Source organism: Nomascus leucogenys, chromosome 13 (assembly GCF_006542625.1).
Source record: "Nomascus leucogenys isolate Asia chromosome 13, Asia_NLE_v1, whole genome shotgun sequence".
NCBI classification, from domain to species: Eukaryota; Metazoa; Chordata; class Mammalia; order Primates; family Hylobatidae; genus Nomascus; species Nomascus leucogenys.
In genome coordinates, this window is record NC_044393.1 from 99,447,274 (window position 1) to 99,572,278 (window position 125,005).

Here is a 125,005-nt window from a genome sequence, read left to right on the forward strand (position 1 = left end):
TTAATGAAATCTGGAACAAAAGTAATAAAGATGACAGATAAGATTGACAGAGGTTATTTGGACATTGAGAAGCAAATTGTAACAAAACCCTTTCCAATCACATAAAAAGCAGCAATTGATTCAGGAGAAATGATACATTTTGAATAGAAACAATGAATAAGCTTTTGGGTTCTTTGATAAACCAGCAAATGAATCCTAAGAATATATGGGGAAAGGATGGAACTTCTTTGCAATTTGACATGAAATGCTGACATTGAGGCAACAGTGTTTGCGGAGCACCACATCACAGAGGACACCCTGCCATTCATTCAAAGGGTTTTTAAGACTAGCCACTAAGCACAAAACCCATGAAATGCCCTGTAATCTTTTTTTTTTTTTTTTTTTTTTTGAGACGGAGTCTCGCTCTGTCGCCCAGGCTGGAGTGCAGTGGTGCAATCTCGGCCCACTGCAAGCTCCGCCTCCCAGGTTCACGCCATTCTCCTGCCTCAGCCTCCCGAGTAGCTGGACTACAGGCGCCCGCCACCACGCCCGGCTAATTTTTTTTTTTTTGTATTTTTAGTAGAGACGGGGTTTCACCGTGGTCTCGATCTCCTGAACTCGTGAGCCGCCCGCCTCGGCCTCCCAAAGTGCTGGGATTACAAGCGTGAGCCACCGCGCCCGGCCATGCCCTGTAATCTTAAAACTCATATATGAAACTTGACAGGTATTTCCCCAAATTTGAAAATAATATTTCAAATATACAATCATTATGACCAACAGTGGGCAGTAAAGCTGTACTAGCCAGGTTCCAATCAGGAGACAGAAACCACACAATAATTTGTACAAGGAATGTTTCCCATAGGTAATTAACTTTTGGCCAGGCACAGTGGCTCACACTTGTAATCCCAGCACTCCACCCAGCCGAGCCTGGTGGATCACTTGAGGTCAGGAGTTTGAGACCAGCCTGGCTAACCCATCTCTACTAAAAATACAAAAATTAGCCAGGCATGGTGGTGCATGCCTGTAGTCCCAGCTACTTGGGAGGCTGAGGCATGGTAATCGCTTGAACCCGGGAGGTGGAGGTTGCAGTGAGCCAAGATCGTGCCACTGCATTTCAGCCTAGACAACAGAATGAAATTCAGTCAAAAAAAAAAAAAAAAGAATTAACTTTAACAGGGGATTGGAGTAATAAGGCCTGGCTAGAAAGAAGTTAAGAGAACTCTTGAAAAATGCAGGAATGGCGGATAGAGGCACAACTATCACTCTTAGGGCTGAGATAATGCACCCCAGAAGAAGGTCCCTGCCAGGGCTGAGATCCAGACCTGATGGGAGAGATTGTGGCAGAGAATTCACTGAGGTGCCAGGTTGGCAGAAGCAGCTGGAAATCTGTTCTCTGGGGTATCAGAGGAATCACCCACAGTGACACGTCATGCCTCAGAACAGTCTGCAAAGCCACAGGAGAAAATGCTGGGGGAAGCGGTTCCCAGGACAGTGCCCTACTGGCCACAAACTCCTGCAAAGCTGCCCAGGGGGCTTCCAGAAAAAGCTACTGGTGGCTGGGAATTGGAGTTGGTGCTGCAGAAGCCACACGTGCTGCTGGAGCTGCCAGACACTGCAGAAGCTGGGTGCCTTGCAGGAGCAGGTGTAGAGAAACCTCATGGGCCACAGGAGCCTCCCAAGAGGAGTGCACCAGACAGGGAAGAGAAACCCCTTTCTCCTCCCGTGTCCCTTCAGCGCCCTCTACTGACAAAGCTTGACGTGCAGCTGCAGACAAAGAGCAACTAATTACAAGGCTCAGCTCAATTCTAGGAGGGCAGGCAATGAGGGACATATTAGGAGCTGAGATACAATAAATTGACAACTGGCACAGAAGCTAAAATAAACTTTTCTAAATTAATAAATCACTAAATTTTAACCCACCATGCTAGAGCAAAGATTGTCTTTCTAATTTCTCTGATAAGATTGTTGTCACTTAAAGAGTCAATTAAAGAGCCTATAGTCAAAAAATGAAAGAAAAAAATTATAGATATGTGTCAGACAGTTAATTAATAAAAATATTTTGTTATTTTTCTGGATTATGTAATGTTTGTGGTATTTTTTACTTTTAAAAATTTATAACTTTTTTCCTATTCTTAGTAATATTTATTTTCATTCCTGATATTGTATTTGTGGCACAATCTTGACTCACTGCAACCTCTGCTTCCTGGGTTCAAGTGATTCTCCTGCCTTGGCCTCCCAAAGTGCTGGGATTACAGGTGTGAGCCACCACACCGGCCAGTATTGTGTATTTAAACATAGTGAAACATGGAAAAGGTACAGTAAATGTATGGTATAATCATATGTGTCCCATCATCTTATGGGATCACCGTCATGTATGCCATCTGCCGTTGGCCAGTGTCATTATGCAGCACATGGCTGTGTATTTGGGAGTGGCATATGCCAGCATTCCATTTAGGGGGGTTCAAGACGTTCGTTGTGGCATGACTTGGAGGGCATCTCCCGCTTCCTCTATTAGATGATAACCTCCTTGAAGGGCAGAGCTAGAATTAACGCTGGGGCGGGGGGCTCAGAGGCATCATCTAGTCCAATCCCCTTGTGTAGGTGGGGAAACTGAGGCCCATAGCGAGGCAGGCCCCTGAGACCCTGAGAGGCAAGACCATGTTGGTGTCACGTTACAGTCCAGGGCTCTTTCTAGACTTCCACAGGGTGTGTGTGAGAGAGTGTGAGTGAGTGTGTCAGTGTGTGGGGGCTGTGTGTGTTTGTGTCTGACTGTTGGGGAGTGGTGTGTGAGTGCATGTGTGAGTATGGGTGTGTGTGGGTATGAGTGTGTGAATGTGTGTGTGAGTTTGTGAATGTGTGTGTGTGTCTGTGTGTGTGAATGTGTGGGGGTGGTGTGAGTGTGTGCGAGTGTGAGGGAGTGGTGTGAGTGCATGTGTATATGTGTGTGAATGTGTGTGTGTGAGTGTGGATGTGTGTGGGGTGAGTGTGAGGGAGTGGTGTGAGTGCATGTGTGAATGTGTGTGAGTGTGTGAGTGTGGATGGCTGTGGGGTGTGTGTGAGTGTGAGGGAGTGGAGTGTCAGTGCATGTGTGTGGGTGTGTGTGAATGTATATGAGTGTGTGAAGGTGTGTGTGGCTGAGTTTGAGTGTGGGGGAGTAGTGTGAGTGCATGTGTATGGGTGTGTGGGTGTGTATAAATGAATGTATTTGTGAGTGTGGGTGTGGATGTGTGTGTGAGTGTGGGATGTGGGGGGTGTGTTTGTGAGTGTAGAGGAGTATGGAGTGGTATGTCAGTGCATGTATGTGGGCGTATATGAGGGTGTGAAGGTACGTGTTACTGAGTTTGTGTGAGTGCGTGGGAGAGGGTGAGTGCATGTGTGTGGGTGTGTGTGGGTGTGTATGAGTGAATGCGTGTGTGTGAGTGTGGGTGTGGTTGTGTGGTGTAGGGGGAGTGGTGTGTGAGTGCATGTGTATGGGTGTGTGGTTGTGTATGAGCGTGTGTGAGTTTGTGTGTGTGTGAGTGTGGGAGTGAGTTTGGGGTGTGTGTGAGAGTATGAGTGTGGGGAGTTGTGTGGGGGAGTAGTGTGTATGCATGTGTATGGGTGTTTGGTGGGTGTGTATGAGTGAATGTGTATTTGTGTGTGTGATGTAGGGGGAGTGGTGTGTGAATGCATGTGTATGGGTGTGTGTAGTTGTGTATGAGTGTGTGAGTTCGTGTGTGGGGGAGTGTGTTGGGGGGTGTGTGGGGTGTGTGTGAGAGTGGGGGAGTGTGGGGGAGTGGTGTGGTGCACGTGTATGGGTGGTGGGTGTGTATGAGTGAATGTGTATTTGTGAGTGTGTGTGATGTGGGGGAGTGGTGTGTGAGTGCATGTGTATGGGTGTGTTTGGTTGTGTATGAGTTCATGTGTGTGAGTGTGGGTGTGAGTGTGGGTATGAGTGTGTAAGTGTGAGTGTGGGTGTGAGATGGAAAGGAGGGCAGGGGTGGAGAGAGATGAGGCAGACCGAGCCCCGGAACGCTTCCCACCCGTTGACCCAGGAGGCTGAGTCAGGTGCCAGTCCCCACTGCCCCCGCCGCCTCCCTGTTCTTGGCACAGGAAAGCTTGTGCTGAGAGCAGAGCCCCAGAGGCTGTTCTTAGAAAATGGCAGTGGTTGGGGACATGTAACCAAAGGCTGGAGAACTCGCTCCTTTTCAGCAGTTAGAAGAGGGGCTCTCAGATACTCTAACCCCAGCACATCTTACCAAGGTCCTGACCGTCTCAGCAGTAGGCTGGGCCAGGGCCCTGACGAAAGTCTTAAAAGAATTCATGGGTCAAAAGCGTGAACTTAAAAAATGTTAATATTCTTCGTAGTCCGTTAAATTGAACCAGTTTATATCCTCACCAACAAAGTATGAAGACATGTATTTCTCGGTTCCTCCACCCATGGCAGCCTTGGATATTATCAGATACGTAAACCTATCCCAGCTTAAGAGCAGGCAAGTGATTTCTTGTGGTTCATCGTGTTTCTTTAATTACTGGAGGGGATAAACCTCTTTGTAAACGTTTGTGGGTCACTTTAATTTTTTGGTGAATTTCTGTGGTTGTTAATTCGTGTTGGTTCCTCTTTTGTTTAGGAACTTCTTCACACTTCTTAGAGATACAGAGGGCTTTTAGAAACGGGTGCCTGGCCCATAGTGGGTGCTCAGTAGACGTCCGTCAAGTTAATGAATGACCATGGAGGATCTGGCTTGGTGACGTGTGCGGTGTGCTATTCTCTCAAGGTTCTGGGCTTAGAGGGCCAATATGGTCAAATTTTACAGTGACAGGCTGGACACGGTGGCCCACGCCTGTAATCCCAGCACTTTGGGAGGCCGAGGCAGGCTGATCATTTGAGGTCAGGAGTTCGAGACCAGCCTGGCCAACATGGTGAAAACCCGTCTCTACTAAAAATACAATAATTAGTGGCGCATGCATGTAGTCCCAGCTACTCGGGAGGCTGAGGCAGGAGAATCGCTTGAATCCTGGAGGCAGAGGTTGCAATGAGCCGAGATCGCACCACTGCGCTCCAGCCTGGGTGCAGAGAGAAACTCCGTTTCAAAAATGAAAAAAAAAAAAAAAAAAAAAAAAAAAGTATAGTGACTATTCCAGGAAACACACCAAGAAGGGGCTGGCTTGCAGAACGTGGTGCTTTTGATTCTTGCTAGGCAGATCTCCGGGGCTGTGATCTAACACAAATTCTGAATCTCACCACCAGAGGGAGCCCTAGACTCAGGAAGATCCCGAGGCAGGTGGGGTACTGCTCAATTCTTAACAGCTGTGTCCTCACAGTTTTCCATTTTGCATCTAAAAATTTTCCTCCAGGTTTAATGGCTGAAAAGCATGCAACTTCCAGATTATTAAAAATATTAATACTTTGAAAATAAAACATGTGACTCTTGGCTGTGTGTTCAGTGACATATCGGCATCGTAGCACTCTGATAGCCACCATTTAAACATACATAAATGAGTTCTTTAACCATTCTTTCCATCCACCTCCCTCACAAACTTTTATCCTAATATATGGTATGTGTGAAAGTCATATGGCTTGTACCTCTCATACTTCTCAGCAACGAAAATATGTTTATACATGGAAATTGAAGGAAGCGGTACCTTTGTGATCAGGTCCCTAAGTGCGGAAACGTTACCTTCTGGTTACAGTTATCATCACCATTATGGATATTTGATTAAAACAGAATAAATATGTGACAAACTAATAACAATTGTTAAACATAAAAATTACATTTTTATTGGAAATGCATCTCTCAATGAGGTAAATGAAGTTGTTTTTATTTCCTAGCTTATGTACCTCTGTGCTAGAGTAAGACACATTATAAACATCGATTCTAGTTCTTTTTCTTTATCATTATAGATGTTGATGGTGAGACTTTTTTTTCTGAGACAGAGTCTCAAAGAAAAAAATTCAATGCTTCCTGCACTTTTGCTAATTTCACTCCAGTCTGTCGTCCAGGCTGGAGTGCAGTGATGCAGTCTCAACTCATTGCAGCCTCTTCCTCCTGGGTTCAAGTGATTCTGTGCCTTAGCTTCCCAAGTAGCTGGGATTACAGGTAAGTCTGTCTTCTAGCTAACACAAACTTAAATGACCAGTAATAGCGTACAATTGACTAATCTATGGTTATGTCCACTTGGGGAGATATGAAGTAGCTACTGAAGTTATATTAATGAAGGTATGAAATAACGTAAAAGATGCTTAAGGCCGGACACAGTGGCTCATGCCAGTAATTCCAGCACTTTAGGAGACCAAGGTGGGTGGATCACTTGAGGTCAGGAGTTTGAGACCAGCCTGGCCAACATGGTGAAACCCCGTGTCTACTAAAAATACAAAAAATTAGCTGGGTGTGGTGGCAGGTGCCTGTAATCCTAGCTACTCAGAGGCTGAGTCAGTAGAATAGCTTGAACCTGGGAGGCGGAGCTTGCAGTGAGCCGAGATTTGCCACTGCACTCCAGCCTGGGCAACAGAGCGAGACTCTGTCTCAAAATAAAATAAAATAAAATAAAATAAAATAAAATAAAATAAAAGAATAGAATAGAATAGAATAAAATATGCTTAGGATACATTAATTAAAAAATAGGTTAAAAATTTGCACACCTGGGATGATGACTCTAAGAAAAGCTCTTATTAGAAAGAAAACTCTGGAAAACTTCAACATGTTATAATGGTTCCATTTTAGGTAAAGAAAATTACCTAAAATATAATTTTCTCATTTTCTTCTTCTCTCATTTTATTTTATTATTTGAAAACAATTTTAATAATGAAGAAGTAAGAAAAATGTATCAAATAGCACTCTCAAGATATTCAGCAAATCTTCTCTTGGGCCAGCCTTGCATCCAGGTGGTGTGGGATCTGCTGGTAATCCAGGCATCGGCCGGTGGAGTGGGGAAGGAAAGGAAGACGCCCCTCTTTCCCAGTTCCCACCAAAGCTCCCTTACAAGCCGTCCCTATGACAGCAATTCTGTCACTAACACGGACTCCTCTGTACTACTCCTTTGGGGGTACCCCACTAAAAATCTGCTACATGAGGATAAATCACTTAGACGCTGCAGCAGCGTGGTCATTAATGGCCACAAGACAAGCACATGGGTGGGGGTAAGGAGGTCGGATGGGAGGATGGGAGGATGGCAGAATGTGCACACAAGAGCGAGGTCATCTGGAGCTCTGTCTAAAGCTTTGTCTGGAGTGGGTCCTTGCTGATGCAGCCTGGTTGCCTATTCAGTGCCCATTCTCTTCTTCCTTACTCATAGATTACCTTTTTTTTTTTTTTCTTGTAGTGGGTAAGCAATGATTTCCCAAGATCCCTTGCAATTAGGAGTGTCTATGTGGCATTTTTCTAGGCAGTCAGGTGTGAGGAAGTCTAAGGGATGGGGCTTCTGGACGAGCTATTGTTTGCCTGACAAAAATGGGCAGACTTGGTGGGCAAGTGCTTTCCATTCTTTGCCTTCCCTGCTTCCTCTGGTCTGAACCACAAGCACGATGCCTGGAGGCACAGCTGCTATCTGTTGTCCATGGCACAGAAGCATTGAAAGACAAATTTTAGGGAAAAAAGTAAAACCATGACTCTCGTTCAGGTTAAAAATGAATACTGTTAAGGGTTTTATTTAATTCATGTGGAAACTAGGCAGATGATATAACCATTTCAAAAGAGGAGTCAAGGCTGGGCATAGTGGCTCACACCTATAATCCTAGCCCTTTGGGAAGCTGAGATGGGTGGATTGCTTGAGCTCAGGAGTTCAAGACCAGCCTGGGAAACTTGGTGAAACCCTGTCTTGACCAAAAAAAAAAAAAAATAGCCAGGCATGGTGGCCTGCACCTGTAGTCTCAGCTACTCAGGAGGCTAAGGCATGAGAATCACTTGAGCCCAGGAGATGGAGGTTGCAGTGAGCAAGATCACACCACTGCACTCCAGCTTGAGCGAGAGAGTGAGACCCTGTCTCAAAAAACAAAAACAAAAAACAAACAAAGAGGAGTCAAGAAGCACAAATGCATGTGGAGTCATGTGGTGTGAAGGAATGTTGAAATGAGTGGCAGGTAGAGGGTAAACCTATTTTTCCTACCATTGGTTACAGAGTTGTGAAACAGCTGCCTGGAATCAGAATGTGACTGTGATGCAGGTGGAAGGCCATGCTGTCCACCGTGCATGGTTTTCCCTGCAGCACACATGCTTTCTCCAGAGGGACTGCACACCTCTGGGAAAGAAACAAAAACAAACAAAATATTTTCTGAAATGATAGGTGTTGGGTTTTGCTAAATGCACCTGGCCACCACCTTAATTGCTTGAGCTGAATGTAACATGATTCAGTTATTGATGACAAGCCTTCAGACACTGCAGGGCATTAAAGAAAATTTATGGGAGGCCATCAGTTTGGACTGAGCTTCTGTGCTAGACCCCAACAGACAAGCAAAATGGAGTCACTCATGCTAAAGCTCCACATCACCAAACACAAACTAAGTTGTTTATCTGACCCTCTAAGAAATCAGAAGAGAGACATGTAACTAAATCCCTGAAAGGGCCAGGTTAGCTCTTGTGATAAGGAAGTTTCCTTGGTTTTAACCCTATAAGGAAAGGACAGTAGTTCCCCCTTATCCATGTTTCACTTTCCAAGGTTTTAGTTACCCACATTCTAAAAACAGGTGAGTACAGTTAAGTAAGATATAAGGTATTTTGAGAGAGAGAGGGAGCACATTCACATAACTTTTATTACAGTATATTGTTATACAGCACAAATAAACCTATGATCTGGTCCCTATGTCCTTATGTCTAGGTGAAGAAACTAGACACGTATGCATAAAATATAAGGGCAATTTGTGAATGCTCTAAGAACGAGGGTGCAGCCCAGGTGTTGAGCACAGGTTCTGGGCAGAGCTTTGAGAGATGGTTAGTGAGGCCTTTTGTAGGTGGACAGGGAAGGGAAGAGTGACTGAATATGTTACTGAAATGCCAGGGGTTTGGTCTAGGTCAGAGATGTCCAAGGGAAAACATACAGTCATGGGTTCTTAGTTTTTTTTTCTGGTTGGGCCAGTAAAGCCCCTTCCTCATCCCTGTTTTCCACTTATCACTGGAGACAGAAACTAAAAACCATGGCTTCAGGCTGTTAAAGGCCTAAAACAAAACAAAATAGAACAACAACAACAACTAAATAAAGTGGGTTGGACAAGCTTGGTCTACATCCTGCTGTTCGCTGCACAGAAAGCCAATCACTGAGACAACAGGTATTGCCAAAGAAGGCTTTAATTAGGTGCTATAGCCGAGGAGATGGGCAATCAGTCTCAAATCCATTTCCCTGACCAACTAAAATAGGGGGTTTATATAGCAGGAAAAAGATGTAACTTCATGCAAGAAAACAGGAATTAAGAAATGATAAGGAAGGAGGAATCCATCAACAGGCAGCAGGTGGTCTGTTAGGCAATCATGACAGGTTAGAGGTCTGGCATCTCATTGTCCAGAGGTGGGGATCTGGTAAGTTTTGGTTTGTTGACACTGTCTGGGAGGCCTGGTGGTTGGTTTCCTGAGAAAGGAACTCAGATAAGACAACTGTAACTTTCTCAAATTTTAAGACTGGGAGGGTCAACTTGTATGCTTATTTAAAAGAGACCAAAAACATCAGTTATATGGGAAAATTGCACTGGTTTCAAATACATCTCTGACCCCAGAAGGTCTGCTCAGATGAGGCTGTTGGCCCCATCCTTTCCAAACCCCAAAGCCCATCCCTGGACCAGCTCTAGCACTGTCACATGTGGAGCTTGAAGGTACAGGTCCTAAACACACTGCTTCAACAGGGACCTGGGCCACCTGGGTGAGTTCCTTTCTGCTCTGCCTCAGCAGAGATAATAATGATCCTACCTGTGTGCATTGTTGTAAGCATTCAGTGGGATTGCAAATGCAAAGTGCTCAGTAGCTGCTGCCTATCATCATTATCCACTTTTCCTGATCGCCTCCTCCACCCAAGAAATGTTCTTTGCACAGCTTCACTTATGCTAATTAACTAGTCCTACTTTTGTGAGATTTCGAAGAGTAGGGTTGTAGGATCCTGGATATTGCTTGCCCGGTTTGTGAGAGTCAATTCCAGGATGACGAGCTTAGCCATGAGATGCATGGAGAAGCCAGATGCAGGGCATATAATTGAGGGCAGTGATAGGCCATCTGGAGTGGCCACTGCCATCATGCTGGCCACTGAAGGGAGGGTTTGGGGAGGAAACAGACAGTCTCCTTGCAGCCTGCTGCCCTAGGGGCCACCATGATGGGGCTGGGCCAGGTTGCCCACCAGCAGGGGAGCAGTGCAGTTGGGCAGAGAGGGCCCTTGAGGTGGAGCTGGCCCAGGGCAGTGCTGTACTTGCACAGGGAACATAGGGGCTGGGCCCAGTGTGCAGAGCTGGGGCCACACTTCAGGGGCCTGGGGCAAGAAGTGGGAATGGCACCCACTTCAGGGACCTGGCCCACTCCATCGAAGGTGCTGGGTTCCTGTGCCTTAGGAGGAAGCTCTGTGCAGGGCTGCCTGGGGCTGCTTCCCTGGGATCTACCCCATGTTGGGGTGACCACTGAGCCTGACGCTCCTGATAGCCAGGCCTGGGGCCCATGATCCACTTTACCCTGGGCCACCTCTGAGCACTGGGGTAACAGGGGGAGCTCATGGCAGTGTTGCCTCTGCCCCAGACACTGGCCTGGGCCCAGTGAGGACCTGGATCCCCAGCCCCAGGATTCAAGGAGCTGGCAGGAGCCAGGAGCAGGCAGCAGTCTTGCCCTCCTGGGCACAGCTGCAGCCACCCAAGTTGGGGCTGTGGACCCAGGCCTCCATGTGCTCTTGGGGGCGGGGGAAGGCCTCCCTGACCCTTGCAGGCTCAGAAGTTCCTGCTCCCACTGCCTGTATTCTACCTGCTGTCAGTACCTGCTTCGATCTTGGAGCAATGTGGGGCCAAGCCCGGGCACTGTCACAGCCTGGCTGGGGTTTTTGGGTACCACTGACATGCCAGCCCCCCAACCTGCCTCAGCTCCCTCTGGACTTTGGGCACCAACAAGCATTGCTGGGGGAAAGCCGAGGTGGGGATTGAGGGAGGTTTGGTACTGGCCTGCAGGTGCCCCTTGGCATGAACAGCCTGGGCTCCATGGACAGCAGCAGGGGGCAGACAGGCTCCTGGGCAGAAGGGGGCAGGTCTCCAGTGAGGCCCCACCTTCAGGCCAGGGAGGGCCTGAAGGCTGAGGGCTGGGCTGCCAGTCCCCATGGACTGGAGTGGGGGCTGTTGTGCCTTTTCTGGGCCCACTCATGGCCTCCCATGGACCAATTGGCATGTACTTCCTCCCCTCTGAGACTCATAAAAGCCCTAGGCTCAGCCAGAGCAGAGCAGAGGGCAGAAAAATGTCAGGATGACCAGCTGCAGAGAGGAGCTACCCTCCCCAGGGCCTCCTCTCTGCTGAGACTCAAGCAGATGTTGGGATGACCAGCTGCAAAGAGGAGTTACCCACTCCAGGGCCTCCTCTCTGCTGAGACTCAAGCAGATATTGGGAAGACCAGCCACAGAGAGGAGTAACCCACTCCTTCTCTCTGCTGAGAGCTGGGAAGATGACAGGACAACCTGCCTGCAGAGAGGGGCAGCCTACTCCAGAGCCTCCTGTCTGCTGAGAGCTGGGAAGACAATGGGATGACCTACCCGTAGAGAGGAGCAACCCACTCTAGGACCTCCTCTCTGCTAAGAGCTGCAGAAACAATGGGACAACCTGCCTACAGAGAGGAGCTTCTCACTCCAGAGTCTCCTGTCTGCTAGGAGCTGAACACTCATTGGGACATCCTGGCTGTGGAAAGGAGCTGCCCACTGTGGAAGGCTGGGCTGTTCTATTGCTCAATAAAGCTCCTCTCATTTTGCTTACCCTCCACTTATCAGTGTACCTCATTCTTTTGGTCACAGGACAAGTACTTAGGACCCATTGTATGGCAGGGCTAAAAGACCTGTAACACAAACAAGACTGAAATATGCCCCTTGCTTGCCACATTGTGGGCAGAAAGGAGAGAAGAGCTGCGGACCTGCAGGGAGCCCAGACCTGTGACTCCCTCTTTGGGGCCCTGTGGTTCCTGGCATCTCCAAGCTTCTAGGTGCCACTTTATTCCGCAGTGCCAGCCAGGGAAGCTGCTTGCAGTGCCCCTGGTCCAGCTGCAGCTTTGCAGAGAGCCAGTGCCCATGCCAGCACCTGGAGCTGCCCATCCTGCAGCAGTAGCCAGCATATCTGACTGTGCAGCGGCCAGACCTCATGCTCACTCACACACCCCTTGCCACCCCACACCTGACTTGCAGTCTTCCTTGGAGGCATGAGATCCAGGCTGCTGGCATGAGCTGAGTGCAGCCAGTCAGGCCGAGTGGGCAGAAAGAGCCCAGTGGGCTCGAGCAAAACTCAGCCGAAGGTGCCACGAGCCACAGGTTTCCGACCAGAAAAGCGACACCTCAAGGATTCCATAACACAATCAAGAGCTTATGGAATGAACCCAGGTGTGAAATGACAAACTGGATTCGACTGTAGACAGAGCAAAAAGAGAGAGAGCAAAACACCAAGAACTGTGCAATGGAAACGTGGTCAGGACTTCAGGGCTGGTACATGTAGAGGATGAATAGGGGAACTGGTTCAGTGCAATGCAACCAGCAATGACAATAGTGGGCCTGGATACCAGAGAAGTCTGAAGTGGCTTCTGCTTTCTAAGAGACATATTAATCAGCATATGTTCAGTGGAGTTTTGGTTATTATGTGTAACATATCTCCTTTCTTTGAAAATTGCTAGGCCTTGTGTACTGAAGAGGAGGAGGCTTTATTGAGGGAATGACAAAGTGCTCCCTCAAGCAGATCCAATTTTATTTCCAAAATATGTTGTGCAAACTCAATATAAATGCAAAATATTACTAATTATCTAGAAATTTTCCATCCCACACTCACCATTACCTCCCCCAATCCCTGGCACCACTAATCTACTTTCTGTTTCTATGGATTTGCCTAGCCTGAACATTGCATAATAATGGAGTTATATAAAATGTGGTCTCTTTTGATTGGCTTCTTCTGCTGTTTTAAAGGTTAATTCATGTTGTAATGTGTCAGTACTTCATACCTTTTTATTGCCAAACAATATTCCATTGTATGGAAAAGAATAATGTAGTAATATTCCATTATATGGAATTTCAGTGGAGTTATATTCCATTTCATGGAATATTATTGCATTCCATTAATCAGTTAATGAGCATTTGGATAGTTTTCACTTTTTAACTATTATGAATAATGCTGCTGTGAACATTAGTTTACAAGTTTGTGTGTTAGAACATAAGTTTTCAATTCTCTGGGGCATATGACTAGGAGTGGAATTGGTGGGTCATATGGTAACTCTCTGTTTAACCTTTGGAAGAAACGCCAAACTGTTTTTCATAGCAGCTGTACCATTTTGTTCTTACCAGTAATGTTTAAGGATTCTGATGTCTCCGAATTTTCACCATCATCTTTCTTTTTTATTCTAACCATTCTAAGGAGTGCAAAATGTTATTTCATTGTGATTTTGATTCCCAATTTCTTAATGGCTGATGATGTTGGGCATCTTTTTATGTGCTTGTTGGCCATTGTCTTCTATAGAGAAATGTCTATTCAGATTCTTTGAATATTAAAAAAATTGGGTTATTTCTCTTTTTATTATTTGATCTTTATTTTTATTTTTTGAGACAGAGTTTCACTCTTGTCGACCAGGCTGGAGTGCAATGGCATGATCTCAACTCACTGCAATGTCCACCTCCCGGGTTCAAGCAATTCTCCTACATCAGCCTCCTGAGTAGCTGGGATTACAGGTACATGCCACCACGCCTAGCTAATTTTTGCATTATTAGTAGAGATGGGGTTTCACCATGTTGCCCAGGCTGGTCTCGAGCTCCTGACCTCAGGTGATCCACCCGCCTCAGCCTCCCAAAGTGCTGGGATTACAGGTGTGAGCCACTGCACCCAGCCTGTTTGATCTTTAGAGTTCTTTGTGTATTCTGGATCTAAGTCCCTGCTAAGATATATGATTTGCAAATATTTTTTCCCATAGAGTGAATTGTCTTCACATTTTTTTTGAGACAGGGTCTTGCTCTGTGCCTAGGCTGGAGTGCAGTGGCATAATCATGGCTCACAGCAGCCTCAGCCTCCTGGGTTCAAGCAATCCTCCCACCTCAGCCTCCAAGGTAACTGGGAGTACAGGTATACACAACCACAGCTGGCTAATTTTTTAATTTTTTGTAGAGATGGGATCTCACTATGTTGCTCAAGCTCGTCTCAAACTCCTGGGCTCAAGTGATCCTCTCACCTCAGCTCTCAAAGTGTTGGAATCACAGGCATGAGCCACAGCACGCAGCCTGTGTTCTCATTTTCTTGATGATGTCCTTAGAAGCACAAAAGTTTTAAATTTTGATAAAGTCCAACTTGCCTAATTTTTCTTTTGTCATTTGTACTTTTGGTGCCATAGCTAAGAAACTACTTCCTTACCCAAGATCATGAAGAGTTACTCATTTGTTTTCTTCTAAGAGTTTTATAGTTTTAACTCTTTTATTTAGATCTATAATCCATCTTGAGTTAATTTTTGTATATGAGATGAGGTAGGGTTCAACTTCAATCTTTTGCATGTGGCTATCCAGGTAGCCCAGAACCATTTGTTGGAAAGACGGTTCTTTCCTTTATTGAACTGTGTTGGCAACTTTGTTGAAAATCAATTGACCATAAATGTGAAGGTTTATTTCAAATCTCTTCCATTTCTCTGTATCCCTATTCTAACACCAGTCTCATACTGTATTGATTAATGTAGCTTTGCAGTAAATTTTGAACTTGGGAAGTGTCCTTTTTCAAGATTCTTTTGTTCTTTGTTCCTTTTCAAGATTGTTCTGACTATTCTGCGTCTGTTGCATTTCCATATGGATTTTAGGATCAGCCTGTCAATTTCTCTGAAAAAGGCAGCTGGTATTTTGATAGAGATTGCATTGCATCTATATGTATTTTCATTCTTCTTACCTCAGCCAAAGCTATGTATAACTGAAATCTCTTGCTCAATTCATCTTGCCTACTGTTCCTCTTCTACAAAAAATTTTACAGTTCAGATATATTGGTTTACTCACATTCCAGCAAATAAAGCTTACATTTTCAATTCAACAACTTATATTTATTGTCTACCATGTAAGACACATGAGGTCATTTTGAGAAACAAATTGGAGGATGAAAGGAAGGCAAAGAGATTTTTTAAAAATCCTATTCCCTGGAAATCCAATTCCCTGGAGAAAAGGTTTCCAAATTCCTTCAGAACAAGTCAACTTATTTCAGAGCCAAAGATTATGGGAAAAATTAAACACTGATCATTTTAAGTGTTGGTGAGGATTTGGGGAAATGGAAATTCTTATAACAGTACAGTTGAAAGTATAATTTAATATACTTTGAATAATTATAAGGTAGTATTAAATCAAAGTTATATGAGGTAATTTTTTTTTTTAATGAAGTCTTACTCTGTCACCTAGGCTGGTGCGCAGTGGCATGATCTCGGCTCACTGCAAATTCTGCCACCTGGGTTCAAGTGATTCTCCTGCTTCAGCCTCCTGAGTAGCTGGGATTACAGGCACCCACCACCACACCTGGCTAATTTTTGTATTTTTAGTAGAGATGGGGTTTCACCATGTTGGTCAAGCTGGTCTCGAACTCCTGATCTCAAGTGATCCGCCTGCCTTGACCTCCCAAAGTGCTAGGATTACAGGATTGAGCCATCACACCCAACAGGAAGTAATTGTTTTTGACTAAGCTCTGCACTAGACCTCAACAGGACAGACTAAAAATCAATCAAAATGGAGTCACCAAACCAAAAAAATAAAAATTGAGTCACCAAATCCAAACTCAATTGTTATCTGACCTTTGCAAACAGAGCAGCTAAATCTTCAATTGGCATGATACTGTAATTCTCTCTGCTTCAATCTTTATGCAAGAGAAGTAGCCCAAAGTAACCTGATGTTAACTAATCAGCTATTTTCTCTGATCTGTCTCCCTGTTCCTGCCTTATAGGAAAAGTAGCTTTGAAACAATGAATACACTATTTGTTCTTTGCTTCTGCTTTCTGCCGCTTTTCTCTGCCTACAAACCTCTTCTCTGCCTACAACCTCTTCTGCTCAACTCATCAGAACATTTATTCTATTTTATGGAATGAAGTGTTGCCTGATTCTATAATTGCAATAAACCCAATACAATTTTTAAATGTGTTGTAATTTTGTTCTTTGACAGTAGTATGCAGAAAATCTAAAAACTGCATGTCTTGTACTCTAACATTATAGCTTCTATGTATATGAGGGGACTTCAAAAAGTTCGCAGAAGGCTGGGCATGGTGGCTCATGCCTGTAATCCTAGCACTTTGGGAGGCTGAGGTGGGCAGATCACGATGTCAGGAGTTTGAGACCAGCCTGACCAACATGGTGAAACCCTGTCTCTACTAAAAATACAAAAATTAGCCGGGTGTGGTGGTGTGTGCCTGTAATCTCAGCTACTTGGGAGGCTGAGGCGGGAGCATTGCTTGAACCTGGGAGGTGGAGGTTGTGGTGAGCTGAGATCGTGCCATTGCACTCCAGCCTGGACAATAAGAGCGAAACTCCATCAAAAAAAAAAAAGTTCATGGAAAAATGGAATTAAAAGATAAAAATTTAAAAAATAAACTTTATTTCTCAATATCAGCTCCATCAAATTCAAGACACTTTTGTAAGCCATTCATTCCATCTGTTAAGAACTGAGGGTCCCGGGAATCTAACCACGTCAACACAGTCTTTTTCACATTATTAAATGAAGAAAGATGGGTGTCCTTTAAAGATCTTAAAGATCTTCCTAAAGATTAGGAAACAAAAAGAAGTCAGAAGCAGCCAAATCAGGACTGTAAGGTGAATGCCTAATGATTTCTCACAGAAACTCTCACAAAACTGCCCTTGTTTGATAAAAGGAAGGAGGAGAAGCATTGTCGTGGTGAAGAAGGACTCTCTGGTGAAGGTTTCCTGGGTGCTTTTTTGCTAAAGCTTTGGCTAACTTTTTCAAAATACACTCATAATAAAATGATATTATTCTTTGGCTCTCCAGAAAGTCAACAAGCAAATGCCTTGAGCATCCAAAAAAACTGTTGCCATGATATTTGCTCTTGACCAGCCTGCTTTTGCTGTGACTGGACCACTTCCACCTCTTGGTAGCCATTGCTTTGATTGTGCTTTGTCTTCAGGATTGTACTGGCAAAGGCATGTTTCATCTCCTGTTACCATGGTTCAAAGAAATGCTTCAGAATCTTGATCCTAATTGTTTAAAATTTCCATTGAAAGCTCTGCTCTTGTCTGTAGCTGATCTGGTTGCAATAGTTTTGGCACCGATTGAGTGGAAAGTTTGCTCGACTTTGATTTTTCCAGCAGGATTGTGTAAGCTGAATCAATGGAGATGTCCATGGCTGTTGTTTCTGCTGTTATTGTTGATCCTCTTCAACTAGGGCACAAACAAGATGAACGTTTTCCTCATAAATTAAAGTGGATGGTCTGCCACTGCAGGCTTCATCTTCAGCATCGTTTGGTACCTTCTTAAAATGAGTTATCCATTGTAAACTGTTGATTTTCCCATTGTTGCCATAAGCTTTTTGTAAAGGTTCAATGATTTCACCATTCTTCCATTCAAGCTTCACTACAAACTTGATGTTTGTTCTTGCTTCAATTTTAGCAGAATTAATGTTGCCCTGATAGGGTCTCTTTTAAAACCGATGTCTTATCCTTCTTAGTGCCTCAAACTAGACTCTGTTCAGACATGTTATAACAAATCAGTGCAAGGTTATTTTGGTGCAAAAAATTTTTGAAATTTATGCATAGCTTTTTTTGTAATAATACATTGTCCATGAACTTTTTGCAGGCCCCTCATATATACACATTTAGCCAGACAGTGTTTTTCTAACCACAGGTCATGGACTATTAGGCTTTGGACATCCTCCAAGGTGACTTCTGATGTTGACATGTGGGTCAGCTAAAACAGTCAGACTCACAAGACTGTCATAGCCATATATGGCATTAAATTCATGTAGAAGGATACGGGACAGTGACATGGTCTGAATGTTTGAGTTCTCCCAAAATTCATATGTTGAAGCCTAACCCTTAAGGTGATGAAGCTGGGAGGTAGGGTCTTTGCGCGAGCTTAGGCAGAGCTCTCATGAATGCGATTAGCGCCCTCATAAAAGAGGCCAGAGAGAGACCTCTCACCCCTTCCATCACGTGGGGACACAGTGAGAAGATGCGATCTGTGAATTAGGAAATGGGCCCTCACCAGACAACAAATCTGCCAGTGCCTTGATCTTAGACTTCTCAGCCTCCAGAACTGTGATAAATATGCTCCTGTTGTTTATAAATTCCCCAGTTTAAGGTATTTTTGTTACAGCAGCCCAAATTGCCTGAAACAGACCGCAGGGCAGTGTGGAGTATTCTCCCACAGTAGCAATCATCACAGCAGTCTATGGAGACATCCACACTGTTCTCCAGGTGTTCTCCTGGAGAACCCCAGGTGATGTGGCACCCCAGGTGATTTGGCACAGGTTCAAGGAAATGAGACTCACATCAGATGGGTTCAAGAGCCGTCCTGACTTGGAAGTCTCGTGACCTACACAGACATAGCTCTCGTAAGAATACCATAGCTTCCTGGTGTCTGCACAGCACATACTTAATTGTAAAAGTTAGTATATGCAGGGACACCTGAGGTGTGGAGTCCCCACTAGGTCCCTATAATATACTTCTAGTTCCTCGTAGTCTAGGTGCAATTAACCAGCCAGGGGTTATTTAATCATAAACAATGTCCCTTAATAACAAAGCTCAAATTCTACCTTTATCAGGTTTCCAAAGGAAAGGTCTAGAAAGTTAAACAATGGGCCGGGTGGGGTGGCTCACGCTTGTAATCCCAGCACTTTGGGAGACCGAGGCGGGCGGATCACGAGGTCAGGAGATCGAGACCACGATGAAACCCTGTCTCTACTAAAAATACAAAAAATTAGCCGGGCTTGGTGGCGGGCGCCTGTAGTCCCAGCTACTCGGAGAGGCTGAGGCAGGAGAATGGCGTGAACCCGGGAGGCGGAGCTTGCAGTGAGCCGAGATTGCGCCACTGCACTCCAGCCTGGGAGATAGAGCGAGACTCCGAGACTCCGTCTCAAAAAAAAAAAAAAAAGAAAGAAAGTTAAACAATGGTTAAATTCTTATGCAGAAGGGGAAGGAGAAAGGATTTCATTAACCATTTACTCGCAGACTTGAAATCAGTGGGGTGGTTCTTACTATGGTTAAATGACCCCTCCAAAACTCGTGTTGAAATGCCATTGCCATTGTAACAATATAGAGAGTGGGACCGTTACCAGGTGATTAGGCCATGAGGGCTCTACCCTCATCAATGAGTTAATGTCGTTGTTGCGGGAGTGGGTTTGTTATTGCAACAGTAGTTGTTATAAAAGTGAGTTCAGCCCGGTCCTTCTCTCTTGCACTCACTTGCCCTTCCACCCTCCATCGTGGGACGACACAGCATGAAGGCCCTTGCCAGGTGCCGAGAAGATGCTGGTGGTATTTCTTAGACTTCTTAAACTCTAGAAACATGAGCCAAATAAATCTCTTTTCTCTACAAATTACCCACTCTATGGTATGTTATAAATTATCTAGTCTGTGGTAAACAGACTAAGACAGTTGTCAAGTAGCATTTTTTAAAGAAGATGTAATTAAATAAAAATAATCAGAGTGTACTGCATGTAATAAGGGTAATCACTGTTTTATGGACTTGTAAGTTTTTGTTTTTATTTTTATTTACTTACTGTTTTGAGACAGAGTCTCCTTCTGTTGCCCAGGCTGGAGTGCAGTGGTGTGATCTCGGCTCACTGCAACCTCTGTCTCCTGGGTTCAAGCGATTCTCCTGCCTCAGCCTCCTGAGTAGCTGGGATTATAGGTGCGTGCCACCATGCCTGGCTAATTTTTGCATTTTTAGTAGAGACGGGGTTTCACCATGTTGGCCAGATTGGTCTCAAACTCCTGACCTCAGTGATCTGCCAGCCGTGGCCTCCCAAAGTGCTGGGATTACAGGTGTGAGCCACTGCAGCCTTCACTTTTTCTAATGGGAACAATTTGCATTCATAATCCAGGGATAGAGAGGCTTATGATGCATGCAGGACATTTAGTATATGATAAAGGTGGCATCTTAAATCAATGGAGAAAAGTTGGTCTATTTGATAAAGAGTATAGGCTGGGCGCAGAGGCTTGTGCTCATAATCCCAGCACTTTGGGAGGCCGAAGTGGGAAGATGACTTGAGCTTATGAGTTTGAGACCACTCTGGGCACCATGGTGAAACCCCATCTCTACAAAAAATACAAAAATCAGCTGGGCGTGGTGACTCACACCTGTAATCCCAGCACTTTGGGAGGCCGAGGCAGGTGGATCACTTGAGGTCAGGAGTTCAAAACCAGCCTGGCCAACATGGTGAAACCTCGTCTCTACTAAAAACACAAAAATTAGCCAGGCATGGTCAAGTATGCCTGTAGTCCCAGATACTCAGGAGGCTGAGGCATGAGAATCGCTTGAATTTGGAAGGCAGAGGTTGCAGTGAGCCGAGATCACACCACTGCACTCCGGTCTGGGTGACAAAGTGAGACTCCATCTCAAAAAAAAAAAGCCAGGTGTGGTGGCACACACCTATAGTCCCAGCTACTCAGGAGGCTGAAATAGAAGGATTGCTTAAGCCCAGCAGGCAGAGGTTGCAGTGAGCTATGACTGTGCCACTGCACTCCTGCCTGGGCAACAGAGTGAGACTCTTTCTCAAAACAACAACAGCAGCAGCAAGTAGTAGAGACAACTGAATAACTATCTGGGTAAAAGCAAAGTTTGATCCGTATCTCACACAGTTCACCAGGATGAATTCCAGATGACAAAGATTATAGTATAAAAAATGAAACCACTGATAGGGGAGTTAAGAAGACATTATTCAGGCAGATAGTGAGGGTATGGAAGTCCTTGGTAAGGTTTTCCTTTTAATGAAAAACAGCCCTAAAATCATTTTCTTTTCTAACAAGGAGTAGTGGAAAGTCGAGCTGCAGACATAGACAAGTAAGCTGAAGCCTGAACAGGTGAATGCTGGCAGTTGTGCCAATAGGAAAAGGCTTCCTGGGACTAGGAATGTTCAAAATGACAGTTCCGTCTTTCCCTGTCTTTGCCAAACCATGTGTACAGCAAGGAGAAGACAATATGGAGCTGGCCAGGCAAAGACTCCATTTGCATAATAAGATTAGGGTGGAGCAACCAGCCTTCCCTGCATGCTATGTAATTGTCACACCTGGTTGAACCAATCTGTGGGCTCTATGTAAATCAGACACCACTCCTCAAGCCTGCCTATAAAATCTGGTGCTATATGCCACAGGCTGGTTTTTCCCTTTCAGGAGCCCCTCTCTCTCTCCAGGGAGAGAGAGGGGCCTTTTCTTTCTTTTGCCTATTAAACCTCTGCTCTTATACTCACTCCTTGTGTGTGTCCATGTCCTTAATCTTCTTGGTGTGAGACAATGAACCCCAGGTATTTACCACAGACATCTATGCTGTTTCACCACAAATGTTCTAGAAGAAGAGAAGAAAGCCTTTTTTTTTTTAACTTAGACAATATCCAGGAGCCATAAAACAAAACAAAAGATAAATTTTACATTTTGAAAAATCTGTATTTAAAAATTATAAGCAAAGGCAAAAGACAAATGGCAAAATGGGGGGAAATATTGCCAACTTGCATTATAGATAAATCTCTTTAATATGTAAAGAGCTCTTATAATTCAATAAGACAAAAACAAAATAGAAAACTGGGCGAAGACTAAGAAAATATGATTCACTGAAAAGGAAATAGAAATAATTCATAAACATGAAAAATTACTTAACCTCACTCATAAGGAGACAAATATAAATTAAAACTACACCAAGATACCACTTTTTACTTATCAAGCTGGAAAAAATTTGATAACATGCTGTAATGACAAGGCAATATGGAAAAAGCACCCTCACACATTACTTGTAGGAGGTTAAATTGGTACAATTCCTTGAAGGGCAATATAAACAATATCTATCAAAATCAGAATGTAGGCCAGGCATGGTGGCTCATGCCTGAAATCCCAGCACTTTGGGAGGCTGAGGCAGGCGGATCACTTGAGGTCAGGAGTTCAAGACCAGCCTGCCCAACATGGTGAAACCCCATCTCTACTAAAAATACAAAAATTAGCCAGGCATGCTGGTGGGTGCCTGTAGTCCTAGCTAATTGGGAGGCTGAGGCAGAAATTGCTTGAACCTGGGAGGCGGAGGTTGCAGTGAGCCGAGATCACACCATTGCCCTCCAGCCTGGGGGACAAGTGCAAGACTCTGTCTCAAAAAAAAAAGAAGAAAAAAATCACAATGTACATACTCCTGACCCAATAATTCAGCTTTTACTGTTCTGGCTATATTTTATTATCTTGCCTCCTTTATCTTATTCCCAACACTGAAATTTAATGGCTCCAATAGCAATTTTTTTTTTTTTTGAGATGGAGTCTTGCTGTGTCACCCAGGCTGGAGCGCAGTGGCGCGATCTCAGCTCACTGCAAACTCCGCCTCCTGGGTTCACGCCATTCTCCTGCCTCAGCCTCCCGAGTAGCTGGGACTACAGGCGCCTGCCACCACGCCCAGCTATTTTTTTGTATTTTTAGTAGAGACGGGGTTTCACCGTGTTAGCCAGGATGGTCTCGATCTCCTGACCTCGTGATCCGCCCGCCTCGGCCTCCCAAAGTGCTGGGATTACAGGCTTGAGCCACCGCGCCCTGCTTGAGAAGAAGAATTCTTCCTAATTTGTTTCTCTTTGTTGCTATGGTGTGATATTGTGAAATACACATTTGGTCTTTGTCCCCATTTCCTGGTATACAACTTCTAAAATGCTTGGAATCTCCAAAGTGATGTATTTTTATGGTAATGAGTTGGCTGATGGCTGGCAGCTCCTAGGTAGCATCAGGATAGGGCTGGTCACAGGAAACACCAAGGCCTAATTAAAGAGTTGAGACTTTACAGCCCCACTTCCCCAATCTTGGGGGAAGGCAATGGGACTGGAGGTGAAGTTGATCACCAAAGGCCAATGATTTAATCAACCATGACTGTGTAATGCAGTTTCTCTAAAAACCCAACAGAACCAGGTTCAGAGAGTGTCCAGATAGCTGAATACATGAAGGTTCCTGAAGGGTGGAGGGCCCAGAGAGGTCAAGGAAGCTCCACACCCCTTCCCGCATTTCTTATACAATCCATGTGGTCATCTGGTGTTCATCAGCATCCACGTAATATCGTTTATAATAGATCAGCAAATGTAAGTGTGTGTCTCCCTGAGTTCTGTGAGATGCTCTAGCAAAATAATTAAACCTAAGGAGGGGGTTGTGGGAACCTCAGTTTAGAGCTGCTCGGTCAGAAGCACAGGTAAAACAGCCTGGGGCTTGTAAATTGGCATTGTAAATGACGGGGGCAGTCTTGGAGTCTGAGCCCTCAACTCGTGGGATCTGATGCCATCTCCAGGTAAATAAGTGCAAGAATTGAATGAATTAGGACAGCCAACTGGTGTCTCCTGCAGAACTGACTGCTTGATTGGTGTGGTCACAGACGTCTTCTGTGTTGATTGTTGAAAGAGACTCTAGGAGAAACTGAATTTGTTTTTTCCCTACAGTCTCAGAATTGGTGTCAAAAGTAGGACTTGGTATTCACAGAAACATGTGGTTTGGGAAGAAAAAGGATAAAAGGGTGGGGGATGAGGAAGCTTTGATTCCTGAATGGCTCCATAAGCATGGGGCAGCAGCTGTGCTGCAACAAGCTACCAAAGATAAAAGTTAGTAAAACACAAAGATGGATCTAACTTCCAGGGAGTTGGTTCACTGGGAGCATAAAGAAATGCAAGCTAGTCAGGCATGGTGGCATGCATTTGTTGTCCCAGCTACTAGGGAGTCTGAAGCGAGAGGACCTCTGGAGTCCAGGAGTTCAAGGCTGCAGTGAGCCATGATCATGGCACTGCACTCCAGCCTGGGCAACAGAGTGAGACCTTGTCTGGAAAGAAAAAAGAAAAGAGGCTGGGCGCGGTGGCTCATGCCAGTAATCCCAGCACTTTGGGAGGCCGAGGCGGGCGGATCATGAGGTCAGGAGATCGACACCATCCTGGCTAACACGGTGAGACCCCATCTCTACTAAAAGTACAAAACATTAGCCGGGCGTGGTGGCAGGCACCTGTAGTTCCAATTACTCGGGAGGCCGAGGCAGGAGAATCGCTTCAACCCAGGAGGCAGAGGTTTCAATGAGCTGAGATCACGCCACTGCACTCCAGCCTGGCGACAGTGAGACTCCGTTTCAAAAAAAAAAAGAAAAGAAAAGAAAGAGAGAGAGGAAAGAGGGGAGAAAAAAATGCAAGCTAATAAGAAAATGGCAAATACTCAATTCCTAGGTAATTATTATCTGTAACAGTTAAAATGAAATTAAAAGAGAGTGCTGGCGGGGACCTTGATACTAAATCAAGCTCACATTTTAGTTGAGTCTGAGGTCTGGCCATCAGCGTCAAAGCTACTTCCAACGGGAAAATTATTCAGGGACAACAGAAAGTACTTCTAAGGCCTGTGGTTACTAAGGTAGTCAATGTGGGGGAAAAGCAAAAGCAAGAAACTACTGAAACCAGAAGGTATAGTGTGGAGGAATTGCTTCGTGTTGTGGATTGGCATCATCGGCTTCCTGAAGAACATTTACTAAAATGGATTGTGAGAGTAACTAATTTGGGGGCGCTTTCTTTAGTTTTCAGTGATGCCGGGTGGAAGAGCATTTTGAGTTGATGCCGAACCCACAGCTCACTATAGAACAATCACAGATGGTTGTATGGGATGCAGACACACAGCAGGTTATTCCCAATGGAATACAGCCTGCTGGACTGGATAAAAGCCACTGTAAGTTCTGCTTACCCTGTAAAGAGGAATTGTTCGTTTCTCCCCGAAACCACCTTTGCAAAATTATAAGAGTAAGAGAAATCTGACGTAGTTGACTCCATCTTGCTTCTGACTTCCAAGCTGTCCTCAGTCATTCCTGGGTGTAGGCCAAGCTAATTTTGGGAAGAATTTAGTTTACAGTTTAACCTTAAAGCAAGGATGATAATAGGCCTTTCTAAAACTAAGCCATCTTTCTAAAACTAATGAAAGACTACCAGGTTAGGTTTATGAGACGGGCTTGAATTCTGCTAAGATGTAGGCACAGTTAAACGATAACCAGGCATTGTTCTCAGGTCACATGATTTGTAACTTCCCCAATTACTCCTGTAGCTAACATCACTATTATAGAACCTAAGATTGGTCTTTTGAGATATTTTTCAGACTTTTGCATTCTAGCAACTGACTGATCTCACCCAGAAGTGGACTTGTGACTCATGACCCAACCTGTCCTGTGGCCCCACCCATGCCAATGATTGCATCCCCCACCAATCAGCAGCACCCATTTCCTAGCCCCTTGCCCACCAAACTATCCCCAAAAACCCCTAACCTCTAAACCTTCAGGGAGACTAATCTGAGTGATCACTCTGTCTCTCCAGGTGGCATGGCTGGCCTCGCATCAATTAATCTCTTTCTTTACTGCAGTGCCGCTGTCTCAGTGAATTGATTTTGTCTGTGCAGCAGGCAGGAAGGACCTGTCTGGAGATTATGGGTCCTATAAATGCCAAGTGAAACATCCCGGGCAAAGCAGCTCATATGCTTCATATGCATGTGATGTGGAACTGGCTTTTTGATGATTGGGATGTTCACTCGCTGAAGAGGCCCATTACTCAGGTCATGGTAAATGCTGTTAAGGTTAAGGGGGCCCTTTTAATGTGGATGCTCCATATAACTTTATTGACGAAAACCAAAAGACAGTTTAGGAAGTTTTATCCAAATTGCTATCTTGGCTTCCCCTCATGGGTCTTACAGATGCTGATAAAAAAAACATTAGGTTAATTAATAAGAGACTGGGGAAAGGCAAAAGGGAGAGTCAAAGGGACTCATCTCAGTTGACCAAGAAAAAGCTGCCAGGTTTGTGGATGGCAGTTCCAATGCGAATGAACAACATCCTATTTGGAGAGATGCCACTCTGATCAAAGAAGGTGAAAACATGGTCAGCTCAGTGGGCTGAATCCCATGCTGTTTTCCTAGCAGCAATGGAAGAATTGAAGGGTGGTCAAAGCCCCCGTGTGTGTGTGGTTTTCCTGACTCCCAGGCAGTGGCCAAGAGCCTGGCATGGGTTTTGTGCTAATAAAGAATCAAGGAACTTCTACTTAACCAACTTTACTTCTGCTGGAGTAAAATTAGAAACTCCTTAAACACCCTCTGCACGATAGCAAAATTTAATGCTGAGTATTATCAATTCCTGTTCGAAGAGTAAAAAGTAACAGGTAGTTTTGGCAGTTCCTCTTTATTGATAGTTGCTTTGATCAGAATGATACAGTCAGCCTTCCATGTCTGTGTGTTCTGCATCCATGGATTCAACCAACTGCAGATTGAAAATATCCAGGAAAAAAAAAATTCTATAAAGTTCCCAAAAGCAAAACTGGAATTAGCTGCATGCTGAGTACTACGCTGAATCCACAGGAACGAAGTGGTGTGTAGGCATTGTATTAGGTATTATAAGTGATCTGGAAGTGATTTAAAGTATAAGAAGGATGTGCATAGGTTATATGCAAATATTATGCCCTTATATATCAGAGACTTGAGCATTTGAGGATTTTGGTATCTGTAGGTGGTTCTGGAACAAACTCCCACAGTTACGAAGGGATGACCGTATATGCTTTGGATTAAGTTGTGGTAAACTAATTCTTTTGTACATGGGGAAGTGGATTTAAAAAGAAAACAAGTTAATTCTTGACTTTCCTATTTATAAATGGGAATTTCTGGGGAGTGGTTATCAACTGGAGTTTTTGGGGAATTTGAACGATGACTCACACTTTCAGTCTGGCGGGTTTTCTCTTTTACTAGGAACCTTGACAAAGACTCTCTCTTCTGACCAAACTTTAGTCAGCCTCCTGAGTCCTTTCTGATTAGGCCCAGCCTTGGGCTCCTCTCTCTTCTTGTAGAATCCGGTTAGAACAAGAACTTTGCCAAGTCAGTTGAGAGAAGGCCCTCATCGTTTGTATCTGATCCTTTTATCTTATATCTGATCACCCGGGCCTGCCTTCAGCAACAGTATCAAGTAATTTTAGCCAGAAGCCCCTTCTCCTTGATATTTCTTTTGATTTTTCATACACTGACCCCCTTTCTGCCCCTCTTGTTCCTTGATTATAAATTCCCACATGTCCTAATTGGACTTGGAGTTGAGTCCAGTCTCTCTCCCCCACTGCAAGACCTGTTGCAGGGGTTCCTATACATATTGTCATGGCCTCTTTGAATGGCCTTCTTTAACAAGTGTCATAAATAATATATATATATATATATTTTTTTTTTTTTGAGACAGATTTTCACTCTGTCACTGGGCTGGAGTGCAGTGGCGTGATCTCAGCTCACTGCAACCTCTGCCTCCAGGTTCAAGTGATTCTCCTGCCTCAGCCTCCCAAGTAGCTGGGACTACAGGCATGCACCACCACGCCCAGCTAATTTTTGTATTTTTTGTAAAGATTGGGTTTCACCATGTTAGCCAGGATGGTCTCAATCTCTTGACCTCGTGATCTGCCCACCTTGGCCTCCCATAGTGCTGGGATTACAGGCGTGAGCCACTGCGCCTAGCCCATAAATAATTTTTTAACATGCTGTTTGGAGACATAGTAATTTTATTCAGCATCTTAGTTGGATATGAAGAACATGGAAGAAAGAGAAATCAAGTAAGTGGTGAGGAAAAGTTGTTCCCATCTGATTGGGAATCCAGAATTTCAGTCACCCCAACAGATGATAGAAGCTAAAAGAAGTTACAAGATAATTGCATAGGAGGATTACTCTGATTCCTAGGAAACATGGGCTAGGATGCCTTATCTCAGTGGAGGTCATGAACTCCTGTTGCCATAGTCACTGTGAGAAAGGGCTTGGCCTTCTCACCTGTGATTCAGGTAGAATCATTCGGGAAGCATGTAATCAGTCCTCAAACCTTGTGTCCTGGTTTTGAGTTTCTGACATATTCTGTTCCAAATTTTTAAACGCAGGTTCATTTGTCTCAATAGTTGGATAGGTGATATACTTACTCTAACAAGATAAAAAAATAAGGAGAGAGATGATAAAATAAATAAAACCATGGTATTAGTACTACCGAATTAAGTTCAGGATCATCTGTTTGTGTTTTATCTGTGTTTGTTTTTTAACCCCTTTTAATGTTAAAAAGAATTCGATATACAATATTAGTCATGTGATTTTAAGTTTAAGGGTGAATAAAAACTAAGGTGACCTTGGAAGCAAGAAGGTGGCTAATCATCACTGTAGGCTTACCATTTGAGAAACCTCCATGGGATGCCAGAATAACTTACTTCTTTTGCTTTTTTAAACTTAATTCCAGAAGGCATCACATATGCATGACAAAGATAAAAGCAGAAGTCTGCACCATTTCTGTGTTCTCAATAAATCTTATTGCCTAAAATATTAAGGAATGTTGAACTAAATATTCGTATTTTCTTTTAGCACATTAAAGATGCCATTCCATTGTCTTCTGGATTTATTGTTTCTGAAGTCAGCTGACAATCTTAAAAGGCAATGCATCTTTTCCCCTGGCACCATTTTTTTTTTAAATTAAATTAATTTTTTTTTTTTTTGAGACAGAGTCTCAATCTGTTGCCCAGGCTGGAGTGCAATGGTACAATCTTTGCTCACTGCAACCTCCATCTCCCAGGTTCCAGCGATTCTCCTGCCTCAGCCTTCCAAGTAGCTGGGATGACAGGCGCCCTCCACCACAGCCAGCTAAGTTTTGTATTTTTAGTAGAAACAGGATTTCACCATATTCTGCAAGCTCATCTCGAACTCCTGACCTCAGGCGATCCACCCACCTCAGCCTCCCAAAGTGCTGGGATTACAGGCGTGAGCCGGCGCACCTGGCCCTGGCACCTTTTAAGATTTTATCTTTTTCCTTGGTTTTCAGTGGTTCTACTAGAATGCACTGGCTGTGGCTGATTTTGTATTCATCCTACTTAGGAGTCATAGAACTTACAGAATTTGTAATTTGATGTCTTTCATCAGTTTTGCGAAACTTGGACTCTTGGTTACTATCTTTTCAAATATTGTTTCTGCCCCATTCTCTCTTTTTCTAGGAAACTGAATACCTGGTAGACCTTTTCATCATGTCCCATGTGTCTCTAATGCTTGTTTCTGTATTTTCCATTCTTTCCTTCTATTCTTCAGTTTGGACGTTTTCTACTGATTTGCCTGCAGTTCACTAATCGTGTCTTTAGTTTTGTCTAACATCCAGAGTTCACAGCCTCATTTATTATACTTTTCACCTCTAGAGTTTTCATTTGATTTATTTTTATAGATTTCAATACTCAGGTGAAAATTTTCATCTTTTTCTCTGTTTTCTTGAAAATGTTCATCATAGTTATTTTAATCAGGCAACTCCAATATCTGACTGATCTGTGGGTCTGTTTCTATTGTCTTTTTCTTTTTTTATCTAATAACTTTTTAATGAGATGCCAAATGTAGCTTCTAAAAAGTTGTAGAGGCTTCAAATGTTATCATTCTCTCAGGAGGGTTTTTCCCTTTCCTCCACAAAACCAAAGAGAGGAGTGGCCAATAACCTTAATCCAATCGGGGACTGCATGGAGGGAAGGCTGGGCTGAGGTTCTGGTAGGGTTCAAGCTACCTTTGCCCTCCAGTTTCCAACTGGGAACATGGTGTAGGCTCTGCAGCAACCCACTTCCGCCACCACCCTAGCAGATCTCAGACTCGAATCTTTGTTTTGCAAGTCTATCAAAAACTTCTGCTTTCAGAGGCCTTCCATTTACATTTCAGTTTCTTGCCCCATACAAGCCTTGAATTCAGCAATTGTCCTTGGAATTTCCCCCTACATCTCTGCAAAAGCTGTGTTGGTTTTCTGTCCCCAGCAATGGCCCTCTGTGGTTTCAAAGTCTAAATTCTCAGCCTCATGCTTGTATCCAGAACTGGCAAAAGCCCTCACACACCAATACAAGCCACTGCAGACATTAGCTCACCCCTTGAAGTTTCCTCATTCTCTGGAATATCAAGTTCCCCCATTCTTGCCTCAGCAGCTTCCACTGCCTTCAAACAGATGTTTTCTGACTTTGCTTTCTGGCTTTTCTAGTTGTTAGTGGGAGGCTTGGTCTACTGCAAGCTGCTCTATCACATCTGAGCGTGGACATTCAATTTCCTGGTAGTCTACTATGTAAATGTAAAAGTGAAACTATCTTTGTTACTCATCTCAGAGAAAGCCCTCAGAAAACAATGTCAGAACAGATTCTGTTGTCCTTCTACCTTGCTGCAATTGCTACTGAGCAATCAACGGGCTTGTTCCTGATGTGCTAGAAGCCAACACCATGGCACTGGCTTTTGAGAAAAGAAAGGCTTTATTGTGAATTGACTATCAAGGAGACATGAGGAAACCCTCAGCTCTGTCTCCTTGAGCTGGGGGCTGGGTTGGGTTTTATAAGCATAGGGTAATGACGCATGATCGGATGAGATTTTGCGATGAGGTGATGCTGGGATGCTCATCTGACTGGACCCTGCCATGGGGTGACGCCAGGGCTTGATCTGATTGCATTCTGGATCTCACCATGCAGTGCCCATTTCTTAATTCAGTCTCTGCTTTGATCTGAGCTCTCAGGTTCTGCCCCTGGTTGCATGCTTGGTTCATCTGGGCATCCTCAGTTTACGTGTGAAACCTTCCATCTGGGAGTCCGTGCAACTGAAAAACAACTCACAACTTGGGTATATAAAAGGTGAATCAGATTGGTCTGGTGCGGTTGTACAGTTATTTAATATCCCTTTGTCGGAAGTCAAAATTACCACAAATTTAGATTAAAAATCTATTGGTTTTTATTGATTCATGAATCAGGATGGCATCTTCTCTAAAAATTTAGAAACGGTGCTCCAATGAGCTGGGCAGAGGAGGTGGGCTTTATAGGTAGAAAAGGGCTAAAGAAAGCAGCAACAGGGAACGAAAAACGGATTGGTCACTGCAAGGTTACAGCAGTCCCCTCTTATCCACACACAGATGGTATGTCCCAAGACCCACAGTGGATGCCTGAAACTTCGGATAGTACTGCACCCCATTTTATATATATATCTGTATATTATATATATACACACTACATTTTTCCTATACATACATACCTACGATAAAGTTTAATTTATTAGGCACAGTAAGAGATTAACGGCAATAACTGATAATAAAATAGAAGCTTCACTGCTGAACACAGCCTTGGGAATAGGACCTTGGAAGTAGGCAGAGCTCCCTAGGTCTTGTGGTCCCTAGTGGCCGTGGACAGCATCGGGGAGGAAATTCCCGGGAAGTAGCCTAATTTCACCCCAGGGAAGCCCCTGGTGGGATTGTGGAGGGCAGGGTGAAAAGCCGCTGGTTTAGGGAGGGGGTCCAGCCTAGGCTGAGGAATGAGATGAGGGTTGGGACGGTCCCGACCCTTCCCCCAGCCTCCTTCAAGGATTCCGGAGAAACAAAGCCAGGATCCATTTCCTCTTGATGGCTGGCAAACTGGGCCCGGGCGGGAGGTCCTGGAAGCCTGAGCCTGGGGCGGCGTTGGACACCAACTCCCAGGTCCTCGCCCCACAAGGACACGTCCTCGCCCAGCCCCGCCTCCACTTAGCTCCTCCCCGTCGCGGCTCCGCCCCGCGGTAACCACGCCCACACAACCGTACCCTCGCTTCGCCTTGGCCACGCCCACAACCCTCTTTCCAAGCTGCGGCGGCGGCGAAGGCAGCAGCGGCGGCGGGGGCGGGGCTGGCCTCACCCGGAATGAAAACAAACGGCGGCTGCCGCCGCATCCGGGCACTCTGCTGGTCGCGGCGGGCGTGGCGTGGCGCAGGTGAGGACCCGGCGGCCGAGTGTCTCCGACCCCAGCCTCAGCAGCATTGCTTGGCGCCCGGGTCCCGGTCCGACTGGGCACCTCTCCTGGCCCGGGGTGGAGCGGCCGCGGGGCGGGGGTGAGCACCCCTGCGTGGAGCTGGGCCGGGGCCGGGAGCGGCGGGCCGGGCTTCGGGACGCGCTGGCCGTTCGGGGCCCTTTGGTTTGCGCTGAGTTAGGCAGAGGTGTGGGGTATTTAAAAGAAAATATTGAGTGTATTGGTTTGGGGAGAGAAAGGAATAAATATGTCTATAAAAAATTAGCCAAATGCTATACTTGAATCGTAACACTCCGAGTATACCATTTGGGATTTATTTGCAATCAAAGCCAGATTTTCTTTGCTATTTAATGACAAGACACTTGATTTTCTCGAACCTTGACGACCTGATTCTATCATTTTCCCCTCCTTCCCTTTTATTTTTAATCAAGAATCTTTCATTTTCCTAAGAAAAAATGAATGTGTCTTGACTAGATGTAGTTGTGTTTCAACTATATATAATGTATACTTGAAAAGCTGTGGCTAAATGTAGCATTGATCGATTCATTATAAAAGTGAAAGTGAAATTTTTTAAGGATCGTTATAACGTTTCCCTTTCTATTTGGACCAGGGAGTGATATTAATGAGTTTCGTCTTTTCTTAGTTACAATGTGAAACATTGTATGGCATGCGTGAAACTTTTTCAGTTCTCATTTCAGTTAAAATTTACTAGGAGGCTGAGGCAGGAGAATGGCGTGAACCCGGGAGGCAGAGGTTGCAGCGAGCCGAGATCGCGCCACTGCACTCCAGCCTGGGAGACAGACTAAGACTCCGTCTCAAAAAAAAAAAAACAAAAAAACTGACTTATTAAACTTGACTTAAAATATGTCACCACTTACTCTGTTGTCTATAACTGAAGTTTCTTAAGTTTCAAGAGAGTGGTTTAATTTTTTTTTTAACATTAAATCTTATTCAGTGTAACCCTGGAGCTGTTGTGTTTGCTCCCTGGACTGTCTGACACGCACTAGGTTTGTAACACTCCTTCGTCCTTCTGTCAAGTGGTGGCTTGGATGGCATCTTTTTAAAAAATTTTTATTTGTTTATTTTTTTTAGTAGAGATGGGGTTTCACCATGTTGACCAGGCTGGTCTTGAACTCCTGACCTCAGGTGATCTGCTGGCCTCGGCCTCCCAAGTGCTGGGATTACAGGTGTGAGCCACCGCGCCCGGCCTTGGATGGCATCTTTGAGTACCGCATCAGCCTTTCGAATTGCTTGGCTCCAGTAACCAGCCTGTGAAATTACTGTCCCCCAGTGGGGAGACAGTAGGGTTGCTGTGATATTTTATTCAGAATTTCTGAAGATTCATGAGTAGCATGTAAAGTAGTCTTTTAAGTTATTTGTGTTTGAAAAGCTAACGCTCTAAGTACTAATATGCTTTGCTGTGATAAGCCGTTTGTCAGTGCTTGAAAAATGGAGGATTCTCCCATGGGCCACCCAGGTTGCACACAGCAACCTCCTTGGCTGTGTTATTCCTTCCTCTTTTTTCTCCTCCCTGTCCTGATTAACCTAATTCTTGTCCCCGCAGTGACATAAAATAGATTTCAACTTTCTTTTAAAAAATATTTGTTTATGAAATACACAAGCTACCAAAGTTTTCAAAGATTTCCAAGTTGCATGAATTGGGTTAGGGGGGATGTGGAATACTGGCCCTCAATGGAAAAAAGAAATGTATCTCGGTAATATTAACTCATATTTTTTCCAGTCTCTAGAACTTGTCTTCATCATTCAGGGGCTAATAACATTTTTCTTTACTTATTGCTTGTCTGATTTGGGAAACCTTAAAGCGCTGCGCTACTCCTGTCAGCTGCCTCACATCTCAGCCACCTCACTCGCACCTTTGAATTGCTGTGCTAGTATGGGATGAGTAGACAGCGCCATCGCGGCACGTACTTCTCTGGGAGAGACGGGTTACATACCTGGAACAGGCAAGCAGCAAGGGACTCCATGATGGAAGTTCAGAGTCCAGTGTTGTGGGTAGAAGTTGTGCTCGTTAAGATGCTGCCTAATTTTGTGTCTTTGCCTGAGTCATGGTACAAACTCAGGGCCCTGGTTTTCTCAGCTGTAAAATGATCTGATCAGTGTTAGATTTGAATAGTAGGGCCGGGCGCGGTGGCTCAGGCCTGTAATCCCAGCACTTTGGGAGGCCGAGGCGGGCGGATCACAAGGTCAGGAGACCGAGACCATCCTGGCCAGCATGGTGAAACCCCGTCTCTACTAAAAATACAACAAATCAGCCGGGCGTGGTGGCGGGTGCCTGTAGTCCCAGCTACTGGGGAGGCTGAGGCAGGATAATGGCGTGAACCTGGGAGGCGGAGCTTGAAGTGAGCCGAGATCGTGCCTACTGCACTCTAGCCTGGGCGACAGAGCGAGACTCCGTCTCAAAAAAAAAAAAAAAAAAATAGTAGATGTGCTGTTAGGCTGTTAATCAGAAAATATGCAAAATTTCCCTAGTATTGTAATCTTTTTAATTTAAAAAATTCTGACATAGAAAATATTTATATATTTATTATTTTGAGACGGAGTCTCACTCTGTTGCCCAGGCTGGAGTGCCGTGGTGCCATCTCGGCTCACTACAACCTCTGCCTCCTGGATTCAAGCGATTCTCCTGCCTCAGCCTCCTGAGTAGCTGGGATTACAGGTACCTGCCACCACGCCCGGTTAATTGTTCATATTTTTTTTTTAGTAGAGACAGGGTTTCATCATGTTGGCCAGGCTGGTCTCGAACTTCTGACCTCAGCTCCTGAACTCAGCCTCCCAAAGTGCTGGGGTTACAGGCCTGAGCTACCACACCCATCCGAAAATATTTATTATTGATAGTTTACAGTTCAAGCAAGCTTTTCTTTATATTTAACTGTCAGGATGGTTGGCCTTTTGTTTTATGTTAAACTAGCCAAAGTATGAGAGAATTTACAAGCTCACGCCTGTAATCCCAGCATTTTGAGAGACCAAGGTGGGTGGATCACTTGAGGTCAGGAATTCGAGACCAGCCTGGCCAACATGGCGAAACCCCGTCTCTACTAAAAATATGAAAATTAGCTGGGCGTGGTAGTGCATGCCTGTAATCCCAGTGACTAGGGAGGCTGATGCAGGAGAATTGCTTGAACCCAGCGGGCAGAGGTTGCAGTGAGCCGAGATCGCACCACTGCACTCCAGCCTGGACAACAGAGTGAGACTCCATCTCAAAAAAAAAAAAGAAGTTCACATCTCGAGGGATTTATCTTTCTCTTATTTTCTCGTTTCTCTTAGATAACAGAATAGCAGATTAAGAAATAGAAACATGTAATAATCCTTGCTACATATTAGCAACTTTGAAATATATATTGTATATATGTAATATATATAATTGAACATATATTTCTATATATATTCTTAGAGAAGTCTGGAGTTCGTTTAAACCATAGTAATTTATATTTAATGACAGAGGAAGGGAGCTTTGCTTACCCAACAAAACACCTTAACATGTAGGTAAGTTATTAACATTTTAAAATGCGGTGTGGAGTTTTATTAATGTATTGTTTTGCTTTCAGGGATGGCACAAAAGAAATATCTTCAAGCAAAATTGACCCAGTTTTTAAGGGAAGACAGGATTCAACTTTGGAAACCTCCATATACAGATGAAAATAAAAAAGTTGGTTTGGCATTAAAGGTATTTTTCTTTTAAGACATCAATAATTAGCAGCATTATAAATCTCCTTGGTAAATAAGATTCTGAATTGTCAGGCATGACCATATAAACTTTTGGCATAACCAAAAGCCTTAGTGGTGAGCAGGTACCCAGTTTTTACTAGGAACTGACAACCTTATTTTTGTTTATTAATATTTTATTCACATGAGGATGTTATCTAATTTTTCAGGCATATATTTTTAATACCATCACAGGATTACATAACATTATTTATCTGGAACTCATTTTGACCCGTTAGTGCAACAGTATTGGTGCCAGTAAGTAATTGCATTGTGTGTTCAAAGTGACAGTGTCTTGGCTCATTCTCGGTCATCTGCTGTGAAACAATCGCTCCTTTTTCCCCCAGTTTTTTTGATGCTATCACTATCAGTGTTCATTTTTCCAAAATAGGTTTTTTCTAACAGTTGTATCTCAGTTTTTCATGGCATCATCAGAAATGATATTGTATGTAAGTGATGTTTCTAGAAACTGAAGTCTGCTTGCTTTTCTAAGCAGAGAAATAGTACTCATTTTTGCCAGAAATCTATCATACTGGAATTTCCTAGCATGTACTTCTCTGCTGTCAGTCAGAGTATCCTGAACATGATGTAACATTTATCAGGGACTAAGGATTGTCATGAGGCATTAAATTGCTCTGTGTTGTGACATAATGATGTGCTTGGGAGGTGACAAACTGTATTAGGGTCCTAGTTCTTCTCTTTCTTCTGTTCCAGGCAGGCCTCACTTTTTCTTTGCAACCCACCTTCTTTTTTTTTTTTTTTTTGAGACGGAGTCTCGCTCTGTTGCCCAGGCTGGAGTGCAGTGGTGCAATCTTGGCTCACTGCAAGCTCCGCCTCCTGGGTTCACGCCATTCTCCTGCCTCAGCCTTTCCGAGTAGCTGGGACTACAGGCACCCGCCACCACGCCCGGCTAATTTTTTTGTATTTTTAGTGGAGACGGGGTTTCACCGTGGTCTCGATCTCCTGACCTTGTGATCCGCCCGCCTCGGCCTCCCGAAGTGCTGGGATTACAAGCATGAGCCACCGCGCCCGGCCTGCAACCCACCTTCTGACCTTGCTTCTGAATTTACTTGTTACAGTCTCTTGGTTTAGAAACTAGGTGTGGCATAAAGGAAAAATATTTGGCCTTTGTCCCTGGTTCCTGGCAGAGCCAAAACTCTTGGGATTTCCTAAGTAGTAAGCATGATAGGAGCAACCTTTGTGCTAATGAGGCTTGGTTGCCCCTGGATAGTTTCAGGATGGGGCTAGTCACCGAAAGTACCAAGCCGTGATTAGACACTTGAAACTTTCCACCCTCCCCTCCAACCTCTGGGAAGGGGAGATTGAGCTGATGACTAATACTAATGGTCAGTGATTTAATCAGGCCTGCAAAATGAAACTTCCATACAAACCCCTAAATGACAGATTTTGGGCAGCTTCCAAATTGGTGAACACATCCACATGTCGGGTTGTACACCTCCAACTCCATGGGACAGAGTCTTCTATGCTCAGGACCCTTCCAGACCTCGCCTTAGTACCTCTTCATATGATTGGTCATTTGTATCCTTTGTAATGAACTATATTCATAAGTATACCATTTTCTGGAGTTCCGTGAGTTGTTCTAGCAAATCATGGAACCTGAAGGGGGTGCTTGTGTGAACCCTCGACTTCGTAGCTAAGTCAGACAAAAGTATGGGTAACCTGGGGACCAGATACTTGGTAACTGGTATCTGAAGTTAGGGCTTTTTTGTGGACTGAGCCCTTAAACCTGTGGAGTCTAATGCTGACTCTGGGTAGTTAGTGTCAGAATTGAATTGTAGGACTTCCAGTTGGTGTTAGAACTGGCTGTTGACAGGAGGAAGAAAGAAATCCTCACTAGTTAGGTTTTCTAGAAAATTATAGAAAGTTTTTTAAAAAGTATTTATAATATATATTCTAGGTTTTAAAAAGTATGTATATAAATACAAAAATATCAAGAATGTATTTTTAAAATATGTTAAACATCGTTAACATAGGTATATTCTTCCTCTTTTCCTACGTAACTATTAAAAAAAATGTATTGCTGGACACAGTGGCTCATGCCTGTAGTCCCACCTACTCAGGAGGCTAAGGCAGGAGAATCACTTGAACCCAGGAGTTGGAGACTGTAGTATGCTATGGTCCCACCTGTGAATAGCCACTGCACTCCAGCCTGGGCAACATAGTGAGACCCCGTCTCTAAAAGAAAAAAAAAAGTATATATAGGTTTCTGTTACTTGCAAAATTTCTTTTTCCTTTTTTTTCGAGACAAGGTCTTGGTCTGTTGCCCAGGCTGGAGTGCAATGGCATGGCCATAGTTCACTGCAGCCTCGAACTCCTGGGCTTAAGTGATTCTCCCACCCCCGCCTTGGGAGTAGCTGGGACTACAGGTGTATGCCACCATGCCTGGCTGATATATTTTTATTTTTTGTAGAGATGGGCTCTCACTTTGTTGCCCAGGTTGGTCTTGAACTCCTGGGCTTGAGCAATCCTCTTGCCTTGCCTTCCAAAGTGCTGGAATTACAGGCATGAGCCATCGCGCTCAACCTATACTCATATCTATAAAGTTTTCCAACTTCACTTTTATCATGAACATCTCTTCTGTCATAAGTTTATGCTTACACCATAATTTTTACGTACTATATGGTATTACATTATGAACTTAATGAAACCTTGACCTTTGGGTTTTTTGAAGTGTTTACTGTTTTATGAGATGTTTAATGAAACATTAACCTCAAATGCAGATACAGATTGAGAGGAGTATCCCGTAACTGAAATATTTGGGACTGCAAGTGTTTTGGATTTCAGAATGTTTGCTTTATATCTACTAGTTGGGCATCCTAATCTGAAAATTCAAAATTCAAAATACTTCAGTGTGCATTTCCTTTGAGCATCTCCAGATGCTGAATTTTGGCGATTTCAGATTTTTAGATTAGAGATACTCATCTGGATTCTTTTTTTTTTTTTTTTTTTTTGAGACGGAGTCTCGCTCTGTCACCCAGGCTGGAGTGCAGTGGCGCGATCTCGGCTCACTGCAAGCTCCGCCTCCCGGGTTCACGCTATTCTCCTGCCTCAGCCTCTCCGAGTAGCTGGGACTACAGGCGCCCGCCACCACGCCCGGCTAATTTTTTTTGTATTTTTAGTAGAGACGGGGTTTCACCGTGGTCTCGATCTCCTGACCTTGTGATCCGCCTGCCTCGGCCTCCCAAAGTGCTGGGATTACAAGCGTGAGCCACCGCGCCTGGCCCCATCTGGATTCTTTTGGGGAGGAACCATAATGACTTTGCTCTCAGTAATAACTGGTTCCCATCCTTTCTTGAGCCCTTTCAATCTTCTTTTTTTTTTCTCAATTCTAAAGCTCTCCCTTACAAATAATTTTACAACTAGTACCTATGATTTACAGATTTTCATTAAGAAAATTGTTTAAGTCCAACTTGATTTGTTCTCACAAATTTGGAAAATTGGAATATTTTCTGTTTTTTTTTCATTTTCCCCTCCAGTGGAGTTGAACAGTTCACTATACTTTTTAAATAGATTGTAGTCATATAAGTCATAGCCCACCCTTTTCTTCCCCTTAGAAGATTCTCGATTATTATTATTATTTTTTATTTTTTTACTATTTGTAGGTAGAAAACATTGGTCAAATAAATGTTTTTGTTTTTTTTTTTTTGACTCAGACTCTTGCTCTGTTGCCCAGGGTGGAGTACAGTGGCACAATCTTGGCTCACTGCAGCCTCTGCCTCCTGAGTTCAAGCGGTTCTCCTGCCTCAGCCTCCTGAGTAGCTGGGTCTACAGGCACACACCACCATGCCCAGCTAATTTTTGTATTTAAGTAGTTACGGGGTTTCACCATGTTGGCCAGGCTGGTCCCAAACTCATCACCTCAAGTAATCCACCTGCCTTGGCCTCCCAAAGTGCTGGGATTACAGGCATGAGCCACCGCGCCTGCTCTCAAATAAATGTTTTCACTTTTTCCTGGACTCTCTAAACTCCACACCTCTCAAGATGTCAAGCCACAGTGTGGACTGCAGTGTAACGGGGCGACCTCCACTCATCAGAGTTGATGGCCTTAAGAGTCTTCCATGCCCTTTTCTATATTTTGCCTTTTTTTTTTTCAAGTCAGTATTGCATTTTCTGATTTTTCTTGATAGGACCTTGCTAAGAAGTACTCTGACAAACTAGAATGCTGTGAAAATGAAGTAGAAAAGATAATAGAAGAAATACGTTGCAAGGCAATCGAGCGTGGAACAGGAAATGAAAATTATAGAACAACGGGAATTGCTACAATCGAGGTGTTTTTACCACCAAGACTAAAAAAAGTGAGTAATTTCCCTAAATTTGAGTAGGCACTAATGTCTGGTTAGTGATGTGATCAAATAAATTGTTGTTTTTTTGAAAGTTACAATCCAAAGTTAGAATTCCTTTAAGTGACTTTACATATTGAACAGTTTATCAACTTGAAAGTTAATGTTACAATTTCTTAAACTGGAACATTCCCAAGGTAGGCTTTTAGAGACCCTCTTGGGCTTCTAAAACGTCACAGAGCTGTATGTCACATTCTGATCCTTTCTAGAGTGTGAACGTTGAGAAATAATGGGGAATAAAGGACTCCCAAGTTTCCTAGAAGCCTGTGCAGGAGGACACAGCACAGAAGGCTTCATCCTTTTCCTGTTTCGGTAGAGGTCAGAGGGCAGTCTGCTGAGTGCTCAAGCAGGGCCGAGGAGATCTGGGTGGGGTCGCCTCCTCTCATTGCCATGGCCAGGTAGTTTGCATCTAGAAATGTCGCTGTGGCAAGGCACCCAGAGCCTCTTGGGAGGATCAGTGCCAGCACTCTCAGAAGAAATAAGAGTATAGGCTCCAGCCCTGCTGGGTCTATGGGTTTTTCTCCTCATGTGTGGAGACGAGAGATCGTAGAAATAAAGACACAAGACAAAGAGATAGAAGAAGCTAGCTTGCTTGCTTCCTTCCTTCCTTCCTTCCTTCCTTCCTTCCTTCCTTCCTTCCTTCCTTCCTTCCTTCTTTCTTTCTTTCTTTCTTTCCCTCTGTGGTCCAGGCTGCAATCTACTCAGCTCGCTGCTGCCCGTGCCTGGGACTGCCGCCGCGCGCCACCGCTGCCTGCTTTTTCTCGTTTGGCTGCAGGCGCACGGTCGCCATGTTCGCCACGCTGCTCACCAGCTCCTGACGCCGAGTGCTCTGCCCGCCTCAGCCTCCCGAGCCCCTGCCCGGCCACCGCCCTGTCTGGGAGGTGGGGAGCGCCTCTGCCCGGCCACCCCGTCCGGGAAGAAGTGAGGAGCGCCTCTCCCCGGCCGCCCCATCCGGGAAGAAGTGAGCGCCTCTGCCCGGCCGCCCCGTCCGGGAAGAAGTGAGGAGCGCCTCTGCCCAGCCGCCCCGTCTGGGAAGTGAGGAGCGCCTCTGCCCGGCCGCCCCGTCTGGGAAGTGAGGAGCGCCTCTGCCCGGCCACCCACCGTCTGGGAAGTGAGGAGCGCCTCTGCCCGGCCGTCCCGTCTGGGAAGTGAGGAGCGCCTCTGCCCGGCCACCCACCGTCTGGGAAGTGAGGAGCGCCTCTGCCCGGCCACCCACCGTCTGGGAAGTGAGGAGCGCCTCTGCCCGGCCACCCACCGTCTGGGAAGTGAGGAGCGCCTCTGCCTGGCCGCCCCGTCTGGGAAGAAGTGAGGAGCGCCTCTGCCCGGCCGCCCCGTCTGGGAAGTGAGGAGCGCCTCTGCCCGGCCGCCCTGTCTGGGAAGTGAGGAGCGCCTCTGCCCGGCCGCCCTGTCCAGGAAGAAGTGAGGAGCACCTCTGCCCGGCTGCCCTGTCCGGGAAGAAGGGAGGAGCCCCTCTGCCCGGCCGCCCCATCCGGGAAGAAGTGAGGGGCCCCTCTGCCCGGCCGCCCCGTCTGGGAAGTGAGGAGCGCCTCTGCCCAGCCACCCCGTCTGGGAAGAAGTGAGGAGCGCCTCTGCCCGGCCGCCCTGTCTGGGAAGAAGTGAGGAGCGCCTCTGCCCGGCTGCCCCATCTGGGAAGTGAGGAGCGCCTCTGCCCGGGCGCCCCGTCCGGGAAGAAATGAGGAGCGCCTCTGCCCGGCCGCCCCGTCCGGGAAGAAGTGAGGAGCGCCTCTGCCCGGCCGCCCCGTCTGGGAAGAGGTGAGGGGTACCTCTGCCCGGCCGCCCCGTCTGGGAAGTGAGGAGCACCTCTGCCCGGCCACCCACCGTCTGGGAAGTGAGGAGCGCCTCTGCCCGGCCACCCCGCCTGGGAAGTGAGGAGCGCCTCTGCCCGGCCACCCATCGTCTGGGAAGTGAGGAGCGCCTCTGCCCGGCCGCCCCGTCTGGGAAGTGAGGAGCGCCTCTGCCCGGCCGCCCCGTCCGGGAGGAAGTGAGGAGCGCCTCTGCCCGGCCGCCCCGTCCGGGAGGAAGTGAGGAGCGCCTCTGCCCGGGCGCCCCGTCCGGGAGGAAGTGAGGAGCGCCTCTGCCCGGCCGCCCCGTCCGGGAGGAAGTGAGGAGCGCCTCTGCCCGGCCGCCCCGTCCGGGAAGAAGTGAGGAGCGCCTCTGCCCGGCCGCCCCGTCCGGGAAGAAGTGAGGAGCGCCTCTGCCCGGCTGCCCCGTCTGGGAGGTGAGGAGAACCTCTGCCCGGCCACCCATCGTCTGGGAGGTGAGGAGCGCCTCTGCCCGGCCGCCCTGTCTGGGAAGTGAGGAGCGCCTCTGCCCGGCCGCCCTGTCTGGGAAGTGAGGAGCGCCTCTGCCCGGCCGCCCCGTCTGGGAAGTGAGGAGCGCCTCTGCCCAGCCGTCCCGTTTGGGAAGTGAGGAGCGCCTCTGCCCGGCCACCCACCGTCTGGGAAGTGAGGAGCGCCTCTGCCCGGCCACCCACCGTCTGGGAAGTGAGGAGCGCCTCTGCCCGGCCACCCACCGTCTGGGAAGTGAGGAGCGCCTCTGCCCGGCCACCCACCGTCTGGGAAGTGAGGAGCGCCTCTGCCCGGCCACCCACCGTCTGGGAAGTGAGGAGCGCCTCTGCCCGGCCACCCACCGTCTGGGAAGTGAGGAGCGCCTCTGCCCGGCCACCCACCGTCTGGGAAGTGAGGAGCGCCTCTGCCCGGCCACCCCGTCTGGGAAGTGAGGAGCGCCTCTGCCCGGCCACCCACCGTCTGGGAAGTGAGGAGCGCCTCTGCCCGGCCACCCACCGTCTGGGAAGTGAGGAGCGCCTCTGCCCCCCCCCTGGGCCCCGCCCGCCCCCCTCTGGGAAGTGAGGAGCGCCTCTGCCCGGCCGCCCCGTCTGGGAAGTGAGGAGGCCTCTGCCCGGCCACCCACGTCTGGGAAGTGAGGAGCGCCTCTGCCCGGCCACCATCGTCTGGGAAGTGAGGAGCGCCTCTGCCCGGCCGCCCGTCTGGGAAGTGAGGAGCGCCTCTGCCCGGCCACCCACCGTCTGGGAAGTGAGGAGCGCCTCTGCCCGGCCACCCACCGTCTGGGAAGTGAGGAGCGCCTCTGCCCGGCCACCCACCGTCTGGGAAGTGAGGAGCGCCTCTGCCCGGCCGCCCCGTCTGGGAAGTGAGGAGAGCCTCTGCCCGGCCACCATCGTCTGGGAAGTGAGGAGCGCCTCTGCCCGGCCCCATCGTCTGGGAAGTGAGGAGCGCCTCTGCCCGGCCACCCATCGTCTGGGAAGTGAGGAGCGCCTCTGCCCGGCCGCCCGTCTGGGAAGTGAGGAGCGCCTCTGCCCGGCCACCCACCGTCTGGGAAGTGAGGAGCGCCTCTGCCCGGCCACCCACCGTCTGGGAAGTGAGGAGCGCCTCTGCCCGGCCGCCCCATCTGTGAAGTGAGGAGCACCTCTGCCCGGCCACCTATCATCTGGGAGGTGAGGAGCGCCTCTGCCCGGCCGCACCGTCCGGAAGAAGTGAGGAGCGCCTCTGCCCGGCCGCCCCGTCTGGGAAGAAGTGAGGAGCGCCTCTGCCGGCCGCCCGTCCGGGAAGAAGTGAGGAGGGCCTCTGCCCGGCCACCCACCGTCTGGGAAGTGAGGAGTGCCTCTGCCCGGCCACCCACCGTCTGGGAAGTGAGGAGCGCCTCTGCCCGGCCGCCCCGTCAGGGAAGTGAGGAGCGCCTCTGCCCGGCCGCCCGTCTGGGAAGTGAGGAGCGCCTCTGCCCGGCTGCCCCATCTGTGAAATGAGGAGCGCCTCTGCCCGGCCACCTATCGTCTGGGAGGTGAGGAGTGCCTCTGCCCGGCCGCCCCGTCCGGGAAGAAGTGAGGAGCGCCTCTGCCCAGCCGCCCCGTCTGGGAAGTGAGGAGCGCCTCTGCCCAGCCGCCCCGTCTGGGAAGTGAGGAGCGCCTCTGCCCGGCCGCCCCATCCGGGAAGAAGTGAGGAGCGCCTCTGCCGGCCACCTATCGTCTGGGAGGTGAGGAGCGCCTCTGCCCGGCCGCCCCGTCCGGGAAGAAGTGAGGAGCGCCTCTGCCCGGCCGCCCCGTCTGGGAAGTGAGGAGCGCCTCTGCCCGGCCGCCCTGTCCGGGAAGAAGTGAGGAGCGCCTCTGCCCGGCCGCCGCATCCGGGAAGAAGTGAGGAGCGCCTCTGCCCGGCCGCCCCGTCCGGGAAGAAGTGAGGAGCGCCTCTGCCCGGCTGCCCCGTCCGGGAAGAAGTGAGGAGCGCCTCTGCCCGGCCGCCCCGTCTGGGAAGTGAGGAGCGCCTCTGCCCGGCCGCCCCGTCCGGGAAGAAGTGAGGAGCGCCTCTGCCCGGCCGCCCCGTCTGGGAAGTGAGGAGAGCCTCTGCCCGGCCGCCCTGTCTGGGAAGTGAGGAGCGCCTCTGCCCGGCCACCCATCGTCTGGGAAGTGAGGAGCGCCTCTGCCCGGCCACCCATTGTCTGGGAAGTGAGGGGCGCCTCTGCCCGGCCACCTATCGTCTGGGAAGAAGTGAGGAGCATCTCTGCCTGGCTGCCCCGTCTGGGAAGTGAGGAGCGCCTCTGCCCGGCCGCCCCGTGTCTGGGAAGAAGTGAGGAGCGCCTCTGCCTGGCCGCTCCGTCTGGGAGGTCTACCATGGAGGCCAGAAGCAATGTGGGGGCTGGACGTGGTGGCTCACGCCTGTGGTCCCGGCACTCTGGGGGGCGAGGCGGGTTGATCACTTCGGGCTAGGAGTTCGAGACCAGTCTGGCCAACTTGGCGAAACATGAAAAATACAACAGACAAACCAACCAACCAACTCAGTGACAACAAAACAGGTCTACCCTGGAGTCATACTCTAATTTTTTCTATTTTCCTCCCTTTCTGATCCTTTATCCCACTTTCTTTTTCTTCCTCTTCCTTCTCCCTCTTCTTTGTCAAACAGAGGATTGAGTTATTATCACTGATCCACATAAAGTCCCTCTCTTATTTTAACTCCCACCCCCCATTTCTATTCCCCGACTTCCCATGTGTAACCTTCCTAATATGTTTGATACGCATCTTTTTGTTTGTATGTATTTTTAGAAAATGTTTATTGTTTTTGTGTGCAAAAAAAAAATTAATAAAAAAAAAAAAAATGCATAAATAAATCAGAAGCTGAAACTTGAAAAAAAAAAAAAAAAGAAAAGACAGCTGGGCCCGGAGGACCACTACCACCTAGACGCGGAAACCGGTAGTGGCCCCGAATGCCTGGCTGTGCTGTTATTTATTGGATACAAGGCAAAAGGGGCAGGGTAAGGACTGTGAGTCATCTCCAATGATTGATAAGGTCACAGGAGTCATATGTCCACCGGACAGGGGGCCTTTCCCTTTTAGGTAGCCGAGGCGGAGAGAGAGAGGACAGCTTACGTCATTATTTCTTCTATGCTCTTCTCAGAAAGATCAAAGATGTTAATACTTTCACTAATTCTGCTACTGCTATCTAGAAGGCGGAGCCAGGTGTCCAGAGCGGAACATGAAAGTGAAACAGGAGCGTGACCACTGAAGCACAGCATCACAGGGAGATGGTTAGGCCTCTGGATGGCTGTGGGCGGGCCTCACTTATGTCAGGCCTTCTACAAGAGGTGGTGGAGCAGAGTCTTCTCTAACTACCCCAGGGAAAGGCTCCCTTTCCCGGTCTGCTAAGTAACAGGTGCCTTCCCAGGCACTGGCACTACTGCTAGACCAAGGTCTCCTAAGTAATGGGGGCCTTCCCAGGCACTGGAGTTACCGCTAGACCAGGGAGCCCTCTAGTGGCCCTGTCCGGGCATAACAGAGGGCTCACACTCTTGTCTTCTGGTCACTTCTCACTGTGTCCCTTCAGCTCCTGTCTCTGTGTGGCCTGGTTTTTCCTAGGTTATAATTGTAGAACAAAGATTATTGTAATGTTGAAATAAAGAGTAATACTACAAACTAATAATGATATTCATATATAATCATATCTATAATCTATTTCTAGTATAACTATTCTTATTCTATGTATTTTCTTTATTATACTGGAACAGTTTGTGCCCTCGGTCTCTTGCCTTGGCACCTGGGTGGCTTGCCGCCCACATATATATTAATATGTAAAACCTCATACATGAATGGTGATAGCAACACTATTCAGTAGCTGAGAGATGGAAATAGTCCAAATGTCCATCAACAGATGAAGGGATAGATAAATATGGTCTATTCATACGATGGAAAACTATTCACAATGCAAAGGAATGAAGTGCTGATGCGTCCACTGTGTGGGTGCACCTGAAAACATGATGCTCAGGGAAGAAGCCAGACACAAAAGGCCACGTACTGCACGATCCCATTTATATGAAATGTCCGGAATAGGCAAATCTGTAGCAGCAGAAAATGGATTAGTGGTTGCCAGGGGCTGGGGGGCAAAGGGGAGGGAATGGGGTGCAGGCCATGGTGTTTCTTTGAGGGATGATGGAAATGTTCTGAAATGTTAAAGACGTCCAGCCGTGTGAGACAGGCCCCTCTGAGCAGCCCTGCCTGGTGGTGCCACACTGCTGCCCCCTTGAGGACGTGTAGGTCACAGGGTCAGCCTGTGCTGGTTATGTTCTGTAGACTTCTAGGCAGGCAGCATTTTAGTTCTTAACAGTGAACTAAGTTTATATCCTCTGCCGTCAGCTTTTCTGATTTCACAGGGTAATTTCTCCAAAATATGTTAAATTCAAGTACATTTTACTTTATTTGTCTTATTTTTAACAGGATAGGAAAAACTTGTTGGAGACCCGATTGCACATCACTGGCAGAGAACTGAGGTCCAAGTAAGTATCTGTGTGCTCTGTGTCCTAGGTGCTCTGGGCCTTTTTACATTGGCTCATTTGATCCTCTGTGAGCATCCCCTTAATATAGGTAGGGCAGGTATTATCTTCATTTTATAAAAGAGAAAATTGAGGCTTTGAGGTTGAAGGACTTATTAGAGCTGTCACTGGTAGGTAAGTGGCAAACACTATTTCCTGGTGTAACTTCCGAGCAGGTGGGAACTCCATGCCTATCACATGGTAGGCACTTGGTGCATGTTTGAATGAATGAGTGAGTGATATAAACAGGAGACACCTGGTACTCACTAGCTCATTAGTTTTGAATTATTATTTTTTTCCCTAATGTACTAATAGCTTGCTATGACCTTCAGCACGGTGTTTTATCTGATTTCAGGCTGTTGGCCCATCTGTAAAACACACACACACACACACACACGTCTGCCACATACTAGTGAAATGCTAACTTTGAGATCTGGTGGGTTATTTCATCTCCTTATATGTTTTAAAATGGTGTTTGGAGCACCTCCAGGGCTAGCTAGCAGGTGTATTTCTTCAGCTGATTTTTCTCATTTCCTTCTTTGGTCTACATCAGGGCTGTTGGGGTAGATTCAGGAAGTGGCATTCAACACACATGTGTAGAAGATCCTGTGGCTCAGCCCCTATTATGGGCTTCTTCAGGGAGACCACAGAAGGTATAGGGGGTAGATTTTCTCCAGATATGCAACTAGGGCTTCCTGTTCACATGGATCTCCACATGGAGACATGTGGTCTCCACTGCCCGAGGAAACAAGCAGTAAAACAAAGTTTAAAAAGGACCTTGTCTCCTACAGTTTCAAACAGCCGTCTAGTAAGATGGTTTTACTGTGATGTTTGTGAGTCAGTCAGTTGAAATCCTGGGTGTTTCTGATAAAATGTATAAAAGAGCTATCATGATTAAAGCCTTCTTTAAAAAAATATTTATTTTTTGGAGACAGGATCTTGCTCTGTCACCCAAGCTGAAGCACAGTGGCATGAATATAGCTCATTGCAACCTCAAACTTGGGGTTCAAGCAGTCCTCCTACCCAAATCTCCCAAGCAGCTAGGGCCACAGGCATGGAGTACCAGGCCTGGCTAATTTTTAAAAATTTTTTGTAGAGATAGGATCTCTCTGTTGCCCAGGCTGATCTTGAATTCCTGGGCTCAAGCCATCTTCCCACCTTGGCCTGCCAGGGTGTTGGGATTACAGGCATGAGCCACCAGGCCTGGCTAAAGTCTTTTTAATGGATAATAAATCACAATTTTGTTTTCCTACAGTTTTCACTGGTTTTATTTTACAGAATAGCTGAAACCTTTGGATTTCAAGAAAATTATATCAAAATTGTCATAAATAAGAAGCAACTACAACTAGGTATGTATGGCAAAGTATGCATAATTTTTCAATGAACCAAATATAGAAATAATGACTTCCCTTTTTTTCTCACTGTCTTTTAAAAAATTTGTAGCTTTATTTCATTTATAATCCAAAAGTGATTTAGAAGTTTACTAAAATAAAAATGTAAAGCAGAAAATAGCTTTTCCAGTAAATATTTATTGTCTGCTCTATGATAGCAGGAAGAAAGACACTCATTACAGCTTAGATAAAATGATAGAGAATGGAATGTGAGGTGTGCTGAGTGTAAGATGGCCAGTTCCAGCAAATTCTTCTTGAGGGAGAAGAGCAAAGGCTGTGTGAAGACACTGGGGAGGCCATGGTGGCTCTCAGTTCCAGACTGAGAGCCTTATGGCAGAGCACTATGGTGTGAATTTGAGGAACTGAGGAAGGTCCAGTGTGGCTGTGTGTGGACAGTGAGGGGAGGGGAGTGCTTTTTAAGGATGGAGGGGCAGGCAGAGGCCACACTGTGGATTCCCAGGAGACATCTGACATTGTGTGGAGACATTTTTGGTGGTTATAACTTGGTGACGGAGGAGGTTGTGCTGCTGTCATTTAGTGGGTGGAGGCTAGGGATGCTGCTGAACGTGCAATGCCCAGAACAGGCCCCGCAACAAAGACTTGCCCAGCCCAAGATGTCAGTAGTGCAGCTGTTGGGAAAAGAGAAACTAGATGACCTTACTCAGTATTAGTACATTTCTCCTAAGATAAATGGGAAGACATCTATGCTGCGGAGTGATACACAATTCTGTTTGTGTTTTAGAAAGGTCACGCAGTAGGGGAATGTATTTGAAGGTGGCATGAATTATCTTGGGGACACCAGTTAGCTATTGCAGCCATCCATACAAGCACTGTAGCCCATTGGTTTTCAGTGCATTCCTGTGGCCTCGAGAATGACGTTCACATTTCTTAGCTTGATCTAAGATAGCCCTTCACAGCTCACCCTAGCCTTCCTTTCCAGTGTCGTCTCTAGCAATTTCCCATAGTCTATTTGAGATGTGATGGATATCCTTTCACTGTTGCCTCATCCCTCTGTTAATTCTGTTTGTGCCATCCTTCACTGGACAGAAATCCTTGATTTTGATGTCATCAAATCCATTGCCTATGGTTTGTGTTTTGTTGAAGTCCTTTCCCTAACCCCAGGGCCACAAGGATAGTCTACATTTTCTTAAATATTACCTTAATCTATAAGAGGTCTTCCGTCTGTCCAGAGTCCCTCTTTCTATAGAAAGTCTAAGGGTTCCTTTATTTTTCTTCCTATATAATTCATTAAATAGTCTGTCTTTTCCCCGCTGATTGGTGGTGACCCTTTCTGGGGGGCCCTGTTTCTATACTTTCTGTTCTTCCTACTCACCTGTGGTGTTTTTTATTACTGTGGCTTTGTTGCAGTCTTAAAATCTGGTGACCTCCCCCCACCCTTGCTTTCTTTTTTTAATCAAGATGGCTTAACCACTGGTGGACCTTTATTTTGTGTGTTAATGTTAGAAAGGTTGTCATATTTCTCAAAAGAAAAAAAATCCAGCTAGTTTTCCAGAAATGTGTTTACATTTGTGTTTTTTAGTTCACAATATTATTTTGTTATTTTAAAATCTGTTTGCATCTATGTTTACCCTTTTTTATTTTGTTTATTTGCATCTTTGACATAATTTTTGTTAGATTTGTGTATTTGGCTAATTTATTCATGGAGCCAGCTTCTGATTTTGTTACTGTTTTCTTTCCTTCTGTTTCACTGATTTCTGCCCTTTATTTCTAATTTATATATGAGGAGACCGAGTCCTAGAAGATAGGTAGTTTATTCAGGGCTGCAGAGTTAAAACGGTAGATGGAGCCCATGGTCTTTGCTTTTATTTATTTATTTAGAGATAGGGTCTCTATCTGTCACCCAGGCTGGAGTGTGGTGGTGCAACTGCAGCTCACTGCAGCCTCCACCTCCCAGGTGCAAGCAATCCTCCCACCTCAGCTTCCCACTGAGTAGCTAGGACCACAGATGAGCACCACCATGCCAGGCTGATGTTTTATTTTCTGTGGAGACGGGGTCCACTGTGATGCCCAGGCTGGTCTTGAACTCCGGGGCTCAAGTGATCCACCTGCCTCAGCCTGCCAAAGTACTGAGATTACAGGTGTGAACCACCACGCCCTGCTGGTCTTTGCTTTTAACCATGACAGACTGCAGTCCAGCTTCTTGTTTGTAGCTGTGAATTGGCTTTATTATTTTTCCAACTAGAGGGTAGGAGAGGTGTGTTATACTTTCTCATTTTCCATTTATATTGTCTAGCACAGTGTTCTCCCTGTAGTAGATTATCAAATATTTGTTGCTTTGATCTGGTCTTAGGCTGAGAATAAAGAAGATTAGAAAAGATGAATTTAGTTGATTCTATTGTTGTTAGCTGATTTTAACCACTGCTTAACAGTGACATAGTTACAACCAAATGTAGGCATATTTTTAGCAATTATGTGGTGTGATGGTATGCAGGATTAAGAATTCCATTTTGTCTAGGAGCGAGGGCTGATGTCTGTAACCCAGCACTTTGTGAGGCTGAGGTGGGAGGATCACTTGAGCCCAGGAGTTCAAGACAAGCCTGGGCAACATAGTGAGACCCCATCACTGCGAAAAATACAAAAATTAACTGGGTGTGGTGGCATGGGCCTATAGTCCCAGCTTCTCAGGAGGCTGAGGTGCGAGACTTGCTTGAGCCCAGGAGATGAAGGCTGTGGGGAGCCATGATCGTGTCACTGCACTCCAGCCTGGGTGACAGAGTGAGACCTTGTCTCAAAAATAAAAACAATTCCATTTAGCATAGAAAATGGACTGTTACCTGGTAAGCTTAATGGCTTTTTAAAATAATAGGCGATTCTGATTTTATAGGGAAAACCCTCGAAGAACAAGGCGTGGCTCACAATGTGAAAGCGATGGTGCTTGAACTAAAACAGTCTGAAGAGGATGTGAGGAAAAACTTCCAGTTAGAGGAAGAGGAACAAAATGAGGCCGGACTCAAAGAAAAACAAATTCAGAGGACCAAGAGAGGACTGGAAATACTGGCAAAGAGAGGTACCCAGAGCTTTGGGCTTGCCACCCACTCAGCTGCTTAGGGGCAGCACTGGATCACACAGCTGGGGGATCACGGCTCTCACTGAGTTTCACCTCAGCCATCTAACATTTTTGAGATTGTCATCATCACAACTGTTTAACATTGAGTTAATGGAGGTCCTTTTGGTTTTGTTACAGCAGCTGAGACGGTGGTGGATCCAGACATGACACCGTACTTAGACATAGCTAACCAGACAGGCAGATCAATCAGAATTCCCCCATCAGAAAGAAAAGTAAGTACTACGAGAAATGTGTGGCCTGTTCTTAGATTTGTTGTCAGGGCAGAGGTGGTTTTTAGTTACTTTATGTTGGAAGTGTTGTAAAGGGTTGGAAACAGTGCTCCATCTCCAGCCTTGTAAACAGAAAATGTCACCACGTGGTGAGCACTGGCATCCAGTGGGCCTCACCCTGTGCTTTTCAGTGCATTAGTACAAAATGTCATGCCTCACTGTCCTGGAGCAGTGACTTTCAACATACCTGAGGACACGACCCACTGCCTTCAATGCATGCAGCTTCCTGTGGCAGTGCTTTATGTTTAGTTTATTTTCCTAGAGGACCATGTCCCCTAAGGGATGGATCAGAATAGGGGCAGGGAAACTGTGTAGTTTGGGAAAAGTCCACAGGTGATTCTGACATCTCTCCCATTTCCTCATACTCTTTCCCTATTCTATAATTTGGAATAGGTAGGCGGGGGTTTAATCTTAAATATATCTATGGGGTTTGTTTGTTTTTTGTTTTTGAGACGGAGTTTTGCTCTTGTTGCTCAGGCTGGAGTGCAATGGCACAATCTCAGCTTACCACAACCTCCGCCTCCTGGGTTCAAGCGATTCTCCTGCCTCAGCCTCCCGAGTAGCTGGGATTACAGGCCATGTGCCACCACGGATGGCTAATTTTGTATTTTTAGTAGAGACAGAGTTTCTCCATGTTGGTCAGGCTAGTCTTGAACTCCTGACCTCAGGTGATTCACCCACCTTGGCCTCCCAAACTGGTGGGATTGCAGGCATGAGCCACCAAACCCTGCCGTGTTTTTGTTTTTTTAAGACACAGGGTCTTGCCCTGTCACCCAGGCTGGAGTACAGTGGCACCATCATAGCTCACTGCAGCCTCAACCTCCTGGGCTTGAGCGATCCTCCTGCCTCAGCCTTCTGGGTAGCTGGGACTACAGGTACACACCACCATGTCTGGCTAATTTTTTTTTTTTTTTTTTTTTTGAGATGGAGTCTCACTCTGTCGCCATTCTCCTGCTTCAGCCTCCTGCGTAGCTGGGATTATAGGCACGCACCACCACGCCTGGCTAATTTTTGTATTTTTAGTGGAGACGGGCTTTTGCCATGTTGACCAGGCCGATCTTGAACTCCTGACCTCAGATGATCCACCCGCCTCGGCCTCCTGAAGTGCTGGGATTGCAGGCATGAGCCACTGCACCCAGCCCCATGGGGGTCTGTATAGCAGCATTCTGGAACTTGGACTCTAAGATCAATCTCTGAGGGTTCAGTAGCTTCTTATAATGAATGACTATGTGTCAAATTAATTTTAATTTTTCTGCTTTTAAGGGATGGTTTCGTGTGGGCTTCACTCTATGAGTTTTTTTGTTTAAAACTAAAGATTAAAGTTTTGTTGTTTTTTTTTTTCTTGAAAAGGAGTCTTTGTTGCCCAGCCTGGAGTGCAGTGGTGTGATCTCAGCTCACTGCAACCTTTGCCTCCCAGGTTCCAGCGATTCTCCTGCCTCAGCCTCCCGAGTAGCTGGGACTACAGGTGCACGCCACCACGCCCAGCTAATTTGTATTTTTAGTAGAGATGGGGTTTCACCATGTTGGCCAGATGGTCTCGATCTCTTGACTTCATGATCCACCTGCCTCGGCCTCCCAAAGTGCTGGGATTACAGGCGTGAGCCACTGTGCCCGGCCAATGTTTGTCTTTTGAAAATGATGATTACTTGCCCACTGCTCTCTTACATTGAATCATGACATCCAGATCTCTTGGGAAAACCTTTGTCACAGGGGTCCCCACCCCACATGCTGCAGATGGGTACCAGTCTGTGGCCTGTTAGGAACTGGGCCACACAGCAGGTGAGCAGCAGGCAAGTGAGCATCACTGCCTGAGCTCCGCCTCTTGTCAGATCAGCAGCGGCATTAGAGTCTTAGGAGCATGAACCCTACTGTGAACTGCGCATGCGAGGGCTCTGGGTTGTGCGCTCCTGATGAGAATCTAATGCCTGATGACCTGAGGTAGAACGGTTTCATCCTGAAACCATCTACCTTCCTCCTTGTCCGTTGAAAAATTGTCTTCCATGAAAGCAGTCCCTAGTGCCAAAAGGTTGGGGACTGCTGCTTTATCAGACTGAATTATTTGAACATCTAAATTGAAAAATCTAATGAACTTCAAAAAATTTTGGATCACCTTTTAAAAATTGTTTTGGGGCCGGGTTCGGTGGCTCATGCCTGTAATCCCAGTACTTTGGGAGTCCGAGGCGGGCAGATCACGAGAACAGGAGATCGAGACTGTCCTGGCTAACACGGTGAAACCCCGTCTCTACTAAAAATACAAAAAAATTAGCCAGGCCTGGTGGCGGGCACCTGTAGTCCCAGGTGCTCGGGAGGCTGAGGTGGAAGAATGGCGTGAACCCGGGAGGCGGAGCTTGCAGTGAGCCGAGATTGCGCCACTGCACTCCAGCCTGGGCGACAGAGCGAGACTCCGTCTCAAAAAAATAAAAATAAAAAAATTTGTTTTGGAAATACTAAAGTTGACAAATAACTTCAGAAAAAACTAGATGATTAAGAATAGAAAGTGAGGCCGGGCGTGGTGGCTCACGCCTGTAATCCCAGCACTTTGAGAGGCCGAGGCAGGCGGATCACAAGGTCAGGAGATTGAGACCATCCTGGCTAACATGGTGAAACCCCATCTCTACTAAAAATACAAAAAAAAATATTAGCCAGTTGTGGTGGCAGGCCCCTGTAGTCCCAGTTACTCGGGAGGCTGAGGCAGGAGAATGGCATGAACCCAGGAGGTGGAGCTTACAGTGAGCCAAGATCGCGCCACTGCACTCCAGCCTGGGCGACAGAGCAAAAAAAAAAAAAGAATAGAAAGTGAAATGAATGCCCTTTTTAAAGATACAAGCAGCTGGGCGCTGTGGCTCACGCCTGTAATCCCAGCACTTTGGAAGGCCAAGGCAGCAGATCACCTGAGGTCGGGAGTTCGAGAACAGCCTGGCCAACATGGCAAAACCACATCTCTACTAAAAATACAAAATTAGCCGGGCATGGTGGTGCATGCCTGTAGTCCTAGCTGCTCGGCAGGCTGAGGCAGGAGAATCGCTTGAACCCAGGAGGTGGAGGTTGCAGTGACCCGAGATCGCACCACTGCACTCCAGCCTGGACAACAGAACGAGACTCTGTCTCAAAAAAATAAAATAAATAAAATAAAAAGGATACAAGCATTACTGGCTGCTTTTTAATATGTTTAGTCTGAATAGAATATTAGAAGTAGATCAGATTAGCGGATACGAAAATAAACTGATGAAAGCAAAGGGCCAAGTGCTGGTTAGGATCGTATCAGCTACATTAAATGAAGTGTTTGGCTTCAGTATTTAAATGAAATAAAGCTTTAATTAATTATATTTTTCTTAATTTTGGCTTTTAGATTGAGTTATGATCTTGTTTTCGTTTTTTAATTTGTTTTTTAAAAAGTAATATGCTTTTAATATAATTTGCCTTATTATATTTTAAAGTGATGTTTTTTAAATTCGTATTTTTTCCTAGGCCCTTATGTTAGCTATGGGATATCATGAGAAGGGCAGAGCTTTCCTGAAAAGAAAAGAATATGGAATAGCCTTGCCATGTCTGTTGGACGCTGACAAATATTTCTGGTAGGCGCTTTTGTACTTGGTGAACACCAGCTTTAAGGAAGGTGGTCCAGACTATACAGAACACCCTGCCATGCCCTTGAGACTGCAGACTTTCATCTGCAACAGTGGTTAATGTAAAAGAGTAGTTATGGTGTAGACTGGTGAATTTCTTCTTCCCTTTGTATTTCCAATTGACCTTTCCTCCCTGTAAAGAATTTTCAAGCAGGTAGGATATCCTCTCTTCTTCTGTACATGTGCTATGTTGCTAGTTGGAACTTTCCATTATCAAGTTTCCCGTCAGCTTTTCACCTAATGGTTTTGGGGTAGTATTGATGATTATTCCTCACATCCATTGTTTAAGAGCTGTATAATGGTGATATTATTCCTTCTGCACTTATTTTTTTTTTTTTTGAGACAGAGTCTCACTCTGTCACCCAGGCTGTAGTGCAGTGGCATGATCTCAGCTCACTGCAACTTCCATCTCCTGGGCTCAGGTGATCTTCCCACCTCAGCCTCCCAAGTAGCTGCGATCACAGGTGCACATCACCATGCCCAGATAATTTTTTTGTATTTGTTGTAGACATGAGGTTTCACTGTGTTGCCCAGGCTAGTCTCAAACTCCTGGGCTCAAGTGATCCACCCACCACAGCCTCTCAAAGTGCTGGTATTACAGGTGTGAGCTGCTGTGTCGGCCTTTTTTTTTTAATTATAGAGATGGGGTCTCCCTGTGTTGCTCAGGCTGGTCTTGAACTCCTGGACTCATGTGATCCTCCCACCTTGGCCTCCCAAAGTGCTGGGATTATAGGTGTGAGCCACCGCACCTGGCCTCCCTTCTGCATTTATTGCTGGAATTCTGAAAAATTTTTGTTTGCTCATCAGTTATTTTATATGCGGAGGTACAATTTGTATAGGAAAGATAGAATAAAATACTTTGTTCCTTTCTCCTTATCTTCTTGTTTTCAGAATAAATGAGTTGCTTCACTATCAGCCTCCAAAGGTGACCAAAGAGGTTTCTTTCTCTTTTCATTTTCTTAAGTGTCATTATTAACTCATGGATTTAAAACATTTGATGTGTTTCAAGCTTCAGTGCTTAAATTGGTCATGCTGGCTGGCAGGCAGCCCATGTTTTTTTGACCTGACCCTGCTAGTCTTTGCAGCCTCTGATTTCTGGAATCCAAAGATACTCCAGGCTCATCTTGGGCATTTAATGCCCAGACCAGGAATCAGCAATTTCCCAAGGAGTCCTGGTTCCTCTTCATGGGAAATGGTACTAAGAGACTGTGATGCAGACATATTCAACATTTGAAAAGTAGACTTGATTTTTTGAAAATGGTCAAAAGTTAACAAATTTAATGTTAACTTCTTTTCTGTTTTGGTGCATTCCCAAGATAATACTGTATACTCCCAGAAGATGAATGCAAATATTTATAGTTTTCCATTGGTCAGTGCCTTTGGGTTCTAAGTGAACAAGTCCCAAGTTTAACGTACACAAAGAAGGGACTGGGAGGGGAGGGGCCGGGCTGGGAACAGTGAGAATGAGGGCTGGTGGGTGCCTCTGGGGTTCTCTGTCTAGGCCTCTTTCTGGATGTCAGTTTCATTCTCTTCTGCAAACAGTGTCGGGTCAACAGGCTTTAAATTAGGTCCTAAAAGTTTAGGTAAATTTTTCATTCCCTTCCATAGTTGTTTCTAATTTTTTATTATGGAAAATTTCAAATAGACATAAAAATTAGTATAATGAGCTTCCATATACACTCATAATCGAGCTTCAGCAGCTATAAGAACATGGTTGATCTTCATACATCTGTGTGAGCCTCTCTCAATCTTTTTACCCTGGACAAATCCTTGAAATAATTTTTAGGTCTCAGGGAACCATTGAATACAAATTTGGCTACATCTTCAGTTCATAGTACATTAACATGTTCGGTAAGTAATAGGTATAATAATGAAATAATAATTGTCAATGTCTTTCTAAGTAGAGAAAGTTATTTTTTTTCTGGGCATCTATTTATCCTGGCCAACTTGTTAGCATATTTTTGTGTGTGTGTGATTTCTCCCTTTTCATAAAGGAAATCAGCAGTAATGTAAGCCAAATAGAATGCAGACGGAGGAAACTTCAGTTTTTCCATTTCCTTTTCCATTTGATTCTCCCCCTAACTTCTCCAAGTAAGCTAGAAGTTCTGTCACAACTTCCTACCATATGTCTTGGAGCATGGTATGTAGTATGACCAAGAATGGTTTCTTTCCCCAAATTGTATGAAACAGTGACTTCCTGGCAGTGCAGGACAGTGACCCTGAGGTGGGGAAACATGAGGGGAGCTCAGTACCTGGAGAAGTTTCAGGCTACGGGGCAGGCAGGGCAAACCCAGGCAGAGCCTTTGCTCCCTGGAGTTAAGGAGATGGAGCTGGGCATGCAAGAGGCCAAGGAGGTGAGAGGAGCGAGCTGCCAGAGAGAGGGTGTCAGAGAGCTTCAGAGGAGCCCTTTGAGTCTTCTGCTCAGTGATGATCAGCACGTGTGTGAGGAAACCGCCCAGGGCTGGGCAAGGTACCACGTGAAAGAAGCAGGGAATAATCCCCCGAGTTCATAGAAGGCCAGGAATAGTTTATGTTCCCACCAGCCAGAGTGGAGAATTTGGTAGTCACAGGGCGTCAGATAGAGTCTTCAGAAGGGCGTTGCCTCAGCACTAGGGCATCATTTGGTCCCACTTAACAAAGCTTAAAAGCTAGTCCTGAACAGTACCCTTAACTTACTGCTTTCAAATAAGTGCATCCCTAACAAAGCTCAATAATTTAGCAATTCAAAAATATCCAGCATCCACTGAAAAATTAGCAGGCATGCAAAGAAACAAGCAAATGTAACCTATAACAAGCAGAAAAATCAGTCAGTAGCAACAGATTCAGAAGTGACACAGAAGATAGAATTAACAGACAAGGACATTAAAACAGTGACTGTAATCCATCTGCTCAAGTAGTCAGAGGAACAACTGAACATATCAGATAAAGACATGGGAGACATTCAAAAGACCCACGTTAGAATGTAAGAGATGAAAAGTACAACATCCGAGATGAAAAGTACATTAGGTGGGATGAACTGCAGAATAGACACTACAGAAGAAAAGATTAGTAAATGTTAAGGCAATAGAAACTCTCTGAGAAAACAGAGAAAAGACTGAAAAAAAAAATGAACAGAGCATCTGCAAGCTGTGGAACAATTTCAGGCGGCCTAAAATGCATGTAATTGGAGTCCCTGGAAAGGGAGGCATGTGGGACAGAAAAAATACTTGAAAAAAATGGCCATAATTTTTCCCAGTTTGATGAAAACTATAAACCCCCAGATGCAATGACTTTAATGACCCCAAAAGAAATATCAGAAAAAACTACACTGTAGCACACTATAATCCAATTCCTTAAAACCAGTAAGAAAATTGAAAATGACTTTTTAGCTAACCTTTCTTGAAAAAAGTTAGGTAAGTTTGGCTTTTTTAAAATTTTATTTTATTTTTTTCAGACGGAGTCTCACTCTGTCGCACAATCTTGGCTTACTGCAATCTCCGCCCACTGCAACCTCTGCCTCCGGGGTTCAAGCGATTCTCCTGCCTCAGCCTCTCAAGTAGCTGGGATTACAGGTGCCCACTACCACTCCCGGCTAATTTTTGTATTTTTAATAGAGACGGGGTTTCACTATGTTGGCCAGGCTGGTCTCGAACTCCTGACGTCAGGTGATCCATCCGCCTCAGCCTCCCAAAGTGCTGGGATTACAGGTGTGAGCCATCGCGCCTGGCCTAAAATTTTTATGTTAAATAAAGAAATATTAATTTCAAGAAAGGTAAGCCTGGCCGGGCGCAGTGGCTCACGCCTGTAATCCCAACACTATGGGAGGCCAAGGCAGGCAGATCACGAGGTCAGGAGATCAGACCATCCTGGCTAACATGGCAAAACCCCGTCTCTACTAAAAATACAAAAAATTAGCCGGGCGTGGTGGCGGGCGCCTGTAGTCCCAGCTACTTGAGAGGCTGAGTGAGGCAGGAGAATGGTATGAACCCGGGAGGCGGAGCTTGTGGTGAGCCAAGATTGCGCCACTGCACTCCAGCCTGGGTGACAGAGCGAGACTCCATCTCAAAAAAAAAAAAAAAATTTAAACTTTAAGACAAACATAATAAATTTCTGTTAAATAACCGACTTAAGCTCAAATGGGATTTAATTTTCGTTGTTTTTGAGACGGAGTCTCACTCTGTCACCCATGCCGGAGTGCAAATGGCGTGATCTCGGCTCATTGCAACCTCCGCCTCCTGGGTTCAAGCAATTCTCCCACCTCAGCCTCCCGAGTAGCTGGGATTACAGGCACGTGCCATCATGCCCAGCTAATTTTTGTAGAAATGGGGTTTCACCATGTTGGCCAGACTGGTCTTGACCTTCTGACCTCAGGTGATCTGCCCGCCTCGGCCTCCCAAAGTGCTGGGATTACAGGCGTGAGCCACTGTGCCTGGCCAGGATTTAATTTTTTGAAAGCTAGGCTCAGTAGATTTTATTTAAATAAATGTTGTACGTTTAATATTGTCAGCATGAAAATGTAACAGTGTTGAATATTAATGTTACTAAAATTGTAAACCAAAGCAATGTTAATAAAAGTATACTCTAAATGAAATTTTTTATTTTTATAATTTTTTTTAGAGACAGAGTCTCTATATTGCTCAGGCTGGTCTGAAACTCCTGGGTTCAAGTGATTTTCCTGCCTCGCCTCCCAAAGTGCTGGGATTACAGGTGTGAGCCACCACTCCCAGCCTTCTAATTGCAATTTATACCAGGCATTAAGAAACCACTTTTCCCCAAGCAAATGATCAAGTTTAAATGTAGTTTGATTAATAATGTGTTGATTTCTCAAAACTAAAAGGATGACATGTGCCCCTCTAATATGAGACCTCTGCTTTGGGTTTTTTGTGTGTTTGTTCATTTTGTTGGTGTTTTTCTCTTTTTTTTTGGCTGCACAAATAAATACTCGATCCTGGGTCAAATTTGAGATAAATGCATATTGATTTTATTTTTAACTGGCAGGAGGCCATTTCTGCCCACGCTCTTGATGCTTAGTAGAACATGAGCGAGCCTGTTAAAGCAACATGCAGGAGATGGAGAAGTTCGGCCACATGCCCATTGCTTTCCTGTGAGTGGCAGGAGAGTCTTCTGTCACAGGAACCAGAATGTGTCTAGAGGCAGGAGATCTCACTGCGACTGTGAGATCAGATCACAATCCACAAAGCGCTGCTTTTTCTCTCAAAGTCAGGTTCTCAGGCTGAGCAGTAGATTTGGAGAAAGCACCCCTCACCCAGCTCCACATCTGTGTGTCTGCGTGCACACGTGTGTAAAATATGGTGTATATGTTCTCAAACACTCACGAAATTAGAAATGTTGAGAGAGATGAAAATAAATGTAAAAATACTGCTGTGATACATTTTTTTTGCGGCACCCGCAACTGGACCGTCTACACGGGCCCTCTTTAGGAGACTACTGTTTTAAAGGGTAAATGACAAAATTAAAGTCCTTTTTATTTTTTTTTATTCCATGCATATTTTGATAGGCAGGACAGGAAGCTTGAGGCCATGTGGATTTTGTAGTTTTATACAAGAGCAGTCTTATTTTTAGTAGAACACCAGTGAACACAAAGAGATAAAACCTTGTTCATACACAATGTGTGGTTCCAAATGTTCTTATTGAAGACTTGAGACCTAGATTGGCATTAGGAATTTTTAATGTAATCATAACTTAAAATCAGTCACCTTGATGGCTGTCTTTGTCAGCACTCCTCCTGGAGCACACTGACTTCTGTTGCTGTCTTTCTTCCCTTCTCTGCGCCCGGGTTCAGCCTGCTGCCGCGGATACAGAGTCGCATTTTGCCTGCACGTAGGCCCTCAGAAATCAGCTGGGCCATTAGAGCCTGGTGCTTTCTGAATTGTTTCTCCCCCCGCTTGAATGTGACTGAACATGAATGCCTTGTCAGAGCCTTCCTCAGCTGAGGCATTCATAGTACGTAGTGATTTTTTTGGTGTCTTTAAAGAAGTGGTGTTCAGCCCTGGCTGTACATTAGCATCAGCTGGGGAGACTCTGGCAGTATAATTACCAGGCCCAACCCCCAGAGATTTCTGTTATGTTTGGTCTAGGTGGGATCAATGATTCTTAAAGAAAGAAAGAAAGAACGTTGCTCTGGCCCAGGTGATGCTGATTTCCAGTCAGGATTGGAAGTCACAGCTTTAAAGCATGGTCTTCCCCGTATTCGCTGAGGGCCTCTGACACAGCGGCCCTGGGTTCTGCTTCCTATCAAGGGGCTGCATGTGTGTCCTGGGGCAAGTGGTGGTAAGCTTTGATTCCTAAGCCCTGATTTCTGATTTCTCTTTCTTTCCCCCATTAGAAGGATGAGATTATAAATACGACTCCCTTCCTAAACATTAGGATCTCTCTTTTAGAGCAGTCAGCCTTTGAACATACACCAAGAACTGGGAAAGAATTCCAGTAATTCACAAAAAGGTTTCAAATGCTAAAAATGTTTCAATTGCTGCTTGGCAGTGATGTCATTGTCCTTCTCTTTCCAGTGAGTGTTGCAGAGAGCTGCTGGACACAGTGGATAACTATGCCGTCCTCCAGCTGGATATAGTGTGGTGTTACTTCTGCCTGGAACAACTGGAATGCCTTGATGATGCAGAAAAAAAATTAAACTTGGCCCAGAAATGCTTTAAAAATTGTTATGGAGAAAATCATCAGAGACTGGTCCACATAAAAGTATGTTCCTGGAATTCATTTTATGTCTCATTGAGTCCATTTCTAGCATTTGTGTTTATTCCTGTTAAAGTATTTGAACTACTGCCAGAAGGTGATTTCATTTTGATAGCAGTATGCAGTATACTCTTTTTAAGCTATATATTTATAAAGTGTTCAATGTTTTACAAATCTGGCTGTCTCTCTTACTTAGCGTGTGAGCACTTAGCCCAAAGGAACATGCTTCGCTAGTCATAGAACCCCATCAGTGATCACCCTGACCAGGAGAGAGCTGCTGACTTCTTTATGTTGGTAGAGTCTAATTTGCAAGATGTAAATGCAGAAAATAGACATTTCAGCAGTGACAGTTTGCGTGAATGAGTCGCAGCTCAAGAGCTGTGGCTCGAGTATGGATTTTTCTGATTTCCCCAAGTCATCAAAATCCTGCTGATGCAGACTCTCTTATCCCTGGTTTGGATTTCTGCATACTTCTCTGCTGACCAGAAGGGCCACTGTGCTGCATGTCTGGAGGCTGGTGCCCTCACACTGACTCTCCTGTGTGGCATGAGGAATGTTGTCATACCACAGGGGATGGGGAAGAGGGGGCTTCACTTTTGCCATCAGTCATAGTGAAGCCACGGACATTTTAATACTACCATGTTGCCCCTCTGGAGGCCAAGGGAATTACAGATATGAGTATTACAGACCTGTAGTTAGAAATAAGGCAATTTTATCCTTTTTTTCTTCAATAATTTTAGGGAAATTGTGGGAAAGAGAAGGTACTGTTTCTAAGACTCTACTTACTTCAAGGTATCCGAAACTATCACAGTGGAAATGATGTAGAGGCTTGTGAGTATCTTAACAAGGTAAGAAAAGTAAAGTTGTAACCAATTTTCACCTCCTTTTAAAAAACATTCCTGGAAGTTAAGGATTTTAACTTAGTAGTTTGTGACTTGTGAGAAACATACCTGTGCTTTCTCCGTGCACAGGAGAGATTGAACCAGAAACACATTTGTATATGTTAGAGTACAGCCAGATGCTGTAATGAGACTTCGAAAAGACAGTGACTTTAATTGGATAGAAGTTTATGGCTCACTCATCTTGCAGTCTAGAGGTGAGCCGGGCCAGAGCAGTGAGCAGCCCGCCAGCCTCAGCAAGGCGTCCTAGGTTGCTCCTGTCAGTGCCTCTTCCAGCCAGCAGAGGGGGCAAGAGAGAGTCCAGAGCAGGCCACTTGAGAGATGACCCCGCAGCTGCACCCAGCGCTGTGGCTGCATGCCATTGACCTCGACTTCACTACCTGGCTACACCCAGTTGCACGGGAGGGTGAGAAATGTCACGTGCACAGCTGAAATTCGGGGGCTTTTGTTGCAAAAACAAAGTGGTTACCAGTCACTTCTGCAACACCCAGCCTCTTACCTCGTGTTGTGCTGTAGCTGCTTTGTGAGTAAGGATAGTGTTGGTCTGTTTCTATTTGTACTTGTTAATAACAGGCCTAGTTTGGAGATTTTATCCAAAATCTGATGCCCTTTAATTCATATTGGGTACAATCTAATTTCTTTTAGGCTTTCACTTTGTATTAAGCTTTAAGTATTGCTGTGGTTACATGATTCTTACATTTCCCTGTCTCTAGGCACGTCAGCTCTTTAAAGAGCTATATATTGATCCGTCAAAAGTGGACAATTTGTTGCAGTTGGGGTTTACTGCCCAGGAAGCCCGGCTTGGCCTGAGGGCGTGTGATGGGAACGTGGATCATGCGGCCACTCATATTACCAACCGCAGAGAGGTACCCACTTTCACATGCCCTAGCTGTCTTGGGTATGAAAGAACAAAAAAAGATAATCCCACAGGAGTGTTAATAACAAGGAACTCTTTATTACTCCAGATTGGGAAGGAAGGAGAAACTTGTCTTTTTTTTTTTTTTTTTTCGAGACAGAGTCTCACTTTGTCATCCAGGCTGGAGTGCAGTGGCGCGATCTTGGCTCACTGCAAGCTCCGCCTCCCGGGTTCAAGCAATTCTCGTGCCTCAGCCTCCTGAGTAGCTGGGATTACAGGTGCGTGCCACCACACCTGGCTAATTTTTGTATTTTTAGTAGAGATGGGGTTTCACCATGTTGGCCAGGCTGGTCTCAAACTCCTGACCTCAAGTGATGTGCCCACCTCAGTTTCCCAAAGTCCTGGGATTACAGGCGTGAGCCACCACGCCTGGCTGAAACTTGTCTTTTTCAATTGGATCATTTTTCACATGCCGCAGTCTCCCTAGTTTTGTTTCCTGCTGTGGTGGCAAACGGTCCTCTCTCTCTTTTTCTTTAACACCATAGTGTATTTCTGGAGGTCATTTTAAAAACAAAATTGTTTTTTCATGAGGTCATTATTAAAGTTGGGGATTGCATCCTTGCCTAGAAACATAAGTCAAATCATAGAAACAAGTTGTATTATATTATGAAAGCACAGGTTAAAAAACTATAATCATTTGAAACAATTAAGTACATTTAAGAAAACCTTAGAATTTTGGAGTTGGAAGGATCCTTATTCTATCCAATATGTTCTGCAGTAAAAGAACTGAGGTCTAGAGGGAGATAATGGTGGAATATTAGCAGAAGAGCCATTTTTCTTGCTAAAACAGGAAGTTGGTACTAGATTATCTCACAAGTCCTTTCTAGCTGTAAACTCCAGCCATAGAAATCTCTAGAATCTTCACATGTATGTTACCTCGTTTCCCTTTTTGCTAAACACTAGGATAATCCTGAAGGAAAAAAGCAGCCTCGGGGGTATTTGGATGGGAGCAGGAAAGCCCCGTGGTTGTTTGCCTACCTGAGGCCAGAGAGGGAGTGGATTCGTGGGTTCATTCCGTGGTGAGCAGTCACAGGGTTTCTCCTTTTACAACACCAGCTGTGGTCCTTAACTTTCTCTCTTGCCTAGTCCAGTCGTGGTCCTTTGGGTCTTGCTATAGAAGTCAATGAGTAGGTAAAGGCAGAGGCTCTGGAAAGCTGAGTTCTTTTTTTCCAGACAGAGTCTCACTCTGTCACCCAGGCTGGAGTGCAGTGGCGTGATCACTGCAACCTCTGCCTCCCAGGTTCAAGTGATTCTTCTGCCTTAGCCTCCTAAGTAGCTGGGATTACAGGTGCCCACCACCACGCCCAGCTTTACTTTTTGTATTTTTAGTAGAGATGGGGTTTCACCGTTTTAGCCAGGCTGGTCTTGAACTCCTGACCTCAAGTGATCCGCCCGCCTTGGCCTCCCAAAGTGCTGGGATCACAGGTGTGAGCCACTGCAACCGGCTGAAAAGTTGAGTTCTGTGTGTTTGAGTTTTACATGGTCTAATTCAGTACTAACAGAAAAACAAACATTGCTGATACTGATTTGTTGCTTTACTATTACTCCACTACCAGTAAGATTTTATTAGCATCTGGAAAGCTAGTGTTTTAAAATGAGATCATTTGGAAAACAGTTCTCATCACTGTATAAGACTATAGTTCATTAAACATTGTCACACTCATGTCATTCACTTCTGCCTGTGACCACCTGAGAGGCCACAGGACAGATACTTTTCATCTTACACATGGGAAGAGCTGTAGCTCACAGGTGGTCTTTTTTTTTTTTTTTTTGAGACGGAGTCTCGCTCTGTCACCCATGCTGGAGTGCAGTGGCGCGATCTCAGCTCACTGCAAGCTCCACCTCCTGAGTTCATGCCATTCTCCTGCCTCAGCCTCTCTGAGTAGCTGGGACTACAGGCGCCCGCCACCACGCCCGGCTAATTTTTTGTATTTTTTTAGTAGAGACGGGGTTTCACCGTGGTCTCGATCTCCTGACCTCGTGATCCGCCCGCCTCGGCCTCCCAAAATGCTGGGATTACAAGCGTGAGCCACCGCGCCCGGCCCAGAGGTGGTCTTTTAAGTATAGTGGAGTCATATCACTTGTACATTTCTGAAGTTAAAAGCCCTTGGAGAAAATGCAAATAAAAAAAAAACAGTGTATATAGTGCAGTTGATCCTTCTCCCTCTTCCATCCAATGGATCTTGTTAGTTACGATGCTTTTGGCTGAAAGCAACAACAACAACAAAAAAACCAAAATGGCCTAAACATCAAAACAAGGGATGTGGTGGGATTTACTGGCCTGTTTAGTTGTAAAAAGTCCAGAAGTAGGATAGGTCTCAGGGTTAGGTGATTCATTCAGTGGCTTACTGATGTCACTGAGGACCTGAGGTCTGTCTCTCTACCCCCACCCCCAACCCCATGTCATCAGTGTCATCCAGTCACACCAAGGGCCATAATCTCTGTCCCAGAATCCTCAGGGAAAATCCTGAGCTTCTTGTGATTGGGCAGCCTTGAACCTATCACTGAGGCTGGAGGAATGCCAAGACTGATTGGCTCAGGCCTGTGGCAAGAGATAGAGGGTTGCCACCTTAGTCCATTCAGGGGCCACCTGGGGAGCTGGAGCAGCCTCCCACACCTCAGGGAGGGTTAGAATGGTGCTGGAAAGACAAAAACAGTGTCCCACAAAAGTGAGCTCCTATTGGAGCTTTAGATGAGCAAGAGAAATCTGCTGCCCTCAGAGTTCCAACATTCTAGATATGAGCATCTGACTGAGCTGAATGTAAAACCATTCTTCCATGCTTTTGTTTGAGACAGAGTCTTGCTCTCGTGTCCAGGCTGGAGTGCAGTGGCATGATTATGGCTCACTGCAACCTTGATCTCCTGGGCTCCAATGATCCTCCTGCCAAGAGCTCTTGGCTGATTTTTTTTTTTTTAATTTTTTTGTAGAAATGGGGTCTCACCGTGTTGCCCAGGCCAGTCTCAAAACTCCTTGGTTCAAGCAATCCTCCTACCTTGGCCTCCCAAGGTGCTGGGATTACAGGTGTGAACCACTGTGCCCAGCCTTTAATACATAATTATTAAAAGTTTATATTTTTTGTGCAATATGGCCCTGAATACAGACCAGTTTCTCATCTGGCAAAAAGCAACAGCTGTAGAAACGGAGCTCACAGATCATGCTTCAGTATGGCCAGGCCGTGAGAGGCAGCCTTCCTAAGAGGTCATCCCAGCTTGTTGTGACCATACAACACCTCTCTCTTGAGATCCGATTCTACTTAACTGTAGCCACTTCAGTGCAGTACTCACTGGCATTGATTGATCTACTTTATCTTTCTAACTCATCTTAGTATAAAGAGAAATTTCAGAAAATAATGTTCTCACACGTGTTTACATGATTAAAAGGAAACAGACTAAGACATTTGTAATGAAAGGAAGTATTCTTCAAAGCTCCCAGTTGGTGTGAGGTCTGTGTTAGGTAATGCCCAGGTCTGCTGGCTGGCAGCGTCCTTCTCTGTGCTTGGATGTTAGGCGCGCTTCTTAGCCTTTTGGAATATAAATGGAAGAAACTGTATTGAAAGCAGAGGATGGGGCCAGTAAAGGCATTTTACGTGGAGTATGTGTAAATAAAAGTGCAAATGTGAGTTGTATGAAAGACTCCTGCTGGCGTGTGTGGTTGGGGTGGTGTGGCAGGATAAGGTCAGTTTGGAAGCATTGTTGGGGCCAGGGAGTGGGGGCCCTGAGTAGCAGAATAAGGAGCTGGTGCCTCAGTGTGGGGAGGTGGTCAGGAGCTGCTGCGGGCTTTCAGGTAGGTGACTGGAATGATGGAGCCTGCTGCGCTGTGCAGCGGGGCTGGGGCTGGCAGAGACTGGCTGCTGAGAGGTAGAGCATGTAACGGGGGCATGAGACAGGCCTGGTGCAGCTGAAGGGCAAGCAAAGGGAGCTGGCACTGTGGGCACTCCAGGGGCACCCCGGGAGGTTCTCCTGTGATAGAGACGGGCCATGAGTCTACAGATGTCTTCATCCCTGGAGATGTTTCCAGCAGCCACTCTGTTCTGCCTGCTCCTACTGTGGGGCCTGTGGAGTCTGGTTCCACGATGATGATGCTTTTGTTTTCCTAAGAGATGAGGCCACTTTCCTGCTGTGGGGAAAATGCAAGGAGGTGCCTGTTGCCTGGGCTGGGCAGGAGGCAGGATCAGGTCTCTGTAAGGAAGGAGTCTGTTTTCTCCCCCGTCCTCGCTGCTGCTGATGGCGGGGCTTGTCTCCCTGGGAGAATGTAGCAGTCATTTAACTTTGTTGAAAGCTTTCTGTCTCCTTGTTGGGAAAATAGTGAGGTTGGATTAAATTCCTGGTTTTCAAACTTGCTTTGTTGTTGTTGCTTTTAAGCAGCAAAATCCCCTTTTCAAATGACATTTTTATGGGCATACTAGTGTACAAAATAAACTGGAAACTCTCCTAATTGGCCCTGGGTGGGAGAGGTGAAGAGACTAGAACCCTCGCAGCCGTCTTGTGCTCCTGCAGCAATAGCAGGCAACTCTGAGAAACAGGGTTGAGAACCAAGAGGTTGGATGACCTTTGTCCCCTGGGCATTCTGTGGGTTCTGAATGGAATGACAGGCCTCAGAAGGCCCTGGAGTCCTTGCTCCCCAAGCTGTGGGGGGTGGGTCATCAGCCTTGGCATTGCCCAGGAGCCCCCTGATTCCACATCACATATTAACTTGAGTCCCTGGGCGATTCATCAAAGGCTGGAAGGCCTTCCCACCGCGTGCAGGAAGCTCTTCTACCCGGTTCCTAGAAGAGAATCCATGCACCTCACACCTGCGACCTCTGCAGTGGGAGTGCTGGGTTGGGCGAGCAGCCCATCCTGATGCCAGATGGTGGATGGCGGGGCTCGTGAGGCACCTCCTTCCTGCCCCACGGGCATCTCACTTCCACTGCCTGCCCTCAGAAGCAGCACTTCCACCAGCCCTCTGCCTCTGTGGCACCTCTGCCATTTGGCTGGGTGAGGAGAGGTAGAGAGAGGTCCCCCTGTGCTTTGCTTTGGTTTTTTGGCTTTGCCTGGAAATGTGGAGAATCCTGTAGAGCACAGACTGAGAGGCTGTGAAATCTCAGTCCCTAACTTGGGATGGGACTTTGCTCTTTTCCTAAAGGAATTGGCCCAAATAAGGAAGGAGGAAAAAGAGAAGAAAAGACGCCGCCTCGAGAACATCAGGTTGCTGACAGGGATGGGCTACTCCACGCAGGCAGCCCAGCAGGCGCTCCACGAAGCCAGCGGGAACGTGGATGAGGCCCTGAAGGTAGCAGCTCCCTTGGGGCCTCTGGCCTTGTCCCTGAGCAGTGGGTCCTGCCCAGAGCTCCCTCCATGGCTCTCCAGCATCCTCCCAGGCTCACTCCTATGGGCTGCCCCGTCATCCGGATCTGAAGGGCAGGTTTCTCCTGGGCTCCAGCCCAGACAGAGGCCGCGTAAGGCCCCATGAGGCCCCATGCTCCGTGCCTGGCCCAGGCCTGGCTCCAAAACATGGTGCCTGTCCACACCAGCAGAGTCCACAGGCCAGGACTTTGTGTAGGGTTTCCGTGTGCAGCAGAGTTTAGTGTAAACAGGCAGTTTCCACAGCAGAAAAAAGAGAGTGGTAATTCAACTTGTAGTATAATTGTTTGGCATTAAAATTTTAAATGTAAGTAAGTATCTAGTTTTATTTATTTAGTCCATAGTACATGTTGGCAAAGGGGGTGCTTTTCAAAGAACGCCTCAGGAGTGACAGCAGGTTGGGATCCAGACAGCAGTGACTTTACCTGGGCCACTTCCTTCCCTGTGTTGGAGAAGCATATGGAATCCTCAGTAGGGCAGGTGCTGTGCTGCGTCTCAGCAGCTTGGCATGGAACCACCCTCTGTCCTCTTGGCCCCACAGGTCAGTGAGAGACAAACTCAGAGCACATGTGGTGGGGGGTTCCCAAGGGGTGCACGGGAGGCAGGAGGCTGGATGTGTGGAGGCAGCAGTCCAGGCAGATGCTGGGGCAGGATGGCGGGCAGGAGGCAGAGTGGTAGGAGCTGGCTTAGGTTGTGCACGTGCTGGGGGCGGGGCTGGGGGGACAGACATGGGGTTGGAGGGGGTGAGGGCAGGGCAGGTGTCCTCGTTTGCCCTGCTGAGGTGGGTGTGGGTGCAGCAGGCACGGGGAGTCCACCCTGCCTTTGCCTCTTATCCCTGCCCTGTTCCCTGGAAGGCTCCACAAGGCAGTACTTTTGTTACTATGTATATGTATATTTAACATATACGTTAAATTTTAATTTTTATTTGAGTATCTAGTTTGATTTTTTTGTGTGTTGGAGAAATATTAAGAGGTGGGAAATTCTGAATATCCGAAGGGACTGATGGTTCTCAAAACAGATGTGAATTATATGAGTGGCACAAAAATACTTCCAGTCAACATAGAAGTATTGAGTGTTGGAAAGGAAAGTCTCCACAGGGTCTTTGAAGATTAAGTATTGTGTGATGAAGAAGTTAAGGGTCAAAATAACCCTACTACCTGCCTGACATTTTAAGTCTAGAGGGCAGGACGCTTTCAAAGATCGGTCAGCCCTGAGCTGCTTAAGAGACCTTTCTGTCTGTAGCTCTGACAAAACCTGTTTTCTTGGATGCTGCTTCCACCCGCTTTCCATCCCTTCCTGCTCTATCAGAAGGGATCTTTTCCCTGACTAGTCTTGCTCCTCCTTCAAACCCCAGCTGTCCTGGTCTCTGGCTGGAAGCCTTCTGTGAACACCAGCCTGGGTGGGAGCCCCTTTCTCTGCCTCCTAGCAGCGGAGGATGGCTGGGTCTGCCTAGCACATGGCAGGGTGCAGCGCCTGTCTGAATGTGTGACGAGTTCTTAGTGATGGGTAAAGGGTGTTCCTGTGTGTTTTAGATTCTGTTGAGCAATCCTCAGATGTGGTGGTTAAATGATTCCAATCCTGAAACCGACAACCGTCAAGAAAGTCCTTCCCAGGAAAACATTGACCAAGTGAGTGACAGGCCTTTGTGCCCTCGTCTTGGACAGCCTCCAGTGGGGTTGCTTGGGGTAACCCAGGTGAATCAGGCAGCAGGACTGGGGGAGTCCGTGCTGACACCTTGGCTCCCAGGCTCCAGGTGTAACCTGCCCACCGCAGAGGCCACCCACGCAGTATAACAGAGGGCAGGGGAGGCCTCCTTGGAAAGCAGGAAAACTGGGGAAGCGTCAGAAAGTTCTCTTTAGGTTTGTCGCCTTTGTCTATGCACCACTGTTTACATCAGCCCCATTTCTCTGCCTGTGACCTAAAAGGATGTCACTGTGACCTGTGAAACCCATCCAGCTTTGTGTCCCAAGTGACAGCTCTGTCCACATTTGTCCCCCCACACACATTGGCATGCCTGTATGCTGTGGCCACTGACCTTGCGGTGCCCATGGTGAGGCTGGCGTGGTGCCTTGCTCTCAGCCCAAGGTCCTTGCCTGTCCTGAGATGGCTGCTCACTGACGCACCCGACTCGAGTCTTCCAAGCCCCGTTCCAGGCTGCTCCACGCTCACATTGCACAGAAGCATGACTTGTGCAGAAAGGTCCATGGTGCGCACGCCAGGAGCTCTTAAACATGAGCCGGCTGTCCGCCCATGTGGGGGAAGCGGGTGGCAGAAGAGGAGCCAGGGGCCGATGCTGTGACCCCTGCGCTCTCCCCTAGTTGGTGTACATGGGTTTTGATGCACTTGTGGCCGAAGCTGCGCTGAGAGTGTTCAGAGGCAACGTCCAGCTGGCCGCCCAGACCCTTGCTCACAACGGAGGAAGCCTGCCTCCTGAGCTGCCGCTGTCACCGGAAGCCTCTTTGTCCCCGCCAGCCACGTCCCCTTCCGACTCCGCAGGTAGGTCTGGGGTCTCTGAGTGCCGCGTTGAGAGCAAAGTGTCTTCAGAAGCCAACAGATGGGACCGGTGCCTTAGGCCACGGCAGACGTGGAGACTGAGGGGGCGTCCCCTGATGTCACTGGGCCGGCCACCTGGACAGTGTGGCCAGCAAGAGGCACAGTCTGAGGTTGACTGTGGTCATGCAGCGTCCCCAGGACAATCCTCACATAATTCACTTACTGCTGCGGTATTTTATTGTAGGAACCTCTAGTGCCTCAACAGACGAAGACATGGAGACAGAGGCCGTCAATGAGATACTGGAAGACATTCCAGAGCATGAGGAAGACTATCTTGACTCAACTCTGGAAGATGAAGAAATTATTATTGCAGAGTACCTATCCTATGTAGAAAATAGGAAGTCGGCAACAAAGAAAAACTAAATAATGAACAGAAATAGCGCTAATTTTCTGCTTATAAATGCTATCATTATGAAAAGGCTAATGCAGCTCTTTCTGTTCTTACTTTTCATCTGAATTGCAAGTCCTCTTTGGGTGTAGGAGGGGGTGGGCAGGGGACGAGTCCAGGAGGGGTTCCAGGGCCTTCATGCGTGGTCTCGGGGGATAAGCTTCCTCTGGCCTGGCGCAGGCCGTTCCATCTGCCTCCCGGGTCTGCGTCCCTAACCCCTTCCCCAGCTTGTTTTACCCCGAAACAGGAAGGAACAGGGGTCCTGCAGAACAGGGGTCCTGGGGAAGGTGTCCAGGGCAGGGTCCTGGGAAGGGCGTCCCGACTGCTTCCTCTTCAGCTGTGGCTCCATCTGCCCAGCTTGCCTGCCTCCTGCACCCACTGCCCGTGACCTTCCTGCTTCCCACGCTGTCATCTCTGCCAGGATGCCCCATGGGTTCCTGTGCCACCCTTTCCCCGCCCCTCAAATAATCCTTTAAGTCTTCCTTCCAAGTGCTGTGGGGCAAAACGATGAGGCACTGGCCTTGGGGGCCACACCAGGTCGCAGCAAATGCCTTCCGCCTGGGACGCCAGTGTTTTATGCTCTTAGTTCAGTAAAATACACCCCCGAAATTCAAGATTGAGTGTCAGACTTTATATATATTCAGCATTCCTCATTACAGAAATCTTTTATTGAATGGGAAAGGTTTAAATGCTAACCAAAGCAATTTATTTTTAATTAGTATTTTTAGACTCTGTGCTGTCATACTGAACTCACTGCTAGCTAAGAGACCTATCAGAGATTTAGATATATTTTCTCCAGGTTTTTTGTGGGTTTTTTTTGTTGTTGTTGTTGTTCTATCCATGTGACAGAGGCTCCTTCTGAAAGTATGTAGTTCGCTGTATGTCGGTTCCAGCAGTAACCGTCCTCGCTGCGCCACGCACTCCTCTGTAGATGTGCGCCCAGTGGGAGTTCCTTCCAGCCCTAGGACCGCAGCAGCAGCCAGGTGCCGAGTGGATTGAGTGCCAGGTGCATCCAAGACTTTTCCTCCCTTCCAGAAGGCACTGACTGAAGACAGGATGGATCACGTGGAGCCGGCTGAAATGCTCCAACTTTTTCATAAAGTGTGGGCGGTCCAGTTTGGATGGATGGGAATCTTCTTGTCATTCTTTTTAAATGGATGATACTGATGGAAATAAAAGGTGGAAAATATATTCAAAAATTGTCACCCTAATTTTGCAGTAATTTACTCAGCCTCCCCAGCTGTAGGTGTTGAAAGTGTCTGGGTGACTAGCTCTTCATTCTGATTGCAGGATGTCTGTTTCCACTGAGTTTTGTGAGGAGACGGAAGGATGACCTCAGAAGCGGCAGAGGGCACCTGCTATGAAAGATGCTGCATGCCAAGCAGGGCTGGGGTGGATCCTGAGCAGGGGACTGAAATGCACCTGTCAGGGTTTGCCTCAGAGGTGCCTGGTGAGCTGAGGTGACGCGGAGTCTCAGCCTCATTTGACACAATGCCACACTTGGATTTGGGGCCTGAATTGAAGCTTTTGGCTAACAAGTCACTGTCCCGAGCTTGGTTCAGGCGTGTCTTCTAGCTTCCCAGCTGTTTTTAGCCATCATAGAAGCAATGCCACACCAGCAGGCCCCAAAACTCTTCCGTGTCTTGTGAAGAGCGAGCCACAGAGGAAGCTGGCTGTGGGGGCAGTTCTGGGCATGCACTATGTCCAGGATGGACTGCCCTCCAGGCATGGAGACTTAGTCCGGGCCTGTTCCACCGGACAGGCGGTGGAGGAGGGGGCAGGACGGTGCTGAGGCTGGAGAAGGAGAGGCCGTTGCAGAGAAGGGGGCCTGGGAGGGTTCTCCTTGGAGTCAGAGGAAAAAGAACATTCCAGATGTGGGACAAACGAGATAGTATTTGGGGCAGGACAGTCTGAGTGTGACATGTTCATGGGCTGCCAGAAGGTGTGGGTTGTGGGGAGAGAAGAATGGGGGCGAATGGTATGATTGCTGATCACAGCAGGGAGGCTGGATGCCATTAGAGGAGCAGGAGCGGGCATGGGCGTGTGGCAGGCAGGTGAGAGCAGCCCATGCCAGCACAATGGTGTGCACAACTGGTCAGGTGTCCTTGACGCTGATCACTGCCTCACCTTGTCCCTGTGTTCCTGCCCATATGTCCTATGGGTAGCTCCTGTTCTTCCTCCCTTAGCCAACTCAATCAATTTATCAAAAGCAGACACCTCGTTTCTTCATTCATAGCAAGGCGACAGTGGTGTGGCTGGAAGGGAACCAGGCCTGGGTCCAGGGGATCAGACTCTCATTCACCATGTCTCTCGGGCTCTCAGAAACCAGAGACAGAATGGCCATCTGGCCATCTTTATGTCCTCAACATCTCGCAAAGCTCTCTGTGCCATGGAAGTAGAAATTAACCCCAATGCGTGTTGCTTTAAAAATGCAAAGTGGGGGTGGAGCCAAGATGGCCGAATAGGAACAGCTCCGGTCTCCAGCTCCCAGCCCCAGCGACACAGAAGACAGGTGATTTCTGCATTTCTGCTTGAGGTACCGGTTTCATCTCACTAGGGAGTGCCTAACAGTGGGTGCAGGACAGTCGGTGAAGCGCACTGTGCGTGAGCCGAAACAGGGCGAGGCATTGCCTCACTCGGGAAGCGCAAGGGGTCAGGGAGTTCCCTTTCCTAGTCAAAGAAAGGGGAAGCAGACGGCACCTGGAATATCGGGTCAGTCCCATCCTAATACTGCGCTTTTCCAACGGGCCTGGAAAACGGCACACTAGGAGATTGTGTCCTGCACCTGGCTCGGAGGGTCCTATGCCCACGGAGTCTCGCTAATTGCTAGCACAGCAGTCTGAGATCAAGCTGCGAAGCGGCAGCGACGCTGGGGGAGGGGCGCCCGCCATTGCCCAGGCTTGCTTAGGTAAACAAAGCAGCCAGGAAGCTCGAACTGGGTGGAGCCCACCACAGCTCAAGGAGGCCTGCCTGCCTCTGTAGGCTCCACCTCTGGGGGCAGGGCACAGACAAACAAAAACTCTGCAAGAACTTCCACAGACTTAAATGTCCCTGTCTGACTGACAGCTTTGAAGAGAGTAGTGGTTCTCCCAGCATGCAGCTGGAGATCTGAGAACGGTCAGACTGCCTCCTAAAGTGGGTCCCTCACCCCTGAGCAGCCTAACTGGGAGGCACCCCCCCAGTAGGGACAGACTGACACCTCATTCAACCCGGTACTTCTCTGAGACAAAACTTTCAGAGGAACTATCAGACAGCTGAATTTGTGGTCTCACGAAAATCTGCTGTTCTGCAGCCACCGCTGCTGACACCCAGCCAAACAGGGTCTGGAGTGCACCTCTAGTAAACTCCAACAGACCTGCAGCTGAGGGTCCTGTCTGGTAGAAGGAAAACTAACAAACAGAAAGGACATCCACACCAAAAACCCATCTGTACATCACCACCATCAAAGACAAAAAGTAGATAAAACCACAAAGATGGGGAAAAAACAGACCAAAAAAACTGGAAACTCTAAAAAACAGAGCACCTCTCCTCCTCCAAAGGAACGCAGTTCCTCACCAGCAACAGAACAAAGCTGGATGGAGGATGACTTTGATGAGTTGAGAGAAGAAGGCTTCAGACGATCAAACTACTCTGAGCTACGAGAGGAAATTCAAAACAACAGGAAAGAAGTTAAAAACTTTGAAAAAAAATTAGAAGAATGGATAACTAGAATAACCAATGGAGAGAAGGGCTTCAAGGAGCTGATGGAGCTGAAAGCCAAGTTTCGAGAACTACGCGAAGATTGCAGAAGCCTCAGTAGCAGATGCGATCAACTGGAAGAAAGGGTGTCGCTGATGGAAGATGAAATGAATGAAATGAAGAGAGAAGGGAAGTTTAGAGAAAAAAGGATAAAAAGAAATGAACAAAGCCTCCAAGAAATTTGGGACTATGTGAAAAGACCAAACCTACGTCTGATTGGTGTACCTGAAAATGATGGGGAGAATGGAACCAAGTTGGAAAACACTCTGCAAGATATTATCCAGGAGAACTTCCCCAATCTAGCAAGGCAGGCCAGCATTCAGATTCAGGAAATACAGAGAACGCCACAAAGATACTCCTCGAGAAGGGCAACTCCAAGACACATTATTGTCAGATTCACCAAAGTTGAAATGAAAGAAAAAATGTTAAGGGCAGCCAGAGAGAAAGGTCGGGTTACCCACAAAGGGAAGCCCATCAGACTAACAGCTGATCTCTCAGCAGAAACTCTACAAGCCAGAAGAGAGTGGGGGCCGATATTCAACATTCTTAAAGAAAAGAATTTTCAACCCAGAATCTCCTATCCCGCCAAACTAAGCTTCATAAGTGAAGGAGAAATAAAACACTTTACGGACAAGCAAACGCTGAGTGATTTTGTCACCACCAGGCCTGCCCTAAAAGAGCTCCTGAAGGAAGCACTAAACATGGAAAAGAACAACCGGTACCAGCCACTGCAAAAACATGCCAAATTGTAAAGACCATCGAGACTAGGAAGAAACTATAGCAACTAACGAGCAAAATAACCAACTAACATCATAATGACAGGATCAGATTCACACATAACAATATTAACGTTAAATGTAAATGGGCTAAATGCTCCAATCAAAAGACACAGACTGGCAAACTGGATAAGGAGTCAGGACCCATCAGTGTGCTGTATTCAGGAAACCCATCTCACGTGCAGAGACACACATAGACTCAAAATAAAGGGATGGAGGAAGATCTATCAAGCAACTGGAAAACAAAAAAAGGCAGGGGTTGCAATCCTAGTCTCTGATAAAATAGACTTTAAACCAACAAAGATCAAAAGAGACAAAGAAGGCCATTACATAATGGTAAAGGGATCAATTCAACAAGAAGAGCTAACTATCCTAAATATATATGCACCCAACACAGGAGCACCCAGATTCATAAAGCAAGTCCTGAGTGACCTACAAAGGGACTTAAACTCCCACACAATAATAATGGGAGATTTTAACACCCCACTGTCAGCATTAGACAGATCAACGAGACAGAAAGTTAACAAGGATATCCAGGAATTGAACTCAGCTCTACATAAAGTGGACCTAATAGACATCTACAGAACTCTCCACCCCAAGTCAACAGAATATACATTTTTTTCAGCACCACACCACACCTATTCCAAAATTGACGACATAGTTGGAAGTAAAGCTCTCCTCAGCAACTGTAAAAGAACAGAAATTATAACAAACTGTCTCTCAGACCACAGTGCAATCAAACTAGAACTCAGGATTAAGAAACTCACTCAAAACCGCTCAACTACATGGAAACTGAACAACCTGCTCCTGAATGACTATTGGGTACATAATGAAATGAAGGCAGAAATAAAGACGTTCTTTGAAACCAACGAGAACAAAGACACAACATACCAGAATCTCTGGGACACATTCAAAGCAGTGTGTAGAGGGAAATTTATAGCACTAAATGCCCACAAGAGAAAGCAGGAAAGATCCAAAATTGACTCCCTAACATCACAATTAAAAGAACTAGAAAAGCAAGAGCAAACACATTCAAAAGCTAGCAGAAGGCTAGAAATAACTAAAATCAGAGCAGAACTGAAGGAAATAGAGACACAAAAAACCCTTCAAAAAATTAATGAATCCAGGAGCTGGTTTTTTGAAAAGATCAACAAAATTGATGGACCGCTAGCAAGACTAATAAAGAAGAAAAGAGAGAAGAATCAAATAGATGCAATAAAAAACGAAAAAGGGGATATCACCACCGATCCCACAGAAATACAATCTACCATCAGAGAATACTACAAACACCTCTATGCAAATAAACTAGAAAATCTAGAAGAAATGGATAAATTCCTCGACAAATACACCCTCCCAAGACTAAACCAGGAAGAAGTTGAATCTCTGAATAGACCAATAACAGGTTCTGAAATTGTGGCAATAATCAATAGCTTACCAACCAAAAAGAGTCCAGGACCTGATGGATTCACAGCTGAATTCTACCAGAGGTACAAGGAGGAACTGGTACCATTCCTTCTGAAACTATTCCAGTCGATAGAAAAAGAGGGAATCCTCCCTAACACATTTTATGAAGCCAGCATCGTCCTGTTACCAAAACCTGGCAGAGACATAACCAAAAAAGAGAATTTCAGACCAATATCCTTGATGAACATTGATGCAAAAATCCTCAATAAAATACTGGCAAACCGAATCCAGCAGCACATCAAAAAGCTTATCCACCATGATCAAGTGGGCTTCATCCCTGGGATGCAAGGCTGGTTCAACATACGCAAATCAATAAATGTAATCCAGCATATAAACAGAACCAAAGACAAAAACCACATGATTATCTCAATAGATGCAGAAAAGGCCTTTGACAAAATTCAACAACCCTTCATGCTAAAAACTCTCAATAAATTAGGTATTGATGGGACGTATCTCAAAATAATAAGAGCTATCTATGACAAACCCACAGCCAATATCATACTGAATGGGCAAAAACTGGAAGCATTCCCTCTGAAAACTGGCACAAGACAGGGATGCCCTCTCTCACCGCTCCTATTCAACATAGTGCTCGAAGTTCTGGCCAGAGCAATCAGGCAGGAGAAGGAAATAAAAGGTATTCAATTAGGAAAAGAGGAAGTCAAATTGTCCCTGTTTGCAGATGACATGATTGTATATCTAGAAAACCCCATTGTCTCAGCCCCAAATCTCCTTAAGCTGATTAGCAACTTCAGCGAAGTCTCAGGATACAAAATTAATGTACAAAAATCACAAGCATTCTTGTACACCAATACAGACAAACAGAGAGCCAAATCATGAGTGAACTCCCATTCACAATTGCTTCAAAGAGAATAAAATACCTAGGAATCCAACTTACAAGGGATGTGAAGGACCTCTTCAAGGAGAACTACAAACCACTGCTCAATGAAATAAAAGAGGATACAAACAAATGGAAGAACATTCCATGCTCATGGGTTGGAAGAATCAATATCATGAAAATGGCCATACTGCCCAAGGTAATTTATAGATTCAATGCCATCCCCATCAAGCTACCAATGACTTTCTTCACAGAATTGGAAAAAACTACTTTAAAGTTCATATGGAACCAAAAAAGAGCCCGCATCGCCAAGTCAATCCTAAGCCAAAAGAACAAAGCTGGAGGCATCACGCTACGTGACTTTAAACTATACTACAAGGCTACAGTAACCAAAACAGCATGGTACTGGTACCACAACAGAGACATAGATCAATGGAACAGAACAGAGCCCTCAGAAATGATGCCGCATAGCTACAACTATCTGATCTTTGACAAACCTGACAAAAACAAGAAATGGGGAAAGGATTCCCTATTTAATAAATGGTGCTGGGAAAACTGGCTAGCCATATGTAGAAAGCTGCAACTGGATCCCTTCCTTACACCTTATACAAAAATTAATTCAAGATGGATTAAAGACTTATATGTTAGACCTAAAACCATTAAAATCCTACAAGAAAACCTAGGCAATACCATTCAGGACATAGGCGTGGGCAAGGACTTCATGTCTAAAACACCAAAAGCAATGGCAACAAAAGCCAAAATCGACAAATGGGATCTCATTAAACTAAAGAGCTTCTGCACAGCAAAAGAAACTATCATCAGAATGAACAGGCAACCTACAGAATGGGAGAAAATTTTTGCAACCTACTCATCTGACAAAGGGCTAATATCCAGAATCTACAATGAACTCAAACAAATTTACAAGAAAAAAACAAACAACCCCATCAAAAAGTGGGCAGAGGACATGAACAAACACTTCTCAAAAGAAGACATTTATGCAGCCAGAAAACACATGAAGAAATGCTCATCATCACTGGCCATCAGAGAAATGCAAATCAAAACCACAGTGAGATACCATCTCACACCAGTTAGAATGGCCATCATTAAAAAATCAGGAAACAACAGGTGCTGGAGAGGATGTGGAGAAATAGGAACACTTTTACACTGTTGGTGGGACTGTAAACTAGTTCAACCATTGTGGAAGTCAGTGTGGCGATTCCTCAGGGATCTCGAACTAGAAATACCATTTGACCCAGCCATCCCATTACTGGGTATATACCCAAAGGACTATAAATCATGCTGCTATAAAGACACATGCACACGTATGTTTATTGCGGCACTATTCACAATAGCAAAGAGTTGGAACCAACCCAAATGTCCAACAACGATAGACTGGATTAAGCAAATGTGGCACATATACACCATGGAATACTATGCAGCCATAAAAAATGATGAGTTCGTGTCCTTTGTAGGGACATGGATGAAACTGGAAAACATCATTCTCAGTAAACTATCGCAAGGACAAAAAACCAAACACCGCATGTTCTCTCTCATAGGTGGGAATTGAACAATGAGAACTCATGGACACAGGAAGGGGAACATCACACTCCGGGGACTGTTGTGGGGTGGGGGGAGGGGGGAGGGACAGCATTAGGAGATACACCTAATGCTAAATGACGAGTTGATGGGTGCAGGAAATCAACATGGCACATGGATACATATGTAACAAACCTGCACATTGTGCACATGTACCCTAAAACCCTAAAGTATAATAAAAAAAAAAAAAATGCAAAGTGAGTGTAGCGCCTGTGTTTTGGGTCCGTGCCCCACTGGGTTTCTCTGATGCGTGCTCCATTCTCTGCTGTGGTTGGATAAGGTGGGGACCGGAGCTGACGTGTCAGTGAGGGGCTGCTCAGGCCAGAGCGCAGCATCACCATGCAGCAGTGTCTTCGGCAGGCAGGAGTCAGTGTGAACGTCTGCACAGGCTCAGGGCCGGCCGGCAGCACTCAAGGCGGTTCTCTGGCCTGCGCCACCGGAACCGTCCCTTGAGCACGATGGAAAGCTCCTCTCTGGTAGGTACACCCCTTGCGGCAGCCACAGGCCCCTATGGCTTCGGGACGCAGCAAGACCTGGCCACCCCCTAGGTCTGTGTGCTTAAGTCTCACCCAGAGAACAGTGCGTGGTGCCGTTTCTGCGGGTTCTCCTGCACCGATCTGCTTGCCTCCCAACAGGCCCATTTTCCTGGCGTGGGAGTCGGGGGCGCTTTGGTTCCCAGGGTTTGGAGGTTTGGCCTAGAGGAGTTACAGCGCCTGTGTCCTTTCTTTCCTACTGTCCACAGTGCAATCCCTACCTGTTCATCTGGGCCCGAGGGTGGACCCGCCCATCACCTAGCAGGTGAGCCCTGGCGGTCCCCGGCCCTCTCTGATGAAGTGTCTTCTGCATTAAGACTATGAAGCGCATGCTGCTCTACCTGAAGGGGCTGCTCCACTTGAAGGGGCTGCTCCTGCAGCAGATGCTTCTCTCTGCAGCGAGATGATGAGCTCTCCACGGCAGACACTGTCACCTGCAGCTTCTCTCCTGGCACCTGGGCCAACCGGGGCACATGGATGCAGAAAGTGGCACCATCAAGGGGCTGAAGAGCACCCCGCTCAGGTGCTGTGAGGGGTGCTGAGGGGTCTCCTGCAGGGCCTCTCGGCAGACTGAGCCCCACTGGCCCCTCGAGCCCCTGGGCACAGGGCTCCCCTTGGGTGCTCGGTGGCTCTGGCGTGTGTGTTGTGCCTCCCAGCTCCAGGCACTGCCCTGGCTCCTGAGCACGAGCCCGGGGGTGGGGCTGCTGCCCGCCCCCACCCCTCCTTCCACTCCAGGCCCTGAAGGGACTTCCTAGATTCATGCCAGAAAATGACGGGAGCTCCCAAGCAGGGTTCCCGCTGTCACCTGCACAGGCTAAAGAGCTCCTCCCTTGCTCCCTGGCCTCTTCCACATCCACCCCCTGCACCAGTGACATTGGCGGCAGCCCCGCATCTCACCCACAAGTCACCCCCAAGGCTGCCCAGGCCGGTTGTGAGAGGCAGAGGGCAGGAGACCCGCTGCCCTGGGTTCCTGGAATCCCAAGCTCCAAAAAGAAGCTGAGACTCAGTTTGCAAAACAAAAAGAGGACACAGGAGCACTTTAAACTTTCAGGCTGTGTATTTCAGTTCCCCACAAGGCCCTCGAGACGGACGATTTGCCAGAATAACCAGGTTTGTGGGGCTGGGGGAGCTGGGGCAGTCTGCCTGCAGCCCCTGAGGTGGGAGGGTCCCCGGGACTAGGCCTTTCGCCAGGTCAGGGATGGGGAGGGAGAACAGGAGCCACCCTAAAAGCGAAAAGAGGGCGGTCCCCAGGACGAGCACTCCCGCTCCCGGCGCCTGCTGGCCACCGAAGAAAAACCAGACGCCTGCGCCAGGCTCTCCTCCCGCCCGGGCTTCCTCACTCCTCCCCGGCCATCGGGCGCCACCACCGCGGGTAGCAGGGCGGGGCGCTCTGGGAGCCGCGGGGCGTCTGGGCTGGCGTCTGCAGGGGCCCCGTGGGATCAGGCCGGCTGCAGGGGCGCGGTGGCGCAGCCCACCTTGTTGCTGAAGAGGCGCGAGAGGCTGCGCGTGGGCGGAGGGGGCCGCGGAGCACCTCGGAGCCCGCGCACGTCCCAGAGGCGCAGGGCGCCGTCGTGGGAGGCGGTGTAGAGCACCTGACCGTGCACCTGCGGGTGCAGGGGCGGGCGTCACCGGCGAGGCGGTAGGCAGGGGGGTGGGGGGGACGCGGGACGCGGCTGCCCGTGTGGATGGATCGGGGCGGGGCACCTTCCCCCCTACGGGCGGCGGCCCCGAGAAGGGCGGAGGGACCTACCTGGATGCAGTTGATGATGAATGTGTGGCCCCGGAACACCCTCTGCAGCTCTCCAGACTGTGCGTCGAAGGCCCGGGCGCAAGCGTCCCCGCTGCCCGTGAACACTGTGGACACACAGCGCGCGCTGGGCCTCCCTCCTTCCCTCCCTCCCTGCCCGGCCCCCCGCAGGCAGGGATGGGGCGGCGAGAGAGCGACCTGGGGCGTCTCCGAGACTCTGCCCCACCGGGGTATCCTGAGGCTCATACGGGAAGTGGAGAGCGCCCCTCCAGAGAACAGGGGTCGCCGCGGTTATTCTGCTCCACCCTGCAGATGCCTGCGCGCCAGCTGGCCCGGCCCCTGCCCCTGCTGAACACCGCCCGGGCCCAGTCCCCACTCCGCGGTTTGGTGAAGTTGGTTTCCGTGCCTGGTTGGGAGGCCCCTGCCTGGGGATAATCGTCAGGTCCTCGAGTCGCGTCCCCCCCACCTTCCGCTACGTCGGCAGCCTTATCCTCCTGTCCTCATTAATGGATCGGCACTCAAATCAAAGCCCAGCCCTCTGGGGTTCATGATCACGCACCCCCGGGACCCCTAGCGCCGGCGAGCCTCCGACCTCAGTCTGTCTCCTCCCCCAGGTGGCTGCCTCTCCCTGGGGTTTCTCCTAAGAATTTAGTCCAATCGTTTTCCAAAGGCAACCTGCATCCGTCACTTGGAGGTCTTAGCCACAGATCGTGGAGCCGCATCCCAGAATCTGATTTAGCAGGCGGGGCCTGAGAATCTGCATTTCTAACCAGTTTTAGGTGACGCTGCTGCTAGTCAGGAGGCCACACTGACGATGTGGACCAGAAGAACTCACTTGGTCTAGGCTGGGCTCTCCAAAGCCGACCCTGATGCTAGGACTTGATGCAGACAGTTCACCTGGCAGGCGTCCCAGGAAACGCTCACAGGGAAATGGGAGGTGGAAAGGGAGGGAGGAAGTCCTGTGGGGTCTGTCAATGAGCAGGTAACTACAGTGGGCAACTATGGCGCAAGCCTGCCAGGGACCTTGGGGAAAAGGGGTAGGACTATCTGGGGGTAAGGGTGCTGGGCTATCTATCTGAGGGTGCTCTGTGGGTACTTGTTCCCCAGCCTTTTTTTTTTTTTCTTTTTGAGACAGGGAGACAGGGTCTCACTCTATTGCCGAGGCTGGAGTGTAGTGGTACCATCATAGCTCACCGTTAACCTTGAACTCCTGGGCTCAAATGATCCTCCCGCTTCAGCCTCCTGAGCCGCTGGGACCACAGGCATGCACCACTACACCCAGCTAATTTAAAAAAAAAAACTGGGGGTGGGGGGGGGTGCGGCTGGGCACAGTGGCTCACGCCTGTAACCTCAGCACTTTGGGAAGCTGAAGCTGACAGAGTGGATCATGAGATCAGGGGTTTGAGACCAGCCTGGCCAACATGGTGAAACCCTGTCTCTACTAAAAATACAAAAATTAGCTGGGTGTGGTAGCACACACCTGTAGTCTCAGTTACTCAGGAGGCTGAGGCAGGAGAATCGCTTGAATCTGGGAAGTGGAGGTTGCAGTGAGCCTAGACTGCGCCATTGCACTCCGGCCTGGGCCACAGAGCAAGACTCTGTCTCCAAAAAAAAAAAAAAAAAAAAAATGTAGAGACAGGGTCTTGCTATGTTGCTCAGGCTGGTCTTGAACTACTGAGCTCGAGATCCTCCCGCCTTGGCTTCCCAAAGTGCTGGGATTACAGGCATGAGCCACGGTGCCCAGCCTCTTCCAGCCTTTTTGTTAAAACTACAGAGTGAATGGCCCCAGAGGGGAAGTTTCATTTCTGGGTCTCTTTTCAGCCCCTTTCTGCCTTCCCCCCACAAACTCAGACAAATGGACGTGGCCTGGAAAACCCAGTGTGGCTGCTGAGCTCCCCGTGGGTGGGAAGAGGATCAAAAACAGTGTCTGATCATCCCATAGCCTTGCTGGCCAAGACCAAGAACCGAGCTGGGCAACAGTGGGCTGCAGGCTTCGCTTTCCCTGCAGGCTCCGTGCCGCAGCTGCACGGGGAGGTGTTCTAGGCAGCCGCTGGCCAGAGCCTTTCAGAGTAGAACCTTCCTCGTGTTCAATTAGAGGACCCAGACTTGGGAACAGAGCCGTAACCACACTTCCAGGCTTGGACACAGGAACAAATGAAAAATAATTTTTCCGTGTCAGACACCTGAATCCTGAGGGCATGTCAGGATCTATTTTCAGATATCTGCATTCTATCTTCATCCAACACATTTGCTGTGAGGTCAACTTGAATATTCCACTGTGGCTCTTCCCCCATCCCGTCTCCTCCCTCCCAGAGGCAGAGCCAAATGGCCCGGGTGTGTGACAATTTGAGACCTGTAGGACAGACAGCTCGTTGCCTGCTCAACATGCCACTCTGCCCTTCTTTCTTTCCAAAATAACCCTGATTCCATCTGGGCAGCAAATTCCTCAGATAAAAGACTTTATGATTCACTATCTCTTATACACAGAATGGTCACAGAGAAGTATGTAGAAGCCCTTGGATGAAGCCTCCAGGAAAGATCTTAAAGGACCAACTCAGCTAGAAGACGTGTCCTTTCGCCCTTCATCCTCTCTCTGCCTGCCTAAAACATGACACGATGGCTGGCACTGTAGCAGCTATCTTGAATCATGAGGCTTCTTTAAAGACAGAAGGTGTGTGCTAAGGATGACAAAGAAGAGTGACAGAAGAAAGCTGGGTGCCTGATGACTTTGTGGAGCCACCACATTCCACATTCCAGCCGGGACCACCAGCCTCTGAAATTCTTCTACCTGAGAGAAAATAAACCACCACCTCATTGGAACCACAGCTACCTGGATTTTCTCTTCTCTGCAGACAAATCCTAAGGCCAAGTGAGGCCAAAGCCATGTGGCCCTCGAGGCTGGCAGGATTAAGGGGCAGTCACTGTCTCACTTGGAGAATTAGGATGCCCCCTTTGGGACAGGCTTTTGACCCTAGGCCCTCCCAGCAGTCCAGACTCCCAGGCTGTCCTGGAGAAAGGTTGGGAGGAGCCACCAAACTCTTATTTGGACCTTCTTTGCAAAACAGCTGGAAGCACGGGTGTGTGGAGAAGGAACGAGCACCGCCATTGGACGCTGATGATTGGCAGCCAAGGCTCAATGAGGGAAAATCCCATAGGAAGTAAAGAAGCAGAGAGGAGAAGCCAGGCTGGGGTGGCACAGGTCGTGCCAGGCCAAGTCACTTACAGGTGCCCGCGTGGTACTTGAGGGCGCTCACGTTGCGTCTGTGGGCCATGAATGTGCGCACACACTCCCCTGTGTCTGCCAGCCAGCACTTGACGGTCCTGTCGGCGCTGCCAGAGTACACGAGTCGGTTCACCAGCTGCGAGGAGGAGCAGGGAGGGTCGGCAGCTGGGGCAGCTCTGAAACCCCCCAGACCTCTCCCTCTATAAAGGGGGAAAGGGCATGTGCAGGTCTCAGTGGTGAAACCATGGGTGAGCCTCGAAGGGCCCTGCCACCGGCCCCCCCAGACTGCCCGCTTCAGCACCCAGAAGCAGGTGGCTTTTTTTGCCACCCAGCCCCACACTGCCCTGGGCCAGTCCCTGGCTCTCTGCCCCTCAGCTGCTTCCCCTGAGGAATAGGACGTGGACAGCCCCTTCCTCAAGGGTGTGTGGGGTACAGGCACTTAACTGCTCACTCCTGCTGGCTGAGGAGACGGCTTCCAGAGAAGGGCTTTCACACGGGGCTTTTGCTTCAGATGGGCAGACAGGACAGAGAAAGCCCTGAGCGAGGGTGTGAGGCAGACTTCTGCCAAGGCTGGAGCTGACAGCTGGGGGCTGTCACAGGGTCACTGCTCCCCCTGCTCCTGGGGCTCACAGCGAGAAGGGGGCCCGGGAGACAGGCTTGCCCAGCCATCTGATGCTGCTGTCTCACAGGAGGCATGGGAAGGGCCCAGGAGACAAGGGAAGAGGCCCTCGCCAAGATGAATGGGAGTAGCAGCCCCAGGGAAGTGCGGAGACTATTAAAATAATTCTGTAAATTCCCCTAGACCAAACACCACCCAGCCAAGAGCATTCCCAGCCAGCACCTCTGGTCAGCAGAGTCACGGACGAGAAGGCAAGGGCGGGCAGGCAGGCTCCACAGCTGCAGTGATCTGGCATGATGGCACAGGAGACAGGCGCGGGCTTCATGCCCCAGAGAGGCCTCCTGCCACTACTGCTGGGGCCCAGGAACCAGGAGTCAGAAGCGGGTCGGGCACATAGTGCATTTCTCTTGTGGTCGGCAGGCAGTGGGCCCACCGGCAGGCAGTCAGTCCACGCTGGCCACTGGCATCCCGAACACGTCCCTCCTAAGCTTCCCCTCACGACCACGCTCTGGGCCACTTTCCACTGCCGGTTCCCCATATTATCTCCCTGTTCAAATCCCAGAGGACAGGGCTTCCACGACCCGGGCCACAGCCCAGGTCAAAGGAGTTAACTGGCCTTGGGCCAATCACTGTGGCCAGAGAGGGCAGTGGAACCAGGAGGAGCACAGTGTGGCCTCCGGGAGGCAGAGGCTGCGGGTGCTTCCTGTGGACAGTCACCTGCCCTCTCTCACGCCCTGCCCTGAAGTCCTGTTGGGGTTATGGTGGGCCCCAGCCTAGGCAGCCTCCCTAACTGGATGGTCCCCTCCCCAAGGACAGGGATGCGTGTGACTGCCCACCTGCCCATGTCAGCTTTGGCAGGGTTCCAGAACATTCCTGCACTCAGACCTCAGCCGTCTGTACCACCCGGGAGCACAGTTCCTGCCAGTAATGCGGGCACCAGCAGGAAGGACAAATGGACCACCCTGAGCCTGCCGGGCACACAGTCAGCTGCTTACAGTCCTCGACAGCCCCTCCGCTTCCTGAGAAAGACCACGCCTCCCGCCTGGTGCCTGGAGGCCCTGCAGGGCCCAGCTTCCCTGGCCCAATCTCCTGGTTTCCACTCCACACACCTGTGTCCACACTGCTGCCCCAGGACCCCTGGGCACGTGCCTTCCTCCCAGGTTTCCTACAAGTCCTCCCTGCCCAGAAAGCCCTTGTACTGTGATCCTCCCTTTTCCTTCATGGGCAAGTGGAAGCCCGGGATCCTTCTTCACGCTGTGTCTGCGTCCTGGAGGCAGGGCTGACCACCACCAGCGCAGCACTTCTTGGCCATCTCCCCAACACATGGTCAGCTCCAGAGCCAGCCAGGCTCCCTGTGCCTGCGTCCCAGACAGTCACAGAGCCTCTGGGGCTCTAATAAGAGGAGTGGGCAAGGGTGGAATGTTTGAGACTGAGACCCCCAAGAACTGGCCAGTTTCGCAGCCCCACACCTCTGCGCTGCTCAGCCCCTGCACCAAGGAGGCTCGCTGGGTGACCAGGGTGGGAGAGGACAAAGGGAAGCCCCTCTTGCTCCCTGGCAGCCGGCCCTCACCACACAGAGCCTGTGAGCACTGTGTTTGGCCCTCCCAGTAGCACCCTGCCGAACACGAGCCAGAGCCACACAGGCCGAGGGGGCACTCCCAGCCTCAGGGTCCTCAGCCTGTGGAGGCCTTGCTGTTCCCTCTAGCTGGTTTCCTGACAGGACAGGGAGAGCGGGGTGGCCCGGGGAGGCCTGAGCCAAGGGGGAAGGCAGGATGATCCTGAGGGCTCCTTGCAGCCGCGGTGGCTCTGAGGAGTCTCCCGGCAATGACATCCAACGAAGCAGAAGCAGGAGAGGCACCGGCCCGGGGCTCCGCCGCTGAGGACACAGATGCAGGCCTCCACCTTCCCGGGCTCCAAGGGAGCCCAGCAGGGGTGGGAGGAGGCCGCAGAGGGCCTGGCAGGCTCCAGAGCAGCAGACCCTCCAAGATACTCCTCCCAAGCAAGAGTGTCGGGGGACGCACCACCTGCCTGGTGACAGGTGTGGTGCTCACAGACACGGGGCTTACAGATGCACAGTCTTGGGTTCAAATCCTGCCTCCACCCCTCAGCAGCTGTGAGACGTGGCCAAGTTACTCATCTTCTCCAAGCTTTCATGTGCAACGTGAGCAACAAGGACCTCCTGCTAAGGAGGAGGCCACGAGGGCTGACGCGCCGCACACAGCCAGGGTCTGAACACGGTAACTCCTGCCCATCCCTAAAATGCAGGTGCAGTCTCTGCCCACCGGCTCCTCAGGGTTGGGTGAGACTCATGAACTGGTACGACAGGGCTTTTGCAGCCAGAGACTGCCCCACAACATCCTTGCTGTGATCCCCACCTGGTCCCCACCGCCTTGGGCTCCCAGATCCTGTAGGTCTTTTTTTCCTCTGGCTGGATTTGAAATGCTTCGTTTCTTTAAAATCACAATGTTGCTATCTGATTTCAAAACTGGGTGCATAGGTGTCTGTTTTAGTTATTTTTTACAATTTACATTTGAAATGTTTTATAACTAAAATGTTTAAAACATCCCTGTAAAACCATGAAGGGACAGGGCAGAGACTCTATCTCTCCTCCTTCACAAGGACCCCGGGTCAAGCCCAGAACCTGGCGACCCCTCAAAGAGCAGGGGAGAGGGCTGCCCTGCAGCGCAGGGGCCACCACAGACAGGGTGCCCCCTGGCTTTTTGACCTTGGGTTTGTCGCTTAGAAGCAGGTCCTCACACCATCTCTGGCCCAACCCTCTCCAAAGGAGGCCTGTGCGCCCCTGGCTCTGTCCCCACCTGGCTTCTGGGACCCCCGAGGTCAGTGGCTCAACCCTGCATGCAATCCTGTAAAAGGCGAGGGAGGCAGAGGCGCCTCTGGGCACGGTGGTTTCTCAGGACCTCACCTCTGCTTTTGGCCAACTTGGAGCAGGCTGCAGGCTTCGGGGAAGCAGGGAGGATGCTTTGTGGCCACCAGGTCCCCAGGCTGACGGTCAGAGGCGGGGTATATGAAGCTATGGTCTGAGTGTCGGTACCCCCCAGATTCATGCTGGAACTTAACCCCCACTGTGATAGCATTAGGAAGTAAAGTGGGCATGAGGGCCCGCCTCATAAATGGGGTGAGTTCCCTTTTATAAAAGGGCTTAAGGGAGCTTGTTTGTCCCTTCATCCAGGACGAAGAATGTGGCAAGAGCAGCAGCCACCAGACACAGAATGTGCTGGCACCTTGACCTTGGATTAGCCAGCCTCTGGAACAGGGAGAAATACATTTCTATTATTTATAAATTACCCAGTCAATGGTATTCTGCACCTTTTCTTTTCTTTTCTTTTTTTTTTTTTTTTTTGAGATGAGGTTTCTCCATGTTGCCTAGGCTGGTCTGGGAACTCTGGCCTCAAGCGATCCATCCACCTCAGCCTCCCAAAGTGCTGGGATAGCCGGTGTGAGCCACCGTGCCCGGCCCTCCAGTCTAAGGTATTTTGTTACAAGAGAAGCAATGGACCAGGACTCTGCGAAACTGCACGGTCTCCGCTTTTCCTCCCCAGCCTCTGGAAAGGCTACCCACGAGCTTGTCTCCATAAATCAAAGAAGCCTGACCTGTGTGATGCGAGTGGTGCAGACACCACAGCTCAAACGCACCATCACCGAGCGGTTCACTCAGGGTCCCAGCAGACGCCCCATACTTGGCCCACCAGGAAACCTCAGCCACTCTCTCCCTTGGCTCTTGACTTGCAAACACACACGCTTCTTCAGCAAAAGGATTTCAGAGGCTACATAATGGGGCTCGCAAAGCCACTGTGGGGGCCCAGGACTCTCAAGGGCACCTGGGAAGGAGTTTGCCTGCTCCGCCCTGCACGGGGCAGGGGCTGTGTGAAGTCCTTTTGAAGAGCTTGCTTCCTCGTCTCAGGTGCACCCACCAGGCCTGTACGCACAGGAGAAGGACGCCTGGAGGTGAGCATGAGGCCCTCTCTCATTTCGAGGAAGGGGAAGGAGATGAGGTGTCATAGACCACGGGTCAGTGACCCCGACCGCATGCCGAGAGCAGAGAAAAGCAACAAGCAGGTCTCTGCTTCAATCTCAGATAGCAATGATGCCGCCTGCTTCACAGGGTTTCTGGGCTGGGGTGGAGAAGCCACACAGTCCTGTGTGCGGATGCCGCATTCCTGAGAGCAGTTTGTGGATGGGGATGCCGGTGAGCCACGCTGGCTGAATGCACAATCTCCAGCCCAGCAGAGCACTGAGGCAGAGTGAGGGCCCCAGGCAGGCCATGGGGCAGGGGCCCCAAAAGGATCCAAATGCAAGAGCGCGTGGGGTGTAATGGCCAGCCCCGGTGCCACGAACCAAGGGACAGTCAGAGCTCAGGGAGACAGAGCACTTGCAGGGCCAGGGCTGCGGAGCAGGGGAGGAGCTGGAGGGGAGATGAAAAGTCCCCAGTCCATCCCTCAATGACAGAGCTCGCCCCGTGAAACAGACCCAGCCCGAAGCTCATTGCACACCCCCCACATCAGGACCCCATCTGGCCACCCCAGGGGCAGTCATTGTGTGTCTCCACTTGGCAGATTGTGAAAAGGGAGCCCCCCCGCCCCCACAGTCAGGAAGCCTCGGGAAGTTGCACAGCGTCCTGAGGCTGCGGGCAGAGGGGATGGTACGGCGCCCACCTCCCATCCCTTTCCCTCTACACGCGCCTTAAGAGTCATTTCACTTTGGCAGTTCCTCAAAAAGCTGAACAGAGAATTACCAAGTCATCCGCAGTCCCACTGGCAGGCACATACCCGAGAACTGAAGGCAGGATGCACCCAGACCCCGTCCACCCGTTCACAACAGCTGAAAGGTGAAAGCAACCCATGTGTCTATCAACAGGTGACGGATAAGCGAAATGCAGTACCCACACACCAGGGAATATTTATCAGCCACGGAAAAAGGAGGGAATCTCGCCACACACCAAAACACAGATGAACCCTGAAGATCTTACGCTCATGAAATAAGCCAGACAGGAAAGGACAGATCCTGCACGACTCCACTCATGTGAGGACCCAGAGTCATCAAATTCAGAGACACAAAGCAGAAGGGCGGGTGCCCGCGGAATGGAGGAGCAGTGGAGAGTCAGAGTCAGTGTTTAATGGGGACAGAGTTCTGATTTGGGCTGATGGAAAAGTCTGGAAATCATGGTATGATGTTTGCACAACACCATGAACGTGCTTCACCACTGAGTAAACGCTGAAAATGGTTTAAAGGGAGGCCTCAGCTGATCCTGTGGGTCCCCCTCCTGTGCTTCCTGGACCCGAGAGGGCCAATCAGGCCCTTCTAGAAAGGCAGATCGTGAACCGCACTTCCAGCCCATCTGATGAAGGCTGTGGCGGCGATGGCCCTCAGTCAGAGAAGCCACAGAAGGCAGGAGGGAAAACTGACGAAGCCACCTGTGGGGGCGGGGACCAGCGAGGGCCAGGGGACGCCAGACCCAGAAGTCCTGCTTCCCGGATCTGCTCATGAGGCCGGCCTCCTGCCCTGGTTCCCTGCCCCTGAATCTCTGTTAGGAAGCCCCCTCTGTGTTTAGGACAGTGTGAGAAATGTCCCATTGCCCTAATCAAACCTGGCTTGTAAGGCAGCAGCCTTCTAACCCCTGCAAAACTCCAATTTTCTGAGTGGTGTCAGGTGAAAGAAATCATATACAAGGGAAGAGAAAGGCAAGATGGTCCCTTCTGTGGGTCGCATACCCCCCACACGCAGCTGGGTGAGCTGGGAGCCCGGGCGAGGCTGAGGGGCCGACTGGATTCTGCTTCTCTGTGCACCGGGTCTGGGGCCCGACAGTCCTTTTCAAGAGGCAGATCTGGAAGGGTGGGAAAAGGTGCCTTCCCCACCCTGTGAAGGGGAGAAAGAGGGAATCTTAAACGTGGGCAATGTTACAACACACTCAGATGCACCAAAATATCACCCAACAGACTTCCCAAGGGATTAGAAGGTGCTGAACAATTAGGGAGATGGCGGGAACAAAGTAAAAGAAACTCCCGTCTATCGAGAATCTAGAGCTCGAAGTACAGGGGCGCGCCTCCTCCCCGGCCCCGCCCCTCCCACGCACCGTGAGGCTGACACCTCATCCCAATCGTCCTGGGCGATGGGGGCCTTTTTTCTACCTCAGCCACCAGGTCTTCCTAGTGAAGCAGGGTGTCACTTGGTAGTTACCTTAGTGACTACCTGAGCAGAGACCCAAACCATCAGACGTTTGGCTGCCTTCAGTGCCAGCTGCTCTTTCTGCAAAAGCGTGTGCTGCCTTCCTTCTGCCAGACCCTTCAGACACCCAGGGCGGGGCAAGGAGTTGCCCAGCTGAGACGCAACAGCCAGGCCCGAGCCAGCCATGTGCTCCCCAAGAGTGGACCTCCCGGACCCCAGCTCTGATCGGGGGCCCCAGCCTATGCTGCAGCCTGATGCTCCCCTGCGCCCAGGCCTGGGCCATGCCCCCTCTCTCTTGCCCACATGCCCCCATCCAGCGGGCCAGCGAGGCCCTCTCTCCATGTGCCCCCCACACCCCCAGCCTCTCAGACACCTTGACCCCCACCCACCCACCACTGACTCCTCATCAGAGAACAGGAACCTCCCTCCCTGAAGGGGACTTAGGGTCTGTGTTTACAGGGGTAAAACGGACCCCGCCCCGGAGTCCCCCACTGTGAGAGCATCCCCATGTGGAGAGCATGTAACCCCTGAAGCCCCCTACCCGGGAAGCGGGCCTTGCCCATGCCTCCTGCAGCCTCTGAGCCCCGCGGAGCGCCGCCCATTCACTCCCTCATGCCACGGGCCTGGCTCCCAGGTCGGGAGGCCGAGTCTAATAGAGGAGGCAAACTCTACCCCTGCCACTACCAGAACCTGAGGCTCCGGGGCCACTGGCCGCCCAGGGACCTCCCAGGCCTGTCACAGGCTGTGCACCCTGCACACTGCGGGGCCGCTACCCAGGCGCCTGCTAGGTCCTTCCTCGCCCTCTCTCTTGCCTTCCTTCTGTCTTTACGAGACCTAATGGTCCTGAGAGGCTCACCTCCACCTCCCAGAACCTTCTGACCAGTGCATTCCTAGGGAGTCTCAGCCCTCATGGCAGCCCTGCCCGTCTCCAGAGCCCCCCATTCTTCAGTCTTGGCTCCCTGCACCCCACTCCCCTGCTAGGACTGAGCCCCACTGGCCACCTGGGCCAGGCTGTCCCTGGCTGTTCCCATGGGCACCTTCTGTCCCCAGTCCTCTTCCCATTCAAATTGCTTTGTGGGGCTGGCTAAGTTTCAAAGGGAAAGAAAACAAAGGCACAGTCCACAGCCAGAGCCTCTGCCCCCCAGGTGCTCTCTCTTCATACCCATCAACATGTGTGCCTGCGTGGTATGTTTGTGGGCATGCATGTACATGCGTGGCTTGTCTGTGCAGTATATTCACACGTGTGTGCATGTGTGCCTGTGGGGCATGTGTTCACACGCGCGTATCATACATGTGCATATGGAGTGTGTGCGCCTATGCCTGTGTGTGCACACAGGTGTGTGGGGTGGGAGCTGTCCCCCCACACTCTCTCCTTTAGCTTTCCTGACTCTCTGCCAGGACATCCTACGTTCCCATTCTCCAGGAAGAACAGCACTGAGACCCTATAGAATACCCTGGGGAGCGAACCTGGGGAATCCCGCCACCCCTGGGGTGGGGACAGTTGTCACCTGGGAGGGCAGTGCTGCTTTTCTCCCCCGCCTGTCCAGCACCTGCCTCCACCTGGCCAGTGGCCTTTCTATGCCTGCGCTGGTTCCTCTCTTTCACTGGCGACGTGAGGGCGAGTCACCAGCTCCATGTGGGACAGGCCTCCCAGCGAACTCCTGATCCCTTCCCCTCCCAACCCCCTGCCCTGGCAAGCTCAGAGCACAGATGTAAGCCAGGTGGGGCGGGCGGGGGGTCTCAGCCTCACTCCACACTGCCCACCACGGAACTGCCTGGCAGGAAAGAGGCCTCCGATGCCCCCAGCTCTTTACGAGTCTCGGGCCACTAGTGCTGACTCTCACAGGAACCCTGGGAGACTAGAAGAGCTGTTATCACCACCAGCATCTGACAAGGACACGGAGGGAGGGCCGGGGAGCATGAAGAGTGGCGGAGTGCGCCTCCCCCAAAACGCGCCCCTTCAGCATGAGGATGGTGTCGAGTTAAAGGCACGTAAAAAACAGGTGCGAGCAGTGCACCCTGACCTTCCCTTCTTTCCTGAAAGCAGGAGATCAAGAAACAGAAACTTTTTTTTTTTTTTGAGACGGAGTCTCGCTCTGTCGCCCAGGCTGGAGCGCAGTGGCGCAATCTCAGCTCACTGCAAGCTCCGCCTCCCGGGTTCACGCCATTCTCCTGCCTCAGCCTCTCCGAGTAGCTGGGACTACAGGCGCCCGCCACCACGCCCGGCTAATTTTTTGTATTTTTAGTAGAGACGGGGTTTCACCGTGGTCTCGATCTCCTGACCTCGTGATCTGCCCGCCTCGGCCTCCCAAAGTGCTGGGATTACAAGCGTGAGCCACCGCACCCGGCCAAGAAACAGAAACATTCTTATCACCAGAGGTGGAGCTGAGGCCAGGGGAATCCTGTGCAGACAGACCCTGTGAGATGGGCCCGTTCTCCACGACGAGCTGCCCTCCTAAGCCCCTCATCTCGCTGCATTTGCTGATTTACTTCTCTTTGTCCACCCGTCCCAATGTCCTCAGGTGGGACCTGAGTTAGAGACGTGGGGTTTACATGCCCCACCCAGCATCTCAGGGACCTGGGTGACCCTCCCTCCACGCGAATGTGAGCCCTTCCCTACTCCCCTGGTCTTGGAGCCCCGGGGCCGCCTTTACCCCGAGAACCCCAAATGGGGCCCTGGCCTGGCTCTCCTATGGGATTGAGCACAGCGAAGCCTGCTCAGGGCTGCCCCGACTCCAGCCCCGTCGCCCGGAGCCTGCCCTTCACATCTTCTGCGGCTTCGCTGAGCATCAGGTGCTGGTAGCAAGGCACCCCAACTGCTTGCTGCAGGGGTCGGATCTGCCCTGGAGCAGGGCAGAGGCTGGCCGAGACCAAGCCAGGAACATCTAGACCCCAGCATGGGGGATCACACCCAACAGGTCCTCCGGCCAGGCACACTGTTAGGTCCTTCACAGCAACAGCAGCAGGGATGGTCTCGGTCGCGGCGTCTAAGGGCTGCCTGGCAGCACGTTCACGCGTCTTCCATTGATTCACCATATCCCCACCACAAGCCCACGGATGGGGCAACTTCACACCATAATCCCTAATCCAAAACCTTGGGACCATGCATTTGAGGATATCTTGGCTTACAGACACGCTCCTGCATCTGCAGGAAAGGTGTGAGGACCCTCAGGCACCGGGATGATCAAAGCGCACACAGTCACACGTCTCTTCAGGCCAGACTCTGCCACCAAGAGTTTTCGTGCCAAGCTTAAGAAAAAACTTTTCAATTTTTGGAACTTTTTGGATTTAGGAATTTAAGAAGGGGCGTAATCCTCCCTGTACATGTGAGGAAACTGAGTCCCAGTCTGGGTGGCTTGTCCAGGGGAGGCAACGGAGACGGAGCAGCAACCCCACGTCCCACATGGCCACACCATGACCCCGCTATGAGCCTCCTCTATCCTGGTTGTCGGCTTATAGCATGATGGGCCACTTCCCAGGCCCCAGGCCATGAGGACGGAGCCCAGGCGGCTACCGGCGTTCACCCTGACAGCACAAAGACAAACCAGGAAAACAGTCAATACCCGCTCCAGGCGCCCTGCAGGCAGGATCTGCGCCAGCCCTGGCCCAGGATGCAGATCCAGAAGCTGAGTGTTACGGGCTACGTCGTGCCCACCCCAGATTCACATGTCGCAGCCCCACCCCACCCCTGTACCTATGAATGTGGCCTTTTTGAAAGAGGGTCTTTAAAGAGGCAGTTGAGTTAAAATGAGTTCATAGGGGGGCCCTAATCCAGTATGACTGGCGTCCTTCTAAGAAGAGATTAGGACACACACACACACGTGAGGACAGAGAGAAGGCAGCGTCTGCAGGTTAAGGAGAGGCCTCACAGAAACCAGTACCGCGGACCCGTACCTTGGATTCCCAGCCCCAGAACCGCAAGGCCTCCATGGCGCGCGCTTGCCAGGCCCCCATCTGCAGCACTTTGTTATGCAGCCGAATCACAGATACCCAGGGCAGGGCGGCAGTGCAGGGGGTGACCTGGGCTCCCCTGGCTGCTGGGTAGGGATCAGGACAGTCTCACCTCCAGACAGATGACGGAGCCCTGGTGCTCCCGGAACACCCGCAGCTGCTCCCCACTGAGGATGTCCCAGGCACGGATGGTGGCGTCGGTGCTGCCTGTGAAGGCCGTGTGGCCGGGCGTATCTAGCACTAGGCAAAGCACTGCACCCGTGTGGCCCCGCAGCGTCTGGTGGCAGCAGCCGCTGGCCACCTGCCACACCTTGGCCGTGCCATCTGTGCTGCCGGTCACCAGGAGCCCCCCGGCCGCAGCCTCTTCCATGCAGGGAGTGCTGGGGAGGTCCCACGGGGCAGAGTAGGCTAGAGTCAGCACGCAGTTGCGGTGGCCCCGGAACTCCCGGGACATCTGCCCCTTGTCCACACTCCAGACCCGAGCCGTCCGGTCGTAGGAGCTGCTGAAGAGCTGGTTGTTGGCAACCAGGATCCTGGGGGCAAGAGGGAAGGGGTCAGGGATCAGAAGGCACGGGTTCCAGAATCCACACAGCCTCCCAACGGGCCATGCTAGGCACTGCAGCTAAAATAACCTCTCCGTGTCTGCCCAGCTTGCCACACTCACCTTCCAAGGTCCAGCTCAAATCGCCCCCACCTCCAGGAAGCCACCCTGACTCCCCTCATGCCCACCCTTCCTTGCCTGCCCCTGGGCATGTACCTGTAGCAGGGACCAAGCTTAGATGGTCCCCTGGGATCCCTCCAGCATCCCCTCAGCAGCTCTCCAGGAGCAGCGGGAAGGGGGTGGGGCAGGAGGTAGGGGAGCACGGCCCTCCCAGCTTGCCCGGAGTTGAAAAGCTTCTGGGGATGCAGGGTTTTCAGCCTAAGACTGAGAAAGTCCAGGGCAGAGTGGGACACACTGGTCACCCTGGGAACAGGGCCAGCTCAAGTGGCTGGGCCGGGGCACTTCAGATGAGGGCCCTGAGAAGCTGGAGAACACTGGGAACTACCATAGTGCACCCAGGGGTGCTTGTGAGAGGCATAGCCAGGGATCACGCCGCAGCCAGTGGGGGCCTCTGCTGCCAGCTCTCATGGCAATCCCCATGCAGACTGAGGTCACAGCCTCAACAGGGTTCCAGCCACATAGCTGGGAACTGGGGGTTGGGTAGCCCAGAGAGTCCATCTATTCAGTGCATCTATTCTGACCAATATGGGAGACCAAGGCCCCCACACAGTATTCACGACTCTTACTTTCATTTTCATGAAAGCCAAGAACTCCCCAGAAAAACACACATTTGTCTTTAGTGCAGAGCTTTGCACAGAACCTCAGAAGGTCTGAGCACACACCCTTGGTAAGAAGCCCTGCACCCCAGGAGAGGAGACCACCAAGGGGTGCGGCTGTGGCTGCGCTGTAACAAGGTGCATCCCTGCCGGGGTGGGACCCTCCTGAATCAGGACCATGGCCGGCCCTGCTGCTCCTCCCGCCCTCCCGCGAAGGGCTTGCCGGCCAGCCTGGCATGGACAGGAGACCCACTCAGGGGACAAGCCTGCTGCCTCCTGCCTCTGCAGGATCCCAACAGCATTCCTCACTTCCCGCAAGCAGCTCCACAACACAGGCTCCACTCAAATGCCAACTATCCCTTTCTTGGCTTCTTCCCTGAGACCCAAACAGGATGATTTTCACAAAACATGTATTTTTTTTTTTTTTTTTTTGAGACGGAGTCTCACTCTGTCGCCCAGGCTGGAGCGCAGTGGCACGATCTCGGCTCACTGCAACCTCTGCCTCCTAGGTTCAAGCGATTCTCCTGCCTCAGCCTCCCGAGTAGCTGGGATTATGTTTATTTTTAAAGGAAATGATGCCTTGATGCTGCTGCAGCAAAGTGCAGGAGGAAGAGGGTGTAGCGGGAGGAAGGGCATAGTGGGAGGAAGGGTGTAGCGGGAGGCCTTGGGGTATGCAGGGGGTGGCTGAGTCCTGCTGGTGTGAGAAGGCAGGGACGCCAGGCCACTGAACGATCGGTGACCCCGAAGCTCACAGGCCTGACCTGGCTCTGAAAACATGGGAGGAAGTGAGTTCCTCGGGGATCTCACTGATTTATGAGGACAGTTACTTAATCATGCAAATATCTACAGAGAGCTATGGGTTTGGAGCTGTGACCGATCCAAAATAGTGTGTGTGTTTGTATATGTTGTGAGTACATGTGCCCATGTGTGCATGTGTATATGTATACATGTGTGCATATGTGTATATGTGCATGTGTGTTGTGTGCATGTGTGCCTGCATGTACTTTGTGTGTATATGTGTATGTTTTGTTGCTTGTGTAAGTTGTGTCTATGTGTGTGTATGTGTGTGTTGTGTGTGCATATGTGTGTGTAAGTTGTGTGTATGGGTGCATATGTATGTTGTAAGTTGCATGTGCAAGTTGTGTATGAGTGTATATGTATGTTGTGTGTCTATGTGTGCACGTGTATGTGTAAGTTGTGTGTATAGGTGTATATGTATGTTGTGTGTGTGCACATGTGTAAGTTGTGTGTATGGGTGCATATGTATGTTGTGTGTAAGTTGCATGTCTATGTGTAAGTTGTGTATGTGTATATGTATGTTGTGTGTGTATGTGTGCACATGTGTATGTGTAAGTTGTGTATGGGTGTATATGTACATTGTGTGTGTGTTCGCACATGTGTATGTGTAAGTTGTGTGTATAAGTGTATATGTATGTGTGCACATGTGTAAGTTGTGTGTATGAGTGTATATGTATGTTTGTGCACGTGTATAAGTTGTGTGTATGTGTATATGTATGTTTGTGTGTGCACGTGTGTATGTGTAAGTTGTATGAGTAAGTATGTTGTGTATGCACGTGTATATGTGTAAGTTGTGTGTATGGTGTATTATATATGTTGTGTGTGTGCACATGTGTCTGTGTAAGTTGCGTGTGCACATGAAAGAGTAAATCTGGCCGAGCATGATTTCTACCTCTAATGTTCCAGTTTTGCTTTTGAGAAGCATCTGACAGTTGTGGGTTTGGCAGCTGAGGGCCCACTGGTCACTGCAGGCAGGCCTTCTCCCTGCTGAGCCCATTGCAGCCTCTGCCTGACTCACAGGAGGGCGCTCCCCCAGCCCCACTCTCTTCTTTCATGGCAAACTTCTTTCTCAGGGAAGTCAGAGTGCTGGGAAGAGGCCAGTGGAGCTGTGAGCCCTGAGTTCTCACTCTAGCCCCTTCTTTACCACCCTGTGGGCTGCCCGGGCAGGTCTCAGGGCCTCACCTGCTTCAGCTGAGAAAGGCCGGGGCCAGCCGGCCACCCTACCTCGTGTCTGCATAGACCCGCCATTCATTCTAAACAGTCCCCGCATCCCTTCAGCCTCCTCCTCGGGGTGTCACCCAGCTCCCCGCCCACCGACTACGGATTATCGGCTCTGGCTGCAGCCACCTGGGACTCCAGCGAGCTGGGCTGATGGGTCTCACTGCCTCCCTGTCCCCCCATGCACTGGTCCACGGACTGGGGGTTCCTGTCAGAGTTCAACAAGCGGCAGCCCTCTGGCGGGGTTCATCCTGTCTGGTCTGTGCCCCCAGCCCCACCTTCAGGACCCCCTCGTGCCAGCCTGCGCCAGCCCTGTCTTTACTTGGGTCAGCCTCCAGGCAGCGCCCCTCCTCCAGTGCAGCTGCCAGGCCCAGAGGCGCCAGGAGGCTTCCCTCAGGAGTCCGAGGCGACCACCACAAGTGACTCCAACAGTGTCCAACTGATCTGATCAGCAAAGGAATTTCCATTGCTCGGATCAGACCCAAATTCATTGAGAAAGGAACAATTCCAACCTTCTTGAGAAGGAGGGGCTGGGATATTTTCCACAGCCACAAAGAAAGGAGGGGCTTAAAAATATCCTCAACTCCGTCTTCGGAACAATCCCCCATGCTCCTCCTCCTGCAAACCTTTGGTCCACAACTGGGCCTCAATTAAGCCGTTTCCTATGGACTCTGTCCCCATCCGTACCAGCTGGAGGCTCTGGTGCCTTTCCCTGCACCCAGCGGGGAGCCGCTATGCCCCCAAGGGGGAAGCATCAGGCTCGGTTCAGTGGATGGGCAGTGCCTCCCTAACCCACAAGCAGCTGCGGGCACTGAGCTCGCTGCCTGTCCTGGGTCCACGTCGCTGGGTGCTACTGACCACCTCCCAGCTGACCACGTTTTTACTTCCCCAGAGAGCGGCGGGCCCTCACGTGCAGGGGCCCATATCTCTGACCCCTCAGCCCCACCAGGGGCCTATGGTGAGACCCGGCCCAAGCCCCCAGCCAGGCTGACCTGTTCACAATGGATGTGTGTCCTCGGTACACCTGCAGACACTGCCCGGTCAGCACGTCCCACCTCCTGATGGTGCAGTCGGCACTGCATGTGAAGGCGGCCTCATCCTCCAGCTGGCAGAAGGTCACATAGCTTTCGTGTCCTGCAGATGAGGGAGGGGATATGTGAGCGTACTGGGGATGCCAGCTCCTGCTTTTCTTCAGGGAACAATGTTTGAAAAGGGAAGAAAGCAGGATGTTGGGAGTGTTTGAGACAAGCTGGAGTCAATTAGCATTAGTTTAGTTTTGTTTTGTTTTGAGACAGTCTCACTCTGTCACAAGGCTGGAGTACAGTGGCGCGATCTGGGCTCACTGCAACCTCTACCTCCTGGGTTCAAGTGATTCTCCTGCCTCAGGCTCCTGAGTAGCTGGGATTACAGGCGCCTGCCACTATACCTGGTTAATTCTTTGTATTTTTAGTAGAGATGGGGTTTTGCCATGTTGGCCAGGCTGGTCTCAAACTCCTGACCTCAAGTGATCTGCCTGCCTCAGCCTCCCAAAGTGCTGGGATTACAGGCGTGAGCCACTGCGCCCAGCCCTCAACTCATCCTTTTTAAAGAATGACTTCCGTCCGAGTGATTCTCAGAAAGCACAGGGTACCAGTGAGGCACGACAGATAATCAGGGAAGTAACCATGTCCTCAGGATGCAGCAACCATGGCGACCGCGCCGTCAACACAACAAGCCCCAGCATTCGCACTGCAGGCAAGCTCATTCAAGCAAAGCTATCTTCACTAGGGACTTCCCCCTGTAGAGAGCACGTGCACTTTGATTTTTACTGGTCCTCAGAGTGACCCTTTGCTCATTACAATAGTAAAAAACACACCGCTGGACGGAGATTTAAGATGCCAGTGAGACATGTGACGTATGAACAGGGATGCACAGCCACTGTGCATGAGCACCCAGAACATGCTTCCCAGCAACCCCCTTCCCCACCTGCTCATGAATAATCAGGTAAGACTCCAAAAAAGGGATCCTCCCTGCAGCTGGTCTTTGCTGTCTCATCCTCACAGGCGGCCCACCCTGACTCCCCTCTTGGGGCGTCCTGCCTATTCTGCACCTAACTTTCAGGGTATTCTTCCTCCTGTGCAATACATTGCTCTATGCTGCATCTCCTTGGCTGTGTGTCTTTTGTTTCAATTATTTTAAACTAAGAAGACAAGAACTGAGGCTTCACAGCAGCCATCAGCAGCAGGAGCAATCCAGGGCACTCGCCTGCACCCTAAACCCTCTGTTTCCTCGGCTTCCACTCTTGCCTTCCTCCCTCCTTTCTTCCTCATTCTTTATCATCTCCTTTTAGTCTTTTTCAAACCTTTCAGCTTTTGCATTCCACATTTCCTCACCTGGGATGGGGACAGTGCCTGCCTCGAGGGATGTAGCGCAGACTGAGGACAGAGGCAGCCGCAGAGGGAATGGCACATGTTCGCTATTTTTCTTACACTGGGGAGAGATACTGTGGTAGGCAGAATGACGGCCCCAAGACAGCAGGTCCTAATCCCTGGAATCTGTCAATGTGACCTTACTTGGAAAAGGGTCTTTGTGGATGTGACGAGGTTAAGGACTTTGATTGGGGAGATTATCCTAGATTATCCAGGTGGGCCCTAAATACAACTGCAAGTGGCCAGGTGCAGTGGCTCACGCCTGTAATTCCAGCACTTTGGGAGGCCGAGGCGGGTGTATCACCAGGTCAGCAGTTCAAGATCAGCCTGGCTAACATGGTGAAACCCCGTCTCTACTAAAAATACAAAAAATTAGCATGGTGGTGGGCACCTGTAATCCCAGCTAGTCAGGAGGCTGAGGCAGAGAACTGCTTGAACCCAGGAGGCGGAGGTTGCAGTGAGCTGAGATTGCACCACTGCACTCCAGCCTGGGCGACAGAGCAAAGCTCTGTCTCAAAAAAAAAAAATATATAAAAATATATATATCTCCACAAATGTCCTTACAAGAGAGAGGCCAGGGAGATGTGATATACTCGGAAGAGGAGGCCGTGAAGGTGAAGGCAGAGATAGATGTGGCCATGAGTGCAGGAATGCCAGCAGCCACTAGGGCTGGAAGAGCCCAGGAACCGCGACCGTTCCCTGCAGGGTTTAGATGTGACCCTGCTGACACCCTGCTTTCAGCCCAGGGACGCTAATTTCAGACCTCTGGGTTCCAGCACTGTGAAGAATAAACTTCACTTGTTTCCAGGCACCAAGCATGCTCCTTTGTCACAGCAGCCCCAGGACACTAACATAGACACAGAGACAATGAAACACAGCCTTGCCCTCCAAGGGAGCTGCAGGCCCAGAAGGGAAGACAGTCAAGGGCAGCGTGCGGTCGGCAGGGCTCGGCACCCCACTGGCAGCAGCTGGCCAGGGCTCCAGAGAGGAGCCTGAGCACTGGGGACGGGGAAGAGGGTGACTCGGTGCCCGTAGGGAGAACAGAGGCTAGGAGAGCAGGCGTGCAGGGACTGGCTCCGTGGGGCGCCTCCAGGCCAGAGTCTGAGTGATTGGTAGAGATGGCCGATGAGGCCGGGATGTGGCCAGAATGGAGGGCCAAGAGTGGAGGGCCATGCCAGGGTGTCTGGGGTCTCAGCACCTGAGCTACCCCACCGGCTGGTTGGGACTCTATCTCATGGGTGCAGTTAGATAGCTTGACTACCACCCTGGCTGCCAGATCAATGTTTATGCCTCAGGCACTGCTTAGCAGCCCTGGGAGCCCTCAGGGTCTCTGATCTTAGTAGGGCCTGCCCTTCAGGTAAACATGGTGTGTATACAGTTGTCCCCCAGTATATACAGTTGCCCCCAATACCCATCAGGGATTAGTTCCAGGATCCCCTGCAGATACCAAACTCTACAACGCTCAGGTCCCTGTGGCGTAGTATTTGCCCATAACCTATGCAATCCTCCCGCACACTTCAATTCATCTCTAGGTTACTTATGACACCCACTGCGATGGCTACACATCACTTCACTCGTGTGGATTCAACGTAGGACTCGGTGAGCAGCGAAGCCAAATTTTGCTTTTTGGAGGATTGTGGAATTTTTCTTTTCCTTGATGTTTTTCATCTGTGGTTAGACGAACCCACAGGTGCAGAACGTGTTGGGCAGAAAGGCCCAGTTGCATTTGAGGAACTCCGGGACCAGGAAGTCAAATCAAAAGACTGTTAGAACTAAAAGCCATTTTACAGATGAGACAACGGACGAATTCAAACATCCACGCATTTGGGGGACATACTTATTACATTAAGAATTTTGATAGAATTTTAAAATTTCATTTAGACAGCTGGTATTAGGTAGACAGGGATTTAGAATTTCCTGGGTAGTTTCAAGCCAATTCACATCCACCCCTTCCCCTGACCCCCTGAGTTTAAGTTCAGTTACTCTTGGAAAAACACAACTTCCTGAGTTCTAAGAAACATAATTTAACAAAAAAGTTTTCCAGTTTCCCTGGAGGGCATATACCAGGCTGCTAAGAAAACAATGTACGGATTAAGTCAACATTTGAAGAAACTGCAGATTCTGTTTCCCTTAAAATACATGTCGGCTTAAACATTGAGGGCAATGTGTTTGTCAAAACACAGGCTAGATTTTTGCCAACCCCAGAGGGTTTATAAAATATGTTAAGATTGTCAATAAACTTTCCCTGGGAACAGATCCGTCCCACCCTCACTGCTGCCACCAGGAGGGCTCAGCAGAGAGATCGAGGCTGGAGACACCCAGGATGGAAAGGCAATCAAGGTGTGCTGTGGGCATTCAGGTGCCAGGCACCTGCCTAAGGATCCTGTGGGGCTGATGCCAAGCCCAGCTGCTCCAGCCCCATCTCAACCACAGGAAGGTGAAGCGCAGGAGTGAGTCGTATGTTAAGCCAAGAAAAGCACTTAAAAGCCAATGGCGGCTAGTGAGCTGTGGCATCTCTACCTGGTGGAACTAAAGCCTGAAGCCAGGGATGCTGAAGACCTGAAATGAGGGACCACTTTATGATGTGTGTAAGGAATAAAGGACATATACGCAGATGATGGCAAATTGATAAAAATGTAAATGCATACAAATATTGAAGAAAACAGGTAATGATGAAAGGAAGGTTAAAAAAAAAACTCCATTTCTGAACCGGGCCAGGCTGCTCTGATGCCCTCTGCCCTCTGTCCTGTGGCAGAGCCTGGCACTGAGCCCGCAGAGGCCCACGGCACTCAGGGCTCTGCTGTGGACAGGCCTCTTCCCCTGGGTTTCGAAGCACTCACCCAAATCTGAACACACACCCGAGTGAGTCACGGGTCAGAGCCAGGCCAACACAGCATGTCCCCAACCCCAATCCCCGTGTTCCACAGAACACGAAACAGGCCTCCACTGACGCAGGCCTGCGGGGTCACCCTAGCGGGGAGGAGGCGGAACCAGGCCTGCCACCCCTGGAGCTGCGGCCCCCACCGCAACCCCGAGGACCCCAGGACAGAAGAGGGAAGGCATGGGGGAGGGCTCATCACACCTCCAGGGGCTGCAGGGATTGTGCAGAATAAGCAAAAAAGCCAAACTAAAAATAAATATTTCTGAAGGGATGAAGAATGCAGATAAGATGCAGTTATTATGTTCAAAGAACATGCTGAGGCTGACGGTTTTCTGCCAAGGTAGCGCCTGCACACCCTGAGGACTCGCTGGAAGTTTCAAGTCAAACTGCTCCCTCCCCCACCACCCCACGCAGGAAAAGCAGCTCAGAGCTTCGGACCTGCTGGTGGCAGGTCTCTGCCAGTGGTAGGCTGCAGTGGGCCTGGTGCCCCAGACTTGCGTGGAAGCCGTTGTCTCCCTTCCCTGTGTCCCAGCTTTAGACAATGGACTGGACAGCCGCCCCGGAGGCCACACGGGGCAGGGATGGCACTGCTGACCTGGTTTGCTCCAGCCCTTGTAGCACAAGGGTTATTTTCACCTGTTGGGGAAGCCCCACTGAGCCTGCTGTCCAGGACAGAGCCTTCCTCTGCTCCCCAATCCCCCCCTTTTCCACCCTGCCCCCGCCACCTGCATGGACTCCACAGTGGGCTCACTCTTATCTAAGACTCCCACTGGGTTAGATAAGAGGGAGCCCACCCTGGGTTCAGACAAGTGGGAGCCGCAGCCAGACTCTAGGTCAGGATCTGTTCCCCTCCCCCAGCTCCGATCCTGCAGGGCTCCCTCAGGCTGGCTGTGGCCATCCAACCTGGAAGGAAGCCCTCTCCGCTGTTTCTAGGATGCAGTGGCTGCGTCCCCAACTCAGGCCCAGAAGAGGTGACAGCCTTGCTGGTCCGAGCCATGGCCACTGTGGCTCCCTTATGTTCCACCTGCATTTTGCAGAGTGTCCTTTTATTAAACTCTCCTGGTAGAACCCAGTTTCGACGGTGCCGGGACCCTGAGACAGGTGACATCTGGCCCCAGAAGCACCGACAGTGTGGCTGAAATGGACACTGACGCGGCCAGCAGAGACTTGTAGCAAATCTGCACGCCCCCACTTTGAACCAAGACCTACGCAGCTTGGCTTTCTGGACTTCTCCGGCGGGAGCGGTCACTTGTCCCCAAGCTGTGTGAGGCTGCTGTGGCTCTTGTCACCGGCGTGCCGCAGGCCTCCTTCAGCCCAGTCTTCTCGGCCAATGCTTTCCCGCCAGGCTTCACAGGGACTCTCCTATGCCTTCGGCTCCCAGCAAATGGGAATGTGCGGTTGTACCCAGGAAATTAAAAACAACCCCCGCCCCCTCGTGTTAGAAGACGAGGAAGCGTGTGGGACAGCCACAGTGAGTTGCCACCTTCAGGCTGAGTCCCCTACTCAACGGGAACAGGGTAGGATAGGCACCACCATTTTGGAAAATGTCACTCATCTCATTGAACCAATAAGTGCCCCCAAATAAAGAGATATTCAATGAATAAACCTGAAAAAGAGGAGGTCGGGGATAAGCACGTGGCAAGTAATTCTTCTCTTTACAGAGTAATTGCAATGAAGCCTTTTTCACCGTGAGCTCACCAACCGCATTTGAAAGGCAATTCCGTGTATGAACAAGTCAACGCATCCACAGGGCGGGGCTCCCCGCACACCGGTTCCGCAGCTCACTCTCCCTGGGGCCTCCAGGAGCAGCACCTCACCCACCAAGCCCGCACGCCACAGGGAACTCCCGGGGCCAGCTGTGCATAAGACCCACCCAAAAGCTTGTTAGAAATGCCAATTCTAGGCTGGGCGCAATGGCTCACACCTGTAATCTCAGCACTTTGGAAGGCCAAGGTGGGTGGATCACCTGAGGTCAGGAGTTCAAGACCAGCCTGGCCAACATGGTGAAGCCCCATGTCTAATAAAAATACAAAAAAAATTAGCCAGGCGTGGCAGCCAGCACCTGTAATCCCAGCTATTCAGGAGGCTAAGGCAGGAGAATCACTTGAACCCGGGAGGTGGAGGTTGCAGTGAGCCAAGATCATGCCACTGCACTCCAGCCTGGGCAACAAGAGCGAAACTCCATCTCAAAAAACAACAACAACAACAACAAGAAATACCAGTTCTACAGCCCTATTCACGGAGGACAGCATCACTGGAGCCCCGGCCTGGGGATCTGCGTTTCTGAAACACCACCCACCCCTCTACCCCCAAGACACTCTTATGTTTGAGCACAACACCAACTGGACTTAACATTTCTAAAAGACCTCACATTTTCCATGCCTGCTTGAATGCCTATAAGTGTGTGTGGTTGTTTGGGGGGGGGATGTGTGTTAGTTTGTGGCCACCTGTCCATTATCCACACCAACTCCCAAGTAACCGGTAATCCAAAAGTCATCCCTGTTGGTTTTGAAATATCTACCCTATTTATTATTTTTTTCTTTTTTTCTTTTCTTTTCTTTTTTTTTTTTTTTTTTTTTTTTTTTTTTTTTTTTTTGTTTTTGAGACAGAGTCTGGCTCTGTCACCCAGGCTGGAGTGCAGTGGCACGATCTTGGCTCACTGCAACCTCTGCCTCCTGGGTTCAAGTGATTCTCCTGCCTCAGCCTCCTGAGTAGTTGGAATTACAGGCGCCTGCCACCACGCCCGGCTAATTTTGTGTATTTTTATTAGACACAGGATTTCATCATGTTGGCCAGGCTGGTCTCAAACTCCTGACCTCTGGTGATCCGCCCGCCTTGGCCTCCCAAAGTGCTGGGATTACAAGTGTGAGCCACCGAACCTGGTCAACTGTTCTTATTTAAAACCAGCAGTATCAGGATTAGCCAATATTGGAGCTAATATCCTACCTAAGTTGGAAGGCCTGGGCGAGGCCACGGAGGGTTCACTGACGATGGTGGAAAAGCCGGCGGTGATAAAGAATTACCCACAACAGAAAGCCTCGCGGCTCATCCAGGGGACTGTGTGTGCTACCTGGGCAATAGGAGGGCCAGAGCTGAAAGGGACCTCACAGTGCATGGGACAGGCCCAGGGGAAGGTGCACCCGAGGCACACTGACCTCCTGAGTGAGTACAGGACACAAATAGAAACCACCAGGCATGCAGGCAGGGTTTACAGCAATGAGAGGGCTCAGACTGCCATCTACCCCTCACTGGCTGTGCGACCTGGGCGAATTACTTAACTCCCAGCCTGTTTCACGTCTGTATGTGGGATAACATAGTGTGACGACGGCACACTTCTCCGCACCGCTGGCCCTTAACAAGCCCCTATTGTTACTACGATAGTCGTCAACAGGAAATGCCAGCAGAAGAGCACAATTGGCCGCAAAGAGGCCACGAGGCACCTAGAGACGAGGGAAGGTTTGCTTAGAAGGGGTATAGGTGCAACTTTTTGTTTGTTAACATTGTTGTCAAGGGAGATTTCCTGCCGCTGGTTGACAAATGATCTTCGCCTTTGTAGCGGACGCCCCTCGACCCACCCATCCGATCCCGGCCGCACCCTGCTCTGCACCCGCACCCCGCCCCCGGACCTCACCCTGCCCTGCCGTGCGCTCAATAGCCAGATGCTGGGCCCAGACAAGCTCTCTTCCGCGAGTGTGCCGGGAGGAGCGGGGGCTGGACTTCTAGAAAGGGGTCTGCGGGCGCAGGAGCTGGGGTCCGCGGTCTGGGGCCGCAGAGCTGCGGCGAAGAGGGCAGGGAGGGAGTGGGAGGGTCTACCTTGCAGGAGCGCGCAGCACTGGCCGTCCGCGGTGCTCCAGAGCCGGGCCGTGCCGTCCTCGCTGCCCGTCAGCAGGCGCTGCCCGTCGGGGCTCAGGCTTAGCCAGTTGATGCCCCCGCGGTGGTCGGCGCAGACCCTCAGGGCCGACCCGCCGCCCCCCATCCCGCTGGCCGGGCGGGGAACAAGAAGGAGCTGCGCCCCGCTAGGGAGGGGCGCCCCGGGGTCCGCGCGGCGTCTCCGTACGACTGCGGCCCGCGGCCATCGCAGGGAACGGGGAGCCCGACTCCTGCGGAGGCACGCGGCAAGGGGAGGGTCAAGGACGCTAGCTCCCTGCTGCCTCCAGCCTCTGGGCCCGCGAACCCAGGGCGCTGCGGGGGGCGGCCCACTCGGGACCTCCGCCCTGGGTAGAGTCCTGGGCGCGCGGGCGGAGAAAACCCCCTTCCCAGCACCGCTCGGAGGACCCACACCCCACTGGGCGAACAAGGCAGCTGCGTCTCTGGTGCACAAGGAGCCCCCCGCCTCCTCTCGCGCCCACGGGGCGGGGGCGGGGAGAGGAACACGGGAAGCCGAGCGCCCCGCGCCCTCCCTGGCCGAGCGCGGAACAATACGGTCCAGCCTGGCTCCTCCTCAGAGACCACCCCTCACCCGATCCCCTCCCACTTCTCGGGCTGCGCCCCAGCCCCCACCCCGCGCGCCTGCAGCCTCTCCCCGCCGTCGCTGCGCGGGTCCGGGGGACGGCTCCACGTGCGACCCTCCCAGCTGCCCGGGCTGCGCCTCTGGGCTCTGCCCTCTGCCACCTCCGCCGCCGCGGCCTGGGTCCCCTGAGCCAAGGGACGGGACTAGGGAGGGGGAGGCGGACAAAGGGTCCGGGTGGGGGAGAATCGCGCGCCGGGAACTCATTTGGGGCGCAGCTCCACCGACCCCTCGGCTACTCGCCTCCACCAGGCAAGCCAGGTCCTCCCATGCTCTGAGCCGTAAGGACCCTGCCCGAGGGGGCTCTCGGGGACTTGGGGGCGGTCCCCCGATGGAGGGTGCGACAGGGAAAGCTCCGAGTCCGCCCTCCCTGGGAAATCACGCGCACACCCCGGATTCTACTTTGGTCTGGCCGGAGTGGGGATGGGGTGCGAGCCGCTGCGGGATCGGTGGAGCCGGGATATCAAGTTCACCTTCCAGCTGCCGCGGGCTCCCTCGGCCTGGCGCGCCTCTAATGGCCCCCGGGGTCGGCCTGAGCCCTCCCGGAGCGCCCGGCGGCTGGTTTCCATTAGGGCAGTTCCGGCGCCGACTTCGCTGGGGGCGGGGAAGGTGACCCCCCACTCGGATCCCCCAGGTCCTAAAGGTAGCAGGATTTCCAGAACTCTCCAGGGCTCTCTCAGGAGCCTAGGGAGGAGGGCAGGAAGGGGCGTCTTTGGCGAGCCAGCCCGCAACGGGACGACCAGCACTGCACGCTCTGCTCTATCCAGACTCCAAAGAAAACCCCGTCGTAGGGTGTCCCAGGCCCTTGGGTCGTTTATGCCCTGAGTGGCCTAACCAGAGAAATCCGTTCTTTTCCCTCAAAACTTGTAAAGCAGCTGGCGCCTCAGCTTAAGGAGCGTGGCCCTTCCTTAGCAGGTGACGGAGAGGGGGCCAGTGGAGGAGAGTTAGGACGAGATTTGAGGTCATCCAGCCGGAGAGAGGGAGGCGGAAAGGAGAGACGTTTTCAGGAGGTGGAGGCTTCAGAATTTGGATGCCTGCGAGCGGGAGAGGACGGGGAGCCTGTCTTGTGCTGAGAGGCTGGGTAGACTGTTTTGTCCCCTACAGGCTGATCACGAGTTCCTCTTAGGAACCGGTGAACCTCAGGGGGCCATTGCACATCCAGGTGTGAAACTGCGGTGTGGCCTCCAGGTGAGGACAGACAGGGCGTAGTGGGTCTTGGGCAGGCCCTGCGGCTGCAGCCCTTAGGGAAGGTGAGTGTGAGGACCATGGAGGCTGGGAGGGTTTATCCGGAGAAGTGCCAGAGGAAACCCAAACTTTCTGGGCAGAGGGGCCAAGGAGAACCAGGCATCGACTCTTTTGGAAACTAAGAGGGGAGGGGTTTGAAAGCAGTTTGGGAGCTGGGGACAGATCGTAGGTTGGGCGAGCTTGCCGGGTCGTGGGCCAGAGGAAAGAACCACCAGGAGAAAAGCTTAACTTTCAAGGAGGTCACGCAGGATTCCTGAGCAAGGTGGCACCCATGCACTCTGGTTCCTCTCTTTTGCAACCAACACAAGCCATCAGCCCCATGCTCAGCTCCCAGCAGGCAGAGGGTTCAGAAGCGCCAGCGCCGTCAGCTTGGGAGCCTGCAGTCCACACACCGCTGACCTTACCTACTTCCTCTTTCGAAGTTGATAGATTTTTTTTTCTTGGCTTCTCCACCTCCTCCACCCCTCCTTCTCTGGTTTGGCACAAAGTGGCCCCCTAGTGGGGGTGAGCCAGCCATCTCTGGGGGTTGAGTCTGGACTGTAGAGCTGTAGGTGCAGATGTCCCCAGCCAGCCTGTCTTCCCTTTTCTCTTGCAGGTCTTAGATTACAGACTCTCCTCTGGGAAATTGCACCCAGATCTAACAGGAGTACAAGAAGCTGGGGAGATTGGAAAACAGCACCGAATTCCCCTGAAACTGAGGTCTCCCCTAATTCTCCTGAAACTGGGGTCTCCCCCACCCTCCACCTTGAGATAGCAAAGCTATAGAGACCCAGGAGTCAGGCTGGGTCCCCAGCAGAACCTGGGCTCCCTTCCCCTTTCGCACCTTTAACTCTTCTGGAGCCTCCAAGAGGGCCTGGAGTCCCGTGGTGCCCAGACCCTCCTGGACCCAATCACGTTATAAATGGAAGGCACCGTGGGAAGGGAACCTGGTAGGGTGTAGGAGGAAATGGTTAAGCTTTAAGAAGCAAGAAAGGGGCAGTGTTTAACAAGTGAAGGGTTTGGGGGGGTGCGTTTTGTGCCAGGGAGTGCTCATTCCCATGCCACAGGAGCTGCCACAATTTACCCTGCTGGAAAGAGTGACCCTCTGGGGCCTCTCTAAGAAGCATGGTGATAGCTGGATATTCTCGAGTTGTGTGTGTGTATGTGTGTGTGTGGGCGGGGGGGGGGGTGACAGGGAGGCACCTTGAGGGGCGCCCACAGGGAACGTCATAGCCAGAGCTTTGTCAGAATTGCTCTTTCCCTTCTGGCACAACCTGCAATGCTGGTGGTGAGGGTGCCTGTGGTCATCGTCATCTTCATAGTTTGGGTACTTACTGTGTGTCAGGTACTGTGCTAAGTGCTAGTATTTTTCAACAGGACAGAAGCCTTCCCAGTCCTGCAGCCACCTGCAGACTCTCACAAGCACTGTGTTCCCGGGAGAAGACCTTGCTACCCCAGGCCCAGGGGAGTTGAGAGAAAACAGGAAGTCCTGAAGGTTTTTCACCCTGGGGGTGAGAGTGCGTGATCGAAGATATATTTGAGGGTAATTGTACAGATAGTCTCAACTTAGCATTGTTCAACTTTATGATGGTATGAAAGTGATGACATTCAGTAGAAATTGTACTTCAAGTGCCAATACAATCAGTTTTTCACTTTTGGTGCAGTATTCAATAAATTACATGAGATATTCAACACTTTACTTTAAAATAGGCTTTGTGTAAGATGATTCTGCCCAAATGTAAGGCTAATGCAAGTGCTCTGTGCACATTTAAGGGAAGGCTGGGCTAAGCAATGATGTTCCACAAGTTAGGCATATTAAATGCATTTTTGACCTAGAATATTCTCAACTTGCAATGGGTTTATCAGAACATGACATCATTAGTCACTCAAGGAGCATCTGTGCCACTAATGACATAGATGCTGGTTGGAGGATGGCAGCCAGAGGAGGGCACAGTGTGGAAGAACTCAACTTTTTAAAGACAGAGATCAGCTTTAAATATTGCTAAGAAAGAACTTGGAGAGAGAAGTTGGTGATACCGGAGACAGCAGGCAACAGATAGAGTGAGAGCCCCGAAGAGCAAGAGGAGGAGGGAGTCTCTTCAGGGAGCAGAAGGAGTGTCGACTTAAATATTAGGGAGCCAAAGATGAACCTCACAGAGAACCTACAAAACCCAGTTGCAGAAATAATACCTGCCCACACCTAAAACCTCAGTCGCTGAAAGTCTGAAGTCAAATGATTATGTGAAATCTTAGTAGTGGATACATGTGGTTTCATTAGATTATTCTTTGTATCTATATTTGTACTATCTTATAAGCACTATAAGTTTTAAAACTATACAAGAGGCTCTATGAAAAATAAATTGGACTTCATTAAAATTCAAAACGTGCATCAAAAGACACTGTCAAGAGAATGAAAAGACAACCCATAGGATGGGAGAAAATCATGTATCTGACAAAGGTCTACAATCCAGAACATATTAAAAAAACTCCTACAATTCAAAAATGAAAGGCCACAACCCAGTTTTAAAATGGAAAAAGGACTTGACATTTCCCCAAAGATGTGTCATGACCAACGAGCACATGAAGAGATGCTCACTGTTGGCCAGGCGCGGTGGCTCACGCCTGTAATCCCAGCACTTTGGGAGGCAGAGGTGGGTGGATCACCTGAGGTCAGGAGTTTGAGACCAGCCTGGCCAACATGGTGAAACCCCGTCTCTACTAAAAAAAGAAAAAATTAGCCAGGCATGGTGGCAGGCGCCTGTAATCCAGCTACTCAGGAGGCTGAGGCTGGAGAATCGCTTGAACCTGGGAGGCAGAGGTTGCAGTGAGCTAAGATGGCGCCATTGCACTCCAGCCTGGGCAACAAGAGTGAAACTCCGTCTCAAAAAAAAAAGAAAGCAAGAAAAGATGCTCACTGTCATTAGTCATAAAGGAAATGCAAATTAAAAGTACAGTGAGATGCCACTTAACACCCACTAGCATGGGTAATCATAGGATGGGAAAAATAAAATAAGCGTGGGTGAGGATGTGGAAAAATCAACCCTCACACACGGCTGGTGAGAATGTAAGATGGTGCAGCTGCTATGAGACCGTCTGGCAGTCCCTCAAACGATTAAATGTAGAGTTACAATGTGACCCAGCAATTCCATATATACCCAAGAGAAATGAGCATTATTCCTAATAGACAAGGGAAGAAACAGCCCCACGGTTCATCAGCGCATGAGTAGATTAACTAAATGTGGTGTATGCATATAATGGAATACTGTTCTGCCATAACAAAGAGTGAGGTGCTGATAAATGCTACAACATGCAGGGATCTTGAAAACAGATTAAGTGACAGAAGTCAGTCACCAAAGACCACATATTACCTGATTCCATTCATATGCGTGATCCAGAACAAGGGAATCTACAGAGATAGTTGGTTAGTGGTTGCCTAGGGCTTGGGGAACAGGTCTGGGGAGTGGAGAAGTGATGGGTATAGTATACACGGTTCCTTTTTGGGGTGATGAAAATGTTCTAAAATGGACTGTGGTACTGGTTGCTTATTTTAATATATCTGTGAATATATTAAAAAACCATTGAACTGTACACTTTACATGGATGAGTTGTACAGTATGTGAACTATATCTCCATAAAGCTGGGGTTTTTTTTGTTTTTGTTTTTGTTTTTTATTTAGATGGAGTCTCACTCTGTCATCCAGACTGGAGTGCAGTGGCGCGATCTCGGCTCACTGCAACCTCCACCTCCTGGGTTCAAGCGATTCTCCTGCCTCAGCCTCATGAGTAGCTAGGATTACAGGCACACGCCACCATGGCCAGTTAATTTTTGTATTTTTTGTAGAGATGGGGTTTCACCATGTTGGTCAGGCTGGTCTCAAACTCCTGACCTCGTGATCCACCTGCCTCGGCCTCCCAAACTGCTGGGATTACAGGCGTGAGCCACCGGCCCAGCCAAAGCTGTTTTTAAAAAACCATACATACAGTGAGATATCACTTCATATCCACTAGTCCGGGCCATCATTTGTAAAATGGAAAATCACAAGGGCTGGTGACGACGTGGAGAAATTGGAACACTCATGCAATGTTGGTGGGAATGTAAGATGGTACTGCCACTTTGGAAAAGAGTGTGGAGGTTCCTCAGTAAGGTTAAACACAGAATTACCATAGGATCTAGTAATTCTACTCCTAGGCACATACCCCGGAGAATTGAAAACAGGTGTTCAAACAGAAATTTGGAGTTAATGTTCATAGCAGCTCTGTCCACAATAGCCAAAAGGTAGAAACAACCCAAGTTTCCATGAACAGATAAACAGATCAACAAAACGTGCTATGTTCATACAATGGAAGAGTATTCAGCGCCAAAAGGAAGCACTGGTGCATGCTACAACATGGTTAAGCCTAGAAAACATGCTAAGTGAAAGAAGCCAGATGCAAAAGGACCAACATATGACTCCGTTGATGTGAAATCTCCAGAATGGACCAATCCCTACAGAGGGGAGCAGATGAGTGGTTGCCCAGAGCTTGGAGGAGGGGAATAGGGAGTGATTGCTTCCTGGGTACCGGGTTTTGGTTTGGGGTGATGAAATGTTCTATAACCAGACAGCGATGATGGTTGCATAACATTGTAAATATGCTTAATGCCACTGGATTGCACAGTTTAAAATGGTTATGATGGTAAATTTTATGTTATGTGTGTTTTACCATGTACACACATAAAACTTATTTTGTGCCATTAAAAAGAAAAAGCTCTATGAAGCACCTCTATTATTACTACTGTGATTAATGTTTGGAGAACAATTATCAGAGAATTAAAAGTATTAATGTTTGGAGAATATCATGTGGTCATATACCCTTAGAACCCAGTATGTACATATGTCCAGATTGTCAGTGTTGCTGGAGTCCAGAGAGGGATGGGAGCAGCGCTAGATGTCCAGAGAGCCCTGGTGTCCCTGAGCCAGGCCATGTGCTCAAGGGCTCAGATCTTCCCCCACACCTCACACTCCCTCACATTCAGGACAGCGTTCTCTCCATCTGGCTCCAAGGGGTCAATGTCTATTCCAGTCAGGTTCTGCATTTCAAAGGAGGCAGCTTTAAGAGACCAGATCGCCTTCTCCTGCTAGGAAGTCTTTGTCCTGGTCTCTGCTGGTCACTGCCTCTAGCCCTGGAGTCCAGAGTCAGGCCCAGCTGAGCCAGAGAGTTGCTGCTTGGAGCCTGGCCCTGGGCACAGAGGCAGGTCCGGAATTGGGATGCACATAAGTTTTTGTGGTCCCCCAACACCTGGGACTGGAATGTCTGGGCCCTTCCTGGGCCCTTCCTGACCAGGGCTATGTTATAAGGACAGGGCGGTTTTGGAGAAAGCCAGCTGGTAAACATCCCATCCCCCCAATTTTTCACTTTATCCCCCATACAGCCTCTTCCTGGCAATTCAGAGAAATGTCAGAGGCTAATGAGATAGAGGGAATGAAGTTTTGAAACAGCTTTCAAAATTCACTCACTTTGACTTCTGCTTTTGGCCAAGAGGGAGTAACAAGGACCCATTTACTCTCCTGCCTCCTCTCTGAAACAACCCAAAACTAACACAAAATATATGAAGCAATTGTTTTCAAGACACTGTACACCAGGCGGTGAAGGACAGCAATCCCCAAGAGACGGGAAAAAATGAGGCGAGCCGATGACTGGCCCGGTTTACTGCCTTGAGAGAATGTCCAGACCACAGAGCAGGAACGGGGATCCCAGACGGAGCCCAGTGAACTTCCTGGGTTGAGGAAACAGCTGAGTGTCTAGGGAGAACTAAGGGACTGGAGTGAGCAGGACAGAGGACTAGAGAAAGGAGAGCCCTGGAGCGCTACACAGGTTCCCCCTCCACATCAGCTGAGTGTCGGTCAGCGCGTGCATGGGAGGAAACGACTCCAAGTGGGATAGGGTCAAAGGCAACTCAGCATCTGTGCAGAGAGGAGAATAGTGCAGACAGAGGCGTGAAGACAGTTGCTGTGGATAAGAGCACATGGGGCCGGGCGCGGTGGCTCATGCCTGCAATCCCAGCACTTTGGGAGGCCAAGGCGGGCAGATCATGAGGTCAAGAGTTCAAGACCAGCCTGGCCAACATGGTGAAACCCTGTCTCTACTAAAAATACAAAAATTAGCCAGGTGTGGTGGCGTGCACCTGTAATCCCAGCTACTCAGGAGGCTGAGGCAGGAGAATCACTTGAACCCGGGAGGCAGAGACTGCAGTGAACTGAGATTGTGCCACTGCACTCCAGCCTTGAACAGAGTGGGACTCCATCTCAAAAAAAAAAAAAAGAAGATATGGACACAAAGAGGGGAATAACAGATACTGGGGCCTACTTGAGGATAGAAGATGGGAGGAGGGAGAGGATCAGAAAAAATAACTGTTGGGTACCTGGCTTAGTACTTGGGTGATGAAATAATCTGTACAAGTCCCTATGACACGAGTTTACCTATGTAACAAACCTGCACATGTACCCCTGAACCCAAAATAAAAGTTGAAAATAATTTTTTAAAGGACAGTTATCGGCCAGGCACAGTGGCTCACGCCTGTAATCCCAGCACTTTGGGACGCCGGAGTGGGCAGATCACGAGGTCAGGAGTTCGAGACCAGCTCGGCCAATATGGCGAAACCCCATCTCTCCTAACTGTACAAAAATTAGCCAGGCATGGTGGCACGCACCTGTAGTCCCAGCTACTCAGGAGGCTGAAGCAGGAGAATCTCTTGAACCTGGGAGGCGGAGGTTGCAGTGAGCTAAGATCGCACTACTGCACTCCAGCCTGGCAAGAGAGCGAGACACCATCTCAAAAAAAAAAAAAAAAAAAAAAGGACAGTTATTCAGTTATTGTACTATATTCCATATGTTCAAAAGGTTATGTAGAAACATGGAAGATAATAAAGTTCAAAATTGAACATCTAGAGATGAAAGCAATATCTGGAATTAAACAACACTGGGTGGGGTTAACAGCAGATTAGACGATACAGAAGAAAATATTAGTAAACTTAAAGACACAGCAGGAGAAACTATCCAAAATGAAAAACAGAAATAAAAAGGAACTTAAAAATGAAAAAAAAATCAGTGATCTGTGGGACAGGTACCCTAAATATATGTAATCAGAGTCCTTGTAGAAGAGGAGAAAAAGGAGGTAACAGAAAAAATATTTGATGAAATAATGGCTGAAAAGTTTCTGAATTTGATGAATAAGTCCATAGATCCAAGAAACTCATTGTACCCCATCACAAAAACATAAAATGCACAAACTACCAAAGTTGCATCAAGAAGAGTATGTAATGAAAATAGCTCTATATCTATTTTTATTTATTTTTAAAAGCAAATATCTGGATAAAATGTTCCACAAAGAAAATTCAAGGCCTAGATGGTTTTACTGGGGAATTGCATCAAACATTTAAGGAAGAAATAATGCCAATTCTCCACAAAATTTCCCAGAAAACTGAAGAGGTGGGAACACTTCTCAATTTATTCCATGAGGCTGGTATTACCCTGACACCAAAATCAGAGACATTGTTTGAAAAGAAAATTATAGGCTGGACACCATGGCTCATGCCTGTAATCCCACCACTTTGGGAGGCCAGGGCAGGAAGATCACTTGAGTCCAGGAATTTGAGACCAGCCTGAGCAACATAGCAAGACCTCATCTGTACTAACATTTTAAAAAATCAGCTGGGCATGGTGGCATATTTCTGTAGTTTCAGCTGCTGGGGAGGCTGAGGTGGAAGGATCACTTGAGCCTGGGAGGTTGAGGCTGCAGTGAGTTGTGATCACACCACTGCATTCCAGCTTGGGTGACAGAGCAAAACCCTGTCTCAAAAAATAAATAAAGTCTGGGCGAGGTGGCTCATGCCTGTAATCCCAGCACTTTGGGAGGCTGAGGTGGGTGGATCACTGGGTCAGGAGATCGAGACTGTCCTGGCTAACATGGTGAAACCCCGTCTCTACTAAAAATACGAAAAATTAGCCAGGTGTGGTGGCAGATGCCTGTAGTCCCAGCTACTCCAGAGGCTGAGGCAGGAGAATGGCCTGAACCTGGGAGGTGGAGCTTGCAGTGAGCCAAGATCACACCACTGCACTCCAGCCTGGGTGACAGAGTGAGACTCCATCTCAAAAAATAAAATAAAATAAAATAAAATAAAATAAAATAAAATAAATAAAATAAAAAAAAATAAAATAAATAAAAATAAAAATAAGAAAATTACACACCAATATTTATCATGAGCATAGATGCAAAAATTATTTTAAAAATTTTAGCCATTGAGTTCAAGAATGTATAAAAACAATAAAACATGGTAACCAAGGTTTATCCCAGGAATTCAAGGTTGGTTTAACATCCAAAAGTCAATCAATGTATGGCATAAGGATAGACATATAGATTAATAGAATAGAATTGAGAGCCCAGACATGTATGGACCATTCAACAGGGGAAAGAGTAATCTTTACAAAAAATGGTGCTGGGACCACTGGATAGCCATATGCAGAATACGTTTGGGCCTCTACCTCATACCATATAGAAAAATTAACTAAAAATGAATCGAAGACCTAAATGTAAGAGCTAAAGCTCTAATGCTTTTAGAAGAAAACATAGGTATAAGTTTTCTTAATCTTGGATTAGGCAATGATTTCTTAGATACACCTGGAGAATAAGCAAACAAGGAAAAAAAATCAGACTTCATCAAAATGAAAATCTCTTGTGCTTCGAAGTATGCTATCAAGAAAGTGAAAAATCAACCCATGGAATGGGAAAAATATCACAAATCCTTCCAGCCTCAGGCCTGGGAGATACCAGATGCTAAGGAGAAAATCCAAAGGACTTGAAAGACCCTTCCTCAACCGCTTCCTCCATTCTCAGTGCATTTCTGAGGACCAAGACAAGCAAGCCACGGCAAGGCTCTTGGCACCTGGCACAGTTCTCCCAGCCCAGACAGAGATCTCAGACCTTCTGCACACAGGCACCACATGTCTTGAAAGGGGCTTTTATTCTTATCTGCCACAGTAAGGCACCCTGGTTAGAGTGTGTGTGTGACTGGGAGGGACGAGGAGGGAGCCCCATGCAGGATGTCTGTTTCCACTCACTCCATAGGATTTCTAACTGCCCACAAAATTATGCCTTTGCTTATTTTTTGTGTGGATTCTGAAGCCCAGCTTAAGGAGTGGTGGGGTTGCTAATCCTACAAAGGGTGTTTTGTGTGAGTTCAGTGTCCTTCCTAGTGGGATCCAGGGCTGGTGGGGCCACCCACTCCACACCTGCCTTTATGTTGCTGGGAGCGGAAAAAGGGAGAAAGTGAGAATCATCCAGATTCTCTGGTTGCGGTGAAATAAATGAGTTTAGTGAGTTTAAGCAAGAAATATGGATTTATTGAAAAGAGAGCAAGAGAAGATAGAGATAAATATCCAGATTTGAAGGATAAGCACTAGGGAGATGCCAGGGAGCTCGGCAGCCTGGCCTCGTGGAATCGTCTCCACGATGTTGCTGCAAGTGGACTTGGCTCCAGCCTGCTTTTTCCCAGTGTGTTTTGCACCAAGTTTAATTCCAAGGAGAGAAGGCTTAAATACCCTACCTTTTCTTTTTTAAGAGATGGGGTCTCGCTCTTTCACCCTGGTTGGAGTGCACTGGTATGATCATAGCTCATTGCAGCCTCGGACTCTTGGGCTCAACCAGTCCTCCCACCATAGCTTCTCGAGTAGCTGGGACTACAGGCACGAGCACCCACCTGGTTCAAGGGTCAGAGTTTTGAAAGTTAAGAAGTCACAGAAAGGCTGGGCATGGTGGCCCATGCCTGTAATCCCAGCATTTGGGAGGCTGAGGCAGGTAGATCACAGGAGGTCAGGAGTTCAAGACCAGCCTGGCCAACATGGTGAAACCCCATCTCTACTAAAAATTCAAAAATTAGCCAGCACAGTGGCGTGTGCCTGTAATCCCAGCTACTCGGGAGGCTGAGGCAGGAGAATCGCTTGAACCCAAGAGGTGGAGGTTGCAGTGAGCCAAGATTGCACCACTGCATTCCAACCTGGGCAACAGAGTGAGACTCTGTCTCAAAAAAAAAACAAAACGTCACAATACACATGTGATATTATAGCAGCTGCCCTCTTCAAGGATGCCTGGCCTTCCCATTCGAAGGGTGCCAGGTCTGTGAGCTGACCCGGGTCTGGGAATTTCATAGTATGCCATGGTTCTCTAGCATGCTGGTTCTACTTGGGCCTCTTGCAACCTTCCTGAGTCTACAAAAAAAGGGGGACATGAGTGGATTGATTACCGACTTAATTTGGGGGATACCTGTCAATCATCCATGACCTGAGATTTTGGAAGGTGAGACGACTCCCTGAGATCCAGGCTCCACTTAACCCTACCCAGTGCACTTCTGGAGTGAAGACCTCCAGCTCCCAGTGCTCCTCTCACCCCTCAGAGATTGGGGATCCCCCTTCCATCACTGTCCCTTCCATTAACATTCCATGGCAGTTTACTCTTTGTGGCAAGGCTGAGGGTGGAGGAGTCGCCTGATTCCATCCTGAGGTCTGTCCTGAGGGGTGGGTGGGGTGGAAACACACAAAAGGATCCATTTCAGCATCTTGTCTCCCACAGCTCAGAACCAGTCCCTCTCTTATGCCAAGGGTTCCTAGCCTTTCTGCACCACTTCAACGCCATCAACTTTGCATCAGCAGGTTGTTAGGACATGGACAGCACCCCCTAAGCCAGTACACAGAATGCAGAATTATCTTATCAATACCCTTGGTGCAAGCCAGAATCCAGTTCTTCCCTCTTTGGCCAAGAACCCTCAAAAATCCATTCCCACAAACATTCTCCAGACTTCTGGCAATGTGGATGAGTGACCTCCAGCAGTTTCTCTGGGTCTCTCTGTACTTCTCCCTCTAGTCTAAGCCACACAAGCTGAACTTCTGTTATGGGGCAAGCAACGCTACGTAGTGGGCTGTGAAGGGAACTCTTAATTCTCTCCTTCAAAAGAGAAGCATCTTTCTCAGGTAAGAGGAACATAGTGGGGGGTATTTTAAAGGACTTGGGGGATCTGGAGTTTCTCCTAGTTTTCCAGATACTCCCAAATGACCCCGTTCCAATGGTTGGTGTCTCATTCTTTTTGTGTTAGTACTTTAAATTTCACATCAAATCTCTGGAAAGTTCGTGCAGACAACTAACGTTTTCATTTAGCAACATACAGGATTCATCTCCAAACTCTGTCTCTAATGAGATTTTAGCCTGGTCACAGGAAGGCCTTGAGTTCTGCTCTCCACCTTGAGATGAGCTTTGTCGGATTTAATCTTGATGTGCATCCAAATATCCAGTGCTGTCAGAGGCAACTACATGTCAGCTGCGTCTGCATTCTTTTAAAATTATGTCACAACAGCAACTGTACAACCCTCAAAACCCTGCCTCAGTGTGTTGTACCTGAGTTAGAGAAAACGTCACACTTTGAGACGAATTAAGAGTCCGTTTATTTAGCCAGTGGCCAAGAGACGGCTAACGCTCAAAGTTCTCTCGGCCTCGAAGAAGGGGCTAGATTTTCTTTTATACTTTGGTTTAGAAAGGGGAGGGGAGTCTAGTTAAAACAATTTTACAGAAATAAAGTAGGTAAAAAAGTTAAAAGGATAAATGGTTACAGGAAGGTAAACAGTTCCAGGTGCGGGGGCTTTAAGATCATTACAAGGTGATAGACTCAGGGCTTTTTGGGCGTTATCAGACGAATTCCCGGGAACTGCGGATATTACTCGCCATAGTATTTTATCAGTTAATTGTATTCTTGGATGTGCTGGGAGTCAGTTTGCACAAGTTAAGTCCTTGAGGAAGGGGCTGCCAGTGAAAGAGCCAAGATGGAGTCTGTCTGGCTCTCTTAGCTAAGGGAGAGTCAATTCAGGTGGAACCAAGGCTAGGTGATTAAAGGGAAGAGGGAGAGTCTAAAAACAGGGTTAGTGAAAACAAGGTTGGGCATTACAAGTGCACACCTGGTTCCAGCTGGCCACGGAGGGCAGCCTGACTAGGCATGTGGCCCATCTGTACCACGGGCAGCTCTCTCCTTTCATTTCTGTCATAGCAAAATACCACAAATTGAATGGCTCAAACAACAGAAATGTGCTGTCTTACAGTTCTGGATGCTGGAGGTCGGAGATAAATGAAGGTGTCAGCAGGGTTGGGTCCCTCCGAGGCTTCAAGGAATCTGTTCCAGGCCTCCCTCCCAGCTTCTGGCAGTTTGCTGGCCGTCTTTGGGGTTCTTTGGCTCACAGAAGCATCACCTGGGTATCTGCCTTTATCTTCACATGGTGGTCTCCCTGTGTGTCTGTGTCTAAATCCCCCCCGCCTTTTTTTGGGACAGAGTCTTGCTCTGTCGCCGGTGCAGTGGTGATCTTGGCTCACTACAACCTCTGCCTCCTGGGTTCAAGCAATTCTGCTGCCTCAGCCTCCCGAGTAGCTGGGATTACAGGTGCCTGCCACCACGCCCGTCTAATTAAATTTCCCCTTTTTATGAGGACACCATCATGATGGATCAGGGGCCCACCCTACTCTAGTAGGATCTTGATGTGGACTGAACTGTGCACCCCCAAAATTGATGTATCCGAGCTCAAACCCCAACGTGACTGTATTTGAATATAGGGCTTTATCAGCTAATTAAACTTAAATGAGATCATAAGGGTGGAGACCTAATCTCATAAGAAGAAGAAGAGAGAGATCTTGTGCTCCATCTGCCATGTGAGGACACAGTGAAAAAGTAGCCAACTGCAAGTCAGGAAGGGGGCCCGTCACCGGGAACCAAGTTGGCCAGCACCCTGAGCTTGGAATTCCCAATTTTCAGAGCTATGAGGAAATACATTTCTGTGTTTAAGCCATCCAGTCTCTGGTATTTTGTTACGATAGTTTGAAAGACTGAGACACACCTCATCCTAACTTAACTAAGTACATTGCAAGACAGTCCCATTCTGAGGTGCTGGGGGTTAGGACTTCACTATATACATTATGGTGTCAACCCATAATGCTGTCCACATCAGAATGTAAATGGGAGTTTACTCTCTACTCATCTAGATCCCAATAACGAATTCCAAATATCCTACATTTTTCTGCTGGCCTGTGGCCTTCAACCTTCTGTATAGTAGAAATTTCTGTCAGTTAGGATTTTTGGTGTGCAGGTAACAGAAACAGACCTGGCTCAAGCCTCTATCCACCTTGGGTTCCTCCGTGTCTCTGCATAAGATTCAAATTCCCAGGAGTGCATCTGACTGGCCCAGCCCACATGTGGCAGGGCATTGAGGGTGAGGCACACACACCAGAACCAAGGCAGGGCCAGGGGAAGGGTCATTCCCTAAAGGCAGGGATTCTGGGTAGCGAGGCCAGCATGAGTTCTGGGAAGAGGACTGGAGTGCTCCATGGAGACCTAGGATGTAAACAAAGGCAAACCCCTCCACCTCTCAGGGTCTCGATTCCTTTTTCATTAACCAGGAACAACAAGACTTGTCCTGCTCACCTGACAGGTAAGCATCAAACATAAATGAAGACAGGGATGCACTTGGAAATTAACACAGAGACTTATTACAGCAGCCAGGCACCCGGCCCCTTCTCTCTCTAATCTAAACAACCACAGCCCTGCAGTTTCCAACGTGAATCATGTTGCCTTCTCTTCTGGAAACCCTTCACACGTTTCTTCCTAAAGGCCCCACACCGAATGTGGCATTCCCATGCAGTTGTTTTCCATTTCCACATCCCACAAAACTCTCTTCCAAAGGATTTGGGTTTGCTCCATGATAGAAACAAATAGGCCAGGCGTGGTGGCTCACATCTGTAATCCCAGCACTTTGGGAAGCGGAGGCAGGCAGATCACTTGAGGTCAGGAGTTCGAGATCAGCCTGGCCAACATGGTGAAACC

General features: G+C 48.9%; 2 protein-coding genes across 5 annotated transcripts; one reads left to right on the plus strand and one right to left on the minus strand.

The window, feature by feature from the left end:
* Positions 1-31,861: 31,861 nt before the first annotated feature.
* Positions 31,862-73,302, plus strand: NUB1 (negative regulator of ubiquitin like proteins 1). 4 transcript variants are annotated; one of them, XM_003270934.4, is made up of 15 exons: positions 31,862-31,995; positions 35,598-35,716; positions 39,903-40,070; positions 46,849-46,907; positions 48,222-48,292; positions 51,180-51,362; positions 51,540-51,634; positions 55,160-55,266; positions 61,824-62,010; positions 62,745-62,852; positions 63,617-63,769; positions 68,945-69,091; positions 70,695-70,790; positions 71,481-71,658; positions 71,900-73,302. In XM_003270934.4, the coding sequence occupies exons 1-15, from the start codon at positions 31,926-31,928 to the stop codon at positions 72,076-72,078; spliced, it is 1,920 nt and encodes a 639-aa protein (XP_003270982.2). In that variant the 5' UTR covers positions 31,862-31,925; the 3' UTR covers positions 72,079-73,302. The 4 variants fall into 4 exon arrangements, with proteins under 4 accessions (XP_003270982.2, XP_030682051.1, XP_030682053.1 ...); XM_030826193.1 differs by having other exon boundaries at positions 31,912-32,113; XM_030826191.1 differs by having other exon boundaries at positions 71,481-71,993.
* Positions 73,303-82,151: 8,849 nt separating this feature from the next.
* Positions 82,152-109,809, minus strand: WDR86 (WD repeat domain 86). The gene is made up of 6 exons (XM_003270936.4): positions 109,204-109,809; positions 101,094-101,235; positions 96,881-97,301; positions 86,016-86,151; positions 82,796-82,899; positions 82,152-82,649 (listed from the first exon to the last, which is right to left on the minus strand). Exons 1-6 carry the CDS (start codon positions 109,364-109,366, stop codon positions 82,485-82,487), a joined length of 1,131 nt encoding a protein of 376 aa, XP_003270984.1. The 5' UTR covers positions 109,367-109,809; the 3' UTR covers positions 82,152-82,484.
* Between the last annotated feature and the right edge of the window lie 15,196 nt (positions 109,810-125,005).

Bases quoted from the DNA above. Each gene is read 5' to 3' on its own strand.
- NUB1 (XM_030826191.1), top strand. From the start codon at position 31,926: ATGAAAACAAACGGCGGCTGCCGCCGCATCCGGGCACTCTGCTGGTCG. The intron at 62,011-62,744 runs GTATGTTCCTGG...CAATAATTTTAG, and splicing joins AGAGACTGGTCCACATAAAA to GGAAATTGTGGGAAAGAGAA. The intron at 63,770-68,944 runs GTACCCACTTTC...CTTTTCCTAAAG, and splicing joins ATATTACCAACCGCAGAGAG to GAATTGGCCCAAATAAGGAA.
- WDR86 (XM_003270936.4), bottom strand. From the start codon at position 109,366: ATGGGGGGCGGCGGGTCGGCCCTGAGGGTCTGCGCCGACCACCGCGGG. The intron at 86,152-96,880 runs GTGAGACTGTCC...TCCTCCTCGCAG, and splicing joins GCTCCGTCATCTGTCTGGAG to CTGGTGAACCGACTCGTGTA. The intron at 82,650-82,795 runs GTAGGTCCCTCC...CTGCACCCGCAG, and splicing joins TCATCATCAACTGCATCCAG to GTGCACGGTCAGGTGCTCTA.